We start from the raw sequence: 144,179 nt of genomic DNA on the forward strand, positions 1-144,179 counted from the left end.
CCTGCAATGGATCAGACGATGTATCAGCAATCAAGGCGTTCAGTTCCTTGCAGAATAATTACCAGTTGGTTGTGTAGCATCAACATCGGAGGCGGCGCTGGTTATACGCGGCCAAACCGATATCAACAAATGGTTATCACTCCCCCAGGAGTCTGGTTCTAGGTTCCACGAAACGTCACACATGTCCAACCACCACGAGAGATCGGGGGCATAAGGTGGAGCACAGGCATGATCCCACCAACGTGTAGAAGTGGCCGGGGCATTCAGAAGGATAAATTGCGCGTCTGTAAATGTGTCTATACTACGATGGTACCTCTAGCACTGGAAGAAGGGTAGGCCCATGACTGATGAGGTGCATTGAACTGTCCCCCAATTAGCACTGGGCACCAAGAGTACGTTTGACGCAGGTCAGCCAGTCATCGCAATCGAGGAGCGCTGTGACTATACGGACGCACATAAACTGGAACCACAATCACGTCAGTACGCGGAAGTCTAAAGAGCACTGCCACCATTGTTTCCCTCTGTGAACAACCACGGCAGCAGGGGAACTTGCGTTTGAAGATATGCAGTCACAACAAGCACTGCAGCCTTGCCTGGAGGTCCCAACGCATTGGTGCAGCGTCGATCAGGGATGGTTGGGGAAGCATACGTAGTGAATCCAGGGATGCATGGAAGCAAATTTGTTTCCTGCAGAAGCAGGCACCAAGCGGAGAGCTTCCCCAGCGCAAGGCGGTAGCGAAGCTCACTAACTTTAGTTGCAAGTCCCAGGCAGTTCCACTGCAGGAAACAGTGGTAACGTGTTGCTTTCGAAGGAGCGGTCATTGCGGTGGAATGTTCGCGACCAACACATTTGGTCGCGAACCTTGGAGTTGTCAAGCAGCTCTTGGAGTTGCCGGGCAACAAAGTGGAGGAGCTCTGCTGGAGTCATCTTGGCTGGTGCTGACGCGCTTGCGGAGGATGATTCAGGTACAGAAGCAGCGTGTGGCATGGCTGTACCGCGCATCGTAATTGGTCCAGCGGGTGGAGCGAGATGGGTTCTGCGTTGAACGAGGCGCCGGACTTCTATTTGGAGCTGGGCTATCTGCTGGTCAAGCTTTGCCAGATCGTTTGTCGGCGTACCACTCAATTTAAGCGTGTTCACAGCCTGCTGAACGCGTTTTTGGCCCGCTTGACGGCGTCGCTGTACGTGGGCGCTTCATAGCAAGCATTGTCAGGTTCTAACAATGCCGGTGTGTCCTCTTCGGAGGGTAACAACAGTTCAAACCGATTGTTAGTCGGAATGTCGGCATCCCTTTCTTCTTGTGTCACTGAAAGCTGGCGGCGCTTGCGTTGGCGGTGGCCTTTGAGAGCCTTCTGTTTAATTGGACAATCTTTAAAGGTTATATATTGATCGTCCGTTTGGCAGAGCCCGCATTTGTACATGCGTGTCTCGGCGGACCCTTTGGAAGTGTCAACGTGTTGGGTACAAGAAAATTGCATGTGACCGGTACGAAAACACCAATAGCAGTGTACCACACCAGACTTGTGCACATGAAATTGCAGGATGTATTCATAATACGTAACGCGGCTTAGATAGCGATCAGGCACGTGCGTGACCATGGCCCATATAGGGACCATGACCCATATAACGAGCTCTGACGATCTTGTGAGTGGGGCAGGTCAAAGCAGTCATAAAGGCCCTCCCGCGATTCCCCTGGGTCAACTCCAGAGACTGCATACCGACGCAAGTCCAAGCCGGAACTGAAGTACGCTTGCACTTGCACCGTACAATCAGCTGTGAATGGCTGAGTTCACAGTTTGGTGAGGCGGTCAACATCATCTAGCGAACGCCCACATACGGGTACGCTATTGGTGGGTTGGTGAATGGAGAAACCTTGAAACGCGGGGATTTTTTGGCAGGCTTCGAAGGCTAACTGAAGGAGGCGATTTGAGTATTTGGATTCGTCGACGCACTCACGTGGTTTTACGACGACTTTGTACTTGGACTCGGTGCCAGGCAAGGCAACAGCTGCGGGAGAGGGGCATTTCGGCTTGCTTGTCGGTGTGACTGAAGCAGACAAATCATCTGTTTCCATTTGTGAGTCAGCCACGCGTATCGCAATGCGTTTCGGAGCGGAAGCTGGTTGTGATGGCTGCATCAAAGCTCCGCTGCAGCCGTCGATACTGGTTCATATGAAGAACGCGGCGTTGCCGCCACCAGATGCAACCAGAGAGACGCCGGAACTGTCCTGGTAAGCTTCCACGCACAACGTTGAAGCGGATAGTGTCAAGAGTTGTTAGTCCAGGTCGTCGATGGTGTCGGGAAGAAGAATGCTTGGGGGTGACCCCACGGCCTTGTCCAAGGCGTCCGTCAGGTCTGTCCTTAGCCGGTGGGCCAGACAGCTGGGTATCGTTGCGTTTAGCCAGGGCGCCGACCATGCGAGAACGCCGGTGGGGTGATGGTCGCGCGAGCCGAGGCTATCAGCCGATAATGCCATGTATATGCAGTATGCAGGAGCACTATTGAAGCATATTTTGTGACACATCTGTAATGTGAAAATTGCATATTTTTTCGTAATGTTGCAACTGTGTTTGCCATCAACATACTGGAAGTTTTTGTTGTAACAGGTCTGGTTTTCGCACATCCTGCTCTTCTAAAACACGTTGTTCCTGCTAATTCTAAAAAGAGTGCCAAACTCAGCTTCACTAACAGGCACGTGTTAGTGAATTGTTTTTATTTGTTTCCCTCGCAGCCTATACATGGTCGTCGTAGGCATAGTGCGGAAGACGTCTCAACTAGCCTGTCATCAATGCTGGCTCGTGGAAAAGTCGGCTGCTTGTGCACAGCAGCCACACATGGTTTCCGTTTTCTGCGGAAGTGTAACTACACAGAGCTACCTGGTAGCTATATTCAAGGAGCACTAGGTTCAGGGTGTTTAAAATTAACCCCTTTTTTTCCTTAAAAAAGAAGTCAGCGCTGCGAGTTTTGTATGTAAAAGCTACGTTTGCAGATAGCTATGTATCCAGGGGGCGCAATGTGAGACAAGAAATAACACTACTGTCAGCAGTTTCATTGAGTAAGATTCCTTATTGAACTCATTAGTGACCACATAAGGCGGTCATGTATGTGGTAAATATTTGAGCCAGTCACATTTTTACATAACTCCACTTAAGAATTCTAACATGCCTGTTCTCAGATATCCTGCTGGAAAGGTTAGTTGCGGCTTGCATTATTAGGTGTGCAGAACGTTGACCACTAGCACAGACTTCCTGATTTGACGCATTTAGTCGTTGGTCGAAGGCATGAGCAAACATTATAATGATTACCCTTTTACTATTCGTTGGCAATAACAAGAACTGACTGCTGGTTCCATCCGGAACAAAATTTTGCTAATCCTCACTGCCTTACATGCGTAATTATGACAAGCAAAATGAAACTTTGAAACGGAATACCAAGAAGCATAAATATAATCCAAGAATTTTTCCAAGTGGGACTGTGTAGAAACACGACTGCATTGAACTTTTCAATGCAGGCATACTAGCTTGTTTCAGTCACTAAAATTTCAATATTCTTAGTTGATTGGGCAGCTGACAGCATTATTTTCTTTGTCTCCTCCTGGACACAATCTGCCAAGGTGTTTTTTTGTTATTAAGGATGAATTTCAATTCAACTACACACCATATATATGAATGTGTCAGTGCTACTTACTAAGCTCTTTGGAGCATATTTCGTTTTTTTTTCAAGATCTACTGAGTGAGTTGCCCGCTAGATTCGCATGTCATGTTTTAATGGAGGCCTTACATGCAATAAGCCATTAAAAAACTTTTTCAGTTGTGATAAAGAAGTAGTACACTAATAATTTTATCTTCATTGAAACTGTCACTGAACATTTCATTTTCATATGTTTTGTAACTTTAGTTATTTCATTGCCTTTGCGAGATTCATTTCATAAATGCACTGAAGTGATTTACTACTGACGCACTTTATTATACCTAACTTTGGCAATACCTAACATAATGGGGTATTTCACAGTGATCACAGTTTAACATTGGTAATGATAACTGATAGATAGCATACCAGAATATTATAATGTGAGTCAATGAATAGGCGAGTCAAATGATGAATTTTGTTCACTACATAGTAATATCTGCTTGCTTTATGTCGTGTGAAGTGTAATGAGAATAATACTTGCTGAGTTTAACGTGTTAAAACCCCAATATAATTATCAGGGACACCTAGTGAAAGGTTTTAAAAATTTCGACTACCTTGGGTTCTTTAAAATGCACCCACGTCTAAGCAGACAGATGTCAATCAATTTCTCCTTGATAAAAATTCTGCATTCCTAATTTGCTGATATATTTCAATATTTTATCAAGACGCGTTTTTGAACAGCTATGGGTACTGTGTACTGGTGTTCTTTATCACATTCCTAGTTTTTCGCAATAGTTATTGATTGTTGCTTGTATTTTGAGTTAGTTGTTAAGGTATGAGTATTCCTTCTTTTATACTCTGTAAGATGCATACATTCGTTAATATCCTGTAAAGACCAACAAGTCGCTGTAATATACTTTGCATAACGTACATCAGATGGCTCATTTGGGTGTGTAGAGCTTGTATAAGTCGCCCATAGTGTTTCGATAGCTTTGAAAACTGCCTCGGGATCAAAAATTACTGTTGCAAAGAGTGTGTTTTTGATAATTTATTGTAGTCATTATGATCTAGAAAGACGCTAAAAAATTAAATGTTAAAATTTTAATGATGTGGTGAATTTCATGTGGTTAAGGATGATCTGTTAATCCTACCTTTCTTCTTCCACCAACAGACGTACAATGCCTGTTCAAATATTGCCTGTAAAATGTTCTAAACTACAGTATAAATGATAATCACTTGTATGAAATATCATAATAAATGTCTTTGTTTTTAATACAAAGAAGTCGGTGTTTTGGTACACGTTTTTGACATTTATTCTTTGCAAATATATATCTACTTTCAGGAGGTGTATATAAATGATTTCTCAATAAGTGAAACGACGTCTACCAGAGCAGCTCTGTTATTTGTGTATAATAAGGAAGTTTGAAACGGACTAGGTAAAGCTCAACTCACATGGTTTCGCAATCTGAAGTTTAACTGCAAATGAAGTTGCTGAAACATGTATATGCCTCCTCCCCGCATGAGACGGGCCCACTGCTACGGGTACTAATGTATTCAATATAATGTGTTTGTGTGTCTACACACACCTGTACATACTAAAATAACCCTTGCTGTATCGACTCACTGAGCCTCCAGTAGATGTGCACGAGATGCTTTTGCTATTTAACACCCTCACTGTTTGGATTTATTTGTATAACCATAAAAATCAGTCTAAATTTCTGTAGTCGTTTTACAAGGAAGGCTTTGAGTAATATCATTGCATTTCAGTAAGCTTGCTTACATATATATATAATATGAAAGCAACTAGCTTTTCTGTGACGCGGACTTAACAGAGAACCTGTTTTGGTATTACGCTTTGCAGTTTTTGATAGCGTGTCTCGTTCCTACCTATTCGAGGTTCTGCGAGAGTCGATATAGCAGGTGGCACACACCCTTCCAACACCCTCTTAGAAGAGTGTTAAAGTACACCAACAGCCTAAACTTTGTTTTGCTGGGCACCCTTCATGTATGGTGTTCAGCTTCATAAGTATGTACTCGAAAACACGCATGGGCGGTCCGTTTGGCGACAAGCCAGTTTACACGCTTGAGTGTGTAAAAAGTTTACTGTGAATATTGACGTATGAAGTGAACGGGCCCTCCAAGGTAGTGCGTATGCCGAGCCTGCCACACAGAATTTCCGCAGTAGTAGACCGCTAACCATTAGTGTCATCGCTGCTATTCAAGATAATTGTTTCTAAACATGTTAGGCCACTGTCATTACACCAGCGCCGTGACTTCGGAACGGAATTCGAGCCTTCAACATTCCATTTAGTCACGCTTGTGTCACAGCCATGCGCAGACTACAACTATGCGCAATTTACTTCACTCAGTTGTTGCAGGTTTGATCATCAAGTCAAAACATAAATGTACTAAAGAATGCTTAGTATGATTTTCCAAGCTTCGATGAGTTAGACGTTGCGAAACATTATCAACCAATATTGCAGCGCTCAGAATATACGGTGAAGTACAGCAGAAGTTAGCCTTACCCGAGAGGCGTGAACGGTGGCACATTTTAATGCACATTTGACCACTCTCATCATTTTGCTTCGCTGGTAGAGCTCGAGCATGCCGGCAGCATGCGTTGCTTCATATATTATCCAAAATAACTATGTTGCATAAAACTCACAAGAAAAAAAAGATGTTTTATTTTCGCCAAACTCAGGGATATTCACAATAAATGCAATCAAAATGCCTTACGAGCGTGAAAAAAACCTTACCACACAATGGGACGGGAAGCGCAACTCGATCGCTCATCGTTAGTTTGCAGCGTTAGTTTGCAGCCTTCTACGTCCTCTGAAACGTTTTCGTCGTTAAGATGGTTTCTTTCATTAGCATCGCTGAAAAGAATCTGAATAATTTCCTACGCCAAATGACTTCCACAACTCCGTACCACCATATTTACAATTCGAAAAACACCTGGGCTCGGAGAACATTTCGCTCTAAAACCAGTCAGCCTGTCGGAAAGCAAATCACTTGCACTGCACTGACATCTATCAACAAATGTGCAAAAGTAAGCGGGTCAGCTGGTGCAGTACTGCATGGCTATTAAACCAGTACAAAGGTGAAGGACGGCGTTGATCATTCGCTTTATGATTGGCGTGGAGCATAGGAGTTCCCGAATGACTGTAACGTGCCCGCATTATTTATAACAGCAGTTTCATGAAGAAGGACAAATCACTCTATTTTGAAGTACCGTCAATTTATTATTAGACACCAAAAGAAGAGTGTATCGCGAGCTCATGCGACTTCGCGCGTAGAATGCTATATGCAACGGCTGCTACGTGAAGGTAAAACAGTATGAATTTAAACTGGCATGATCAGACGATAAGATTTAACTAATCCAAATAACTGCAGTATTGCGAAGTTAATATGTGTCCACCCTGGGCTATTATTGAAAATGCTAAAGCAGCGACTTCTGACGAAAATTCATGTATGGCAAAAACAAATCAGATTTCCCGTATAATGAAAGGTCTGATTTGTTAACTGAAGCAAAGAACAAGCCAAGTCGTAATGTTCCTTTCGTTCCATAATTGCCCCATCGTGGTGGTGTAGTGACTAAGGTTCTCGGCTGCTACCCGCAGCTTGCGGGCTCAAATTCCGACTGCGGCGGCGGCTGCATTTTTGATGGAGGCAAAAATACTGTAGACCCGTGTGCTCAGATTTGGGTGCATGTTAAAGAACCCCAGGTGGTCTAAATTTCTTGAGTTGCCGTCAAGGCGTCCCTCATAATAATATGGTGGTTTGGGGTTGTGAAACCCCACATATCAATCATTAGTTCTAACGCGTTAACAATCAAACTAGCCCAGATGAATAAGGGAATGTCTGTCAGAGCTGCTTGTTTGCCGTCTGCTGACCCTCCTCGTGGCGGTTCTCCTGAAATCCACTTGGTGGCTCGACAGTGTATGGACATTCCGAATAGACAGACAAGCCTTCTTCGATATCACACCACGAAACGGAGCTCCTGCTTCGACAGTCTTCCATTCCCGGCCACTGAGTTCAGCCACACAGCTTCGTTGTCATTGGGCTACTACGGCAGGGTGTCTTTTCAGTGCACGATCTTATAGACGCTTCGGTGCTTGTAAACAAACTGGTTTGCACCAAACGGGCTACCCCAGCAGACTTCCGATGCGCCACTTCCGGTATTGCTTCTTCAATGGTCCCGGTGGTGTTTTCGTGGTTTGTTTGAGTTTGCTGTTCTTTTTTTTCTGGCACATTCCTTAGGAAGCATTTAGTGCCACGTCTAGCGGCCACATGAGGGGCTCGATGTAGTGCATGGTAGGTGCAGGTACGGCCACTGCTGCAGGTAACACGGCTCGCGTGTCCGACGGGTGCCGCACAAAATATCCGCCGTGGCGTTCCGATGAGCGCAGCCCCCTCCTCCGTTTTACCTCTGCCTGTGGCCGTGCCGCGCCTTCAGGAGAAGCTTGTCAGCGAACTTAATTGGGCCAGTAGGTTCTCTATATCATTGTGGATGTGCTTTGAAGACACAGACAGAGAATGAACAGCGCACACCTGTGCTTTTCCTTTCCGTGTCTTCAAAGCGCACCCACATCGTCGACATGCAGCAGAACAGTTGCCCGATCCGTAGTGAAGTTCTTCAATTCAGCTTTTCGGCTAGAACTGAAAACCTTCCTACTGTCGGACCCCGAACATGTTTGTGTTTTCGTCTAAGCACACAACCTCAAGATAAAACGCTTATTTTTGCACCTGTGTCACGCCGGGCACTCTTTATAGAGATCATTGACGTTGGAAATTGCTTGTGATCTGAAGTGTTCGTGTGACCGAGAAAATATAAAATGTACTGGTTACGCGATGACATCAACTGAGGCTTGGTCACACGAACTATTAAGGTTTACACATAAGTAAGCTATTCATGAATCAAACTTTCAAGTTGAACCCACCTAAGACATGTCCACACTGAAAGATAAATGAGCTAGAATGCAGCGATATTGATTAGCGGCAGAAAGACAGGCGATCAGTAATTTGCTCGCAGAGATGAGTGCCTACTCACCGGTGTCGCTTTCAAAAAAACAAATACAATGACAGCAAAACATGGACACCGCGACGCACACAGTGTAGCGATTTATGTAGATCATGGGTACTTTATGCCCCATGATGTTTTAAACAGTACGCATTGTTATTATCGTTCAAACTATTCGAAAAACACCTTTGCGATACATTTTAAGTGTTTGCTGTCACGTTTTGTTGCCCATTTTGTGCGTCAGTACACGTATTTGCCACGGATGGGAGACGACAGCGACGGATGTGTTCCCGGTAACCAGGACCTTCGACTAAACTGAAGTCTGAGTATCGGCGCTGTGCCATTTGTGTGCGCTGCTCTTTACATTGCCCTTGATGAAGTGAGAAGAACAAGCCTACGCACTCTTAACGGGAATCCACTTTTCTCTCGTGAGCAAAACAAAATGTTTTGACTAGCATATAAAATTAGTTCAGTCTTGTAGACTGCATCCTGGCTTGACACCGCTGTGTCCGAGTTGTGAGTGCTTCATCGGAATAATTTCATCCGCATAAAACATCGGAACACAAGCAGCCGCGGACAACAACAAAGGCTGAAGCCATAGAGTTTACTAAAATTCTCTGTGGCCGATACCATGCAAGAACAAGCTAAATCGAATGATTCTGGGGTGGTTTTCTGGTGAACGCACAACGTTGCCAGAGACCGGCAGGCTCTAGCGAAACCGTTTATAAAATTGCGGTGAGGGGTTCAGACTTAAAAAGGTCATTTACGACATTCATTGCCTTGAAACTTCATCGCAAGCAAATGCGTTGTCCTGAAATGTCAAAATACCTTTATCGTTCTAATTTCCCTTTCTTTGCGGCCTCTAGCATTGATGTTAAGAAATAGCAAGGTGTGTAGATAACTTTATTTATAATCACAATGATATATACGTTTTAAGATAGCAACCTTCTTGCCAAAAAGTCTCTCAGGGTGACTTTCAAGTGAAGTATTGATCAGCCCATCTCCATAAAGTGACAGCTGTTCACGAATGGTGACATTGTTATTTCACGTTAAAATCATCATTGAACTACCAAAGCGGTGTTTTTGTGGCTAACGGTACTCCGTACCTCAAATAACATTTTGGGTGACGGTAGACTGCCCAGACATCAGCCGTTCATTTGGAGAACAGAGGCGTGCGTTCGATGCAGTGGTAAAAACATATCTGGTGTCCTGCTTTACGATGTGACACCTAATCATTTCCTGAATTCGTTATTGACAACCCCAGCATTTATTTATTTTTATATCGTGAGGAACTTGATTACAATGCTCAAGCTTATTATCACGGTAATGCTCCGCTTTCGGGAAAAACTGCTGAATTATTTTAAACATGTATATATTAAAATAATTCACTACATCAGGGTTGTAATAAGAATCTTAGCTCACAAGTGCGTAATTTTGATGTACACATGTTATTAAAGAACAGCCCATACAACCGACAGCCTCTCACTTTTTTTCTGTTGGTTTAGCTGAATGATATATTCCGCTGGGTATATAACCATAACTGACCCCTGTAGTATGACTATAAAGACGTCTATTACACACGGGGGCCGAATACTGATGGGTAGTTAGCATTTTGTCCGAGTTCTTCCTCGATTTGCTTGCTTTACTTGCTTTGCTTGCATAGCTTTGCTTACTTGCTTCACTTTGCAGACTCGTCCCCGGAATGCTATTTTTGTGCTGCATCGTTATGACATCTTTCACGTTACTTGCAGCGTTCGTCAGCTTGTAGAACGGCTCTACAAAAGGACTATCAAACGGTTGTGGAAACACTGTTCTGGAATTTATTATTCAAGTATTCAAAATGCTCCTCAAATGTGGAATTTCTGATATTGACCATAAGCATTGTACAGCAGGTCGTTTTTAGTCCTTCAACACAAATTGCTAAAATCTAGAGCCCGTAGCGACTACACTACATCCCTCCACTCCCTTCGCATGGTAAGTATAACGCATTCGTATGCTTCAGTTCCGTTCCCATAGGGCGAGCGTAGGCGCAGGACCTATAGTGCTTAAGGCAGTCGCTTTTGACCCTAGAGAACGCATGTTTGATCCTCAACCCTGAAAGACAAATTATTTTGTTTTATATATATTTGGTGTGTGCGAGCTATGGGTATGGAAGGTTCTTTTTTGTTGGTGAGGAGCTTTTTTTAGAACACCACGGATGCAGTCTGTACACCAGCCAGTCAATACAAGATTCGCTAAAGGAGGGAAATACAGTGTTTGCTGTTTTTGTCGTCGCTGCTTTGACATCACCCACTTTGGATCCTCCTAATTTAAACTTGATATTTTTGTGTAGCACAAAAATGGTGCAGTTAACCAACACCAATATTTCGTTTAGTTAGCTTAAGTTGTTACCTTTGTTGTATGAAGTGTACAAGAACATTATACTGCTTCACACTATACACTTTATATGAAAGCAAACATGCTGCAACCATCGCCGCGAATCCTGCGTATGTTCCACGCGGACGCTGCTTTGTTCGCTCCACGCCCAAAGGAGGCCCGTCAACTCGCCCGACACCGTACTCAAACTTGCCGAACTGCCGAGGCACGCTGCTACAACCTTCGACACCGAGAGGTTACCTTCCAACTAGGCACTGAAGCTTGAGTGTGGACCCCCATCCGACAGCGTGGACAATCTAAAAAGTTGCTGTGGTGGTGCTACTTCAGCCGCCCAATGTTCTACGCCAACTAAGCGACGCAAATACGACGTTCTCCTTGAGGGCACCTCAAGACGTCCCCGTCGGCTTTCACTAAATAATGTGAGGCATATTTCAAGACACAACCCGTATTTCTCGCGTCGTCAATAGAACGTTGACTGACTTTTGATGCCTTGACTACTTTATTTCTCTTTTCATCACTTTTTCCTTTTATGTGTCTTCTGTCCTAGCTTCTTTCTTTAATGAGTACTTCTGTGCCACCAGCCCATTCTTTTTGCCTAACGACGCAGTTGTTAGGTTCTATAGTAGCGTCTTTACTTTCACACTTTTTCAACGCTCATAACCAGCATCGAGACGATGATTTTCGAGGAGAGGAAATTATGTCACATGCAAATGGGTATGAGCATGTGGCAGGAACTCGCTAGAAGTGGAGGAAGAAAACAACATTGCTTTCTGGTCTCGTTCTGGGCAGGACGTCAACTCCTGGCTGTCTCTATTATTTTGCTCGTAGTAATATATGTATGTATGTATATATATATATATATATATATATATATATATATATATATATATATATATATATATATTTATAGTCCAGTAGATCATCCGTGAGCGGTCACAACGTGGTTTATTTCGACGTTTCGGCCTGGAGTTTGGCCTTCATCAGAGTCTGGCCTTCATCCTGATGAAGGCCAGTTTCTAGGCCGAAACGTCGAAATAAACCACGTTGTGACCGCTCAGGGAGGATCTACTGGACTATATGCAACGCTATGGCCACTCAACCACCATGCCTGCCTACATATCATATATATATATATATATATATATATATATATATATATATATATATATATATATATATATATATATATATATATATATATATATATATATATATTGCGCGTAGCCATGTATCTGCACCATTCAAATGTTACCAAGTACATCTTTTTTCCTGCCAAACTTCATTAGCATAACGTAAGAAACATAATGCACTGTTTCACACGCTTAGGTGTCTTGTCTGCATTACTTACTGAAGTATTTGTCCTAAATTTTAAATAATTGAAAACTTAGTAACAAAATATGCAAATCGACATGCTGTATACAGTGAGTTGATTGATTGATATGTGGGGTTTCACATCCCAAAACCACCATATGATTATGAGAGACGCTGTAGTAGAGGGCTTCGGAAATTTCGACCGCCCGGGGTTCCTCACCCTCTACCCGAATTTGAGCACACGGGCATAAAACATTTCCTCCTCCATCGAAAATGCAGCTGCCGCAGCCGGCATTTGATCCCGTGACTTGCAAGTCAGCAGGTGAGTACCTTAGCCACTAGACCACCGCAGCGGGACCTGTACACAGTGAGTTGCCGTGCTACAAAGTGTAGTCTCCTCGGACTTCCGAGGACTTTTGCTTGCCCTTCTCCAATGCTTCTTGCTCTGGCACTATAGACAGAGGGCGGAAAGCTAGCAGCCGGAATACCGCACCACCACAGCCACAAAGTGACCGGTTGTGCCAGTCGGCTGATTGGCTAACGCAGTGTTTCCGTTTTATTGATTCCAGCAGTTCGTGGGTGCCCGGCAGAAAGATTTTCTATTCTTTGATTCCAAGTTATTTGAACATTCGTGGGCCGCAGCTCAACGTGCCTGCGCGCAAATCAGATTAAGCATTCTTTTAAGCGCAAGTTTCTGATTTCTTGTCAGCAGTCTTTTCCTTTCTCGCTCTTTCTTTCTATAGCTCCCTCTCTGGCAAGTTCATTGCATATTGATGAGAACAAAAAGAACAGTGTTGCCATCTTGCTCGAGTACTTTTAAACTCTAGATATCGAGCACGCAGACTATTGGTTGGATTGAAAAGTTTACGGAAAGCAAAAAAGGGAGTGCGTTAATTTTCTGGGCACGCTCGAGAATGACAGAGGAACTGCCGCAATGCAAATGCTTCGCCAAAGAAGAAAGGGGATTCTGTTAGTTTAAGGAAGTTGAATGAGCCTGCGAGATTATTAAATATTGTCGCTCGCTGTGGGGCCAGCATCTGAACACATGTTTCCCCTAGTGTATTTTTTCGAACACTTTGTACTACGCACCTTTATACCTTGCTTGTTTTATTCGTTTACTATTTAAGAGCCCTGCGTGATCTTGTGCCCTCATACAGGCTGTTCGTAAAACTTTGTTGGACAGAAGAGGTAACTTTACGCTTTTAGGTTACCACCAGTCCAACAATTACACACCAAGGGATACGTTTGTAGGGGTTTCAGGCATTTCCCAGTTAGGAGAGTAATGGCGCTGGGGTGCTCTGCTCATTCGAGGCGTTATTGACGGTGTACTAGGGCACATTCTTAAAGTGCCTAGTCACACTACCTTCTCTGCGGTTGATTTGTAAGTCACACGAATTAATTTATGTACTCTTTGAGCCAAAATTGCATCTGCCGATTGACATCTCGTGCATTTTGGAAATGGAACTCAGGCAACGTGACTGGCCAAGTCTCTCTATCGAGAATTGTTGCGAATTGTTCGCTTGCGACTCCTCCCACCCGTACGTGTCTCCATCTTTTTTCCTAGGCCACTTAAGCTTTAGCTTTTTCGACAAACGGTATTGGTAGGGACAAACACACTTCGCATAGTCTCAAAATCTTGAGCAGCAGCTTGCCACGGCGTCGCAAAAAAAACTTTCCAAGCTAGCACAAAATGTGCCGGGGCGTGGAGTGAAGCTCATTGTGTTACAGTGTCATTAAATAACTCTGCTGAAGCTTTCACTTCTGATTATCCCTTTGTTATACGTATTTAAAGGCACTGGAAACTTCCTTCCCTTTTTTCGTTTGCTTTCTTGTGTTTATGTACATTCTTTTTTTGTATGTTTCTTTTCTGTATTCATGTGGTATGTTCGTTTGCAGATTGTTCATGTTCAAATACTCTCGCCACATGCTATAATGATTTCACTGCCCTTTTTTTCCTCTTTTCTTCTCCTTCTTTCTTATCTCTCTGTCATTTTGTATTTCTCTACACTAATCTCCAGTGTAGGGTAACCAACCGGAAGTCTTTCCGATTGGTCTCCCCGCGTTCTGAGAACCCTTGGCGTTTCCTTCCTTCCCTCTCAAACCTTGTCTTTGGCGAACTTTGTTCTATATGACTGCTGCCCCTCGCTTGTACATTGAGAGAGGAAGTGTTTTTTTTTTTTCTCGGCAATGGCAACATTGCCACCTCATATATGTGGACATGGTAACTTTGTCTTCACAGTATGGCGCCACCTTAAAAATGATAATGTTTAGCTCTTATGAATGACCTGCATTAAGACTATAAAACTTGATAAAACAATATACCCTCTTTTGCGATGCATTCTCTGAGGCAACTCGTTGTGGGCAATAACGGAGTAAAACCGGCCACTAGTTCTTAGTCGTTCTAGCAAACCGCATAGTGAATCACTCAATCAAGCTTTTCTTACACCAGTTATTTCTTTACTGAGAACTCGCCAAGCAAATAACGCTGCTATATGCCCTTCACATACCATGAAAATATGCTTTTGGTTCGAAGGTGTGCCAACAAAGGAAACAAACGGCGCCTTTCTTTTATTTTGGTTTCTATCTTTCTTCTAGAGTGGACCCCTAGCCGGCTCACAGCCTTCAGATGGTGACGTCTCTTTCGTTAGTTCTGTGATCCAGCATCGTAGTACGCCCTGGATTGCAAAGGCAAGACACCGCCACACACGCCGAAAGAGGCCTACAATAATCACCAGTTTTCTGAATGCAATTCTTAACAACGAAACAAACTGTACAGTCATGGCAAGTATGTAGCATGTCTTTGAGCTGACGCTTCTTGAATGCTAATGGATGCAATAACCTACCGCCTACAATATCTTAACATGCTGCACGCAAAGAGTGTTCCACGCGTTAAAACGGAATAAAACAGTGCAATATTAGAATATAATGACACCCTGAGGAGCTATTTCGGCCAGCATTAGCATGTGTCTTTATTATTCAGGCCATTCTTTAACTATCATCCCGATTCGAAAACTCCAACACCAGAAGATAATGCGTTTCATCTATTGATCAATGAGTGGAAGAATATCTGCTCAGTCACGCACTCGAAGACACGTGAATAAAAAAACAGACGCATATGAAACTCTCAGCTCAAGATATGTGGGACACCCTATATATATATATATATATATATATATATATATATATATATATATATATATATATATTTATATATATACATAAGGGAGAGAAATGTATACCTAAGGGCTCGTATTTCCGTGGTTTAACACAATATTAATGAGATATAACAGACAGTAATGCCAAGGAATGTACAGGGGAAGTTATTAGAACCAATGGAATGTAAATAAGAAGAAAGAAGAAAGAAAAGTGGATGAAAAAATGACCAGCTGTGAGCAGGAATCGAACCCACGACCTTCGAATTACGGGTTCGATGCTCTAACCACTGAGCTATCACAGCGGCAGTCCCTCCATCCACTTTTTGGGGTTTATATGTAAATTTAGAAGTAACAGTGACAGTCAGCGCCATCTATAAGCCAAACAACGAGTGTGAAAACACTCTTATTCGCATGTTTTGGCGTCACGTAGCACGTGAACTTATTATCAGCGGGCAGCTGATTAATTGGCCCTCTTATACAACCTAAACACCTAATTCGAAGGTCGTGGGTTCAATTCCTGCTCACAGCTGGTAAGTTTTTCATCCACTTTTCTTTCTTCTTTCTTCTTATTTACATTCCATTGGTTCTAATAATAACTTCCCGTGTACATTCCTTGGCATTACTGTCTGTTATATCTCATATATATATATATATATATATATATATATATATATATATATATATTGTCACGGGGTGGTGACGTGGTCGAAGACAGGAGACTTTGCGTTGGAATTTAACTGTTTATTTGGGCGAACCTGTGCCCAGTAAACGGAAAATCCGATTACAGTAGCAGTCTTGGACTGATAGCGGCGAACGGAGCGTCGGCCGTCGATCAACTACTGACAAGCGGCGAAGTGCGTCGGCATTTATACTCTTGCCGTTGGATGTTCTAGCGTTATCGCTGGCGGTGGCGTAGGTTCCAGAATAATCTGTACAGTTCGCATAGTGGGCGTGATCTTATCGAAATAATCTACTACAGTCCTGAAGCTCCTCGAAAACTGCAGGCGCGGTTTGCGCTGAGAATTGTGTAGTGTATTGGGACGATAACAAAGCTTGAGGAATGGAACGTGGCACTGTCCCCCTCTGAAAAAGGCATCGTCCCGATGCTTCAACTAAAGATGAAGGTACAACAATTATGCAAGAAAGTACAATGAATAAATTAAGATACAGCAAAAATACAAAGAACACTGTTTCAGTTTGTTAAAGCGCATGAGGCGCGCGACAAGGATGACTTCAGGTCGCGATCGGAGTCGTTGAGAGTTCGTAATGCCGTCGGGAACAACCTCGTAATCAAGTGGGCCGAGACGTCGAAAAACCCTGTACCGTCCGAAGTACCGTCGCAGAAGCTTTTCACTTAGCACACGTCGGCGTATCGGCGTCCACACCCAAACACATTCACCGGGCTGGTATTCCACGAAGCGTCGTCGAAGATTGTAACAGCGGCTGTCGGTCGTCTGTTGATTCTTGATACGGAGACGCGCGAGTTGTCGGGCTTCTTTGGCACGTTGAAGGTACTCACTCACATCGAGGTTTTCTTCGTCGGTGACGTTGGGTAACATGGCATCGAGCGTCGTTGCCAGGCTCCTTCCGTAGACCAATTTGTATGGAGATATCTGCGTCGTCTCCTGCACCGCCGTGTTGTATGCGAAGGTCACGTACGGAAGAATGGCGTCCCACGTCTTGTGTTTGACATCGACGTACATTGCCAGCATGTCGGCGATCGTCTTGTTTAGCCGCTCGGTGAGGCCGTTGGTCTGTGGGTGGTACGCTGTAGTCCGGCGGTGGTTTGTCAGGCTGTATGCCAAGATCGCTCCAGTTAAGTCAGCAGTGAATGCCGTTCCTCTGTCGGTGATAAGGACCTCCGGGGCGCCGTGACGTAGGACGATATTTTCGACGAAGAACTTAGCTACCTCGGATGCACTACCTTTTGGCAGGGCTTTTGTCTCGGCGTAGCGGGTGAGGTAGTCGGTAGCTACCACGATCCATTTGTTTCCGAAGGGGGCGTCCGGAACATCAAAGAAGCAGCACCTCCACCAGATGTCACGGGGTCGTGACGTGGCCGAAAACAGGAAACTTTGCGTTGGAATTTAACTGTTTATTTGGTTAAACCTGTCCCGGTAAACGGAAAATCTGATTACATTAGCAGTCTTGGACTGATAGCGGCGAACGGAGCGTCGGCCGTCGATCAACTACTGACAAGCGGCGAAGTGCGTCGGCATTTATATTCTTGCCATCGAATGTTCAAGCGTTATCGCTGGCAGTGACGAGTGTTCCAGAATAATCTATACAGTTCGTGGAGTGGGTGTGATCTTATCGAAATGATCTACTACAGTCCTGAAGCTTCTCGAAAACTGCAGGCGCGGTTTGAGCTGAGAATTGTGTAGTGTATTGGGGCGATAACAAAGCTTGAGGAATGGAACGTGGCAACATATATATATATTATAATGTAAATGCAAGGTCACAAGTGGTATCGGCGTCGGTACAAAAGCAGGAAGAGCTAGCCGGATGTACGGGCAGCGTCGCAGCAGCAACCAGGCAGTCTTAGCTCGTGCCTCGCGCAAACGTGTCGATGTCGCTGCAGTAGTGGGCATTCCTCTTCACTACAATATATATATATATATATATATATATATATATATATATATATATATATATATATGTGTGTGTGTGTGTGTGTGTGTGTGTGTGTGTGTGTGTTACGCTATGATGAATGGCAGACGTGGCCTGGCTCATACGCCATGTTTATTTTACTCTCACTTCTTCCTCCTCTGCTTCTACCAACCGTCGCTAGCTTCTTACGTCACATGATTACCCCTCCCCCCGAAAAAATGCGCGAGCTACAATCTAGAAAGCATGAACAAATGGAGTCTTATAATAAAACATTAATGCCAGAAAATGCAGTAGTTCCATGCCACACGGCGGTTCCATGCACTTGCATAAAAATGTTCACAGGAAAGGCAGTCCGGTGATATCTAGGAGACCTCAGGTGGGCGAGGTTGGCTGTTGCGTTCTGGAGAGCATAATCTTGTCTTCAGCGTTAAAGATGATGATGGCACAACCTGGTTAGTATTAAGGAACGCACAAGGTTGGAAGTCCTTGTAGCGTTGGAAGGTCGGATGTCTCATGCGTTGGATTCTGAGTCGTGGCTGCGACAGACGCTTTGCTTCTAAAATGCGTGATTCTTGACGGATTGTGACGGCGGGATGCCTGCGGGCTGGCGGTATGCAAGAAGTGCTTCCGCATCTTTCTTGGCGTTTTCCGTGGTGTTGCGGTCTGTGTAACTGCAGACGCAGGGAGCGTCTCTGGCGACTTTCCTCTGTGCGAGAAAATTTGACGTCTTGGAATACTTTTTGGGTTAGAGATCTTATTTTCCGCTGTTCTTCAATTAGTGAGTGTGCTTCCGTTGAATTTCGCGTTCGTCGATGCCTTCGTTGAAGTCTATTTTGTTGTCGCATGAGGTTGCGCGCTTGGCTATGCTTGCTTTGCTGATGCTGCTCAGGAGATTGCTGTAGTGGCAAGCCTTCCGGAATGGGACATTCATTTACCTTGAGGTTTAACGCGTACTGTAGACAGCTGATGCATGGTGAACAGGTTTCTTGCTTATCGGGCATGGTTGGTGGTGCGCCATCATTGCTAGCCTGCTCTTCAGAGGCTTCTGTGACGTGGTTGATTACGGACGCTTCTGAAAGACAACTGTGTACGAGGTTTGATGTATGATTTGCTTCTGAATTGGTTCGAGTTTTGGATTGGTGACCACTGCATGAGGGTACCACATGTGACGTCGCACCACCAGGTTGAAAATGCAAATTTTGGCAAGTCTGCGGTGCCATGGAAATGAACTCTTGCGACAAAAAACATTCAGAGTTGACAGATAGTTCATCACGGACTTCTTCTTCGCGGCTCGCTATGAGTGGTTCTTGCGCCTGGTAGCATGCGACGTTCGATGCGTCTGAGCCTTCTGTGTTTGGAGTTTCAGGTGGCGCCCCGCCACGGTGGTCTAGTGGCTAAGGTACTCGGCTGCTGACCCGCAGGGCGCGGGTTCGAATCCCGGCTGCGGCGGCTGCATTTCCAATGGAGGCGGAAATGTTGTAGGCCCGTGTGCTCAGATTTGGGTGCACGTTAAAGAACCCCAGGTGGTCTAAATTTCCGGAGCCCTCCACTACGGCGTCTCTCATAATCATATAGTGGTTTTGGGACGTTAAACCCCACATATCAATCAATCAGTTTCAGGTGGCTGCGCACCGGACGGCAACATTGCAACAGGGGTAGTTCGGTAAGGTTTGAGTTGTGAATGGCCCCCTTTTTGTGCAACCAACGATGCGAGCTGTTCTGGCGCATGAATCTGGGTGGTAAGTCCAGGGCTTGGCGTAGCATCGTCCGAGCTCCGCAGCTCTAATCCGACCATTGTGAGCGTGCTAGATGTGAGATGGACATTGTAAGTCACGAAAGAGCCAAGTGATGGAAAACCAGGAGGCGGGCCAAGTCTGCGAGATGGGGAGTAACCTGCTCCAATGCGTGAAGACTGATTTTCACTCTTTGAGTCATCTAGGCGTTGTTTGGTATTTTCCCCCATGTGTCAGCTGTTCTACCATGAACAAGGCGACCTTATGACACGAATAGTGACCGTTAGTAGCTTTTGAAGAGCTGCGTCGTAGAAAACCAGGTGGTGGACCATGTATGCGAGACGAAGCATGAAAGGCATCACTAGGGTGAGCGACGTATCGTGTCGTATGATGGTGCCACGACTTTGAAAATGCCGACTTTCGTGAAGAGAAACCTGGTGGAACGCCACGTTTCTTGAGAAATAAGCGTGGACTATGACGGCCGAGTGTGGTGCTATGCAGATGGTCGGTAATGAGGAAGTCCTTGCCATAGCCGTTAAAACGGGCAATCATCTTTTCCCTGATCGTTTGCCATGATTCGTCATTTTCAAATATGTGTGTCAGGTAAAACTTGAATGCCTCACCGGAGATGTAGTCAGTAAGGTTGGTGATCATTTCCCGTTCCGACCATGATGCAGCGGTTGCGTGGTGCTCGAACAGGTCGAACCAGTCCTGTACAGGTCCATCGTCCGCTGCTCCGGTGTACTTGGGGATGGGAAGTTCGTCTGATGCTGCTGTCATAATGCTGGTCTTGGTGTAGTGTTGGGATGTACTTTCGTAGTACACGTTCGGTCAATGCGTCTTGCTGAGACGTTCGGAAATGGTGGCTGGTTGATGAAGTGGCCACCAGGTCTTCATCCTGTCGACTCGTGTTACGCTATGATGAATGGCAGACGTGGCCTGGCTCATACGCCATGTTTATTCTACTCTCACTTCTTCCTCCTCTGCTTCTACCAACCGTCGCTACCTTCTTACGTCATATATATATATATATATATATATATATATATTTTCATCCACTTTTCTTTCTTCTTATTTACATTCCATTGGTTCTAATAACTTCCCCTGTACATTCCTTGGCATTACTGTCTGTTAGATCTCACTAATATTGTGTTAAAACACGGAAAAACGAGCCCTTAGGTATGCACTTCTTTTCCTTATATATATATATATATATATATATATATATATATATATATATATATATATATATATATATATATATATATATATATATATATATATATGTATATATATATGCATATATATATATATATATATATATATATATATATATATATATATATATATATATATATATATATATATATATATATACATATAAGAGGGTGGTGGCAGAAGAAGAGGACGTTCGGTTGGTAGTAAGAGCTCACTGGTGCGTGTTCACTGAAGTATACCGTCGAGTCGACCGTTACGTCGGCTTTGAATAAACCCCTCACGTAGACGTAACGAAGTGGTAGAGGTGTTGCGTGCGGCACGTCGACGTACCACGGAGCCACAGCTGTTCGGAATTCACCAGAGCCGTCGTCTTGCCGGTCTGCCACCGACAACAGTCTTCATGGCCCAGAGCGATGGTCAGGAGTCAAGCACCTCAACTTCGCGCAGGTCTATGTTGGCTACACCTAGGTATCACTACATGGAACCCTGCCCGTTAGCGGGAACGGCAGGAGAAGATGCGGACGCGTGGCTAACGCATTACAAAAGGGTCAGCCGGTACAACCACTAGAACTCTATCGATCAGCTGGATAACGTCGCGCTGTTTCTCACGGACATTGCCCTGATGTGGTATGAAAACCACGAAGGGTCCTTGACAACATAGGCTCTTTTTGCTCAAGAACTGAAGAAGTGTTTTGGTGACTCCGACTCGAAAAAGAAAAGCGCGTAGTGGAATCTTGCTGGAAGAGCTCAGACTCCTGGAGAAACGTGCACTGCTTATATAGAGGACGTTCTCAAGATTTGCAAAATCATAAACCCGCAGATGTCTGAAGAAGACAGGGTCTGACACCTCTTGGAAGGCATAGCAGAAGACATTTACAATTTTCTGATAGGCAGGGATGACGTCACCGCTGTCTCCGACGTCCAACATCACTGCCGCATGTTTGAAAAACTGAAGACTCGTCGCATTGCCCCGCAATTTGGTAGGCTGGAAACTGTGACAACGGTCGCCAGCGTCGACGTGAGCCCGCCCACTGACCTTGCCGCTACTATTCGGGCAATAGTGCGTGAACAGCTGCAGTGACAAGGTGGTGGGATCGACGAAACCATTCCTCATCCACCTACAAATCCACCCACCTACATGGCGGCGCCATTAGCTGCTCTGCCACCATCGGTATGTGTGAAAGACATCAGCGAAACTGCAACCCCATGGCCACGTCGTGACTCATTAGCGGCCGACCAGCGATATGGTCAACGCCTTCGTCACGGTCCCGCCACACAGAAGTGGGCAGCCCCCGCTCAGCAAGCTCGTCACCGACCCTTCACAGATGAGTGGTCTCAGCATTGGTTCGGCGAACGTCCTTTACCAGTCTGCTACAACTGTGGCTTCGAAGGCCACATTGCCAGGTAATGCAACTACCGGCAGCCGCTAAGGTACGACAGATCACCGAGATATAACCGTTCTGGCGTTACCCGAGCTCCGACATTCCCGGCAAGCGCGTCTTACGAGATCCCAGGACCACTACGAAACCAATCGCCGGCCTCTGACCGCTGTGTGACACCACCGCCGCCCCTCGCGCCAACCGATCACAGTTTCCTCGGCAACGTCACTCCACGTCTCCCACGGAAAACTAGCTGGCGCAGCCGTTCGAGGTGAGGTCGCCGGACTGTCTTCGATTTCAACAGATATACCTTCGTTAGCTTCCATGTTCAGAAATAAGGTTCGAGTGCTCATTGATGGTGTACCAACAATGGCGTTGGTGGACACAGGTGCAACCGTGTCGGTGATGAGTTTAGTTTTCACTCGCCTCCTTGGACGAAAAGTTATGTTTCGTTGGGACCGTCTTGATACGTTTCGTAGAGTGAGCGGAGAGGTGTTACAACCTGTTGGTGTCTGCTCTGTGACTGTTAGTTTGGCGTGCCAGGACAATGTTGCAGAGTTTGCTGTTCTCCCTCATACTATATATGACGTCATTCTGTAACTCGATTTCTTGAAGCTATGTGGTGCCACTGTCGATTCCCGCACAGGACAAATTACAATAGATTCCGATATCCCAGTTGCGTTTATGGAAAACTCGCCCTGTCAGGAAAGTGCTCTTTGCGTGTACGTGAACACAACTGTGCCACCATTGCCTGCAAAATGTGTCCCTGTTGTCTGTTCAGCTGCAAGCGAGAAAAATTTGACGCAACTGTGGAGCTTGTGCATCTCAGTTGCACAAATAAGACAGTTTTAATACCCTACTGCACGCTATCGGTTGCGCAAGGGCATACTGGTTTACGGGTGATTAACTGCTCTGATGAACGTGCAGTGCTGCCGGAGGGTCTGAAGCTTGCAGAGATCGTGAACACCAAGTATTATCACTTGCCATCCTTGCAGAAAGCAGCCATTTCCTGGATAAGACCCGTTGCGATAATCTGCACGCCAGGGACACCACCATATGGCTTTGATTGACAAGTCACTCAGCACCAAGGAATGTAATGAACTGGCGAATACTCTGCGCAAACATGCCGGTATTTTTTATTTCGCTCAGCACTATCCACCGTCATTCCCTGCTTCTCGTAATAAAGCACCGAATCGACATGACATCTCACAGACCTCTCCGACATAAACAATATCGTGTATCGCCTTCGGAACGCACGCTGATCAATGAACAGGTTTTGGAGATGCTCAAGAAAAATGTAATTCAAGAATCATGTAGTCAGTGGGCCGCTCCAGTAATTCTAGTGAAGAAGGATGGGACATGGCAACTTTGTGTTGACTACCACCGTCTCAACGCCATCGCTAAAAAAGACGTGTACCCATTCCCACGGATTGATGATGCTATCGACTGTCTATCATCGGCCTCTTACTTTTCGTCTGTGGATTTGAGGTCAGGCTACTGGCAGATTCCAATGCACGAGGAAGACAAGGATAAAACGGCATTTGTTACAACAGATGGATTATTTGAATTCAATGTGATGCCCTTTGAACTCTGCAACGCGCCTGCAACTTTTGAGCACTTTATGAACAACATTCTGCGTGGAGGAAGTGTGTATGTGTTACTTGGACGAAGTTGTAATTTTTCGGCGCACCTTCTGTCAGCACAACAAACGCCTTGGCCTCATGCTGGGCTGCCTAAGCAAAGCATGCTTGGTGCTCAACTCAAAGAAATGTCGTTTTGGAGAGCGCCGAACACTGGTCCTTGGACACATATTAGACAAAGAAGGCATACGATCGGATCCCGCGAAGACGACCGCAGTGGAGGCATTTAAACAACCTCACTCGGAAAAAAAACTGCGCAGCTTTTTGGGGCTTTGTTCCTACTTTCGCCCATTCATTCCTGGCTTTGCCAATATCGCATACCTGCTCACGTGTCTGCTTCAGAAAGGAGCGCAGTTTGACTGGACCCGGGAATGTGAGTCTGCTTTTTCGGAGCTGAAGTTTTTTTTTTTTTTTTGAAGTCTATCCGATTCTTCGACACTTCAATCCTCCGGCTTCCACTGAGCTTCACACAGACGCCAGTGGTATCGGTCTAGGTGCTGTCCTGGTTCAACGCTTGCATAAACAAGAACACGTCGTAGCTTATACAAGTCGCTCACTCAGCAAGTCCGAGCGTAATTACACTGTCACAGAGCAAGAGTGCCTTGCAGTAGTCCTCGCGGTGCAGCGCTTGCGGTCCTACCTGCATGGACGCTCCTTTACCATCGTGACAGACTATCATTCTCTCTGCTGCTTGGTCAATCTGTGTGACTCATCTGGTCGGCTGGCGCGTTGGGCACTTCGTCTAAAAGAATATAACTTCACGGTTTCCTATAAAAGCGGCCGACGTCACGCTGACGCAGATTGTCTTTCGCGACTACCGCTTCCAACCACGGTATGTGACGCGGACAATTTCGACACCTACATCGCATCACTGGACCAACGGTTTCCCGATACCAAGACCTTTGAGCATGAGCAACAAAGGGTCCGCACCAAACAGCAACTTCTTGCTACCAAACCAAAATCATCGCCTACGCGCTTCTGCATCCGAGATGGGCTAGTTTACAAAAACAACTACACTAGCACCGGCTCACGATATCTTCTCGGGGTTCCGAAGAAACTTTGCGTTTATGTCTTGCAGGCTATGCATGATGAGCCAACATTCAGTCATCTAGGCACAGCGAAAGCTCTTTGCCGTCTTCAAGAAAGATTCTACTGGCCCAAGATGCGCCAGATGACAGAACAATCCGTGTCTAGCTGTAATGAGTGTCAACGCCATAAGCGCCCAACAAGTGCTCCTCCAGGGCGATTACATCCGGTGCCGCGCCCTAGAACTCCATTCGAGCAAGTCGGGATTGACCTCCTTGGGCTCTTTCCCCGGTCTTCTGATGGAAATCGCTGGATAGTCGTCTGCACCGACCATTTAACATGGTACTGCGAGACAGCTGCCATACCATCGGCAACTGCAGCCGATGCGTCTTTCTTCATGCTACGTTTTGTAATTCTTCGACATGGACCTCCCAAAATTGTAATTGTGACCGTGGTCGACAATTCACAGCATACGTGGTGAAAGGGATGCTTCGTGTCTGTGCTTCAAGGTTTCGGCACTCTACACCATATCATTCCCAAATGAACCGTCTAACTGAACGAACGAACAGAACTCTCTCGAACATGCTGTCTATGTATGTCGCATCAGATCACAAGGACTGGGACAGTATTCTACCTTTTATTACATATGCATTGAACACCGCACAGCATGAAACTACCGGCTACAGTCCTTTCTTTCTTCTATATTGTCACATTACACCATAACTGCAACCTGTAGATATTAGCACACAAAGACATCAAACTCAATCGATCAACGGCAATACGACTTTATTGTTTTTCTCTCCAAGTGCACCTTCGTCCTCTTTTTAACAGCGGCACATACAAGCCTGCCAGAATCTATGGAAATAATACTTGCAAAACTTGTACTAGTGGCAATATGCTCGACCACCTCGTCATACCCTGAATACGATCTTCCCGTGTTTGGACCACCATGATCCTTGCATATCCGAGATCATCTGTCGGGCAGAAGAAGCTAGACGCCTCGCTTATTTGCGCACTCTTGCTTCGCAAGAACGCTCAAAGGTACAATTTGACCACTGACGCCGACACGTGACGTACAATCGCGGTGACCTAGTGTTGCTGTGGACATCAACTAGAAAACCTGGTTTGAGCGAGAAACTGCTAGCGCACTATGCAAGACCTTATCTTGTTGTACAACACATCAGTGATTTAGTTTACCGCATAGCGCGTCTTCATTCGAACGGCCGACGGTCTGCGAAAACTGAACTTGCCCATGTTGCACGTTTGAAGCGCTTTATTTCTCGAGAGACTGTTTCACTCGCCCAGTGGGCTTCGTCCGCGCTGAGGGAAATGTTACCACATATGTAATTTAGGTATGTGCACCTGTGTAGCGGTGAACAGGGTGGTGGCAGAAGAAGAGGACGTTCGGTTGGTGGCAAGAGCTCGCTGGTGCGCGTTCACTGCTGTATACCGTCGAGTCGAGTCAATCGTTACGTCGGCTCTCAATAAACCCCTCTCGTATCGTAGATGTAACAATATATATATATATATATATATATATATATATATATATATATATATATATATATATAAATATATATATATATATATATATATATATATATTTGACTTACTCTGACGAAGGCCGTGCCGTGCCACGGCCGAAACGTTAGTAAATACGATTTCCTTTTCAAATGTGCTATCTGCAAGTTCATTCTATATATATATATATATATATATATATATATATATATATATATATATATATATATACATATATTTATATATATATATATATATATATAATGCCACCCACACGTAGTGGGTCGACTGCAAGAGCGGCTCTACCATCTGGAGGAAAGGAAGAAGAATTGCGTGTCTCTTCTCGGCTCGAGAGCCAGCCACGACTGACGCATCGTCCTAGAGCTAGCTACCCGGTTGTTCAATATATCTCCCAGTACTTGTGACTCATCGTGACAAACTGGTGGAAGGTGCTGGGTAGTCTCACGGATGCTGCAGACCCCCCCAGGAAGCCGTAATACGAGTCCAGTGCCAGTCAACACTCCCGTGCATCGGACGAGCCGCCGAATCAGGGGATTGCCTCCGGAAGTCAACGATACTGCTACCACCACGTCAACAAACATGACCAGCACTTCGGTACAAACCTTGCCAACCGGCACGGGAAGCACGTCGTCGAACCGATATACGTTGGAAAGCCCACGGGCACCGACGACGTTCCATGGTACGGAGAGCGAAGACGTTGAGGACTGGTTGGCGGACTTCGAGCGCGTAGCCAACTTGAATCAGTGGGACAACGCGGCGAAACTGGGTCGTGTCTACTTCTATCTCGAAGACGGGGCTCGCACGTGGTATCAAAATCGAGAGGAGCAGCTGACGACGTGGCCAGAATTCTCTCGTAGACTTCTGCAGACATATGCCAGTGCTGACCGCCAAGAAAGAGCTGAACGAGCTATTCTTTCCCGCGTCCAGTCGCCAAACGAAACTGTGACCGCGTACGTCGAAGACATGACGCGTCTCTTCCGACGGGCAGATTCAAGAATGACGGAGGACAAGAAGTTGCGTCACTTGATGCGTGGTGTCAAGGACCAGCTTTTCGCCGGCCTCGTGCGAAGCCCTCCGAAGACGGTCGCGGAGTTCTTGTCTGAAGCCGTGACAATGGAAAAAATGCTACAGCAGCGATCAAACCAATACGACAGGCAAGTCAGAGGCATGTCCTCTGCTGACATTTTCGCCGCCGCTGGGACCAGCAATGACTCCTTACGTGAACTCATCCGTAATATCGTACGTGAGGAGTTGCAAAAGGCTGGTGTAACACCTAATCCTACGGTTAGCTCTATTGCAACCGTCATCAAAGATGAGCTGCACCAGGCCCTCCGGGACACCTTGCCTCCTGACACAGCTGCGCCAGCTCCTGCTGAATACCACCGTAAGACAACCTACGCGGAAGCCCTGAAACGCCCTGCTGCATCGCCGCCCTTGTTCGTTCATCCTGTCCCTGCAGTTTCACTCGAGTCAGCGCAGCACATGCCATACTACGAAGGCACGTACACGCCACCGCCTCTGCCCTTTGGCCGTGGTGCTTCTGTTGCCCATCGTTCGGTACAACCGGTCCAGTACATCGACGATCGGCACTCGTATCCTCGGAAGTCTGATGTCTGGCGCACACCCGATCACCGGCCTCTATGCTTTCATTGCGGAGAAGCTGATCACTTGTACCGCCAGTGTCCTTATCGCCGTCTTGGGCTTCGCGGCTTCTCTGCGTACTCGCCGCCCCCCCGTTACGGTCAGAGACCACGCGACATCCAAAACTACCTCTCCCAGCAGCATGAACCACCGTCTGCCGGGCGCCAGTCGCGCTCGCCATCACCGAGGCGATTTTCATCAATGCCCCAGCGGTATTCTACCGCACGATCTCCCAGCCCCCGCCGGGAAAACTAGCCGAAGCGACCTCTGGGGGCGGGGTCGCTGAACGTCGAAGCGCTGAAGACCTCCTATTGACGCAGAACCGTACAGAAACTGGTCCGACATCACCTGCTGCTGCAAAGGATAGCCGGCTTTCACTCGACATAGCAGTAACAATTGATGGTTGTGTAGTTAATGCGTTAGTGGACACCGGCGCAGACTATTCCATACTGAGCGGGAAACTGACAACGCAGCTGAAGAAAGTAATCACGCCGTGGCATAACTCGCAGATTCGGACAGCTGGTGGCCATGTCGTAACTCCACTGGGTGCCTGCACAATTAGAGTACAGATTCAAGGGTACACATTCGTAGCAAGCTGCCTTGTTCTACGTGAATGCTCCCGTGACGTCATTCTGGGAGTTGATTTTCTACAGGAAAATGGAGCTATCATTGATCTGCAAGAGCGCCGCGTCACGTTCTCAGCCCAGCGAGCAATCAACGTGCAGGATGACGGAATGCGTGTCGACGTACTCCGTATTTCTGAACAGAGCGTGACGCTTCCTCCCCGAGCCAGTGTTCTAGTCGACGTAAGATGCTGTGGTTTGAGCGATGGCGATGTGGTGGCCGAGACAAATTTAGAACACCTCCTGCAGCAAGGCATATGTGTAGCGAGAAGTGTAATTCACGTTCGCGACGGCCGATCTGAATTGCTCGTTACCAACTTTAGCAACGAGCATCGACACCTTTTCCGTGGCACTTCGATAGCGTTTGCCCACGAAGTAGCAAACGTAACCAACTGTCCCACGTCAGAAATAGTGGATAACGCAGACACATCAATGAGCAACATTGACATCAATCCTGATCTGTCCACCGATAACCAGACTGCGCTGCGAGCGCTCTTGTTCGAGTACAGGTCTTGCTTCGCAAGTTGCTCAAAGATCCGCCAGACGTCCATCACTCAGCACAGGATCATCACGTACGAGGACGCACGCCCAATACACCAGCACCCCTACCGCGTGTCGGCTAAAGAACGTGAAGCGATACGTACGCAAGTTCGCGAGATGCTTGACGATGGCGTTATCGAACCATCCAACAGCCCGTGGTCATCTCCAGTCGTGCTTGTTAAAAAGAAAGACGGATCGCTACGCTTCTGCGTCGATTACCGAAAGCTCAACAACGTGACCAAAAAGGATGTGTACCCGCTACCGCGTATCGACGATTCGCTGGATAGACTTCGTCGTGCCCATTATTTCACTTCTCTCGACCTCAAAAGTGGGTACTGGCAAATCGAGGTAGATCAGCGAGACCGCGAAAAGACAGCCTTCGTGACTCCAGACGGCCTATACCAATTTCGAGTACTCCCTTTCGGCTTGTGTTCAGCACCGGCAACTTTCCAGCGAATGATGGACACTGTCCTCACAGGGCTCAAGTGGCAGACTTGTCTTGTCTACCTTGATGATGTGGTGGTCTTCTCTGCCACGTTCGAGCAGCACCTACAGCGCCTGCGCAGCGTGCTGGAGGCTATCCGATCGGCGGACCTCACTCTAAAGCCACAGAAGTGCCACTTCGGCTATGAAGAACTGAAATTTCTTGGACATGTAGTTAGCGCTGAAGGAGTCCGGCCCGATCCAGACAAGCTTGCCGCTGTTGCCGAATTACCAGCTCCTGTCGATAAGAAAGCCGTCCAGCGCTTCCTTGGTTTGTGCGCCTACTATCGCCGGTTCATTCATGGCTTTTCACAGATAGCAGAACCTCTGACTCGTCTCACAAGGGACGACACGCCGTTTGTCTGGGAAAACGAGCAACAAGCAGCTTTTGATGAACTGCGACAGCGCATGCAATCAGCACCCGTTCTCGCTCATTTCGACGATGATGCTGACACGGAGGTCCATACTGACGCTAGTAACGTTGGGCTTGGTGCAGTGCTCGTTCAGCGTCAAGACGACATCGAAAGGGTGATAGCCTACGCCAGCCGCTCTCTATCCCGTGCCGAGGCGAATTATTCCACTACGGAGAAAGAGTGCCTCGCAGTCGTGTGGGCAATCACCAAGTTTCGCCCGTACCTTTATGGTCGTCCCTTCAAGGTAGTGACGGACCACCATGCCCTCTGCTGGTTGGCAAGCCTGCGCGACCCTTCAGGACGGCTAGCACGGTGGAGCTTGCGGCTGCAGGAATTTGACGTCACCATCGTCCATAAGTCCGGCCGTAAGCATGAAGACGCTGACACACTGTCACGCGCACCCCTTCATGTCGTCAGTCAGGAAGCAGAGGAAGACGAAGGCTTCCTGGGCGCCATTAGCTCATCAGACTTGAGTAAACTGCAGCGGGATGACGCAGAGATTCGTCCGATCATCGATCATTTAGAGGGCCAGGACACAATCATACCACGTCATTTATCCCGCTCGTTGCCATCATTCTGCCTTCGAGAGGGTGTGCTGTACAAGAAGAACGCTCGTTCGAACAACCGTACCTACCTCCTGGTGGTTCCTCGAGACATGCGAGACGACGTCCTTTTCGCTTGCCATGACGAACCCACATCCGGTCATCTGGGCTACTCACGGACACTTGCCAGAGTGAGTGAGAGGTACTATTGGCCAGGACTTTCGGCAAGCGTCAAGAAGTACGTCAAGAGCTGTCGGGAATGTCAGCGTCGAAAGCAACCATCTGTTAAGCCAGCTGGTTTGCTTCAGCCGATTGAAGCACCCTGCACGCCGTTCGACCAAGTCGGCATGGACATTCTCGGGCCATTCCCCCTATCTGCGGACAGCAACAAATGGGTGATCGTCGCGACCGACTATCTGACACGCTACGCTGAGACGCAGGCGATCCCACGAGCCACGGCTTCTGAGGTAGCACAATTTTTCATGCGCCACATCGTGTTACGACACGGTGCTCCTTCCACTATAATAACGGACAGAGGGACGGCATTCACGGCGCAGCTTATGGACGAGGTTTTCAAACTGAGCAACACCAGACACCGAAAGACAACTGCGTACCACCCGCAAACCAACGGACTTACCGAGCGACTGAATAAGACCATTGCAGACATGATCTCAATGTACATCGACGTACAGCACAAAACATGGGACCGGATCTTACCTTACGTGACCTTCGCGTATAATACCGCCGTGCAAGAGACCACGCGATTCACGCCATTTCGGCTTCTCTACGGCCGCGAAGTGCAGACCATGCTGGACTCTATGCTACCGTGTCAAGACGAAGACGAGTTGACAACTGACGCCGATGAATTCGCAGAGCGTGCTGAGGAAGCCCGGCAGCTCGCGCGACTACACATCGGCCAGCAACAGCAGGCAGACGCACGGCGCTATAACATCCGCCACAGTGAAGTATTTTACAACCCCGGAGACCAAGTTTGGGTGTGGACGCCAGTCCGCCGCCGTGGCCTTAGTGAAAAGTTACTGAGCCGGTACTTTGGCCCCTATAAAGTGTTACGCCGCGTCAGTGACGTGAACTATGAAGTGGTTCCAGACTCAACATCGCAGGCACGGAGTAGGACACGACCGAGGTCGGATGTCGTTCATGTGTTGCGCATGAAACCATTTATTGCGCGTTGTTCATAACTTTTTTCTTGCCGTACAGCGTTCTTTGTGTTATTTATTTATTTTTGTGAACTTGCTTCTTCGTTCACTGATTTTTTCCTATATTGGCACGCTCGTTCATTTCTATTTTTACTTTATCCGAATTTCCAATTTCTTTTTTTCCACGTGCCTATGTCGTAACATCGTGGTGGTGCTATGTACTTTTCTTTTCCCCTTTTGGGACTTTTTTTTTTCTTTTCGAAAGGGGGGATAATGCCACCCACACGTAGTGGGTCGACTGCAAGAGCGGCTCTACCATCTGGAGGAAAGGAAGAAGAATTGCGTGTCTCTTCTCGGCTCGAGAGCCAGCCACGACTGACGCATCGTCCTAGAGCTAGCTACCCGGTTGTTCAATATATCTCCCAGTACTTGTGACTCATCGTGACAATATATATATATATATATATATATATATATATATGAGCCTGACCTTATTTACTGCAGGACAAAAGTCTCTCCCATGATCCGCCAGGCAACTCGGTCCTGTGCTTACTGCTACCACTTTATACCCGCAAATTTCCTAATCTCATCTGGCCACCTAACTTTCTGTCTCCCTCTATCCCGCTTGCCTTCTCTGTAAGTACAGTAAATTATTATCCGTAATTACCAGCGGTAAGATGTATGTTAGACAAGCGGGTTGGCGCCATGAGCGCTTAAAGAAGAATCATTACCACGTATACTCAGCTGTTCAATGTCATCTTGGTATTCATTGTAGAGATTGCGGTTGCAGACCGGAGTTTTAAATGTGCACTGTTGTCGCAAAACACCGTCAGCAGCTAACACGAGAGATTATGACCGCCACCAAAGCTCAGGGGCAGAGCATCGACCGCGTTATTCGAAGGCCCAGGTTCGGATCCTACCGGCGGCAAGTTATCTTTACGTCCACTTTTCTTTCTTCACGTTTAAATGACAATGACTTCTAATAAGATCCCTTATAATTTCTCTTGAATTACTGTCTCTTAGTTCTCATTGAACTCATGCTTTCAACCAAATATTTAAAGTAAATAAAGTGTTTTAGTTCATTATATCATCCCTGCAATTTAGCTTTACCTGCGCAAAGTGCTTTTTTCGTGAAGACTGAGGTACCTGACGCTAACAGAAATTTTAATATACCATCTTTGTCACTTAGGAATACGGTAAAAAGCTTGTTATAAAACGCATGCAGACGAAGTGTCTCACTTTTCTATCATTTTTATTATTGAATGACCACTTAGATGACGTTATTTTAACCTCATAAGGATACTACGAAATTAAAAATTATAGGCTGGAATGTGGTACTATAACGTATGTGAATTCTGCCTACTACCAAAGGAAAATCACGCTTTGCGCTTGTCGATCGTTTGCATCGACTGATGCAGAACAACGCAAGACGAAGAAGATAAAAACACAAACTTCTAGGACTTTCTTCTCGTTGAATATTATGTGAAAGGGAATGATTAAGAAAAATTCAGAACAAAATGTAGGACGACTAAGCAAACGACGTGCAGAAAGCAGAAGCGCCAACGAAATAGAAACAGAAAAGAGAAACATTGCATTAAAGCAGTCGCCACGTGAAGTCTAAAGCACCGTGTAATCCTGATGAGTCCAGCTACTCGCCCAACTTTCCAACTGCTGTCATGGCTCAGTTGCAGTTAAAAACAACCATGAAGCTTGCGGCTCAATTGAAATGCAACCGTCTGACGAATGGGTTCTTTTTTTTAAGTTTCGTATTCAATTCGGCAAAGGTGACGAATCATTTGAGACGACATGTCGTTCATCATAATGTGTCTTGTTTAAAGCACAATCACTAAAAGCCACATAAACTGCTTGAGTTTGTACCTGAGCCTTATAGTTTCCTAAATACACACTAAAGGGAGCTTTGGCACTGGTGTCTATGGGAGCTGCAATGAACGGCGCTTGAGCGAAAAGAAAATAAGTAGTAAACGGATTTGTTGAATCATCATACTTCTGGCTTCGTTTGTGTTCGTGTGGCTTGGAGATTTTTTGTCTTGAAACAAAATTCGCAAATATTCAATGGTTGTGCTTCACCACCATAATCTTTTAGGCCATTTTAAATTGGGTCGCAAAGTTCAAAAGGATTCATTCTTTCCTTCCAAACAAAACTTAAACACAGCTTAAAATGAAGCCTTCTGAATGAAGACTCTTTTTTTAAAAGAAAAGTCTCCCACAGATGTCATTCCAGATATTGAAGGCAACTGCGCTAATAATTTAAACTTATCGAACGTGTAATAATACGTCATTGCTATAAATGGAAGACGAAAGGAATTGGATCTTCTGCACAACAAAAATTTGCATGCGAATACCAGGTGCAATGCAACTTAGTAGGGTGCAGTTATTATAAAATAATGGGGAACACTTATGACGACACAGATTTATTAACAAAATCTTACAGCACTCCCACTCACTACATCTGTATGTCGTCTTCTTTTAAGCCAGAACGACTCTTGGACACTCTTGCACTACTGCTAAAAACTAGATCACACAAAGAGGTTTTGCATTCTGGTGAGTAAGCTGACTAGTGATTGCAATTATGCAGTTTGCGCACAATCATTACAATCGGCAACGTTTTACTAGAGGCTCAGTTCCACTCGTAGTTGGCATGTGTGTTCAGCCTTTAGTTAGAAATGATTTTACCTCTATTCGAGGGCCGTGTTTCGAGGGCCGTGTTTAGGAGCAAAGGCGAAGCAATGAACGAGATAGCAACAAATTGGACGGTCCGCGCAGAATGGCAAGCAGATCAAAACATGTCTCACGTTTCTCACACACAAATAACGCACAAAATGTGCTCACAGGTACTTATGAACGCGAATAGGCGTCCAAGTTGTTACTTCGCTGTGTATGAAAAGCGCGTTTTTTCGAAAATGAAGGCTCTGTAACAATTAGAGTGACCTTTTTGCGCCCGATAACTGCAACAAAACGGTTCCGGTGAAGTCCGGCCAAGACTTACGATTCACCCAACCGCGAGAGAAAGGCGTCCGAGTGAGCGTTCATGAGCTTCACGTCCACCCCCTCCTCTACGCGAGGCAATGTAAGCGTGGGAGATGAGAGCGGGTGCCGCCGCGTCGTGACGGTGTGGCGACGCGCGCTCATTGAGCCATCGTGCTGCTAAAGCTGAACACACGATGGTTCCCCCCCTCCCCACCCCCGAGATGCGCATCACCAGCGGTAAGTGGTAGATATAAATAGCTCGCCGTTTGAACGTCACATGACGTGCTGCTCCGTGGCTCAGTGGTCAACCCCTCGCACCCGCGTTTCAGTGGTCCCAGGTTAGAATGCGTGCACCGGAGTCTTTCTCTGTAACTTTTTCTTTCTGGCGTACTCATATATATATATATATATATATATATATATATATATATATATATATATATATATATATATGTGTGTGTGTGTGTGTGTGTGTGTGTGTGTGTGTGTGCATATACGTACGGTGACAGCGAAGTCGTTGCCGGTGAAAAAGTCAGCCGAGAGTGTCCATACGATTGGTATGGCAATAAAATTATGATTGCAGTTCATAGCTTGCTGTAAGCCAGAACTTCAGAAACAGTTGGCCTTGCCCCAACATGAAGCTGCACTCACAGTTCTCATTGGGCTGTATCATAAATGTCACTGAGTATTTTGGAGCTGTTTGATACAACTCAACAGCATTCCCATCTATGATTATTTCCTCAACATTCATAACACGTCGTGAAATGATATACGCAGCCGTCCGTTAGGAGTTCACTATGTTGCAACGCTTTTCGTTGACCTTTGTCGAATTATAGAGAGTGAATTCATGTGGCATTACCCCTGTGCGGCCAGAGTAAAACGTGACGTTAGTGTCATTCAATCAGCTCAATGCAAAGTTGCTTTTTAAATGGGAAGCCTTTCTTAGTGAACGTTGGTGAGTTTGACCCTATCTATCTATCTATCTATCTATCTATCTATCTATCTATCTATCTATCTATCTATCTATCTATCTATCTATCTATCTATCTATCTATCTATCTATCCACCTACGACTTTTAGCTCTCCTGGCCGTTTGGATAATGGGATCTATATCAAAATTGATGTGCCATAACGTGGCTATATGACGAACGTAATTGTCTAGTCATAACAAGAAAATCATAACATCTATGTCATAAAATTTATGATTTACATGTCAAGGTCTTGCTGCTCTTTTGGAGGTTTCGTTCACATGACCTATCGCGAAACTAGTATAGTATGACATGACTGAAAGGCGAACACATGTTATGGGCCCTTACGTGAAAATTATGGTATGCGTAAGCTTCCTGTAAGAACATGGCTACATGCCACGCTGATGATGCCCTCGCACTCGTTTCGCTAACTTCACATGCATCAAATTAGGTATTACGTGATGCCAAATGATGATGAAGGTATATGACTAGTGCAAGCTTCATATTCATGACATGCGTGTCATGTAAGAACATGACTACATGCCACGCTCAAGATGCGCTCCTGCCTGTTTCGCTAGCTTAACATACACCATATTGGGTATTACGTGAAGTCAATTAATGATGAAGGTACCTGACTGGTGCAAACAAGACAATCATCACATGCATGTCATGAAAGACCATCACTACGTACCACGCTCATGATTCGCTCGCGGTTGTTTCGTTAGCTTCACATACACCAAATTTGGTATTCCGTGACGGGAATGGAAGATGAAGGTATATGACTGAGCAAACATGATAACCATGACATGCACGTCATGAAAGAAAATGGCTACATGCCACGCTCATGGTGCGCTCACGGTCATTCTGCTAGCTTCACATACACCAAATTTAGTATTACGTGGCGTGAATGAATATTGAAGGTGTATGACTGATGCAAACAAGATAATCATTAAATGCGTGTCATGTAAGAACATGGCTACTTGCCACGCTCAAGATACGCTCGCGGTTATTCGCCAGCTTCACATATACCAAATTTAGTATTGCGTGACGTCAATAGAAGAAAAAGGTATATGAGTGCTTCAAACATTATATACATGACTCGCATGTCATGTAAGAACATGACTACATGCCACTCTAACGATGCGCTCATGATCGTTTCGCTAGCTTCACATATATCACATTTGGCATTACGTGTCGTGAACGGACAACGAAGATAAATGACACGTCCAAATGTGATAATCATGACATGCTTGTCATGTAAAACAGGCGTACAGGCTACGCTCATAGTGCGCTCAGGCCATTTTGCTTGCTTCACACAATACAAAGTGTGGCGTTACGTGAGGTGAGTGGATGACGAAGGTATATGACTGGTGCAAGCAAGCAAATTATGGTATGCGTTTCAAGTAAGAACATGGCTACATACCACGCTCATGATGCGCTCGCGACCATTTCACTAGCTTCACGTATACCAAAGTCGGTATTATGTGAGGTAAGTAGATGACGAACGCAAACACCAGGCGCACACATGATAATCAAGGCATGGAAATCATTTATGGCATAGTTTACGTCCACCTCGTGAAGTGTTGCTGAGTAAATGTGACAATTCAACCTTCCTCATTTGTGCTTCGCATATCATAGATTCCCACTGTGCGTGGGATCTACCAATATTTTGGCTACTGTGGGTAAATACACATTTTTAAATTAATCCAAGACATCAAGGAAGGCTTGAGTTGGCTCTCTTTAACAAGCTCTCTTCAAGAAAGCCCTATTCGAAGTAACAAAAATTTTGGCCCTGTCCACACAACCTGCCATGCCAAAATTCAATGATCAAGATCGGTGGTGCTTACTTTCTTAATCCGGTTAATACAGACAATTTGCAATGCCCACGGCCTATAGGTGGCGCACCATGCAATCCAAGATGGCTGCGGAAGGATGATCAACCCGTGAATTCGCATGACAAAAGATAGGACAGCGGAGGTACTCCCCGTGCCGTTTTCACCGGATGAACTCTTGATCATCAAATGAATGTATATCGAACCAAAGTACTTTCACAACCGATAGGAACTTCTGAATGTTCGCTAACTCATTTCTTGCCGCAGTGCAAAAGGTGGTGGTGTCAAGTGATCGACCGTGTATAACGATGCTTTGCGTCATCCTGTGCATGGTACAGAAACCTGCGTGATTTAAAATTCACGTATCAACTGAACGAACCTCCAAGGTCATTAGTACCGAGCCTGTCTGGAGGATTTGTCGCAGTAGTAGGCCATTAGCGAGTGGCCCGCCGTCGCAGCTGCACAGGACCGAATGTTTAACGTAACGATGGTTTCCAAACATATTACGCCGTCGTCATTACTTGCACTGTAAGCATAATGCAGCTTCTTCTTCAATGGCACACAAGCAGTTAACTTCCCAATAAGTAGCGCTTATGTAACAGCCATGATCAGACTCTAACAGTGCGCTATTCTCCTCACTCGGATGTTACAAGTTTTATCAGCGTGATCGAAACAAGGTTATCGACACGCGCACGCTTTTCGCAACGTCAAAATTCCAAAAACTTGTCGAACAACAACGTCGTGCGGACGGCCCAGGTGAAGTGCAGGAGAAGTTAGCATGGACTATAGTCATACTTGCATATTTCATTGCTCTAACCATTTCGTTTCTCTGGTAGAGCTCGAGCGTGATGGTGGCATGCGGCGCTTAGTAATATCCATCGTAATTGGGATACGCTCAATGCAGAAAAAATGTGCTTTTGCTTTGAGCTCACTGAAGGATATTATACAATAAATACCATCAAAGATACTTGGGAGCGTTAAAAAATACATTACCGCACGACGAGACGTGAAGTTGCAACTCTCTGCTTGTGAGCTAGCAGCTGACCGTTCATCGTCGCTATAACTCTCAGCGCGTTGACAACCATCTACGTCCAGTGAAAAATCCTCGACGCCAAGATGGTTTCTTCAAACATCACAAGATGATTTCTTCGAACATCACTGCTGAAAGTAATCTGAGTAATTCTCTCCGCCAGACGACTTCAATAGCCCCAACAACGCGTCATTCATCACGCACAACACTCACATGGCGTCACTCACCACGTTTATTTAAGGGTGTGGACACAAAACACTGGATCATTTCACTCTGATACCCAGCAAGAAAGGAATCACTTGCAGTGTGCTGCCATCTACCAAAAAACGTAAAAAACAAGCGGCGCACAGTTGGCGAAGGTTTTAAAACGCAAGTCGCGAGCCTGCGCTACTTTCCACGTCCAATCATTGTTATGAGATTCATGCACTACAAATGCAATGACAATTACCGTACACACGTAAAACAATGCGAGTTTTAAATAGAATAGTCAGACAATAGCATTTAACTATCCGAAGTGGCTGCAGAAAATCTCGCGAAGTTGATATGTGTAGTCTGCGGGCTACAATTGAAAGTTGGAGTTGCCACGTATTTTCACGCAAACTTAGCGTCTCACAAGAACGAATCAGATTTATCGTGTCATGGATGGTCCGGTATATTCACTAATTCACGGAACATACAAAGTACTTTGTGTTCATTTCTTGCTAACGTGTTAACACTGCAGCTAGCACCACTGAACAAGAGAGCATTGAGCGCGTCTGCCTACTGATTTTCATTGAGAGGACGCTCCTGAATTCCGCTAGGTGGCGAAACGGTTTCGCAGCATGCTATGTGAGACCAATAGCTGAGTATGCTGAGACTCATAAGTGGAGAATCGGCATGCTTAAGAAGTCCGCACTAGAGATCTATCGAACTTTTAAGCAGGAAATTGCCAAGGAAAGGATCTATGATAATACTCGGGTAGTTCTCTACTGTTTGAGGCCAAAACAAGAGTATTGCGAACCAAGACATATCGGGCCAAATACGAAGGGGTAGGCACAATATGCAGTACGTGTGGAGAGGAAGAAGAAACTGCCGAACACTTGATAATGTTCTGTAAAGGGCTTCACCCTATGGTTCAGGATGTTGGCGCAGAGTTTTTCAAAGCACGGGGGTTTAGGGACAGGAAGGGCAAGATAGACTTTAAGCGGGTAGAATTAACTAGAAGGAGGTTATCTGATTGGTGGCTAAAGTCAATGCACGAGTGAAAATTAAACCCTTCACTGCAAAGCACGAATCCTCAACCTCACTATTTAAAGTAAAATAAAAATAAATCTTGTTTTTGGTTCATTAGGTATTACGGCTTGGCGGCGCTAGCCACCGCCGGATCTAAAGGGTACAGCCATATCCATTCATCCATCCATCGTGCCATGCACGAAGCGCCGCGAATGTGCCACGCAAACAAGCGAGAAACGCATTTGCCAACAATAGAAATGAGGTGGCACTCTCCGCGTCAATAATTTCATCAGCTACTGACCACGGTTTCGTTCATATCAATGTGGCACTCAGCGGCTTCGTTTTAACATGACACAATGCGCTCGGAATGGCACGAAACTCAAACATGGTGGAAGCTATTGAAGGTAAAGAGCTTCCAGCCGCGTGGCTACATCAGCGTGAATGAACTACGAATCGCAGACAAAATAACCTGTCAAAAAAAGTATCGTCACGTACGTTTAGTGGTGGTAGTGGTACGTAATTAAGGCTAGAGTGTAGGAAAAGTTTCGGCCTAAGTATACACGAAAATGTGGCACAAATATCGCATTGAGCATGACGTCACTAGATTAAGTTTGGTTTTTGCGCTGCTCTTATAAAAAAAATTGACAGCACCCACGTGCCTTGAAAATCGATGTTATGCGAAGCACGCGGATGGAAGGAGACTGGGTTGTAATTTTTTCTGAGAAAAACGTTTCGAACTGGCACTAATTATTTGTAAAATGGCACGCACAGACATACTTTGAACATCCGCATATGTTTTATATAACTAGTTGTTTAATGACGTAATGCGTAATGACGCCAACAACAACGCGAATATTAGCAACACCAGAAGCGGTAAGCAGATATGAAGCGCTGGTGCTCGCGAGGATGGTAGCCCTGGACGCTGCTATACGTAAATCAACTGCAGTGGATGGCATCTATCTGCAATTAACGTTAACCAACATGACAGATGTCTCATAGCACTTCATACATAATGTTTTTAAAACTGTATAGCCAGTACTCCATCCACGATTCACGTTTCTCAAACATACAGGTCTATTTGAAAAGTAGTTCCATGACTTGGCGTGGCTCTGTGGTAGAATACCTTATTGCCACGCATAATAGTGAGGTTCGATTCCTGCAGACACCCTGGCATTTATTCTTTGCATTCATATGGTCAACGTGGATGATGTCAGTTTCTTTATTAACGCTCACGCGTTAAAACTACCCATCTGTGTTCTCACCGTTCTTGGTAGATGTGAGCTGTGAATCACCTGTGACAAATACTTGCATACCAGTGGCACATACGCACCCGCTGGTATGTGCCAGAGTCGGGCGAAGCTCAAGCCACGTCTGCGTATCCACACCCACACTAGATCACCGGGGGCATAGGTTACATGCCTGTGTTGACTGTCGCAGCGAGTTTTGAAGGACTCTTGCGCTGCCAGTGTACGTAAGCAGGAAAGTCGACGTGTCTCTTCCGCACGACACAAAGTTTCCGCGATTGTTAAATCGTCATGGACGACAAAAGGAAAGATAGTGTACAGCGTATGTCGAGGTGAGCGAGCGTAGAGCAGATAGAAAGGGCTGTAGCCTGTCGTTTCGTGTTTCGACGTGTTGAAGGTATACGTGACGAATGGTAATACTTCAACCCAGTTTTTGTGGTCGGAGGTGACGTACATTGACAACATGTTGATCAACGTTCGGTTTGTGCGCTCAGTGAGGCCGTTAGTTTGTCGATGATACGCAGATGAGTGTCGGAACTTGGAGGCACACAAACGAAGTAATGATTCGACAATATCAGCGGTAAATTGTCGTCCACGGTCACTTATTATCACGCGAGGAGGTTCGTGTCGGAGGATGACTGAATGCAACAGGAACTCCGAAACCTCGACTGCCGGGGCGGAGCATAAGGCAGCCGTCTCACAATACCGCGTCAGGTAGTCGGCGCATACAATTATCCACCGGTTACCTTTTGAGGAGCGTGGAAATGGTCCCATCAGATCAATGCCGACCTTTTCAAAAGGGGAACCGGGAGGCTTTACAGATTGCAGGTGACCAACTGGACCCGAGGAGGGCCGCTTGTGGCTCTGGCACTGCGTACAGCTGGCCACGTAGTTCTGAATCGTTTTGCTCATTTTCGGCCAATAGAACTGCTCTTTCGTGCGACTAAGTGTTCGTGCGGTGCCTAGATGGCCAGAGGTGAGGTCATCATGCGTGAGACGCAGAACAGACGTTTGGAGGGACGCAGGAACAACCAGCAGAAAGCGGGCGCCCGCCGTGGACAAGTTTCTCGGGTAAAGAAGACCATTTTGGACGCAGAATCGGCCTTCGCTTAATGAATTTCTCGCTCCAGGGAAGAGAGCTTTTAAGCTTTGGTCATTACGCTGCTCAGCGGCGAAGGTCACGGCATCGGGAAAGCCAGACGACAGAGAAGCGATAAGGTGGTCAAAGTTATCGGCTTCACAATCTGTCGATGGTAGCGGCATTCTGGAGAGGCAATCCGCATCAGCGTGTAGACGGCCAGTCTTGTATGAGATGGTGAAGACATGTTCTTGCAAACGAATGGCCCATCGTGTGAGGCGGCCGGATGGGTCACGAAGGTTGACCAGCCAACACAGGGAATGGTGATCTGTGACGATAGTGAACGGGCGACCATAGATGTATGAGCGAAACCGTTGCACGGCAAAGACTACCGCTAGGCATTCCTGTTCGGTCACTGTGTAGTTGCGTTCAGGCTTGCTTAAAGAACGACTTGCGTGCGCCACAAGGTGTTCCTTCTTGCCAGAACGCTGAACGAGAACGGCACCGATACCGATGCCACTTGCGTCTGTGTGAATTTCCGTGGGCGACGAAGGATTGAAGTGCCGAAGTATTGGCTGCGAAGTTAACAAACACTTCATCTTCTGAAAAGCGGCGTCACACTCGGAGGTCCACTGAAACAGGCTGTTCTTGCGTAGAAGGCTCGTCAGGGGGTGAACGACATCCGCAAACTTGGGTACGAACTGGCGGAAACGAGCAGAGCCCAATGAAGCTACGCAGTTGTTTCACAGATTTAGGACGCTTGAACGATTCAACGGCCACTGTCTTTTGTGGGTCAGGTCTAATACCATCTTTGTCGACGAGATGCCCTAACACCAATGTCTGTCGCTCGCCAAAGTGGCACTTTTTTGAATTCAATACAAGGCCAGCTTTTTCAATGCAGCTGAGCACTAGGTCTAGGCGAGTGTTGTGCTCCTCAAACGTACGTCCAAAAATTACGACATCATCAAGGTAACACATGCATATCTGCCATTTTAAACTACGCAATATATAGTCCATAAATCTTTCGAATGTCGCAGGAGCATTACATAATCCGAATGGCATAACGTTGAACTGGTAAAGTCCGTCGGTTGTAACAAATGCCGACTTTTCTTTGTCAGCTGCGTGCATCGGAATTTGCCAGTAACCTGATCTCAGGTCGACAGATGAAAAGTAGGACGCGGAATGCAGGCAGTCTAGAGCGTCATCGACGCGCGGCAGTGGATAGACGTCTTTCTTGGTAACAGAATTCAGTCGGCGGTAGTCAACGCAAAATCTCCACGTACCATCTTTTTTCCTCACTAGAATGACGGGAGCAGCCCACGGACTTGCAGATTCCTGTATTATTCTCTTTTCCAGCATTTCTTGGACTTGCTCGTTGATGATCTTGCGCTCCGATGGTACCACTCGGTAAGGTTTCTGCCTAATGGGATGCGCCGACTCGGTGTGGATCTGATGACGTATCCGGGACGCTGGGATTAAGAGCCTTTGGCTATGTTTAGAAAAATCGAACACTTTCGAGTGCTTAGATAGAACGTCGAGCAGAGTATGACGTTTGCTTTGATCAAGTGACTTGCTGACCATTTGTAGCAATGGGGCATCTTCTGAACCTTCTAAGCCTAGACGTTCATTTTGGCTTGTAGCATCAACAAGCGCAACCAGCGTCGTACATGATTCGGGTCTAAATACTGCAAGTTTCATGCCACCTGGCAGAATTGCAGGCTTCATGGAACTGTTCATTGTCCACACACCTGCCCGTGCATCAACGACTGACACTATACAATGGGGAATGAGAATGTTCTTTTACAGGCATGCCAAGGGAATCGGTTCGAGCGTGGCGTCAAACGTGCCAGAGTTGTTGCTGGAACATGTCACGGGAACACACACGGCAGAAAATGCAGGAACGACTGTGTCCACGGGGACGAAAAAGCTGCATTCCTCCGGACAGGAATTTTCCAAGAGCGCCGTTGGGAAAGTACCGTGTATAGAAAGATGCCCACTTCTGCAGTCTACAGTTGCTCCACACACAAACAAGAAGTCAATACCCAAGATAACGTCATGTGTAGACTGCGGAATAACCGCAAACTCTGTGCAAAACACCTTGCCACACAGCGAGACGTCCACAGTACAATATCCCACCGGACACAACACGTCACCACTTACACCACGAAATGTCACCCCACGGTTCAGGCAAAAATATCACTTTTGATCCTAGCAGGTTCTTAAAATTCTCACTCATCACCGAGACTGTCGCGCCTGTATCCACAAGTGCCATAGTAGCCACTCCATCGACAACTACACGAACTTTGTTCTTCAACATAAACGCTGACGGGGGTATATCTGTAGATAGCACCTGTGATCTTGCGGCTTCACCCCCACTGGCCGCACCAACTAGTTTTCCGGCGGCGGTGTACGTGCGCGTCGCCGTGGCGACGGCGATCGTGGAGCACGGGGAGCTGGTGGTGGTGTCAAACTTAGATCAGAGGCCGGCGAGGGGTAGCGTGACCCGGTAGGGGCGCGTGGTTTCCGTGACGTGGAGAGCGGATGGTCGAAAGGTTGGTGAGACATGTGCCAAGACTGTCGCTGATATGGGCGATAGTCACAAAAACGTGCAATGTGACCCGAGACGCCACAGTTGTAGCATACCCGAAGTGGTCGAGGGGCACGTGGCTGCTCAGAGTAACGACTCCTCTCGGAAGGCATGGGATAGTGGTGCCGCCCTTCGGGGGCACTGTAGACAGGCGATGTTGGGTAAACAGGTGGGCGAAAACTTCGTTCGTAGTTGGGAGGTGGTTGACGGGGAAATCCAGCCTGCCGTGTGCCTTGATATGCATAAGCGTCTGCTGCGTTGATCAATGGTTGCCATGGTGGAAGAGAAACAGGAGTCCGCACACGTTCTGGTTCGCTTACGTACACATCCTGAAAATCGCTGGGGCGATGATAGGTCTGCTGACATCGAAGCAGCTCTTCTCTGACAATCTGCCGTATGGTCAAAGCAAGGTCGTTAGGCGGCACTGTTTTAACACTAGCCACAGTGGGGACGTTGGACAAGCGGCCGAATTTTGGAGAAATTCGTCGCATCTTGAGGGATTCAAAGGTACGACAGTGCTCCATCACGTCGGACACGGAGTTCAAGCAGTCTTTCCCAATTAAGAAATTGTACACGTCTTCGGCTACACCCTTGAGAACGTGTCCAACCTTGTCTTCTTCAGACATTCTCCCATTCACGATTTTGCACAGCTTCAATATTTCGTTAGTGTATGTCGTACATGTTTCTGCTGGAAGCTGTGCCCTCTGAGACAATGTCTGCTCTGCGTGTTTCTTCTTTGCGTCCGAATCACCGAAGCACTTCTGCACTTCTTCAACAAAACGTTCCCAAGTCGTGAACATGTCCTCGTGGTTCTCGTACCACATGAGGGCGGTGTCAGTTAACGAGAATACGACATGATTGAGCTGTTCGTTCGAGTCCTAGCCATTGCTTCTGCTCACCCGCTTGTAGTTCTTGAGCCACACGTCGACGTCTTCTCCTGAGGTCCCGCCGAAGTTTGGTGGCACTCTGTAGTACGGCACGGAACCCATCGGAGTTGGCCTCGAAGCGTTGGATGGCTGCTCTTGGGCCATTACGATCGGCGAAGGTGGAAGTCCGGCGAGGCGGTGGCTGCGACGAAGTCCTGGTAGTGATACCCCGTATCACATAATATATATATATATATATATATATATATATATATATATATATATATATATATGCGCGTTTGTGTGAGTGAGTGTGTATAATAGTACTTCACTATTGTACCTCATTACTTATTTAATGCAATGCCATCCTATAACGTGCATGAACAGTTCTAAAGAGAACAGTCTCTTCTATATTTATTAGCATACTTCTCTTAAATAATGCCATTATAGCCTGTTTTCATTCTAGAATATAGCTGATGCACCAAAATGTAAGTCTAATGCTGTGGTTTTTGTTGTTTCCATAACATTTCTGGCTACTTTTTTTACAAAATGGGTAAACCAGATACAGATCTGTAATTAGTAATATAACTATATCCGCGATATTTATTATTATTATAAAAATCGAAAAGTATTTTTCAAGTAATTCGCTCTGCACATTGAAACATTTGGCTACTTATTAAAACACTATTATGATAATTATTTTGCAGGTTGAAATATTCATTCAGCTTTAAAGCTTTAATAACTTAGTGAAATCGCTCCTTTCAGGGGCCCTGCTACACCTTTCGAAGAAATCGCCTAATGGTTTCATTAAAAGATCTCATTGCCTCATGAATCCACTGCTGCAAAAATTTTGAATATTTCGTCAAGCACAGGCTTACCTACGCGGATTTTCCACGTGCTTCGAGCGCTTTCTCTCTTCGTTTCAGTGATTGCGCCGAAAGCTACGCAAGGCCTGGTATGACATGGCGACTAGAAAATGGGCACATTTGGTAGCGCACATTGTGCTCTTCCGGACATATTTTTTTCAACGCACGGCTTAATTACTATGATTGTGATCGCGAGCGAGCAGGTGCATGGTGGCATTCCGTGGTGGTCACGGCAACTATGCCGCTCATGATGCTCAAATCAGTCAATATGCATAGACTTCGTGCTTATACCGTGCTTATATCTTCGCAATATATGGAATCGTTTGTAAAAAGAAGAGGAGGAGGAGGAGAGGGTGTGGAGATTTCTAGATGACTGAGAATTGCAAATTTCAGGCCGCGTGCTGCGCCATTGTGTTTGGCTCCCGTGTTCCCAAGAGCTTCGGCTGCCGATGGGCAGCGTTTCGCGATCATGCTGAAAAAGCACTGAAGGGCTTCTTTAAGACTGCAGCATGCTGCCGAAGTTCTACGATATGACTTGCCACTGACCCTGCATGATTTCCTATAGGGTTCTGTAAACGACAAAATATCCGCGGTTGTTTAAAAGAAAAGCTCGAAACGAAAGATCTTTAATGCAGGTTGTAGTAACCTTATGAGAGCCACACTTCCAGCAAATAAAGCTGAAGGACCATACTAAAAAAGCAATAGCACAACTTGTGGTAAGTTTAAATCTGTTCGAAGTTGCAGTGTCGCAAAAGTCAGGATTGCTTTTCACTCACAGCGATAGGAAGTGCCTGCAATTTGGTAAACGCACCGCACACTGCAGAGACGCCCCTGACACCACTACCAGGTTGCGGTATTTGTGCGCTGGGGGGCGGGGGGGGGGGGTTGATCAGACGTCGACATCTCACCGCATCTTGAAATTCTGCACTGGCTCATGCAACGAGATACACACTGCAGCCAAATGCGACTACCGGCACGCAACAAATAATTCAGCTAAAGCTCAAATTTTCCGCTTCCTTGACTGCGGGTAGCGCAGTAGTGCTTGAGGGTTTAGTTGTCGGGACTGAGTCTAATATTAAGCGTGAAAAGTGACCATCCGCACGGCAATGTCTACTCTCGGTGCCGAGAAGGCGTAAATGTCGGTAAACTCGCCGCCGAAGTGGTAGGCTATCACTGAAAACAGCTACAGCAGACTGCCTAGCTTTGCATTTATGCCTTCGCTGCTTCTGTTGCTGCAAATGTGCACTTGTAGTACCACGCCTGTAAACATTCGTGTGAAAATATTTTTATGTATATTTCTGCTAGAATGTAAGTGAAATGTAGAGCTTTGTGGTCTTGAATGCACTGTAAACACGACACTTATTTCCTTATACACAAAAGAGTTCGGGAGGGGTAGGGGGGTAGCTGTACATGCGCTGGCATGCACATCACGTTAACAAGAATAGAAATGATAACTGACACTGACATCCTTGCTTAGTCGCCTCACATCCGCACAACACACAGCTACACTCATCACTGCTTTAAGTGTTTAACGTTGACTAAGGAATGTATAAGCCTCGCCACTACCATATTCTACATAAAACAAAATAATTCAAGACTGCATTTTTCGTTCGACCAAGCATGAACCGCATAATCAACTGATCACTATTCCAACTTATTCTGAAAAAAATTACTTTGCGCAACAGTGCAAGAAATTGGATTAGGCGTCTCTTAGAAATTTATGCGCTTATTCAAGCATATCATGCCAGCAGTTGACAGTGAAACACCTTTACTTTTTGCCTGATTACATATTTGAACATCAATGTAAGCAACAAATGATAAAATACGTCATGTTTATACATTTATCTGCCACACAGCTCGAACAAAGCAAGCGCTTGAGAGTAAAAGTGGTGATATAATCCAAATGCAATTTTTTGTTAACAACGCTGGACTTTCGCGACAGGGAAATCGGTGTCAGGTCAAATGATTCATGGCGCCAAGCACCTATAGTCCAGGCTCGCCTGTCCCGGTGACTTTTTTGGTCGGCTGCGACTATCGTGCACCACCCAAAACAGCCTACCAGATTGTTTTTAACATGAAAGGATCGCCGATATTGTGTGCGTCTTAATTCTTCACTGATTTCATCTATTTTTTACGGTGCTACTCTTATATCCCAATACATTGTCCACGGCCAGCATGATGCGTTGATTAAAGTGCCGTTGCACAAACAGTCGGATGCAGTGTTTCTCCTGCAAAATGAAGAAAATTGGGAGAACCTTCGGCTTTGCCTGCAGGAGTTGAAGGCGATAGCGATATTTGTACAAGTACACACACACACACACACACACACACACACACACACACATGCGCATGCGCGCGCGCGCGACATATTTGTATTAAACGTAACAATTTCCGGCCTCTTCAACAGCACTTCTATTGCATTAGTGTTTTGTTTGCGCCCAAAGGAGGTAGGAGCGAGTATTTGGCATTGCATGGTGCATTGTTGGGGCAAACATAGACAGTGCCGTGCGTGTCCGTTCTCTCTGCTTTCATCCGCGTTGCGCTCACTCACAGCACACACGCACGCATAGTACACTGACACTTTTAGTAACTACAGTCAAAGTCGTTGCGCATGCACAGAATCTATCACATGCGCTTCAACAGCCGGGTGGCGGGAGGGAGCGCGCGTATGGGCCCGACACATTTAAAGACGATAGTCTTTCTTGAAGACCTTCCACGCGAAAATTCTGGTCTTTCTGTCTGTCCACTTGTCTATTTGTCCACCTCTAACGGTACTGGGCAATTTAAACGGCATTAGCGGATATCCCAAACGGCCGACCCCATCCGCAGCGCCCACCAATGTTGCTCAAGCTTCAGTGTTCATTCTTGTGCAATTGTTAATTAAAAAGCAATTATCGCACATATCTGAGGCACCATAACAACACGCATATATTCTCTACGTGTGTCTTTTATTACAAAAGCCATACATGAGTTTTTCTAAGGACCGTAGCGTTTATTACGCTGCACAAACCATGCAACGCTTGCACGAAGAAGGAATTGTTTCCAACGCTTCGTAAAGGCGACAAGGTGGTGGCACCTACCCATCGCCTTGCGTTTTACACCTTATCACTTTTGAGACAGGTGCGCGAGCCCATCTCAAAGTCATTGCCCCGCCGCGGTGGTCTAGTGGCTAAGGTACTCGGCTGCTGACCCGCGGGTCGCGGGTTCAAATCCCGGCTGCGGCGGCTGCATTTCCGATGGAGGCGGAAATGTTGTAGGCCGGTGTGCTCAGATTTGGGTGCACGTTAAAGAACCCCAGGTGGTCAAAATTTCCGGAGCCCTCCACTACGGCGTCTCTCATAATCAAATGGTGGTTTTGGGACGTTAAACCCCACAAATCAACCAATCAATCAACCCACCTCAAAGCCACGTGTTTTGTTTTCCAAGATGACTGCCAGATAGTGCTCTTGTCTCGCGTGTGACCTGACTTGGTGCGCTCGTTCGCCTCCGCTGCACGCTCAAGGCACGGTAACGCAGCACCTCCAGAATACCATTCGCCAATTTTCTTGCTCAGAACATCAAATAAACGTTTTGTTCAATCTCTCCAGACGCAAGACTATCGTCTTTCAACGACATTTACAGATTAACATGAAGATAAAGGGCGAATTTTTTCGAAGTAGTAATGATGCCTCTTCTTGCATGTAAAAGATTGCTTGCCCAGATGCGTGTGCTCTTTATCACGGATGACTAGCGATGTGCCGCAACTTTTTTTAAACATTCCTCCGGTGTGATTGTGCTATATCTCTTGAAAACGGCGAGAAAACCACGTCGTCCCATCCTAACGTCTCCAAGAGGCTTTGCCACTGCACCACGCGCCCCTCTCTCGCGGAGGTGGTCGCAAAAAGAGAAAGATGAAAAGGAAGTATGGGAAGTTACCGAGATATTAGCATCTGGTTTTCCTATCAGCACTCGTGTTGCGACAAGCGTACAACGCAACAGCGTAATCGAGCCGTGTTTGTATCACCTTCGCAGCCGTTAGCCTGCGTTCGCATCTTAGTGGACACTTTTTTGAATCTTTATCTCTCTCTCTCTCTCTTAGTGGACACCTAGTTCGTGCCATGAGGAAAGCGAAAGCAGCGACACCCTTCGGCTCATGTCCTTATTTACATATATTTCGAATTTTCACTCATACATAACCCACTGCGTTTTCGCTTCCGATAAAGGACGCCACCAACACTGACCACAAAAGTTCTCGCAAAACGAGCTTTGTATCAATCTCGCGTTAATAGCTGTAGGAGTTACATACTAAAATCAATTGAGATACCATACGGTCGGGCCAAGGTATACGTAATAGTTAAGTAAAAACTGGATGCTTGTTTGTTACCTTCTTTATTTTTGAATTTATGGCCACCTCACAGTAAGCCAGGCTTGAGGTATTGTTTTCCAGTGTGCCTTCGAATTATTCTATGGTCCTCAAATGGAGCTAAAGAAACGCTTAGGGTCACCTTATTGCAACGCGATGTCCACCAAGGAAGAAATTCTTCCAATCATACTTATAGCTTCTTTTTCTGCGTTCGCATATTCACAATGATTTTGACGAAGAAAGCTCCATCTACGCGTGCAGAAATCTAATCAACGGTCGTAGTAAAACGCTGGACTTTTTAGCGTTCCTAAATGCTGTAGGCTCATGTGCTGAGATTTGGGTGCACGTCAAAGAACCTCAGGATGTCGAATTTCCCGGAGCCTTTCACTACGGCGTCTCTCATATTCATACGGTGGTTTTGGGACGTTAGACATCACATACCAATCAATCATCAATCACATTTTTAGCGCTTCAGTTATGCCATGAATAAAGAGACAGCAATTTTTTCCTTTCACTTTAGTGTCACTATCAAGGCATTATTGGTGAATGTGTCAATGGTGACGCAGACATTGCAAGTATGTCAGCAATCGCGATAAAATGCACTGAAGCTGCGATCTTAAAGGAAAACCAGAACAAATGAAGCGCTGGATAAATACAAGGTGGTCACCGATAACTAGTGTGTAGCCTTTCTTGGATATATAGATAGATAGATAGATAGATAAATAGATAGATAGATAGATAGATAGATAGATAGATAGATAGATAGATAGATAGATAGATAGATAGATAGATAGATAGATAGATAGATAGATAGATAGATAGATTTTTAAATCATTATCAAGCATTATCGCGCATCCAGCTCCTGCGGACGCGCCTGTGCTTCTTATATTAGTGAAGTAAAAACAACCAGGACAAGAAATATGGCAATACTATTATATTTGATAATATATTACTCGTAATATAATTATTATTATTATTATTATTAGTATTATTATTATTATTATTATTATTATTATTATTATTATTATTATTATTATTATTATTATTATTATTATTATTATTATTATTATTATTATTATTATTATTATTATTATTATTATTATTATTATTATAAAAATCAAACCTTTGCCGCAAAGGTGAAGCAATGAACGCGATACCAACACATAGAAGGTCACACGCAGAATGGAAAGCAGATCGAAACTTGCCCGACGTTTCTCACGCACAATAGACGCACGAAACGTACTCACAGATACAGAAGAACGTGAAAAGGCGTCTCAGTTGTTACTTCGCTGTGTCTGAAAAGCGCGTCATTTTCGCAAATAGAGACTGTGCAACGATTGCAGGGACCTTTGTGCACCCGGTGAATACAACTGAATCGTTCCAGTGAAAGTACAAGGCCAGCTAAGACGTACGATTTTCCCCACTGAGAGCTAAGGACGCGCGACCAAGAATTCACCCTCCCTCTTCTCCACGGTTCAAAGTACACGTGGGAGACGAGAACGCGCGCTGCCGCATCGTGACGATGTGGCGACACGCGTTCGTTGCGCCATCTTGGTGGTAATGGTGAAAACACGATAGCGCCCCCCCCCTCGATGCCCGTCACCAGGCATAACAGGTAGATATAAATAGCTTGCCGTTGGAACGTTGAAGGTCATGCTCATCCATGGCTCAGTGGTTAACGCCTCGCACCCACAATCCAGAGGTCCCACAGTCGCTTCCACGTGCCGGAGCCTTTTAAATTTTTTGTTGTGTTTTCATATCTATACATACGTATACATATACGGTGAGTGATAGTTACGCCGTCCTGGATGATGACGTCCACACCAGTGGCAAAATCAAGCCGGGAGTGTCCACATTATTGCTTTCGCAATAATGTTAATAATAATAATATAATAATATAATAATAATATTATAATAATAATAATATAATAATAATAATAATAATAATCTAAGTGTACATTTCTATATTTCAGAATACAGGTTTCCCTCAGTGATTTCGCCCCGCCGTGGTGGTCTGTAGTGCTTATGACGCTCGGCTGATAACGCACCGAAGGTCGCGAGAACAAATCCCGGCTGCAGAAGCTGTCTTTTCTTTGGAAGATAAAATGTGTAAGGCCCGTGCACATAGATTTAGGTGCTGGTTAAAGAACCCCACGTGGTTGAAATTTTCGAAGCCCTGCACTAAAGCGTTTCTCATAATAATATCGTGGTTTTAGGACGTTAAACCTGAGGTGTCATTATTCCAGAGATTTATAGCTAAGGTTGTTTTGCGCCACTTACAGAATGATGTGCATCTAATTTCCCTTTACAAAAAAGCTGTCATAAGAGTGAATCTCGGGTCACGACCATTGCCGCAGTTTTCCGCCGCTGCCGTCACGCCGGTGTCCGTAACCACCATCGCACAAAATAAGAAGAAAAAAGATTTTAGTGCCAAAGTAACAGTGGGGCTCGAACCCACGTCCACTGCATGCCAGCCTTGTATTCTACCACTGAGCCATTCCAGTGCTTGGTACTTTCCCCCAAACTTGCCTTAGGCAGGCTTTGTCAGGAAAGAAATTCCGTCAATATGAGTAATAAAGCATTTTTGAACAGCAAAAGACCAACCAGGCGTCACGCAATGCGAATAGCGTAACGAGTGGGTTGCCCTATTGTTCAACTCATTACAAAAGCTCGTTCTTAATCTCCTATTAACTATGGCGCTTACCCACTTCAGGCATGATTCTTCATCGCCGTCAGCCAGTGCATGAGCAATTGGCACAAAATATTTGCAAGTGTTTAGCGCATATCACGCTTCTCAGAAGAACGACGAAGGATAGCAGAGCGAATGCCGGCCTACTACACGGAAATCAATATTATTATTGCTATAGTGGGCATCAAGGAAGTGTGCTTGCAGCAGTTTCTCAGTGTCTAGAAAAGACTCTGAAAGGCTGCTCTTCTAGCTTTTGCTTGACTCTGCTGCACGTTCCGCGCTGGCCTGGACTTTCTCTCTCTCTCTCTCTCTCTCTCTCTCTCTCTATGTTTTTCTTAAATCATGTATGCATTCCTCGACTGCGCTCGTCTTGTTGCACCCGAATTTCTAGTACATAGCTGGTTATCTGCTCTAGGTATTGCTTGACCATCTTAACTACCTGTCTTTCTTTCATAACGCCCTGTAGAGTTTTTTTTATTGATTAGTAAATTTTCTTCTAATATCCTGTCAACTTTCAGCCAATGGTGGTAATAAATGTAATTTCGCGTATATTTTGAAACTGTTCTGTTATTTACAACTATATGCTACACACACTATAATTTTTGTGATTTTACTTGTTCTGCCTCTCAGGCCTATGTGTGAGCTATCGCTGGAGGATTGAGCATATGTGCGAGAGTAAACGTTACATAATAAATGTTTTTCCACTGACGAAATGTTGCTCTGTTATGAAGTCCATGTGGGTATTATATATATATATATATATATATATATATATATATATATATATATATATATATATATATATATATATATATATATATTATATATATATATATATATATATATATATATATATATATATATATATATATATATATATATATATATATAACGAGCCCTTAGGTATACACATACACTTCTTTCCCTTATGTATATGTGTATATATAGCTTCTGCTCTGGATCTTCGATGATTAATGGCAGTGTCATCGCTGATATGCGATGGTCAAGTCGAATTATATTGTTAGCTGTGAACAAATAACTAGGAAAAATGAGAGACCTGTGCTGTTGTAGAACGATCAGCATGAACAGTAACTTTTCCTTGCACAATAATTTTGATGAGTAGTCTTACAGCTTTGCACTACATATAGTTCAAAAATACTGTTGTGCACAGTTATTTGATTCGCTTTATTCTGTTGTCCTTCTGTTTACTACTCCGCGTGTAGTTTTCTGCGAACACCTTTTTTTGACGCTGCATGCCTAAGCTGTTTCAGTCACGTGTCACCTCGGTAAACTTCCGATGATTCAGAGAGTTCGTTTATTATCACTACGAGTTCTGGATTTCAAAATTTTTAGCGCCACCGATAAATCTCTACAACTTCATGCGGTCCCACACAGCTTTGATATCTGTGTACACTCGTCGGTTGACCTTTGCGCTTTTGTAGAGGTATTCTGTGGAGGTCTGTTTCACTAACTCGTGGGCTCCGCCATGATAAACTCAGCTTCTTGGTCTTAAACGATGTAATGCCCATGGCAGGCGTTGAGCGAACGCGCTTGGTGCAGTCTTATCAGGAGTGAGCTATAGGTGGCCTGTATGTCCACTCAGTCCTCCTCTAAAAAGTATCAAAAAGGAGGGAACATGACGCTTCCAAAATAAAAAAAGAGGCGCGAGACATCGTTTAGTTGATTTCAATAGCTTTTACAAAACAAAATGGCACTCATAACCAAGACTGAATACCACTTTGCTTTAAATACTTAAAATTTACATGGCGCTGATTTCGTCAATCCTATACTTCTCCAGTGGACTTGACTCAAGTCAGTATGCACCACAGGTACACCATCGCTTTTTGTCAAATCAATCCCTGCTTTTTATCACATATTCTTCAACAGCCACGGTCACATATCTCAATACCACGCCTCTACCGTTATTTATTTTCCTCTTGAAAACATGACAAGGCAACTTGATAAGACATAACTAAAGAACAGCAAAAAAGCGACAAGAAACAGAGAAAGCACATGCACACACAAGCGCAGACTAGCAACTGAAAATTTATTGAAACATACATATATGTAAACAGCAAAAATTATGACATCAAAGAATAGCGGTTGGCAGTGAGATAATCTATCTCTAGTTGGTGCAATGTGACCGAAGGCCTCACAACACACTTGCAGAAAGAAGTAGTACAATGGACGGGTGTAATCCAGACTGGTGCAATTGCGCCCCTCCTCTGATTTCATGTGTTTTGGAGGTGGCCGGTCAAGTGTTCGCAGATGGGCCAAGTGGTCCAAACAAAAGCGTTAATTTTCCTTCTCTGCGTATGCCACTTCCCTTTTTCCTCCCCTTCTGTGGCTGGGGGAGAGTAGTGAGCACAGCGTACATATACACGCTGCTGATGAAGGCAGTTGATACCCTGAAAAAGACATGTCCTTTTGTCGAAACATTCGTTCCAGCAACATTGCCTGTTCAATGTCTTTTTCATCACTTCAAGCCTTAAGACTTTCTCAAACTTCTGTGTCAGTCTTGGTAATAGCTTAGATTTCTCAATAAATAGAAGTGCAGATCCACTATTTCATTAATCTAGCTGAGTGACGCAAAACAACAGTTATTCCACTGCTATTTTGAAATTTAGAAAGCCCTTAAGTGCCAAAGCGCGGATCTATACTGGGCGAGTGCCAGAGGAACCTTGACCATCGTTGTGTGGGGCTTCACTGTCCACGTATGCAAGAGCCTCTTCAGAGGAGGGAAAGAAGGCAGCGCCTAGTACGTGGTTTCCTATCTGGCGATTTAATTAGGGACGGTCCACTTGCCCGCAAAAATCGTCTCTCTTGAACAGACTCTGGCCTGTCCCCTGCAGAGCGCTTGAGTGGACTGACCCGAAGGCTTTTTCCCTCGATGGAGCACGCTAGTTATTTAACGGCTTTCTACTAAACGTACACTTCATTCTTTAGGTCAATATTTGGGTCGGGAAGTTACGCAAGATGATAGAGCTTAGGCCAAGCAATAAGTGTGGTAATTAAAGACGGAGAGGGCGCTCCTTCGTTGGTTTTCCTTCTTTTAAACTTGCGAAACGACTTGTGCGATCTTCAGTGCGGGCGTTAATTGCGACTAATCTTATTTTTTCTCTCCCACCGTACCTCGCACAATTCCCTGGAGCTCCGTAGGTATATAGACATCACGCCGCTTTCCGACCTATGTAAACCAAGAGGGAACTCGTAGCCTAATAAATGAAGAGTCAAGAAGCGCAGCACGTCTTAGTTTGCTGATGCACTTCATCTCCAAGTTGAGGAGGCAGGATGGGAACCTTTCATTATTTTGGGGCAACTTCTCGCCCTGCCAATTCATCGCATTACCGTATAGTTTTTTTTCTTTTCAAGTCATGCTTCGAGACAGCAAACTGCGTGACAACTTGTACAAGTGTCAATCCTATACCTAATCACTTCCATACATGCACTTTTCCTTGCACTTCAATATTACTATTCACGAGCACATTGCTAAGTAAAGTGGCTTATGTATAAAGTTTAAAACGGTTCAGGTCTCAAACGTCCCCGCCTTTCACTTATTATTTCTCTCTCTTTCAAATATTTTATTACCTGTAAGTTGATTGCTTCAACATTTTCGCAGACGACCACAGAAACTTGCTCTGACGGCAAATGTTCAGCAATTGAAGCTGCTTTTTTTGCTCTCTCCTTTCGAGTTTCTAGTGATCAAGAGCAAAAAATCTTATTGAACGCAACTGCTCAAAGCTCCGTGCTTTTGCTTTACTCTTATACTACTGGACAGCGATGCATAGAAGGCGCAGTATGGCGCAAAGTAAAGAAAGACGGCTAAGCTTTTAACTGTGGATTCGTGGATGAATGAATGCTTAACCGGGCGTAGACGTGTGCCCCATAAAGCTCAGAAAAAATACTTGACGTCTTTTCTACTTGATATAACTCTTCCTTTCACTAGGAAAAAAAACTTGAACTCACAACCAAACGTTTTGAGCCTTGCGGGAGACAAGCCTTGGTTTTCGCCATTTTTATTTTTGTCGTTTCTTCCTACATTTTTTTCCCCAATACTCCGACAATGCTTTACTTATTTCACTAGCGTACCATTTACTTTCCCAGTTCTGCCCCTAAACCACAAGGCTTTACTTGGACAAACATACCTCTAATGGATATCTTTGCGTTAACTAAACGATGCTGCACAATTTTCTCAGCTTTCGCGCATTAAGTACACTTCTTCTTCTTCGTTTTTGTCGTCGTTGTCTTCTTTAGTAAACATGGCTGTATACCTGCTGTTTTAATGGCAGCCCGACCTTGCAGCAAACAGTAGAGCGTTTCTCTTTGAGTTATCATTAATTGCTTCCTTTCCTATTTCGCGTGCACCTTTTAGCCAATGCAGACCTGCTTTTCTCTTTTCTTGTAGTGCGCTATCTGTCGCTATGGCTGAAATAGATGGCCATATCTGTCGCTATGGCCATCTATTCTTGGGAGCGAAAACTAAACTGTAGTCACCTGGCCCAGCATTTCAAATGCTTGCTGCTGGTTTTGAAGATGATAGTCTTTCTTGGGGACCTTCGGCGCATACATTTTAGTGTGTTTATCTGTCGGTAGACTTTTCTGCTTGTCCGCCGAAACGATACCCGTAACGGCCAGAATGTAACCCCATCCGCAGCACCCATCAATATTGCTCAAGTTTCAGCGTTCATTCTTGTCGTGCTCAAGAAAGACCTCATTGATTACCTGAGCACCAGAAGCAAACCTTCAATTGCAGACTGTGAAGCTCGGGTATACAACTACGAGAGGAATTTTCCCGTGCACCGCACGGCCAAAGTAGGGATTTACAACCTTCGCAGCGACACTTTCTGACTACCGAGCAGAGGTACTCAGCAGTGTTCGGTCATTTCGCAGTTGCTTTTCAACCTTGCAATGAATAAGTTACCCAGCCTCCTCGACGCTATACAAGACTTGCGACAAGTCTCTTATGCAGACAACATTACGTTATGGATGACAGCCTGAAATACTGGAACGCAAGAAATGCGCCTACAAGAAGCAATAGATACCATCGAGAAGTACTTGAAAAGTTGTGGACTCCACTGTGCTTCCTAGAAGTCGGAACACCTCACTCTGCAGTGCAGAACGAGAGGGTGGCCAGTCACCTACATTGAACCTGGTCCAAGCGTCACCCTCAAGAGAAAGCCAGTCAAAATGGTGGAAATATCACGAGTACTGGGGCTCCACAACCACAAAGATAGGTCAGGGGCGGCTGCACTACCTCGAATGCAGCGCACGCTATCTCAGCTAACGCATCTCGTCCGGCGAATAACGAACCGTAGAAGGGGCCTTAAAGAGCAAGACACGCTGCGTGTAATGTAAGCTCTCCTCGGTTGCCGGCTAACCTACGACGCTCCCTACCTCGCGCTGAAAAATGCAGAGGTAGACAGGCTGGGCATCATAATTCGTAAGGCCACAAATATCGCTTTAGGGCTCCCATTCGCGGCTTCCACTGCGAAACTACTGAATATGAGCATGCACAATACCTGGCAAAAACTAACCGAAGCATACAAGGCTAGTCAGTGAAAACGGCGAAAGCTCTCGCCCACTGGAAGATTGGTTCTACAACGGCTCAACTATAGCGAAACATTTATAGGCGACACTGACGCGGACTGGAAAGAACAGATTCCGCCAAACATCGGCGAATCTTTAAGCATTGCACGAACCCCGCACAATATCCACCCAACACATCACAAGGAAAAAGGCAGGCACAAGTGAATGCTGTGTGGCGAAATCACGGCCAAGATCCGGACGCCAGATACACAGACACCGTCAAGTATTCTGATAGAGACGCCTACGCTTTGATCTTCGATGATTCTCGGGGCGCACAGCTTGCATCTGCCATAGTATGCGACCAAAGCCCAGAAACTGCAGAGGAGGCGGCAGTTGCACTAGCTACCACAACGTGCTTGGATGCAGCTGTGGTATTTACAGATTCCCAAGCAGCCATACGACACTACAGCAAAGGTCGTGCGTCTAACCAAGCAATCCAGGTATTCAAGCACTGAAACACTCCGATGCCGTTCACTTAAGTGTCATAGGTGGGCACAAAAATCTTGAGGGAAACAGGGCGGCTCACGCCGCGGCACACGAATACGCCTACCGGGCTGCCCCATCCCGCTTTTTGCACGCCAGGACTGCGTCCGCGGAGGCTGAGTCCATACCTATCACCTACTCTGCAATAGTGCAACACCATATACGGGCACGCAGAGAGTATTCACCACCCCATTCGAAGCTCCACAAAGAGAACAGCAATATTCTAAGAAGGCCGCAGAGCAACACATACACACACGTATACTAATGGACCAACTGTACCCAACATGACACGAATATTTTTTGCCTGACTTGCGCCGTACGTGACTCATTGGCCCACATGATCTTCGAGTGCCCATGCAATACGCATACATACCTATCACCGCCACTGAATACCTGTGACCCTATTCAAGAACAGGAACAGCTTCTCGAAACGTGGGAGGCCAAGCTCGCCTCGAAGGACCTGGACCCGCAACAACGTCTCGTCGCAAGGTCCAAGAAGGCAGCTTAGGCCGGAGGGTTCCTGGAATGAAGAGACCTCCTATCTAGGGTAAAAGCGGGACCTGCACCGCTATACTATTTCGAAAAGCAAAGTTTATTCCTTCTTTCCTTGCTTCAGACAGCCCTATTCCTCTGCGTTGAATTGGCCGCATATGACTGGAATCAATAAAATAGGGTAGGCACTGCGTGATGTACGTACACCATCAATTAGTGGTGCCGGGAAACATTACCTTTTGCAGAATCTATGGCTGCTGCAAGAAAATAGCAGTATATCGTCGGCAGAGGGCTTTTTTCGTGCAATAGCGTCGCGCAGCCTAAAAAAACACGTGTCCTAATAATTGCGTATCTATTTATTTTCTACTACAACAAAACACCACTTAATACTGCCGTATAGACGTTGCGCTTCCTATATACGTAATATTTACTTTTTGATCTGCAATCTTCAAAAGTATCAAGGCAGTCACTAGTTCAAATTGGCTGGGCGTTCAGCAAGAGCTCACACTTTGGCGGGGTGGCCAAAGACGTCCCTCTACAGTTTTGCTAGAGTTACTGTATATTCTACCTTTAGGTAGCAAAGTTGCACCTCTGACAGAACTCGCCGCTCGTGCCACCATTCACCGAGCATGCTCACGTGCGCAAAAAGCGTTCGTTCAAGGGAAAGCCAACTTCACAGCCGCACTGGTGCTGGCGACTGCAAAGCGTTCGTTCAAGGGAAAGCCAACTTCACAGCCGCACTGGTGCTGGCGACTGCAGCGCCCCCCACTGCTACCACTGCACTGTCAAGCTGTCCGTCCGGTGAAGCGCAAGGCGGTTCGGCTCACACAGTGCGGATTGTTTGTCGGTGTTGCGGTGGTGTTTCCTTCTGTCCATTTTAGGTTTTATTCTTCTTGTAAGCGACAGTCATTGCACCAGCGCCAGCCTATATGCAGTAATTTTTTTTTCGCGGGGGTAGGCGGCCGACTTGCTGAAGACCATGCAAAACAGTCATTTGTGTGAGCCATTTTCGGTAAAGTAAACGTACCGAGAGTTTTGAGAAAGAGCCTTCCCCCCCCCTCTTCCCTTTAGCTTTGGGCCAGCGTCAATGACGCGTTATGAACAAGCATACACTGAGAAAGTACACGGAGCCGCTGAGCCGCGTAGTCTCCTACATTCTATAGGGGTAGCTTTCCTGCTTAGCATAGACGCGCCAGTGGGCAAAGTTGCGGACCTATGCGCAACTCCGCTACCTACGGTAGCATATACAGTAAGGACGAGGAGGACTAAACTTTATTATTCAGAAAAGGGAGGGGAAATGGGGGAAACCAAGTTTGACGGGGGCTAGGTTGGGGCCTAAGGAGCCGCCACCCTAGCAGACCAGTCCGTCAGCTTGACCTGTATATGCAAATTCGTGCTCCTTGAGGACCTCTCCCAGACCTTAGGTGAGGGAGATGACTGTAGGAGCTCCTCTGGTGGAGGGTTGTTGGGGCAACCCCATAATACGTGGTCTTGTCCTGCCTGTGCTAGGCCACAGTTAATACACTTGTGTACCTTTTCATCTTTCACTATTGCGGCCAGCCTCATCGGGCTGAGTATACAATGAGTCTGAGCCCTTAACAGTGTAGTCACATGGGCCTTGGTTAATGCTTCACCTGGAGGTGGATAAAGCCTTTTTTGTTCTCGGTGCCGGCTGAGCCGGTCTCCGTAGCTGAGCGGCAGGTCATTCAGATTTGGTTCCTGGGACCACACCACTGCCCGGTTTATGTTCCCTCGGGCTGTCTGGTGAGCAGCCTCATTTTTGGGGTTCCCACAGTGGCCCAGAACTCAAATGAGCTTGATTTCTTGTTGAGGTCGTGCTAATTTTTGCTGTGCCATTTTATTTGTATACCCTGCAGCATATGCCTTGATAGCCGACATCGAATCCGATATAATAAATTTTGTGCCCTCAATAATAGTTCCAATAGCAATCGCTGTTTCTTCTGCCTCAATTGTGGAGCCGGCCTGAATGGTTTCTGTCCACAATGAGCGTCCATAGCAATCAACTGCCGCAAAAACATAATTCATCCCGCCGGCGTGACTGGCGTACACAAACGCTGCTGGTTTGTTATGCAGTCTTTTTTTAGCGCGTCCGCCTGCGCTTGCTGACGTTCTTTGTTTACACTACCCACGGGTTTTGGCAGTGGCAGAATTTTTATCTTAGCTCTGATTTCGTGTGGCATTTTAAGCCTCAGTTTGGGTCCAGTGAGTGGTTTTAAGTTTAGGAGCTTCAAGACTGCATGTCATTGTCGAGTGCAGGATAGTTTCCACCATTGTGATGCTCGTTGTGCTTCAATTATTTCGTTCACGGTGTTATGTACACCCAGTTCCAAGAATTTCTCGTTGCTGACCCAAGTGGGTAATCCCAAGACCGCTCTGTAGACTGACCTAATTATTATGTTGATTTTATCCATGGCATCATTCCTGAGGTACCAGGAGGAGCTTTTTGCGCGATTCTACAAATGAAGAAAGACTGCGTTACTTTTCAGGCTTTTTTTGTAGCCTATGCTTCCGTCCGCTTATTCTTCTCAAGAGCCCGATGACTTGTCGCGAAGTGGTTTCCAGCCTTTTAAGAGTCTCTCGGACGAGCCATTTTTCTTCTAAAAAGAGGCCGAGTATCCATATTGTGGTTACTTTACTACTGTTTCTTTGTTTACCGTGATGTTAAACGTGTATCTGATAGCTAGCGGTAGTTTAGTCGCTATAAAGAGCTCTGATATGGCTTCAGAACATTTAAGTCTGTTCAGTGCCGTGAAAGTTTGCACTGTGTCGGTTGCTTTTTGCAAAGCTTTCTTAACATTATCTGGGCTTCCTGCCCTTGACGAAATCATCACGTTGTCTGCATATATTGCGTAGCGAATACACGAAATCTTTTCCAACTTTTCTGGCAGTTTCCTCATCGTGAAGTTAAGCAAGAAGGGTGACAACACTGCGCCCTGTGATGTACCTCGTGCTCTGAGTTTTATGACTGGACTTTGAATTCCACCAAATCGTAGGACGGCAGTTCTACCTTTGAGAAAGGCTGAATTGAAGTTATACGTACGTTCACGCTCACACATTCATCTCAGCGAAATTATATAAGACTGACTTGTTGGTTACCTGATCAAAAGTTTTTTGAACATCTGGTACTAGTATTGTCCCGGTAGCACCGGAAATGCCTGGGTCCACGATGTCTTTTTTATCATCCACATAATGTCTTAAGTGGACATACCTTGCCCAAAGCCGAATAGGGTTGGCTTAAATAGTTGATGTTCTTCTGTGTGTTCATGAAATCTGGCTAACACAACGTGTTCGAGTGCCTTTCCCAAACATAAAGTCAGAGATATTGGCCTTAATTTTTCAGCTGTAATTTCTTTCCGGTTTAGGAATAAAAAGACTTTGGCTTCTTTCCGAATACTGGGGATGTTTAAATTGTGCCATGTGTCGTTGTAAAGTTTATTTAAACTTCGGATAGACTTATCATCCAAATTTCTCTGTAACTTGTTTGTGACAGCATCTTTTCTCGCGGCCGAGGTTGTCATGAGATTTGCGAGTGCTGCCCTGACTTCAGCTTCAGTGATGTCTGCATCAAGTTTTTCGTTGTTGGTTTCCTCGTACGGGAGTTAGGCGGCTTCGCACTCTTCCAAATTTAAGTACTTTACCATTAGTGAGTTTATGATGTCGTCGTCCGTGCCTTCGAATTTCTGCGCCAGCATTTTCGTGCGTCTTTGTGCAGCCCCTTTACTATTGTCTGGCTTCAATAGGTGCTTTAAGAGTGACAATGGGTTTTTGGAGCCGAGCTGTTCATTATTCCTGCCCCAAATTTGCATCTATTGCATTGAACTTAGTTCGCCCGAGTTTGTCTGTATTTGTTTTTCTACTTCTAACAAATGTAGTTGGAGGTTTCGGTTAAGTTTATAAGCCATTCTGCTTGCATTGTTTGTTGTTTCTTCCAGAAGTTGACCAGCCTTGAATCTGGCTTGAGACCATCTTCTTCTACCGCGACCCCTGTAGTGGCTTCTTCGGAATCTTTAAGCAGTTCTTGTAACCACTCATCAATATTTTCCATTTTGTCCACTGCTTATCGGTTCCGTTTGTACCTAAAAAGATGCCATTTAGTACGCTGAACCAGAAGTTTTTCCCTGTCATAACCTGTTGCTGGAATTGTAATATCAAGTAGATAGTGGTCACTGCCCAGATTCAGCCTTGTGTTTCCCAGGTTGCTTTTTCGGCATACTTGACAAAGCACAAGTCTGAGGTGGTATTTCTTGTGACGCTGTTACCTACTCTTGTCGGCTGTGAGGAGTCAGTGAGCAGCGTCAGTCCGTTGTTTTGGGCACAGTTATGAATAGTAGCACCTTTTTTTGTCCTTCGCTGGTAGCCCCACATTGTGAGATGGGCATTAAAGTCTCCGAGGACTATTAGTTGTTCATTCGCAGCTTCCTTTCTTGCTTTTCTGATTATTGCTGCAAAAGATATTGTTTGACTTCGCGGTGGACTCTATATGTTGAGTATGTACAGGCATTTACTTTTTATGCGTTTAGGTATGAGTTTTGCGATTGTATAAGGAATGTTTTCCAAATTTTAAGTCGATTTGCGCCGATGCAACATTATGTTGTATGGTTATCACTGTTCTTGGTTTTTTCCTGTGGAAATCTTGCTTTACGTGGCATATTCAGCTATTTTTGTTTCTGTTTGTGTTTCCCGTAGGGCTATTACATTAATACCGGGATCGAAGTTGGCAAAGAGAACTGCAGTGCTGCCCGCTTTTAGTGAATGACCTGCAATTGCACTGAATATTTCTAACTTGTCCCGCCATCCCTTTTAGAGTAGGGTTCAGCCCTGACGTTGAATTTGTACGTTAACTTGCCGCTTTGCGCGTTACTTGGTTTAGTTTGACTTAGCCCCATAGCGGGTAAGTGAAAGTTCGCTTGGGAGTTAACTCTGCTGCTTACGTTAGAAAGCATTCTTGTCATTTCACTGCTAAGCATTTCGTGAAACGTTTTCAGGGTTTCTTGGACTAAGGTATGAATAGCTCTCATCTTTTCGTCTATTTATTTTGGCATCGTTGCGAAGGTGTTTTCTACGGCGTCGACTCTTCGAGCTATGTCAATAGGGTCCTCATGCTTCTCTTTATCTTCCTCGATAAGCTGTCTTTTAGAATTTCGTGCTCTCTCCGTTTATATTAGATGTGCGCTGTCTGTAAACTCGCTTGAGTCTATTTCTCTGGCAGCCTTTGCAAGGGTAGCTGATTTCGCCTTCTCCAAGACTTGAATTTTTCCATTCGCGGCTTCTAGCTGTTTTCTGAGCTCTCTAACTTCAGCAGCCAACTCCCTTACCGTGTTGCTGTCTTGTCCCTCCGTATTCGTCTCGTCTGTGGGGCCCACGGGTGGCCGCCTGGCGTCTCTCTGATCCGGTTTGATTTCTGGCCCTGGACAGCGACCAGTTGGTTGGCCGTTCTCTGCTGTTGCACTGGCTTCGGCTCAACGAGCGGGCTCGCTTGATGATGCCAGCTTGATCAGGTTGGTTGTTTCGCACAGCATCCCGATAGCCCGTGCTCAGTGTGCTGCTTTGGGTCACTGTGTCACCTGGCCGAGGTTTCCCTTGCCTCTCATTGCTGCCTTTGAGTATAGACGACATGCCGCCAGTTGCATTGGTGCTCCTTTTTTTTGAGGAACCAATGAGTAATACTTAAATTTGCAGTTTCGTCCTCCGGTGGGGTGTTCCCCTTTGTAGACAATGCATCGGGCTCTGAAGTATGGCTTTGTACCCCATGCTGGCGTCTCATGCGTTTTTTCACCACAGCTCTTGCATCTCTTCTTCCTTTCTTGAGGACAAATGTCCGCCCGATGTCCGGTGTGTCGGCAGTTAAAACATGCCTCTATTTGTTCTTTGAAGGAGTGGACTACATACGTAGCCCCCCAATACCTGACATACTCCGGGCGCTCCGTTCCTGCGAAAACGGCAACCATGTGTTTTCTTCCCAGTGTTCTGGCGGCGACCAGTTTGATGTTTGCATTTCTTGCCTGCAGTTCGGTGAAGATAGCCTCGTCGGTCTCGTCGGAGCATGCGTAGTAGATTACTCATTTCGTTGAATTTTGTGGGGCTGGAGCGTAAGCTACCCTATCGCAAAAACCAGTGGCACTGGCCCAGCGCCATACCTGCGTACTGAACCAGTGTGGCGCTGACACTGGGACAGTGCCACGCTGCACAAGGCACGCTGACACTGCACACTGGGACACCAATTATCGGCCGAAATCTGGCTTTTAAATTGTTTTTAAAGTTTTGGTCATGCGCACATCGCGATTGAGGCTGAAACACGCGCGCAGTGAAAAAAGACAAAAAGAAAAAAAAGAAAGAAAAGTGAGTGAGCCGGCGTCGAACCTACTAACTCACCCACCACACATTCTGAGATTGACAAGCTGCCCCCTACTCCACACCTGAAAGATGAGTGTATTTTTCTTCATCTTAAAAGAAATTCAGGTATCCAATATTTTTATTTTGTCGTTTACATACGCAGTGCTTCGTGTCTTCGTGCTCGCGCTATACAGGTGATTGTTAGCTTAGTTTTTGCGGGTTGCCTTTGATCACATTCATCTGGCACGTTTTGCCGCAAAGCTTGTTAGCGTAGCTGCAGATGTGTCACGACAATTGTAGTGACTCGCTATGCAGCTAGTAATACCTATGTAGAAAACAGCGTTCATCTGAACTGCTCACTGAACACTGTAGATTTTGTCCCTCGATAGCTTGGAAAGATTTGCTGTCCTCCTCATTTACGTTATGCGTACGATAACCGCAGCACTTCACTCTAACTGAAACGACCATTAGGCTTAGGGCCGTACTTCGTGTGCCACGGTTGCTGTGACGATCGTACATATTCAGTTAGAAGGAGTCTAATAATTGTTAAAGTGTTGCTTAGGTCAAAAGTGACCCATAACTGGTCATATTTTCACCTTTTACTACACAAATGAGAAGCTAAAAACACCGAGATTGGGCATTGCAGCGGAAAACCGCTGCCGGGGACGTGTGGCTTCCTACGGTACGAGCCGCAACGACTCACTGCTACAGTAGGTTGGTCTTGATTGTCAGCCTGATACTACTGCCATACTGTGTTTCCATTTATTTATTTATTTATTTATTTATTTATTTATTTATTTCAGGTACCTTACAGAACCCAGGGGTAGGGGCATTGAGTAAAGGGGGCAATACACTAGATACATGTACACATACATATGGAGTTGGCAAAATTACATGAGCAAAGATAAAATTGCAATATAATAAACAGAAAGTATTATAGATAAGTATATAGATGTAAATATGACGCACACATGCAAGCAGTAAGCGAAAGTGTGCGTTCATTGAGCACAAGAAGGGAGCGGTTACATGTCACCGCTCCAACAATCTTAAAACAAGTTCGAGTTTTACAAAATAAAAACAAATAGCATGCACGATGAAGATAAGAAAACAATATGTTTCATAGCGCCAATACAGCGGGGTGAAATATATCAGTTCTATTGTTGCCGTTTATAAAATACATTGACGAAATTTGATCAAACTTCAAGGAAAGCGCACCCGCTCCAGGGGGGGGGGCATTCATGGGTGGGCTGGAGCCTTTTTTCCCGAAATTCTCACATTACCCCCCCCCTTAGCCTTCCTCCCAGGTGAAAGCATACTTAAAACACGACGCATAAGTTCTCTGCTTTTTTGCCCCCCTGCAAGAACACAATTGTCGTTGGTCCCCTCAGTAATATCCTTGTAGTGCTCTAACCCGCGCGCTCGACATATGTGAATGCTTCAGCGTACCCGCATCCATTGCCTAACTAAAACAAAGCTGCATATGTGTAGCACATAGATAAGAGAACCATCATATTCGGTAAATTTTATGCTCAACATCTCTCGGTTCCATATGAAGTCTTACAGAAAGTGCTCAGCGTACCGGGTTAAGTGATCAACCGCGGTGACGATCCATCTTTAGCCATCTGATGTAGTTGGAAGGGGCCCGAAGAGGTCAATTCCGATAACAGAGACTGACGGCTCTGCTGGGCAAAAGAAGTGGTTGTAGGGTCGCGTCTGGAGCAATAGTGGGCCGCTTGCGGTGTTGGCAAAGTGCGCACTAGGCAATATACTTAGCTACCATCGTGGAAAGACCTGGCCAGAATAATTGCCTGCGGATGCGCTCATAGGTTTTATAATAACCCAAGTGGCCTGACGTCGGGTCGTCGTGTGAAGTGCGCAGAACTTCAATGCGTAGTGCGCGTGGTACGACGGGAACCCATCGATGGCCTTCTCTTCAGGGTGGAAAATGTATCAATAGAGGACATCGTCCTCCAACTTAAATAGCCGGAGTTGTTTCCACAATTTCGTACTATATATATATATATATATATATATATATATATATATATATATATATATATATATATATATACTGTGTAGTGATATATGAGAGATTGTGTCTATTGGTGTTCGGCAGCGATAGCATGGTATGACGTGGATACACACATGTTTACGTATAATGGTATATCTCTATCATGACTACTAACGCACATGATCATAATTTACCTTCTTTAATAGCTGAAATTGTTGACATATTCCAGAACACAGTGTATGGTAACGCGTTCGATGCTCTAACCACCCAGCTATCACAGTGGCCACAGCGTATGGTGATTCCCATGCAAAGACATCAACAAGCACATAATAAAAACTGTAAACTCATCATGAAATTCTAAAACTTCGGCGATGCTTCTTGTAGCAAAATGCAGTGACAGCTCACAGGGACAGGGCACACACCTTGAGTAGCAGATGCCCTACCATCATTTTACAGCGAAAGCTGTTACGAGATCACGATAAGGGTAGCGTGCGACGCACTCGTGCGCCACTGCTGCCGGTGCCCGTAAGCACTATCGCGTGAAGACAAAATTATAGTATATAAAAACACCTAGAACACTATTAAATTTGAACCCAGCAACTCTGTGTACCAGTCCAGTGTTCTATCGCTGAGCCAAGCCTGTGCTTGAAACTCCGCTCGAAATTAACCCTAGGCAGGCTTCATGTCGGCAAAAGAATCACGCTAATATAAGTAGTACAGCATTTCAGTACAACCGAGGAACAACCAGGTGCCATACAATGCGAATTGCGTAACGAGTAGGTCATTAAATGCTCCAACCAATTACTAAAGCTTCAAGCATGATTCTTCATGGCCGTCATCCTCAGCGTCAAGTGTGTAGCGGGTACTACACTTCTACAAAGAATGACAAATGATGGCATAGAGAATTTACTTATTTATTTATTTATGAATACTGCAACCCTAACATAGGGTTTTGGCAGGGTGGATATACATTTGATAAGTTTACAAATCGGCCAACAAATAAATATAAAACAGGTAAGGCATTTACACACTTTCATAACGAAAAAAAAAGAACAGTGGTTTGTAATAAACCGGCATAAGAACCTATAGAGAAATGAGCGCTGAATTCAAGATGATCACAAGTGGAGAATGGTTACAGTGATTGAAATAAACAACAGGAGCAGATGTCATAGAAATTAGACACTCGCTGCTAGAACTGCGCCGCAAAAAGGTTCAAGAATGACTGGGAAAGAACTTCGTTACTAAGGTTATTCCATTCGGTAATTGTCCTAGGAAAGAACGAGTACTTGAATGTGTTATTACGGGTGGAAAATCGGGTTATTGTAAAGGCATGCCTCTGCCTTCTGGTATATCCTGTGGACAAATGAAGTATATGTGATAAGTCTAACTTAAAATAACCTTTAACAAACTGAAAGAAAAATTTCAATCTTAATACTTTATTTCGTTGTGTAGGTGTTGGGAGGTTCGCTTTTGCTAATAAACATGTTATTGAAGTACGACCAAAACTGTTATAAATAAACCTAACAGCTTTCTTTTGAATTTTTTCCATTTCGCTTATATTTTTTCTGGTGTAAGGGTACCAAATTATGGATGCATAATCTAAAGTAGGTTGAACAATTGCATTAAATGCAACAAGGCGAACGGCGGGAGTGGAGTGCTTAAGAGCTCGTCTAAGATAAAATTATTTGTATTTACTCGAGCTCATTACAGTGTTAATATGTCTAGTCCAGTTAAGGTCATTCGAAATCCAAAGACCAAGGTACTTGTAGTGTTGTACCTCCTGCAAAAAAAAACATTATTGGCTGAATATGCAAAATGAAGAGTGTTACGTTTGTGAGAAATTTTCATGAAAACGGTCTTTTTGAAATTAACTGACATCTGCCATTTCTCGCTCCAACGAATGACCTTTTGAAATGCATCGTTTAAATGAATTTGATCAGCATGGTTTTCTATTTCCGTGTACAGGATGCAATCATCCGCATATAACTTTATTTTTACGGGTATGTCATGTGATATATCATTTATAAACAATAAAAAGAGGAGGGGTCCGAGCACAGAGCCTTGGGGAACACTCTAGTCAACCGGTACTGTACGAGAACAATGGTCATAGAAAAAGACGTACTGTTTTTGATTCGAAAGATAACCGGAAATCCAATTTAGAAGCTGAGTATTCTTAAAAATTAAATCCAATTTGAAGAGTAATTTATTGTGAGAGACCGCATCGAAAGCTTTAGCAAAATCCATAAAAATTGCATCTACCTGTTTTCAAGAATTTATAGATAGTGCGAAATCACGAACTCTAGTTACCAGCTAAGTACAAGTAGAAAATCCTTTCCTGAATCCGTGTTGTGAACCTGACAAAATATTGTGCTTATCTAGGAATTCTGAAATATGCTTATGTATTATATGCTCAAGTAGTTTACAGGAAGTTAAAATTAATGAGATCGGCCGATAGTTAATAACAGAATGAGGATTTCCACTCTTATGTAGGGGCTTGACTTTAGCAGTTACCCAGTCATCCGGAACTTGATCATCTTTCAGAGATTTAGAAAAAAGAATTGTTAGGTACTTTGAAACCCATTGTGCATAGCGTTTTAAGAACTCATTCGGTACTCCATCAGGACCTGAAGATTTTTTAACATCAAGCTTTAAAAAAAATTAAAAACTCCCTCTTCACTTATGACAATATCCGATAGGGGTGGGCCTGCCATATCACATGTTTCCAGGACTCCATTATCCTTCGTAAAAACTGACTTAAAATGATCATTGAAAGCATTAGAAATAACAGAGGAATCACTAATTTCCACACCGTCAATTTCAAAAACATCAGTAGTCATAGGATTGGGCGAAATTAAACTCCAGAACCTTTCGGGAGACGAAGACATGAGACTCGGGAGTTGTTGGCCATAATAGCGTTCCTTGTCAGACAATACATTTGCTTTTAGTTGAGAAGCCAGTTCAGAAATTCTTTGTTGGAGGATCCCTACGTCTGTAGAGTACCGTCTCTGATTTTTATACGTTTGAGCAATCTTCGCAACTGCAACGTTTCCCGAGAAATCCAGTGGTTCTTTCCTTTCGATTTTTTTACAATGCGCGGAACAAATCTTTCAATACACACATTTATAAGGTCCTTGAAACTCTTCCACAAATAATGAATATCAGCAGTGCAACTCGAAAAAGAATCAAATTCAAATGGTAGTAAGTCCAATATTGAAGTATCATCTGCACGAGAAAAGTTAGAGAACGAGACCCTCTTGCAATTTTTCTTCAAAACAACATCAGAAAGCGTAAGTATCACAGCCTGATGATCATGAAAATGAGATCTAGAATTGAACAAGAGTTTGCCTGTATTCGAGTGAATTCATCAACGACTTGCATCAAGTCAAAAGAAAACGCTATATCGATCATTCTTTCACCAATTTTATAGTTAGGTTGTTGCAAAAAGAAAGATGGCCAGTTAACATGTGGCAAATTAAAATCTCCAGCTAGAATTATCCGATACTCAGGCTTCACATGCGCGACAAGGTAATTGTGTAATTCATCCAGAACCTCCATGGAGGAATTGGGTGGACGATAAATAGCCCCAATAACATACCTGGTCTTTCCGTAATACGCTTTGCAAAATATGCCCTCGACATTATGTATGTCACGCACTTTTGTAATTTGCAATGACTGTCTAAACAGGATCGCCACCCCACCGCCTCTACTCCCACGGTCATTCCGGTACACACGGTAGCCCCGAGGAACAAATTCACTATCAAATATGTTATCGTGCAACCATGTTTTGGTTAGGATAGCAATATGGGGACTATAGACCAGCAGGGTTCCTTGTAATTCTGTGGTTTTGCTAATAACACTTCTACAGTTTAAATTTAGTATTTTCAGCGACTGAACACTGCACATGTCCCGTCATTTTCCATACTTCCTTAGCTTAACACGTGCATTTTTCGCTTCATCCCAACTAAACAAGTTCCCATCCACACTCAGTCGATTGTAGAAAAGCTTTACTTTAGCACCGTTCACTCTCTCTTTTTCCGAACTTTTCCACAGATTTCTGCGTGCCTCACGATCCCTGTATGAAAAATCCTCAGAAAAGGACAGTACCGAGCCCTTTAACTTGTGCGTAACTTTCAAAACAGACATCTTCTCACGATAATCAATAAACTTTAGAATAACTGGTCTGTCTTTATTTTTAATTTTGCGGCCAAGCCTGTGGCATCTTTCAACAGTAATTGCCCTTATACCTAGTTTATTCTCGAGAATTTCATTGACGCTATCCTGGAGTGTCTGAGGTGTTTCCCTAGGGGGTTCTTTTAGGCCATAAATGATTAAGTTATTTCCACGGCTCAGATTTTCCAAATCATCAACTTTGTCTTCAAAGGATGTTAGTTTTTGTTGCATTTGAGTCATAGAATCTTCAATTTCTTTCACTTCTTTAGGCAATGAAGTAAATTTATTCATGTGACGCTCAATGGCATCAACTCGTTCTGCTAGCGTGCCAAATTTTTCTGCTAAATCTTTCTGATTGGCCTGTACTTTGTCAATAGCTGCTTTCTTTGTTTTTTGGCCAGCGAGTACCTCAGATAGCATTTCCTTTTCCGTAAGAGGACGAGGATTAGCCTCAACGTCACCGCAAACCAACAGATCAAGAGGTGTAGGTGCAACACAAGCAAAAAGAATCTTTAGACACAGTGGGCAAGGCAGCAGCAGCAGGAAACTGTTATCATTACGATAACATGGAGCAGGAAAGTACCTACTAACCTGTATCGCAAGGCAAAGCAGATTACCGAGCATGCTGCCTTCTCTGCTGCTGACAAGCCCACTGCCGTGGAATGAGCCTGCCCGTAGATTTAAAGGCTCCGAAGTGATCACGGGAACCGACGTCACTGAGCGATGATTCCACGTGGACGCTATGATGAAAGGGGGCGTTGTTTCCTCGATCTAGCAGCGGTCGTCCACGGGTGATAAAAACCGGCCCTCGTTAGGCCATCCAGACGGGGTGACGTCATCGTCCCGAGCCAGCCCTGGGAAGACGGTGCACACCGTGGGACATTCACCAAGAAGAAGCGCCAAGGCCTGTATCGCAAGGAAAAGCGGATTACTGAGCATGCTGCCTTCTCTGCTGCTGATAAGCCCACTCTGCTTGTCAGCCTGCCTACTACGCAAAAATTATGATTATTTATGGCGTTGTGGGTACCTTGCAATATGGTTGCAGTCAATACCCGTAGAGTGTTTAAAAACGCTTTATAGGGTCATTCTTATAGCTTTCGCTGTGACTGTGCTGCACGTTACTAGGTGGCCTTGTGGTTTCTTTCCCAACTGTCCGCCGCATACCTGTGCACAAATGACAGTCGTGGCGAATGTCCAATCTCGAAATGAGTTTTTACTTTGCCGACATGAGCGTCTCAAAAGAATTGGCCGATGGGCCTCCAAGAAGGATGATAATAGTATTTGTGGTTTTACATCCCAAAACTACGACATGATTACTGGTACACTGTAGTGGAGGGCTCCGGAAATCTGTACCATGTGATGTTCTTTAACTTGGGGGCATGGGACCTGCGGGCCTTCTAAAATAAAATCTGCATCGCTTGAAGCCGCATGGCAGCAATATTCATTGGAGAATATATCGTTTCTTAACCTAAAGCCGTGAATCCAACAAGTATTGTGAGTCAAAATGAAACGTTAGGGTTAAAACGTGATGAATCAGCTCGGCTCCAATGCACACTAAATGCATGCTGAAGCCCCCAAGAGTGTTAAAGTCAGTTAAACAGCTTTTCTCACAACCGTTTATTGATGTACGGGAAAATTATAAACTTTAAAACCCCTTCCCAAGGGTCACAGACCAAGCGATTCCTTGCAGAACTCTTCGCATTCACATGAAGAAAAACCATTCTCCTTTGATACTAGTGTCCTACTGTTACTGCTTAGAAGAGCTCAATTTTAAGTTTTTTCTACAGTGCAAATTCCAAGTTGACACTCTTGAAAATCACTGTGTCGCTACCACTAGCATAATGCCACGTAGTATCATATCTGTGGGGTACCTTCTCAAATCTAAAAAAAACATTTTTGGTAGCTGGTGATGCTTCTGCAGCCAGAGAGTAAGAACGCCAATGACGGAAAGGACATTCCACAACATCATTTCTCTGTTTTGATCGCCAACGAAGAAATTTCCAGCTCGAAGTACGACATGCAAACTATTGCCCACATTGCTGATATTGTCGCTACTCTGCTTTCAAGGCAGACTTGTATGTATTTTACAGCATCAAAATGATCCTGCGAAACAAGAGTATACAAGTTCAATTAAACAGCACAATTGCCAATGTGTCGGGCTCCGGATTTGTCTTTACACACGACGCTTGTTGAGAAATTCACCACAGAAGAAAACGCACTGCCGTTCCTTGTGTCAAACAACCAACGTGGCATTGTCAACTACCCTGCCACCTCATTCCTAGAAAACGACCTAGACACTGGCGAAAATGGCCACATGCCGGACACACGGTGCGGCATGTATAGGAAATTCACTCAGACTGTGAAATGACGTCATGCGAACCGAATCACATAAAAAGGTTGCAAGTACAAACATGAAGATATCAAACAAGAAATAAAATCGGTCAGTTACAGCACTGCACCTCCATAAAACCATAAATGCAAATGCATTTCTATGTATACTTCGGTATGATGCCGTAAAGTATAAACGCAGCCGAACATATTCGATGACAATTCTTTGCTCAGCAGGCAACTATTTAGTCTGGTACACAACCTGCGGAAATAATGAAAAAAGGCAACCACGGGTTTTCAGTTTACGAAACAAATCTAACTGATCTTACATGAGTGAATGCCGACCGAAAGGAGAGGCCGAGCCGCAGGCGGGCAACTAGCGGGACTTCACGCACTGTGTGCAGCGGCCTTAAAGTAGGTGGCATAAATCAAAATTAAAATGATTGATTGATTTGTGGGATTTCACGACCCGAAACCACCATATGATTATGAGAGACGCCGTAGTGAAGGACTCCGGAAATTTCGACCACCTGGGGTTTTTTAACGTGCGCCCAAATCTGAGCACACAAAATCAAAATTAAAAGTTGATCACATTTTGCTCATTAGCCGTAACAGTTGGGTCAGCTGCGGCAAAGTATTTCCCTCACAACGTTGAGATTATTTGCGAAAACAGCAGGAGGCTTACTGTGAAGAGCTCTCTGTAAGAACCTGCATTGTCTCAAAAAACACGCTTATATAAGCATTTATTAAACAATACAAAAGTGTATTATATGGACACAGTATCGATTTATTCAGGTATGTATTCAATTAACCAATTAAAAGTAGTGATGTAGTATAATTAAATGCGACGCGAAATGAAAATGGCTGGACGTATACGCTACAAATTTTCTGCTTTCTTTTTAGCTATTGCCTACATTGGGCTATGCCACTTTTTGCGACCTGGCACCCTTCCCGTATGTAACTCGTAGGTGCCAGAAATCGATTCTCCTCTGCAATGATGGGCCATGAACCGTAAGCGTGGCACTTTGCGCCTGTGCGTTAGGCGCTTGTGCGAGAGGCAACTCAGCCATCTTGTTCGGCTGCTGATTCTCGGTGGACGCTATCCTATAAGCCTAGATCTCACCCCGTCACATTTGGTGGACGCGCTGGGTAACCGCCTCGCAACGGAACTTCACAGCGGCCGTCGTTTGAAGGGTAATTCCGCAACGATGACGGAAAGTACGGCGACTGCATCTGCTACTGGTGTTCTGTGGCCGGAGATGATGCGGTAACTACATCTCCTTCTGCGACCACAACCTTCGTGCTCGAACCCCCGCGGGATCCTGGCACGTTTAGCGGTTCCGGCGATCCAGATGAAGTTGACGTTGAAGATTGGCTGGCAGAGTACGAACGTGTGAGTACTCGATACCGATGGGGCCCGACTCATATGCTGGCAAACCTGTTATTCTATCTTAGGGGAACCGCCAAATTGTGGTATGGGAACCATGAAGCAGAAATTGGGAGTTGGGCCGTGTGCAGGGTTTAAAATGTTGGACCTGTTCGGTAAGCGTATTCGAAGAAAAATGACCGCAAACAAAATGCTCGCGTCTAGGGCGCTTACCTCATCGGAGTCGTACGTCTCGTATATAGAAGATGTGTTAGCATTGTGTCGCAAAGCCAATTCGGAGATGCCGGAGGCTGACAAAGTCGGGCATATTCTTAAGGGGATTGTGGATGACGCATTCAACCTTCTCATCTGTAAAAATTATTCTACAGGGGGCGTCATTGTAAAATAATGTCGGCGCTTTGAGCAAGCGAAGAGCCAGCGGATTGACAGCGTGTTTGCCCGTCTTCTGAATACGGCTGCAACGTCGTCTTGCGAAGACCATGCAAGAACACAGCCGCCACCTCTAGATTCATCGGATCAGGTGACCCGAATTGTACGGCGCGAACTTGAAGCCATTGCCTCTGCTCCGGCTCACACCGCTGCAAGTGACACGACCCCACTCACTGCTAACAAGGTTCAAGCCATCATCCGCCAAGAACTCACCAGCATAGGTATTCCCTCGATGTGCACTTTGCCCCGCCCACAGCGAGCTCCATGGCGTCCACCCTTGTCCTATAACGAGTAGTAGTTTATGGCCCGATCTCGCGACCCTGCTGCGTCAACAATCAACTAATTTGTTTCATTGCCACCGTATCGGTCATGTCGTCCGTTACTGCAATTACCACTGTTCCACGCCACCTTGGACTTCATCTGAACCTCACTACCAACAGGACCGCACCCGCTTTGCATCTACCGCGCAGCTTTCTCCACGAAACAACTACAGGAGGTTCAACAGCCGATCTGCATCGCCGCATGGTCGTCAGTCGCGTTCGCCTCCAGGACGTCGCCAATCACCTCGCTCACCGCAGACTCGCAGGCCGACGTCCCCATTCAACCCCACTCCTGCCTACCCTGAAAGCTAAACGGTGCAGCGCCCGGAGGTGATGGCACATTTTCGACTCCCTCCACAAATCCTGTATTGACGCTTCCAAAGAGACAAAGTTTGTTGGACGTTGACGTTGACGGTGTGGCTCTCTCTGCCCTTACAGATACTGGAGCGCACATTTCTGTAATGAGTGCGAACCTTCGCCAACGCTTACATAAAGTGCTCACGCCTGCCGCTTCCCGCACACTTCGTGTCGCTGATGGGAGGACCCCTGCTGTTCAAGGCATGGGCACGGCCCGTGTGTCCATTTTCGGTCATCCTACATTAGTTCAGTTTGCCGTCATTGAAATGTGTCCTCATGACTTAATACTTAATTTCGACTTCCTGGCACGTCATTCCACGCTCATTGATTGCGCCACTGGTGCTCTTCAGCTTAAGCTGCCGCAGCTTGCCGATTTTCCAGCTGACCATTCTCCACGTTTATGCTCTCGTCACCACGTTCGCTTGCCGCCACGAGCTGCTACATATGTCACTTTGTCGTGCTCACGTGATGTGCCCGATGGTGACTACCTCGTCACTCCTATAGTCGATGTACTGACGGCCCGAGACGTCGCCCTTGCTCACACTGTTGTCGCCGTCGCTAATAATAGAGTTGTTATACCCTACTCAACATCAGTCTGTTGACTCTAGTTATTCCGCAAGACTTATCTTTGGCCAGCCTATCTCCGCATGACAGTTGCAACGTTACTGGTTTGGACACTGATACTACATCCCCCTGTCTTGGCCGAAATTACACTCTGCCTGCCGATGTCATAAACAAGATGATTGCTCCAGACCTCACTCCAGCGCAAGCTGCCAGCCTCCGTCGTCTGCTAACATCATATAGAGACATTTTCAGCATCGGCCACCACCCTCTCAGCCAAACAACAGCAGTGACTCACCGGATCAACACTGGTGATGCCAGTCCTATACGGCGGCGTCCATATCACGTATCTCACAAGGAACGCCAAGTAATTTAGAATGAAGTGAACAAAATGATTACTAAAGACGTCATAGAACCATCATCCAGCCCCTGGGCCTCCCCAGTCGTGCTCGGTGAGAAGGATGGCAGCTGGCACTTTTGCGTGGACTATCGCCATTTAAACAAAGTGACTCATTAAGATGTCTACCCTTTCCCTCGGATTGATGACGCCCTCGATTGCCTCCATGTTTCCCAATACTTTTCGTCTGTCGGCCTTCGGTCCGGCTATCGGCAAATTTCCGTCGACCCCATAGATCGTGAAAAAACCACTTTCGTTATGCCCGACGGCCTCTACCAGTTCAAAGTCATGTCGTTTGGACTATGTAATGCGCCGGCAACTTTCGAGCGCATGATGGATTTCCTTTTTCGACGATATAAGTGGTCCATCTGCTTATGTTTAAGTAACATAAGTAACAATGTCATTGTCTTTTCACCTACCTTTGACAGCCATATAAGACGTCTGTCAGCCGTTCTGGGTGTTTTTCGAAGAGCCGCTCTCCAGCTCAATTCTGCAAAATGCCATTTCGGACGTCGCCAAAACACCATACTCGGCCTCCTTGTCAGTGCCGCTGGTGTTCAACCAGATCCCGACAAGGTGCGAGCAGCACACAAATTTCCTGAACCACGTTCAACCAAGGACGTCCGAAGTTTTGTAAGGCCATGTTTCTATTTTCATCGATTTGCCCGAAACTGCGCCGACATCGTTCGACCGCTTACTGATCTCTTAAAGAAAGACGTTCCCTTCGCATGGGGCGTAGAGCAAGCGGACGCCTTTTCGGCTCTTATCCATCTGCTGACTATGCCACCAATACTGGCCCATTTCGACCCTGCATCACCTACAGAGCTTCGGATCGATACCAGTGGCCATGGAATTGGGGCGGCCCTTGTCCAACGACATCACGGGAAGGACCACGTGATTGCTTATGCCAGTCGTCTTTTTTCGCCCGCCGAACAGAAGTTCTTCATCACTGAGCGTGAATGCCTAGCTTCAGTGTGGGCCATGGCGAAATTCAGGCCTTACCTGTATGGCCAAATTTTTTCCGTTGTTACGGACCATCACGCTCTTTGCTGGCTCTCATCGCTAAAGGACCCATCTGGACGCCTCGGTCGCTGGGCGCTGCGTCTGCAAGAATACTCATTCGTGGTCCACTCTAAGTCGAGACGCCTGCACGCAGACACAGACTGTTTGTCACGTCATCCGGTTGAAACGCCGGACTTGACAGACCTTTAGTCAGACACCTGCGTTGTCTCCATCCACGCTTTGGGTAATATCTCCACCGAACAACGACGTGACCAGTCATTACTCCCCATCATCGAGCGTCTGACCTCTGCTCCAACAGACCCTTCCGTTCACCTGTTCGAACTGCACGACAACGTTCTGTACCATCGCAGCTTCAACGCCGATGGCCCGGAATTACTACTCGTGCTTCCCCATCACCCGCGTTCCAGCGTTCTCGGATAACTACATGACGTACCTGCAGCTGGTCACCTAGGCATCTCTCGTACCTACGATCGTGTGTGACGTCGTTTTTTCTGGCCCGGACTGTACCGTTCTGTGGTTCGCTACATCACTGCTTGCAACCGCTGCCAACGCCGCAAGCGCCCCTCTGTGCTACTGTCTGGCCTCCTACAGTCCATTGACATACCAACGGAACCATTCATTCGTGTTCGCCTTGACGTGTTGGGCCCGATTCCTACGTCCACCTCCGGAAATATTGGGTTGCAGTCGCCACAGACTACGCCACACGCTTTGCCATTACAAAAGCACTGCCGACAAGCTGTTCCACTGACATCGCTGACTTTCTCTTGTATGAAGTCATTCTTTATCATGGCGCTCCGCGGCAGCTGCTTACTGATCGAGGAAGAAACTTCCTTTCACGTGTTGTGGATGACATTCTCTGCGCCTGCTCCACTGAGCACAAGCTTATCACCGCTTATCATCCACAGACCATTGGATTGACCGAGCGTCTGAACCGAATGCTGACGCAGATGCTGTTAATGTACGTTTCACCAGATCAACGTGACTGGAACAAAGCCCTTCCCTTTGTGACGTTTGCGTACAACTCTTCACGGCACGACACAGCTAGTTATTCACCGTTTTATTTGCTATTTGGCCGACATTCAGCATTACCATTTGACACACTCCTTCCTTCGGCTGCCCCCTTGTCTACTGAGCACTCCAGCGATGTCGTTTCTCGAGGACATGCAGCCCGTCAGCTCGCCCGTGATCGGCTGCACTTGTCGGAAGCGCACCAAAAAGACCGCTATGACAGTCGTCACCAAAGCGTGCACTTCTCGCCGGGGTCTCTGGTACTTCTCTGGACACGAAACCACCAAGTCGGCTCATCAGAGAAGCTAATACCGCACTACCTTGGCCCCTAAAATATGTTACGACAACTCAGAAACGTCAGCTACGAGATCACACCCCTAAACAATGCCTCTTCGACTCCCTCACTCCAGACGGACGTTGTACACGTTTTCAGACTAAAACCGTATTACTCTGCTTGTCCGTCGTCGCCGTACCAAGCGCCGTGACGGCGCTTCCGCCGCAGGGGAGTGATGTTACGGTGCATCATCGACAGGAGCAAGCGTGGCACTTTGCGAAGATGAAGAAGACGCCTGTGCGTTAGGTGCTTGCACGAAAGGCAAATCAGCCATCTCGTTCAGCTGCTGATTTTCGCTGGACGCTATCCTGTGAGCCTAGATCTCGCCCCGTCACAATAATAATGAGATCTAACAGACAATAATGCCAAGGAAAGCATTAATGCCAATTATATCATTATTGAAAGGGTGGTAGGCATTGTAATTAAACTGAATAAAAGATACAAGATGAAGGTAGTACAGGCCTACGCGCCTACATCCAGCCATGATGACTCTTCAGTTGAAAGCTTCTATGAAGACGTGGAATCGGCAATGAGTAAAGTAAAAACACAGTATACTATAGTGATGGGCGATTTTAATGCAAAGGTAGGGAAGAAGCAGGCTGGAGACCAGGCAGTAGGAGATTATGGCATCGGCACTAGAAACGCCAGAGGAGAGCTACTAGTAGAATTCGCAGAACGCAATGATTTGCGGATTTTGAATACCTTCTACCGAAAACGAGAAAACCGCAAGTGGACATGGAGGAGCCCTAATGGCAAAAGTAAGAACGAAATAGACTTTATAATGACTGCACACCCAGGAATCGTGAAGGATGTGGAAGTGGTTGGCAAGGTACGATGCAGTGACCATAAAATGGTATGGTCTCGAATTCGCCTAGACTTGAAGAAGGAACGACAGAAACTGATACGCAAGAAGCCAATCAATGAGCTAGCACTGAGAGGGAAAGTACAGGAATTCAGAGTGTCGCTTCAGAACAGGTACTCGGCTCTTAGTGAGGAAACCAACCTTAGCCTAGATACAATGAATGATAATCTGACGAGTATCATTACGGAGTGTGCAGTGGAAGTTGGAGGCAGGGTAGTTAGACAGGACACTGGCAAGCTTTCCCAGGAAACGAAGAACATAATTAAGAAGCGTCAAGTCATGAAAGTCTCAAGTACAACAGACAAAATAGAACTGGCAGAGCTTTCGAAGTTGATTAATAGGCGTAATGTATGCGATGTAAGAAGGTATAACATGGAGAGAATTGAACACGCTCTGAAAAACGGAGGAAGCGTCAAAGCAGTGAAGAGGAAACTTGGTATAGGCAAAAGTCGGATGTATGCACTAAGGGACAAAGAAGGCAAAATAACTACCAATATGGATAGGATAGTTAAAATAGCGGAGGAGTTTTACAGAGATCTGTACAGTAGCCGAGACAACCACGACCTTAATACTATAAGAACTAGCCGTAACCCAGATGACACCCCACCAGTAATGATAGAAGAAGTCAAAAAAGCTTTGGAGAGCATGCAAAGAGGCAAAGCTGCTGGTGAGAATCAGGTAACATCAGACCTGCTGAAAGATGGAGGACAGATTGTGTTAGAAAAACTAGCCACCCTGTTTACGAGGTGTCTGCTGACGGCAAGGGTACCAGAGTCTTGGAAGAACGCTAACATCATCTCAATACATAAGAAAGGAGATGACAAGGACTTGAAGAATTACAGGCCGATCAGCTTGCTCTCTGTATTATACGGCTATTTACAAAGGTAATTGCTCAGAGTAAAGAAAACATTAGAATTCTGTCAACCAAAAGAACAAGCAGAATTTAGAACAGGCTACTCAACAATTGACCACATTCATACTATCAATCAGGTAATAGAGAAATGCTCAGAGTATAACCAACCACTAGGCATAGCCTTCATAGATTACCAGAAGGCGTTTGATTCAGTAGAAATATCAGCCGTCATGCAGACACTGCGGAATCAGGGCGTAGATGAAGTATATATAAACATTCTGGAAGAAATCTACAGGGGATCAACTGCTACCATAGTGCTTCATAAAGAAAGCAACAGAATACCAATCAAGAAGGGTGTAAGGCAGGGGGACACAATCTCCCCAATGCTATTTACCGCGTGCTTACAGGAGGTTTTGAGAAGCCTAGAATGGGAACAGTTAGGGATAAGAGTTCATGGAGAATACCTTAGTAACTTGCGCTTCGCCGATGACATTGCATTGCTGAGTAACTCAGGGGACGAATTGCAACTCATGATTATGGAGTTAAACAAGCAGAGCAGAAAGGTGGGTCTTAAAATTAATCTGCAGAAAACGAAAGTAATGTACAACAACCTCGGAAAGGAGCAGCGCTTCGAGATAGGTAATAGTGCACGTGAAGTTGTAAAATACTATGTCTACTTAGGGCAGGTAATAACCGCAGGGCCTAACCACGAGAATAAAGTAACTAGAAGAATAAGAATGGGATGGAGCCCATTCGGCAAGCACTCTAGAATTATGACAGGTAGATTGCCACTATCCCTCAAGAGGAAGGTATATAACAGCTGTATCTTGCCGGTACTTAGCTACGGAGCAGAAACCTGGAGACTTACAAAGAGGGTTCAGCTTAAATTGAGGATGACGCAGCGAGCAATGGAAAGAAAAAATGGTAGGTGTAACCTTAAGAGACAAGAAGAGAGCAGAATGGATTAGGGGGCAAACGGGGGTTAAGGATATCATAGTTGAAATAAAGAAGAGGAAATGGACATGGGCCGGGCATGTAGCGCGTAGACAGGATAACCGCTGGTCATTAAGGGTAACTAACTGGATTCCCAGAGAAGGGAAGCGGGTTAGGGGGAGACAGAAGGTTAGTTGGTCAGATGAGATTAAGAAGTTTGCGGGTATAAATTGGCAGCAGCAAGCACAGGACCGGGTTAACTAGCGGAACATGGGAGAGGCCTTTGTCCTGCAGTGGACGTAGTCAGGCTGATGATGATGATGATGATGATGATGAAGAATGCCAAGGAATGTATAGGGGAAGTTATTAGGAGCAATGTATTATAAATAGGAAGAACAAAACGTGGGTGAAAAAATAACTTGCCGTGAGCAGGAATCGAACCTACGACCTTCGAATTACGCGTTCGATGCTCTAACTGAATGCTTTTTCTCTCTCTTTCTCTCTCTCTCTCTCTCTATATATATATATATATACATATATATATATATATATAAATATATATATTTATATATATATATATGTATATGTATATGTATATATATATATATATATATATATGGTCAAGTATATCCTCTGTGAGCGGTCACAACGTGGTTTATTTCGACGTTTCGGCCTTGAGTCTGACATTCATCAGGATTGAGGGTGCAGTTTGTTCGTGCTCAGCTTTATACAATCTCAAATCAGAAAGAAAGAAGGAAAAAAGACAGACAAAAGAAAAAAGAAGAAAAAGGAAAGAAAACAAGAAAAAAAGAAAGAAAGAAAGAAAGAAAGAAGGAAAGAAAGAAAGAAGAAAAGAGAAAAGGAATATAAGGTGGACTCCCCCCGGGCGCCCCCTTTCCACTCTTCCTTCCACATCCTCCTCCATCTCTCTCCCTTTCTCCCCTTCCCCTTTCTGGTGTCAGAGGTCCGTGTATGCTTCCTTTCACTAACGCATTCTTCCCGACCAGAGAGTGCCTCCTGGCTCTGGCGGTTCGGTGTGGGGCAAAAGGAGCTTTTTTAAGAAGTTTAAGCCTTTAACTACTCAGTGCCCCGTCGACATTTCGTCGTAGAAATAGGGGTGCCGCGTATTGCGACAGAGGCTGGTAAGCTGGCGCGATGCGAATTCCTTGCCCGTTTCTGGATTACGCGTGCAGTAGGGGCCTCCCGACGGTGCGCAGGGTTGCTGTTGGGCATGTCATGCTTGGCACAATTGATTGGGTAGTAAAGTAAAAACAGAAAACAGACGACAGCTGTACTTAGGAAGAGTAGTTACACTTGGAATTGTTTTAAGTTGTCCAGTGCCCTTCACAGCTGCAGTTCTGTGAACTCAGTTACTATTTTCATTATTGCCGTTATTGTTTTCTAATACTTTAATTGCTGCATGTGTACCAGGATTCTTATTTATTCCTCTATCGAGGTTGTTAAATTGGTGGATAAGGTATGACTCTCGTTGTTCACGTTCTCGGTTTGATTTAAATCCCGTCTCTAAGAGCGTTACTGATAGTTTGTCGAATGCATGGTCGGGAAGATTAAGATGTTTTGATAGGGGTAGATTTGGGGCTGATTTCGCATGGGCCCTGTGATTATTGAAGCAAATCCTAAATGGTGTTTCTGTTTGTCCGATGTACTGCATACTACACACGTTTCTTTCGAGTAGGTATACCACATTAGAGGAATCGCATGTTAGGTTTCCTCGTATGTTAATCAAAAACTTGGATTGTGTGCTGGTTGCTTCGTGTGTTTCTCGCATCGCCTTACATACAAGACATCGTGATTTTAAACGAGGTCGGCATGAATTATTGGGGGGGTGAGGTATTGATTTGAGAGTGGACAAGTGTGTCTTTGAGGTTGCGTGGTCGTCGGTAAACGACGTCTGGAGCAGATGGGAATGCGCGTTTCAGACGTTCACTTTGTTTCAGAATGCTGTAATGTCATTTAAGGATTTTGTTTACATTGGGGAAGTTTGTGCTGTAAGTCAAGCAGAGGTTTTTTCGTTGTTGGTCTTCTTGCGGTGGCCGCTTCATAAGTATGAAGTATGCCATAAGTAAGTATGCCTTGAGTCTAAATGAGTCTAAAAGTTATGAAGGAATTTTATCTAAATATGCCGTAATGAAGCATAACCTCATTTAGGACCACTCTGGAGAAAATACTTAGGTTTAGAGCTTGTACAAGTCATTCACATAATAGGTCGGTACGCACTCTTAAGCTCTATTACTCATAAAGCGCCGGTGTTTTATTAAAAATCGCTTAGAAAGCCTGTTTTCAAACATGACTTGTAGTAGCTTCTGCTACCAGAGGTACAAAAATTCACAAGGTTCGTTGTGCTTTCAGATAAGGCAACTTCGAAGGTGAAAGCAGTTTTCTCGACCAGTAAATGTATTGATTGCCCACACGCCCCTCTGAAAGCTGTCTGAACCAAGCGTGGTTTTGTACAGTCTCCAGGGTTGCCGGCATTCAAGTCTTCTTGCACCTCAGGCACTGAACCCCTGAACACCAGAACACCTAAGAGGACATTAGGTTACTTCACCGTATTGATTGCGTAATTCTATTGAAGTCATTCAACTTTACGCCAAAAGCGGATGGTCATTTTATTACATCGAAGCCGGCCATCTTCAGAGAAGCATATTAGTAGGAGTATTAGAACAGAAATGCTTTACATTGTTTTTAAATGTATAATATACTGAAAACACTGCCAGTTTCTTTGAATAGTTGCAATTCAATTGATGGTACTCAAGACCAGTTTTTATGCACACAGATTTTCGCGCTGTATTTAAAACTCACAGGGTCAAATATACAATCGCCTAAAATTTATTGAACCCAAAAACCACCTTTTTTGTCTCATTCGACGTATTGATCCCCCACTGCTCTCTTTTGAAAGCTTTGAACACATAACGTTCAGTCGAACACACAAAGCTTTTTCGGGAGCACAGCCATTGAGAGCTTTCTGCACAACACCTGGTTTCGCACAGCCTCAGTGACCGCTCCAGTTTTGGCCAAGCGACCATGTTATGCAACGGCATCATCATGTGACGTCATGATGTTGTGAAAAAGTTTTGGTGATTTGTAGCTTCGTGATAACAATATAGGGTGACGTAATCACGTCATGGTGATTTTTTCTTTACTCGTGAGGGCAACCCCGACGATAAATTTTCGCTTTTCATGTAAGGTTTTTGTCTTAAATGTTTCTGCCCATATGGGAATTGCTTCCAATCGCTCATAATGATTTTTAGGAATGAGTTTTTCAAGTGAGCAACCTCTTGAAATGTATAAATGCATTGGCGCTGTCATTTACTTAGCTGGAGGTTTTTGCCTTTTGTTCCTAAAGTTTATCTGGAGAGAAAATACAGTTCATGCCATGTCTTGTCAATCCGGCTACGATAGGCTATGAAGAGTGAAAGCGAAGCCGATAGCCCGCCTCAAAAATAGAGAAAGCAAAATATTGTGCGTCTTTTACAGAATCATATGTTATGGCACGTGTTCAAAATTGACCTTTGTGTGTTTTTTTTAATTCAACACTGGGAAAGAAATGAAAACCACCTTTGCAGATAACTTATGTGTCCAGGGCACAAAAAGTGAGGCACTAGTTTTTGCTGTCAGTGGCCCAATTAACTAAGATTTAAGAATTAACTTTGCAGTGAGTTCAGCAAGCATGCATATTTAGAGAAATTTGGCGCAGTCTCAATTTACAAAGTTGCACATGGGAAAATTCTAGCATGTCTGTGCTCCCAGATATTCCGCGGTAAAGTTTATATGAGCAGTGCATGAGTACGCATGCAATACGGTGAAGATAGGCGCAATGGTCTTCCCCAATGTGACGAACAGTCATACCTTGCTATCGCCAGGCGGCAGTAAAAGTCTAACCATTATCTATTCCAATGCTTTCGACCCGTTGTCAGGTTAAAAAAGGCACGCAATTGCCACGGCATATCATGGAGGAGCTTCGTGCCAGTTCTGACTGCCTTGGATGCGCAATTACTTAAAGCGCAATTAAACTTTGCTGCTGGTTATCTGAAAGCGCATTCATGCGAGGTTTCTAAGTGTAACTGTGTACAAACATGACTGATTAAAGATTTTCATAGAAGTACTTCTGTTTCCTGCGGTCATTGCACAGTAATTTTTAAATCTTAGTTGGGCCACTGACAGCCTCAATTACTGTCTGAGTTTGTGTGCCCCTGGATTGGACACTAAGTTATCTGCAAACGTGGTTTTCATGCTTCTCTCAGTGCTGAATTAAAAACAAACAAAGCTCTACCTTGAACATCCGATACTGCCTAGTGAACAATGTCTCGTGTTCAGCAACTCTTGAAAATGAAAATCTAAAACTGTTGCACTAAGCGTGATTTGTTCTACACAACTGTCCCTCGTCACGCGAAGGCAGCACTATTTTTTTGCATACGACGTCGATTAAACATTTACTGACCCATTAGGAGAAGGAGGAAGGAGAGGAAGGCGAGGAGAAGCTGACGGGGAGCGACGGGTCGGGTTGACCTTCCTGCCTTTCATTTATCCCCCTCTTTTTCTACCTACCCATAGCAACCTACATATATTTATCTAATTCAAAATGATATATTAAAAAAGAAGAATGAAGGCCCAGGAGGTGCGTACAATATTTAAAGGACACGTGGCAAGACATTCGACTTGTCTCATACTGTTAAGACGTATAAGCACCAAACATCGTTTTTAGGACTCGTTCAGATAGATTATAAGTGCCAACTTCTTTTATTGAAGAATACAATGCTTGTTTCAACCAATATAAGACATGGTCTTTCCATTCACGGGCTTATTCGATTGATGTTCTGAATAGCTGTCTGCCTTGTTTAGTTCATTATCTTTTGTTTATTAATAGTTCATTTCGCAGGGAAATTAACCTGCGAAATGTTATTTGAAACTCGAGCAGTGTATATTCAATGTACAAAAACGTCCATATGGTACGGCAACCCTAGATACGGCCTTTTATGCGCAGGCTTGAGTCCAATGAACAGTTTTCGAGGCACTGGTCCTGCAAGGCTCTCTAATTTACCAACTCATTTTAATGGTGTCTATGATATGCGTTTGTAGGACATGCTGCCTGGCAGTGTTTTATCCAAGATGAGTTCACCAACGAAAGAGCATTTACATGTTCTTTCAAATAGATCTATTAATGAACTACAGAGAAATGCTTTCATCCGAACGCGGAAAGGTCCTCAGTGGCCTCTGTTTGCTGTATAAAAAAAAAAACAGAGATGGGAGCGTGGGTTGATCCATCCAAATGCGAAAACAAGAGCTGTGAAAATTTTTGTGGGTGCATCGTGCAGACGCAGTTCTGCCTAAACTATTGACAGCTGTTTTTCTTGTTATTTATCTTTTCTTTTCAATTTTCATGTACTCATCCAGTTGCTCGGTCATTTCTGAACTTGTACATTCTTTCAGAGCACTCTGTTCAAAAATTGGGTATTTATAGAGTGCGAGTTTCCACGCTTTCCTAAAAAGTGCCACTGATTCTTACTACGCGTAGTACTCCATTGAAACACGCATGTGAACATTGCAGCGATACGTTTATGCGCCGTTTACATCTCTATTCAGTACAAGCTTGCTAAAGCCAAGTAATCATCCTTGACACTTACGTTCGTTTATATTTTCTTGGTGTCATTGCTCTCCATTCAATAACGCATTCCTGAAAACCTCGGACATCCACAATAAGATATATATATATATATATATATATATATATATATATATATATATATATATATATATATATATATATATATATATATATATCAGGAAGGTCGACACGTCTCTGCAAGATAGATTGCCCAGTATAGTTGAAGAAGTATTTCTATTCGTCAGTGGTTACTTATTTGTTCTGCCAAAATCTGATGGACCTGAATGCATCACTGAAGTTATAACGGCATTTCAAGAAGAAGTCAGTGGACGATGTTTCACCGAAGAACTGCCCTCAGACAACTAGATTCATGGTGTCAATTAGAGCTCTACTTTAAGGGATATCACACGTGCTGGTTTTATAACGTAGAGCTTACTCAACCCATTTTGAGTTTTAAATCTGGCTATTCCAAGTTATAAAAGCAATGTATTGCTGCGACAACGCTAGCATCTGTACTAAAAAAGTCCTGCGCTTCCCATGTTCAAGAGAGCTTTTCCATTCAGGTACAAAGGTTACAGAACAAACGATCGATTTCTTGTTATTGTTGATTGATCGGTGCGCGAAAAGTTGTTGCGGCAATGGAAGAAGGGAAAGTGCGATACAATAGATGGACGTCAGCTGCCAAAGTATGCGGTCATTACGTATAAATCCAAGCCGATCCACATGCTCAAGAATGTTGGCAATATATTTCGCGTCAACCCTATTGTGCCAAAAATACGTTGAGCAGGAAGTGCCACACTGTTAATCAGGACTCTCGAAAAAACAGACGCAGTGAAATACAGCACAAGTGGAATTTGCAGAAGTATGTGCCACGTGAGTGTGGGGTAGTGTACGAAATTCTGCGCTTGTCTATTTAGAGTATACGGGGTGTTTCTAGAAACGTGTCTACTAATATTGAAAAATTACAAAAAGGAGGTACTTGCGTGCGACCTGTGGCGTTTTTTTTTTTTACTGTGGCAGAAGACGTCTTCAGATGCATAGGAACAGTAATTACGCTAGTATTTAGAGAAATAAACACCAAATTAGCCAGCTGTCATTCGCCCGTGGTGATTACCTGTGGCCGCCTGTCGAATACTTCCAAGTTACTATAGGCTATTAGCAGGAAGGATGTGAATTCGCACATTTGACTCAACCGCTTGATTCCCGTGGTTAAAAAGCTAATTCTGTGATTTCTCTAATTATAGCCCTACATAGTGTTCGTACGCATTTGGAGATGCCTCCTGCCACAATAAAGGGAACGCCACATGTAGCAAGCATATATCTCCTTTCTCTAGCTTTTCAATAATAGCGGACACATTTTTTGAAACACGCTGTATGTCGTAGAGATGGGACTTTGTATTAACACTAGTCTAAAAAACACGATGCTACTTTGAAGAAAGTCGCTAATTCAAATGTAGCTGTTCACTGTAGATCATGTAGGTGTTCCCCTGCTTTCACAAGCACCAAGATAGGTTTTGGTCACGAGATTAACAGAGAAGAAGTGTAACATACTTTTACAGCTGAAGCGCAAAAAGGGCAGTGAGCTGTAAAATAATTTAAAATACGAACTATCCCACTCCCACACCTTGCTCAGCTTGTATACATATAATGGTTTTAAAAAAGAAAACTGCTTATTCCACGCTTTACAGAATCTGTATGACAAATTATAATTCACACGGCACGTAATATGATTTTTAACACTTGATCCTACTTAGAAAAGACGCGTCAGCAATGCCTGTCACGTGTACCTACATGTTTCTCATATATATATATATATAAATGCGTATTACACAATACAGTAAACCATTGAATAGCTAGGAAGTGCTTGTTGGGGGCGTCGTTTGTTTTTCTATCAGTCTCCTCGCTTTGTTATGCGCTCTTACAATGAAATGTGGTCCGCCACTGTGGTGAAGTGACTACGGTACTCGGCTTTTCACCCGAAGGTCCCAGGTTAGATCCTGCCGTGGCGGTAGCATTTCCGTGGGGGCTAATAGGTAGACGTCGGTATACTGTGCGATGTCAGTGCACGTTCAAGAATAGTAGATGGTGAGAATTTGCGAACCCATCCGCTATGGCGTCTCTCGTATTCATATTGTTGTTTAGGGAGGAAAAACCCGATGTATTATTATCAATACAGTAAAATGTGAACAGATACAAACTCACACAAATTGCCGTCTTACTGCCTCTGTAAAACACCATTGAGCGTCGAAAAAAGGTGGTACGTCAGAATAAGATGGATTTGTGTCTTGCTTTTACCACTTATTTACATAATCACAGCCGGCTGCTCAAAAATAGTTCCCTACGTTCACAGCATAATTACAGTCTTACGTGTAAACAATTCTGCCGACCCTGATTACAGGGTCGGCAGAGCTTTGTTGGCTGGTGGCAGACGTGGTTCCACACGTGATGAAGCTGAACTAAGTATTGTTGAGATTTGACGAAAGCAAACCTACTAAGAATATGAAGTCGGAAACTGCAAACGACATTCGCTGAGGTGAAAATGACAGAAACCATTTGCAACAGCTATTTGTTTATGCCATCTTCTTCCTTTACACATGGTGAGTGTCTGAGTACTAGATAGAGCAATAACAAGGCACTACTGCAGAATCGCGCGAACAATTATTTTTACAAGAAAAGCGTATATGTCAAGGCAAAAAGGATTTCCATAGACAAGTTGTCCCTAGTGAAGGTATGTGTCGAAGGAAATATATAGGTCCCATTACCTAAAGCCCCTGCTCTAAAAATGATGAAATATCCACTGGCAGAAATGTATGTGCCACACATTGAGCAAAAACGACTTCTGATCACTGGCCCCCTTAAGTGTCACAAAACTAACGATGCAGAAAAAACGCAAGCCGTAATAAGTAAATATATATTCAGCTCAAAACAAACGAACACAGGAAATGGTAAAGAAAGCGGGAAAGCATGCTTCTCGAATCGCCCGTCGATACGGTGCCCAAAACACGAAGCGCACGCGGCCACCAAGACGTGCAAGTCGCGGCAAAAGGATGCATGTCTCTCAAATGAAAATTTTAAACAAACCTTACGCAGGAAGGTTTGTTTAAAAGAGAATTTCTGTACCTTTAACAAAAATTGTGTGCCTTTCCACACCTTTCATAAAATTTAGTGTCATCTTCGTACAGCGCGACACGTAGCTCATTCATTCGATTTCACGGAGTGCAATTTCTCTGTCATGCCACCCAAATCCGACAAAAAGGGGACGCCCCTGTCAGCATCCATCCATTCATCCACCCACCCTTGCATCCATTCATCCATCCATCCATCGACCGACCCACCCGCACACATTAGCGGGAAGAACGCCGCGCCGGAGTCCCGCCGGCGCCAGCTCGTGGCTTCATCTTGCCGAAAGGTGGAGAGAGGTGGCACGGGTGAGATGATGCCCACGTGAGGAGTAGGCTCGAACATTGTGAGCGGTAAGAGGGTGAAGCAATCCAACGTTGCAATTGTTGACGAGGGTGAAGCGAGAGATGAGACGCGGCAAGCGGCGAGAAAGAGAGTAACGTCAACGCGCACGCACTCCAAGGGAAGGCGTGACCTCCACCGCAACACCTCCGGCCAGGGGAGCACAGTGCGGACAGAAGGACAGCGTTACACAGGCTAGTCAAAGAGCTGCCTCACATTCAAAAAGGGTTATGATTTTATATTAGTAGCCTAACTACAACGGAAACAGCATGCACTGGTTGCCATCGAATTTCTAGCTTGAAGGCTTCATTCAACGCTAAACTTCACTGTATTAGAACTTCCCCGCACTTTATTGAATGTAACATCACTCTGAAGACGTAATAAGCTTTCACGGGTACATTTATTAAGTTTCACAGCTCCTGCGTGTGTTATAAAATTGCAGCACTTGAACATATTTGAACTTAGCTCACGACTACGTGGACACAAGCAGCGACAGATCACAGCGAAGACCCGCAACTGTATTTTCATTGAAAAACATGAAAGAAAGAGAAAAATCTTTAACCTTCACACCGCACCAGAGCAAGAAAACGGCAGGTCAGCTGACATTTTGAAGAATTAAAAAACATTAGCCCTATATTTGCATTTTACACCTTAAAGGTCATCGAAAGATGATAGTCTTGCGTCTGGAGAGACTGAACAAAACGTTTATTTGATGTTCTGCGCACGAAAATTGGTGAATGGTATTTTTTTATTTAAAGGTATATACAGATAGGTTGGTGCCAATGCGTGGCACCAGCAACTCCTCTTCTCTTGCACAAAAGTCGACATCGCACATTTTGTAGCAAACACAAGGCTATACATATGTACATAACACACTTGCACAAAGAGTTCACGTTTTTCAACGCTGGGTGTCCACACCACACATAAATTTGCCCACACTACATAGAAATGTCTCCGCACCACACTGAGTTTGTAAAAACACAAGTAATCACGCCAATTTCAGTTTTAACACAAAATGTGAAAGTTCAATAAAATGTCTAAGATGATGTTGTCACCTGAATACTTAACTGTTTTCAGAAGGTTTTTCCTAAAGATATCGTAGTGAAATACGAAAATACTGCTTTGAAACATACCGCGGTTAACAGTGCACTACATTTCTTTAGTACTTCCGAGCTACTGCTGATTCCTTCAGAAAATGAACGACTGCACGTGCTGCAGTGGCTTGTAGCTTTCCTTTCGGCCATGTAACCAAGATTGTCGCAATTGATGGAGGTCGCTTATCCAAAGAGTTGAGTTTTTTAAAAAGGTTCCTTCGAGCTACGTCATGATTTTTACAATGCAGAAGAATGTGCTCCACGTCTTCTTACGCTTCTCCACATGAGCAGGTAGGACTGCCAGCTTTCCTTATTCAATACAGGAAGGCCTTTGTGTAGGCTGTACCAAGTCGAAGCCTATGATGACTGTTTCTACCGATCAGCTAACCTTTAACGGAATATTAAATTCTATACAAGCATCAATGTTATACAACAGAGAGTTTTGCCCATCATTTTCGAACCAGGTTTCCTTAGACAGTTGACAGCTTAGCTTATTCATTAGACACTGTGCATCACTCATCGATAGAGGTGGCAGAGATATATTACTTTCTTGATGTGCTGCATGTGCAATGTGATCAGCTATGTCATTTTCTGTGATTCCACAGTGGCTTGGCACCCACTAGAACATTATGGTTTGGTTTGAATCTTTTGCTATTCCGTACGTCCTCTGTATTTCATATTCGAGCTCACTAGCTTTGTTGCCCAAGCTGATTCTTTTTAAAAAACTAATAAGGACTGTGAGTCACTGATAACTACCCATAGAAGTGGACCTGGCTGTAAACATATGAAGCGTAAAGCACAGAGTATGGCATAGAGTTCAGCCGTTGTGGATGTTGTGGAATGGCTGAGTTTAAAAGCTTTTCTCGCTTGGTATGCAGGTACAAAGAATGCCGACGTAGAGCTTTGATTCAGACATGATCCGTCGATGTACACGTGAATATATTCTTCATAATTGGTATAAAGATATGTTATGTTAATTGCTTTATTGCAATTATGGGCATATAATTTTTACAATTTAATCCCGGAATCGAAGTTGTAATATCTGGGATAGAGAATGGCCATGGTGGGTGGGATGCACATGGAGGCCAGCATTCGTGCGTAGCCAGTAAACTCTTGAAAACACCTATAGCTTTATGTCTTCTTGCATCTGATCTCTCCTGAATAGCTCGGTATAGGGATTGATTAGCGTGTTGAGTGACCAACCGAAAATAATGCCGGCACGTTTCCTTAAATCTCATAGCATGGAAAGTCGGTTGACGAGACTCCGCAGTTACTAAGGCATTGGCAGACGCTCGTGGTACACCAAGACATATACGAAGGCTTCTGGCCAACAATCTTTGAATCCTGTCCTCTAAGTTGCGTGATATACCATGTAAAAGCGGGGCAGAGTAAGCTATTCTTTGTCGAATGATTGCTGATTGTACACGCAATAAAAAAGAGCATGAACTACCCCATCTCACTCCGGTCAGTCGACGTAATATATTAATTAGGGAGTTGACTCTGTTCTCTAATGATTTTATTCGTGGTGCCCAAGACAGACGTCTCTCTAAAATAACCCCTGAAAATTTGTGCTGTCGCACAAGTTCTAAGCGCTGAGAGTATATCTGAAGTTTGAATTTCTTGAGGTATTTCCATGTGAATGGAAGCACAGATGTTTTCTTAGGAGAAAGAATCATGCCTCTGCTTTTAAAGAAGTCACTGATTATTGTCAGCCTATATTGAAGTTTTAGCTGAACTGCTTGAATGCTCGTGTCTGATGCCCAAATGCACAGATTGTCTGCATATATAGAATATTTCAAACTTGTAGGTTAGACATGGGATATTTCAGCCATAACGCAAATAAATAAAAATGGGCTTAGTACGCTACCCTGTAGAACTCCTTGCCTAACTACATGCTCTTTACTTTTACCGTCAGCTACGTCAATGAAGATTTTCCTGTCTCTTAAGAATTGTGCAATCCATCTCAGTGTTCTGCTTACTATTCCCAACAGAAATAAACCGTGTAGTACATGAGCGTGTCTGGTTGCATCAAATTCTCGCTTTATATCTAGAAATACTGCAACGACGATTCTTCCACAGCTCCGCTCATGATCTACATAAGTTAAAATATGTAGAATGCCATCTATGGTGCAGCGGGGTTTACGAAAGCCTGCCATATTTTCTGGAAGCACGTTCGTACATTCCACCCACCACTGAAGTCTTGTGTCTACCACCTTTTCCATAAGTTTAGAAAGACAGCTAGTCAGGCTGACAGGACGGAAAGAATCTACGGATAAAGGCATTTTTCCGGGTTTGAGATTTGGGACCACTCTTGCAACTTTCCAGGAGGGTGGAAGGCACTCTGTTTTGCATGCATCATTAAATATCTTCAACAAAGTATATGTGGCCACAGGACCCAGGTTTTTTAATGCTGCATATGTTATCCCATCAGGTCCAGCTGCTGTCCTCTGTCGGCACGCTGCAAGAGCGTTACTTAATTCTTGCAATGAAGCGGATGATCTAGGTCATAATGATGTCTATTGAGAGAAAAAGTAATCAATGCTTTAATATCCCCAACAGACTTAATGTATTCAGGCGTGTGGCCGACTGCACTTGGTCGTGTAATATGCTGACAAAATTCTTCCGCAACGGTCGTTTCCAGTACATTCTTCACTTAAGCTAAGGCTCTAAATGGTTGTTGATGTGTTACTATCCCACCTAAAGAGCGTAGAACATTCCATCATTTTGACTCAGGTGAAAGTAGCGTTAGCGAAGTGCAGAATTCCCGCCAGCGCTTTGTGCCTAATCTATCCAGTCGTCGTCTCATGTGGTCATGCGTTTTTTGACAGTCACGGTAATCTTCAAGCAGACCCGTACGTCTGTATTTTCTTTCAGCTCTGCGGCGAATGGCCCTAAGTCTTTCGTAGCCAGCGTCTACTTCAGCGTAACCTTCAGGAATTTCAACAAGCTTGTAACACTGATTTAATTTTTTTCTATGAGTGATACTAAGCTGTCAGTGTCAGTAACAATATCAGCTTGGTGTGATAAATGATAACAAATGCTTGCCAGTTATTTATCTTTGCTGAGGGCCTATACTTAGAAAAGCGTTGTTTTGTATGCTGTATTAGGATAGGTAAATGATCACTACCCCTTGTTTCAATGTCTGTTCGCCATGAAGCCCAAGATGCAATATCATGTGAGCAGAAAGTGAGGTCTAGGCAACTCGAGTAATTGAAACCCTGTAGGAACGTCACTGAAGCATCATTTAACAAGCACAATGAACTATCCTGAATTGATTTTTGTATGTCTTTTCCGCGACGATCACAGTATGCACTTTCCCACATGACATTGTGAGCATTGAAATCTCCGCAATATATCACAGCTTTCGCGTACGTCTGGAAAAGTGCTGTCAGTGCCGAAAGTGAGATATTTGTAGAAGGCTGGAGATAAACGCCGACTACTGTTATATTTACTCAACCAATTGTATTCCCACATGCTACATATTCTGGATAAGCCGAAGATGTAGCATTCAACTGTACTGATGGCAGGTCTTTTCTCACACATATCATCGCTCTTCTCGGTCCTGTATATCTAGAGGACATATACAAAACGTAGTTCGATAACCGAAAAGTAGTGTCTACCCCGACCTCTGTAACACATAACACTGGAAAGGAGCTTTGAGCCACAAATTTTCTGAAGTCTGCACACTCAGGGCGAATACGATTCGCATTCCATTGGAAGATCGCGACATTTTGATAACAATTATTTATGTCTTGCCTGCGCAGTGACTGTTGTGGCTAATTGTAACACTACCTTTTTCATCGACAAGATCACTTTCACCTCAGGAAGGTTGTTAGCCTGTGGGATCGCGGCTAGTATGGCTTTTAAAGCCGAGAATAACATTGTTATGAAAAGATGAACTCCCGACACAGAGGAGTTTTCTGGCTGCGTTGCACTTACTGGACGCGATGTGCTCGTGCTTTCTCTGATGTTAACAACGTGGTTACTTTTCTTTTGAGGTCCCTCCTGAGACTCTTGTCGAGCTTGCTGCTGGCTTGTTGATGTCCCCGCACTTTTCTCTTGCTTACGTTGTCCTCTTGCAGCTTGCGCGTACGTCATTACAGGGTCCTGGCCTTTAGGTGCTGGTGGTCGTGGAGGTCGTGCAGGGTTCATAGGTGTTCAATTTGGGCTCAGGTGCGTCATGCTGTTGCGTGCATCCGTAGATGATGTCATGTTGATATTGAAGAGAACCCACCTTGTTCTGCGGCCATCCAAAGAACGAAGCAGCATGGGGCCCCTTGCAATCGGCACACTTAGGTTGTGGTATTGATTTGCAGTCTTTGTGATGGTGGTCTTCGGCGCACATTTAGCAGCGCCTTGTTTCTCGGCAGTTTTTCGCCAAATGTGCGAACCTCTGACAATTATAGCAGCGTCTTGCTGGGCCCAAATATTCCTCAACTGGATGGCTTGTACATCCAAGGAATGCATTCTCTGGAAGAGGTCTGTCAGATTTCAATTGTAAAATCACACTTCTCAGTGGGTGCGATGCTACAGTGCCATCTTCCTGTCGTATGCAACGAGTCTGGCGTCTAGCCGATATCACTCCTGCCTCTTTTAAGTCTTCTGTGTGTCGTTCTTCTGTGTACTCTGGAGGCACATGTTTGATTTTGCCTACATATCGCGTGTAAGACTCCGGAATGAATGGCTTCACCAGCAAGCTAGCCACTTGCGCACAATACAACAAGCTTTTAGCTGAAGCAAGAGAGCTCACGCTGACTGAGAAAGTTCCATCTTTGTTCACTCGGAAATAACGCACTTTCTTTTTAGCAAGTGCAACAATTTCCGAGGTTATAACATTTCGGTTTACTTTCCAGAAGATTCTCGTTTCCTCTATTGGTCGGAATACCACAGGAATTCCCTCAAATCTACTCTTTTTGTATGTGACTTGAGTGAAAGAATTTGCTTTCTCATCAGATTCAATACCTTCATCAATAAAGGAGTAGGTCGATGTACCCTCCGGCGTGTTGTCCGTCTGCTCTTCCACTCTCACCTTTTTCGCAGAGCTTACTTCGTTCGACATGTCCTCAGCTTTCCTCATCGCCTCCAAAACGAGTGTTGGTGCTCTGATGTAAGAAACCCTGGTAGAACCAGGTTGACTCACATGCTCGTCGGTTCCGAAACCACGCTGTGGTTCAGGTGGCTCTTGCCACGCTTGCGCATCCTGGCTAGTTCCGTCCACCATGGTGATAATGAAATGTCGGCGCTCAGCACCGTCACACCACTTCCTGCTGTCAGGAGTCACAGCTGATGCCCTCAACACTGTGAATAGCTTTATACGGCTGCAAAAACCTAATTTGCAGGAGCACAGAAAGCTAAGAACGTTCTCCTATCTTTTCGTCGTCGTCCTCGGTGAATGGTATTCCGGACGCGCTGTGTTATAGTGCCTCGAGAGTGCAGCGGAGGCGAACGAGCGAATCAAGTCATCTCACACGTCAGACATGAGCGCCATCTGGCAGTAATCCCGGAAAGCAGGGTGCGCGCTGTGCGCACCCGTCTCTGAGGTGATAAGGTGTAGAACGCAAGGCGATGGGTAAGAGCCGCCACTGCGTCGTCTTAGGAAAGCGTTGGAAACACTTGCCGTTTCGTGCAAGCGTTGCATGACCAGCGCAGTGTTATAAAGGCTACAATTCCTAAAATTATTATGTATGCCTTTTCTAGTAAAAAAGTACACATACACAATATTGTAACGTACAAGAACCACTCGCTCAAACACAGTCCAACACAACAGTGTCTTCATCATTCTCTTTTTACGGTCTACCCCTCACGCGCCGGCCACCCCATCGCTATGATCCACTACATTCGCCGCCCCCTCTCCCCTGGAGTCTAAGTCAGAAGACGAAGAGGCGAGAATACAGAAATCACGTGGCGCATAAAGTTTCAAATGGCTTGCATGGGTGGAAAAAACAAGGTTTCTGCTCTTGGTGCCCAGTTTGGGAATAACGTCCAGGCTTTCACCGCGCGAAATGAGCCGTCATACTGGGGAAAAAGCCTATGGCAACGCTGGTGCATCGAACCAGCGCTAGGTCTCCTGGTTTGAAAGGGGTGTGGTTCTCGTTGGAAGGCGAGTGGAATTTCGCCTCACGATGCGCTATGGCCAGGTACGCTTTAAAGCGAGCCTTCCAAAGAAGCTCCGAAGTACTGGTGTCATCCAGACGGTTTTGCTTTCTTGTGTTCAAACCAAAGAAGCTCTCTTGAGGAAGCCTAGGCGTTTTTCCATAGACAAGATTGAACGGTGACTCCCATGTGATTTCCTGCTGTGACTTATTGAGGGCAAAGAGAGCTGCGACGACGTATTCGTCCCAGTTGTTATCACTGGGACTCACGTATGACGACAGTATGTTCTTTATGGTACGGTTTGTGCGTTCCACCAGACCGTTTGTTTGTAGGTGCTGAGGAGTGTCCGCGGCATGCCGAATTCCATGGTCGTTCAGTAGCTTTCTGAATGCACGGGACGTGAATGCCGTGCCACGGTCAGTTATGAGCAAACGTGGCGTGCCGTGTCGAAAAATCACGCACTCATTGATGAACGTGAGGAAGTGAGAGTCGAAGAGTTAGGGATGGCCCTGACTTCGGTCCACTTGGAGAGATAGTTCGTGGCAACGATGAGGAACTTGTTGCCGCGTGACTTACGTGAAAACGGTCCCAGATGATCAAGTCCCAGAATCTCAAAAGGTGTTTCTGGAGGAGGGATGGGTTGCATGGGGGCCAGTTGCGGATTTGTGGTGGCCTTCCGTGCTTGACAGACTGTGCACGACAAAACGTAGCACGAAAAGTCACCGTGCATGCGCCGCCACCAAAACCTCTCTTTGATGCGTGCCAGCGTCTTGGGCAGCCAGAGGTGACCGGTAGTCGGAGTGTCGTGGCACATGAATAGCAGCGATTTTTTACATGACTACCGGCCGAACAGGCAAGCACGATCCATCCGAATAATTTCGGTTATAAAGAATTCCCTCTCGGATTACATACGACGCAGAAAGACTTTTACGATGACGCTTGGGAGTGCATACATCCCCGGATAGTCGTCGGGTTATATCCACAATTTCTGCATCTTGTAGCTGTGTAGTTCGTAAATCTAGCACTGCAGAGACTGGGAAGACGTCACTGAAAGCTGTGGAGTGGTGAAAAAGGTAGTCAGCGTCTTCATGGCGAGCGCAGCAGCGATGGACAATAGAAAAGTATTAATCTTGCCGTTTGAGACCCCACCTGGCGAACTTAGCATTGAGGTCTTTTTTTGTTTGAAACCAGGGAAGGGCAACGTTGTCGGTAATGACCATGAAGCTTTTACTACTATAAACATACAGACAAAATTTTTCGACTGCCCAAACTACCGCCAAGCACTCAAGTTCAGAGGCGTAGTATCGGCTCTCTGGCTCACACCGGCGGCTAGCATAAGCGACCGGTCTCTCCTGCCCATCCTCGTTAACTTTCAGGAGAACAGCTTTGAGGCCAAGCACTGGCGTCGGTGTGTAGAATCATCGGGGCATTTTTGTCATAGTGCGCGAGCGTCGGTGATGCTTGAAAGGCAGTCTTGAGGTCGTGGAAGGCAGCTTCTTCTTCAGGTCCCCATTTCCAGCAAACTTCTTTCTTCGGTAGCTCATTGAGAAGTACCGCGCGAGAAGCGAAGTCAGGGACAAAGCGTCTGAAATATGAAGCGAAGCCCAAGAAACTTTAAGCTGATTAGCCATGGTGGGAGGCGAAATACAGACAATGGTTTGGAGCTTCATGGGATCAGGGCTGATGCCTTTGGCGCTGACTACGTGCCCCAAGTAACTAACTTTTGAAAATCCAAAAATGCACTTGGGAGGTTTAACATAAAGTCGAGCGTCTTAGACAGCACGCAAGACTATTTCCAAACGCCTGAGGTGCTCGGGAAACGTGGGAGCATAGACAATTATGCCGTCTAAATAGACCAAAGCCATTGACCACTTGAAATGCCCAAGAGCCAGGTCCCTTAATTGCTGAAATGTAGCAGAAGCATTGTAGAGACCGAATGGTAGGGGGTTAAACTGGTATAGGCCATCCGTAGTTAAAAGGTGCTCTTCTCAGTGTCACTCGGGTCTAGTTCCAACTGCCAATAGCCAGAAAGAAGAACCAGCGTAGTGAAAAAACGGGCACCAGGCAGGCGGTCAAAGGCATCATCAAGACGAGGAAGCGGTTACACGTCAGGCTTGGTGACACTGTTTAGCCGTCGATAGTCAACACAAAAACGGATTGTGTAATCTTTCTTTCTCACAAAAACTACGGGGAAAGAGCATGGACTTGACGAGCGCGATATGATACCACGTTTAAGCATGTCATTCACTTGCCTAGCGATTTCTGCGCGTTCAGAGGCTTGACTCGACATGGGTGATACTGAACAGGAACTTCAGAGCCAGTATCAATTCTGTGCTACACCAAAGGAGTATGGTCGAGCTCATTGAGTGACATCGCCATGCAGTCACGGTATTTCTGTAGAAGTGCTTGAATCTCAACTTTCTGTGACGGAGACAAGTTGGGGCCGAAGTTGAATTCATTCCAGTCTAAGGTTGATGCAGTTGGTGGCGAAGGTGCTAAGGGCTGTACTACTGCTACGACAGACGGTGCTTCAAGGTAGGTACAGGTACCGAGGACGGTGCCTGACGGCACGCACATGATAGTGTTGGGCAGGTTGAAGACACGCACTGTAAAGGTTTTGCTGGAACAGCGATGGAGGGCCCGCGGCATTGCGGATTCACTTCCAGGCCAGGAACAAACGGTACTTTCTACAAGAATATCATTGTCAACAAAGGACTTGTCGGGGCTGTAAACAGAACCCACGCAGCAGACGACAAGGGGATGGTAACTGAGGATGCCATAATCACAGGATTTAAAAGCAGCGATGATTTTCTAATTTCGGGTTGTTCACTTCTGTTCATACCCACGGCTGTATTCATGCCCGTTCTTAGAATGCCGACTTTCAAAGAAAATTTAAAAATCAGACTTTTCATCATGCTATAGTTGTCAGCGAGCACAGAACGCGCTTTGTCAACAGTTCTGTAAATGGCATGACTCAACGGCAAATATGACTGCCTAGAGCAAGCTTTATTGGAAGTTTCAAGACTTGCTCGAATCGGTGTAGAAGCAATAGATGTCAGTTCAATGGTGCAATCAGAGCCGTTAAACTCTGCAAACTAATGCAAAACTCTGCGCACCAATCACAGCCTAAGATCACTGACACAAACAGGTCTGGGACAACAAGGAACCACTGTCTCACTGTCTTATTAAGCGCACACACAATCAGGCAGACTTCTCCAAGAGTAGGTAGAGTGACTCCGCTAGTTAGCACGAGATGGGGTTGATCGACCTGCTCAGGGTTCAACGAAAATCTTCCAGACAAGAAACTCATCGCTAAAGAAATGAATGCAGCCCCTGCGTCCACTAGTGCTTCAACGTGCTGCGGCGGATCTCCAAGCTTCCCCGGCAGAGTTGGCATCTCGGTGAAGGGGCTTCAGCCATTATGCGGGATCCTGCCCTCGATGGCCCACATTGTAGTTTTCCGAGGAAGACTGCATAGGAGCAGCTGAATTTGTCAATGACTCGACCACCCAAATGCAGTTCTGAGCAAAATGCCCAACTTCGTGGCAGTGGTAGCACCGGAGCACCGCTGTAGGATCGTGGAGCCAAGTAGGAGCCAAATGCCGGGACCGGGATGGTGCGAGAATTTTCAACCAAAAACTAAAGTACGCAACAAATTAAAACTACTCATGATAGAATGTCTCTTCTGGCGCCAATGTGATGCACTGTCTACGAGCGAATGTGTTCTATATACGTAAAAATATTTTGAAGGCGCTCAGTAGTACTCGGCTGCTTACCCGCACGCAGTTCACGGGATCAAATACCGCCTGCGGCGGCTGCATTTTCAATCAAGGCAAAAATGGTGAAGGCCCGAGTGCTCAGATTTGGGCGCACGTTCAAAGGACACAAGGAGGTCAAAATTTCCCGAGCCCTCCACTACGGCGTATTATAATCGTACGGTGGTTTCGAGACGTTAAATGGCGCATATCAATGAAATCAATCAATTGCATTTATAAAAAAATGGGTAATGTGCCGTTTTGTGTGAGTTTGAGTGGGTAATTGTAGTTAGCATTGAAACAAATACTTCATAATTCTGAACATTATCGTGTTTCATTGTGGCGTGAAAGAGTAGAATTATTTGGCTCCAATGGTGTGCACAATAAGTTTTCGGTTGCATTCAGTTTCCAGAAAAGCTTGGACCTTGCTTTTGCGGCACAGCACGTCCAACATGGCGGTGTTTTCATCAAAGTTCTATTGTTGTTGCGTATTTTGTACCTTTTTTGTGTAGTGCATTTTAGCATCCCGCCTAAGTATTTCCTCTAGCAGTGAGGGATTAAAAACAAATAAAATATTCTGTGCACAGAGGCGGACCGTTTAAAATGGCTTTCGCTGACTTAAAGGGCCTGCAAATACAATAAGCCTTAGGATTTCGACGCGCGCGTTGTTGCGGCCGCCGCCATGCACAGTTTTCCCTAGTTCTTGTTTGCTGTTTTCATGCTTTGCTTACATTTACGATAAAGTTCAGCGTTAAAACAGAATAGAGTGAGAATACATGACTGGGGGAGCTTTGTGCGGCAGCTCTAGCATCAGCCATGGCTGGTGTAAACGCAGACTGCGTCTGCGCTCGTTGGTTTTGTTAGAGCGCTCGTACTCGCTTGTGTTTAAGCGAGTATTTAGAAATGGGTTACATTTGTAAGTCTCGTGGGCAATAACCACGCACAACGTGTCCCTGACTGCCACAGGATGGGCTTGGTCGTCGGAATATGCCGGGCGCTTATCCTGAATGCAAACTTTGAAGCGATTTGAGTGATAGAACGTGTCTGTCACTACTAACTATTTTTTGTTATATTTTCACAATACCTGGGACGCTCTCTGCGTCCCGCCTTTTGGCGATGGCAGCGGCGACTTCTACAGGCCCACGTGGTCAAATGTCGGCGTCCTCAAGCTCTTCCGTGGCTCAAGGCTCATGGTCCAACGCCAGCGACGGCTCAAGAGATGCTCCTGCTCTCGTGCCCATGTACGAAGAGCCGACTGCTGGCCCGTCTGGCTTCAGCTCAACATTCGCAGGCTCCGCAAGGAAACGAGGCTCTTGGTGCAGCTCCAGTGAAGACGCAGACATCTACTCAGTAGACGGCGACGACTCATCAGATGGCAGGTGTCTGTGAGGAGTCGGAAGGCCAAAAGAAGGCGCATCAAGACGTCATCACCAGCAAGCACGTACCCGTGAAGACAAGGAGTGAATGCTGGCCGCATACCATTCTCTTCATGCCCGTGGATCCTTCCGTCAGCCTTCGCAAATTGAACAGGCAAGCTATCTCCACTGTTCTTGAGGGAATAGCACAGATTGAAATCAAAGAGGTCCGGCTAAACACACGTAAGAACGTTTTAGCTGTTGACAAAACACAGACAGACACGCTGGAGAAGCTTCGAATGAGGACAGAGTTTGGAGATGTCAAAGTACGAGCGGTCGTATCGATGACTGGGACCTGCACTGCAGGTGCCATTTAGGACATTGACTTGGCAATACCAAACATGTATCTACCCATTCTGATCAAACCGGCGTACGGAGTGGTCATTAAGCATATAAGCCGCCTTGGGAACAGCCGCTGCGTTAAGGTAGTCTTTAAGGGTGACTCAATCCCTACGCACGTCAAGGTGGGACATTTCCAGCTTGTGGTACGGCATTTTGTCCCAAAGCCGCTTCAGTGCCACAAATGTTTCAAGATCGGCCATGTCAAGGGCGTCTGTGCGAGCTCTACCGTAGGCCCCCAGTGCGCGGAGTTGCACATGGTAGACACCTGTTTTGCAACAACTTATAGAAGCGGCAATTGTCGAGGTGCGCATGAAGTTACGTCTATGGAATGGGTATTCTGAAAGAAATGGTCAGGGATAACTCCACCCACAGAAAAGCTTCAAAGAAAATCCGGCGTCGACGTCACCACCGACGGAAGCGCTCCAGTCATAGTGATATTCATGCACCACTTAAGTCTACACCACCATCAACACCTAGTAGAAAGCCAGAGAGTACAAGAATACCTCCAACGGTGAAGCCTCTCTCCCCTGAAGACTGGCCGGTGCTTGCGAACGCACGGCCTTCCGAGCAACCTTCCCACACTCTGCTCCCAGTGAAAGCCAATGCTGCTGTTGGCGAGGCTCCAACAGCAGATAGTCAAATTATTCCTATGCTGCGATCTATTGTGAGTGTCATCAGAAGTCTTCTGACAAGCATCGATACGCCAACTGCTAGGAGCAGCCTACAGGTGCTCGACGCGTTGAGCCCGGTCCTTGCAAGCCTCCAGTAAAGCCATGGCCGACAATCACAAGTAGTTCCGCCAGGAGGTCAGAGAATCGTCGATTTTTCAGTGGAACGCAAGAGGTCTGAGATCTCGCATATCTCATTTTCCCCAGTTCGTTCATCTGTACCGATTTCCTATCATGATTATACGTGAACAGAAATTATCGCACCCAATCAGACTCTCCGGCTACGAGTCATTTTTCTCCTCAAGTGACATCGAAAGTAGCAAGGTTGTCGTATTTATTCGCCGGGAGCTTACTTACGTCGTCCAGCCAGTGCAACCTCACGACGGCAATCATTATGTGTGCTTGTCTGTTAAAAAAGGAAAGGCGACATTCGCACTTCTGGGAGTGTATATAATCCCATCAAGTCAATTCGACGCCAACAAACTAGACGGCATATTACGGGCACTCCAGGTCTGTGGGTTGTCACCGCGGGGACTTCAATGCACATCATCCCATCTGGGGAAGCCCAAGACCTAATTCAACGGGACGACGTCTAGCATCATTAGTTTCCAGCCATAATCCTTCTGAATGACGCCACCCCCACCTTTTTGTGAGGCACTACATATAGCAGCTGCCTTGGTTTGTCCTTTGCTTCACGCCAATTTGCTACACGGGTAAAGTGGTTTTTAGACATTGAAACACACGAAAGAGACCACATCCCCACACACCTGAAGATTAAAGGTATTTCGAACACGTTCTCCTCTACCACAACACGAAGAATAGATTGGACTGTGTTCAAAACTCAACTTGAGAATGCTTCTGAAGAAGGCCTGTCCAATGGACTTCAGCAAGCTATTAAGAAAACTGCACATGCGGCTATGCGCACAATAATATGCTCTTTGACGTACTCTGACTTTGATCTAGAGCTGAGGCGACTTCGTGCGATCCGCCGTCGTGCCGAAAGACGATACCGACGCACCAATTCTACAGACTATCTACGAACAGCCCGGCGCATTCAAAAGACGATACAACGGCGCCTCGACCAATTAGACACCCAACGATGGAGAAAATTTTGTGCGTCGCTAGATCCTCATAAAACACTGTCTTAGATATGGAGAATCGTGCGAGGCCTACGTTCTGTTCCAGAGCAGCGCTTTCCTTTCAAAGCCCTTGCACTTTTTCATCGCTGGCGCGAAATTGAGTTTGAAGAAGATTTCTGTGCTATGACCGTAGGCCAGACAACGTACACAAGCCTACATACAGTGAATAATGTTCCTCAATCACGGGACCTTCGCATGGATCTACCGTTTACATCACAGGAGCTTGATGCGGCACTCGTCTTATGTAATAAGTCGTCATCGACGGGCCCGGATGATATGTTATACAGGATTCTGTGCAACCTTGGTAAACGGGCACGAGAAGCACTCCTTAACATCTTCAACGATTCCTGGCACTTAAGCTGGCGTTGTTCCGCAAGATTGGAAGATTAGCCGCTTGGTACCGAGTCTCAAGCCTGGCAAATCTGCCCTGGACATTACCTCTTACCGACCGATCGCACTTTCAAGTTGCGTAGGAAAGGTAATGAAGAGAATGGTCTTGGCCAGGCTTGAATGGTACCTGGAATCATATGAGATATATCCGAACGCCATGGCTGGTTTTCGCCATCACCGATGTTCGATCGACAATGTTATAGGTCTCGTCACATATGTCCAGCATCAAAAGGCATGTAAACGGCTATCTGCTGTCATGTTCTTTGACGTAAAAGGAGCATACGACAACGTTCTTCATGACACCATCCTTGAAGCCATTGAGTCAGTGGGCCTAGGCGGACAACTGTATAGTTGGACACGCAGTTATGTACTCGGGCGGACCTTATTTGTGAACACTGCAGATGGTCCAGCCTCCCAACACCCAACGCATCGTGGAGTTCCACAAGGTGGCGTCTTGAGTCCAACCCTCTTCAACCTCGTTCTCATTGGTCTCGTAGAAAGACTACCAAGTGTGGTCAAGTTCTCCATGTACGCTGACTACATCTGCGTCTGAGCATATGGCGTGACAAGACCTCGGGTACGCGCAAGACTTCAGAAAGCTGTGACGTTGGTCAGTGTACCTCAAGTAACAGGGTTTAAATATCTCCACAGCGAAATGCGCATTGATTGCTTTTCATCGAAAGCCGATGAGACCATGCTCTATATCTATCGACGGCCAAGTAATACCATATGTCAGGACGCACAGATTTCTAGGCGTATTCATTGATAGAGACCTCTGCAGGGGCCCACATGTGGCCCTCTTGAAGAAAAGGCTGACAGAAATTGCTAACTTATTCAAGTATCTTGGAGGAAAAACCTGTGGGACTTCAGTACATGCAATGATGCAATTTTACAAGACGCTTTTTTTTGGCTATTTGCGCTACAGTTTGCCTGTGTTGACCAATACCTGTAGAACCAGCATTCGGGCTCTCGAAAGCATCCAGGCTATGGCTCTGCGAGTTTGTCTAGGGCTACCGCGAAGTTCGTCAACAGCTGAGACAATTGCGATTGCAAATGACTTCCCGCTCAAGACACATATTGTGATGGAAGTGCTTAGAGCAAACGTGAAGCATTTTACTCGCGCCCCTGCCCATCATCTAGCCTCACTGCCAGAAGACCGATTTCGTGCCTCATTTTGCAAGATAGTCTTGACATATCGTACACGCATACCCATGGGATATACGACTCCGTCCTGAATTGCAACTCCCCCATGGTGTATGACTCATCCACATGTTGAACTCAGGGTTCCAGGCACACGGTCAAAAGGTCGGCTCTCATCTGCAGTGCTAAAGCAGCTCTGTCTCCTCTTGTTGGGTGAGAAGTACAGTGAGTATAAACATTTATATACGGACGCTTTTACTAAAGTAGATGGGTCTGCAGAATCGGTGATCTTTCCTGCAACAGCGACAACGACGAATATTTGGTTATCTCACCAGACGTCATCGACAGCTGCAGAAATGGCTGCTCTACGTAGCGCAGTTAAAGTCATTAAACACTAAGAAGCCAAGAAATGGAGCATGTTCACGAACTCCAAAGCAGCACTACAGCGTTTGATGTTCGCCTTACGCCAGAGACCTCATGAACTAGCGTTGGAAATTAGAGAGTTACTTCACCACATCCTCGACGAAAAACACGAAGTCACGTTTCAGTGGCTTCCGAGTCACTGCGGCATATTGGGCAACGAACATGCAGGTACAGCTGCTCGATCAGCACACGAAGATGGTGAAAAAGAATCTATTTTCAAGGACTGATGCTGCAATGACAGTCTGAAAAATTGCTAATGCAGAATTAAAATCCCTGTGGAACGCCGAGTGCTTACGGCCCACACGACTGCATAGACTGACACGTCTCGTCGACTCCGGCCTCCGTCTGGACTCTCTCGACTCGAGACAACGGTGCTTTGCCGACTATGGCTCGGTGTCGCCTTCCGCAAAGCTTTCGCCTTCCGAATCGGCATAGAAGACAGTGCTAATTGCGGTCATTGCGGCAGCAATGAAACTATAGAGCACGTTTTCTGTCACTGCCCTCGTTACAGCGTGCAAAGACGGCAACTAGCTGCTGCGTCAGCTCGCCTTGACGACAGACCATTGTCTGAACAATCAGTGCTTGAAAGGCGACATGATTTGTGTGCTCAAAGAAAATAAGTGAAGACCTTACTGAACTATTTGCGTGGCAGTGGCCTGTTGTATAGACTATAGCACCCCAGCCCCCCCTCCCCTTTTTTTTGGCGCGTCTATTTCCCTCTTCGCTTTCTTTCCCATCTTTGTTCCTCATTCCCCTCTTTTTAGTGCAAGGTAGCAAACCGGATGCTTCATTTTCTGGTTAACCTCCCTGCCTTTCCCTCATTTTATTCTCTCCCTGTCTCTCTTGAAGCGATTTATCAAAAGTCCCTTTCACAGGTGCCAGCCAGTTCCTATTGCAGGCCCGTAGCCAGGACCTTTTTTCGTTGGGTGGGGGAAGGGATCATTTTTCAAAGGTCTTGAAAAACCCACATTTTCATTATTATTGATCATACACCTTGCTTCATCCGAATGTGCTGGTGTACTTTTTTGGTTTGCATTTGTTGTTTTGTGGTGAATCTTCTTTCTGTCCGTGCTATATAGGTTTTGCCAACTTTCTACGATTCTGTGGTTCATCTTGATATCACGTGCTTCATCAGGTTCCTCGTTTATGGCTGCTCACGCTGAACCAGGGCGATAACATACCAAGCCACAAGCAAGATCCCTCCAGCCGTCAATACTTTTCGATTTATTTAAAGTCACAAAAAATAAATGTGGAAACCTGATATCTGCAGCCTATGTTGTGCGGCCTGACACTATGTACAACACACAGATTTTGGTTGGCTATACTCATAGAAGCATGTAAATGAAAATAAGATCTTTAACATTCACAGACAATCTTATCGCGCTTCTTGTGTTACTGTATTGCTGAAAATTGTTTTGACGAGCGTGCCTGACCTAATGCTAAATTTGACTTATACTTTTTGCAGTTGCTGAGCACAAGAGAAGTATTACTGCAGTTGCTCAAAAAGAATACTTCACTTTATTTAGCAGTAGTCGCGCAAAAGTAGAGCATGGGTCAATTGAGTAGCATAAAATAGCCGTAGATTCGCTTGACTCACGTAAGAGCGTCGCCGGCAAGAGTCGCCCGAGTCTCTATGGAATGCTAGCATGATCCTTCGCAAATGAGTGTTTTCACTTTTCCCAAGAGAGTCAGGGAACTCCCCTAGAGCATGCCGACTATGACCCATCAAAAGACTCATCGTGTCTTTGAAGAGAGTCGTATACGGGCTAGGTCAGAATCATCTGAAAGGAGTCAGGTATACTCTCTTTTTTTAGAGTGTGGATTATATATTGAGAGATAGCAAGAGTGGATAGAAATAGTCAACGCAATAAAAAAAAGACATTGTAACAAAACTGATGATGATGCAACAATTTTTTCAAATTTTTGAGCATACAGTCTGCGCAGAAACCCGTCAAGTTCACTTATAGATCCATCAGTCTACGAAAAAAACTTAAAACAAAGAAGATCTGCTTTAATGGGCATAATATTTAAAGGATCGAATAGTTGGGTTCGGCTTGCAAAAGCTGCAACAAAAAAAAATGTCCTGGAACACTCGAGGAGGTGTGAGCTAACTTACGCAGGAGGACGACACGATCGCAAGAGCGCCGATGTTCAAGAGACTGCAGCGAAAATCAGGCGCATGGGAGTTAGGCGAGAACCACGTTAATGCGACGAAAAATAAACATTATTTCTTTTTTAACAGATTTTAACATACCTCTGTCATGTTTGTCCTAACACAAACTAAAAACCAAGCATATTACCGGAACCCCACAAATCAATATTACCCCACAAATCAATAAACCCCACAAATCAATGTTACCGGAAACAAGTTACCAAAAAACTATGTTTCTGTTCTGTATATGATTATCATGATTTTTATCCTTGATTGTATTTACAATCTCGTACTCTTGTCCTAGTGTTTTTTTTCTTCTTAGAGCTTTCTGTTAATTTTGAACATGCTAATCTACTGTATACCTTGATGGTGAAGGTGTTTTATATCTTTGTTGTTTGTCAGTGCAAGATATGTAAGAATTTGATATTAAACATGTCTCTCCTGCGATAATGTCTTTAAAGCAACGCAGATATCTTGTAAATAAATATTCGAGTATGGGCCTGATCAGGATCTTCTGAGCTGTCAATGTGCATTGCTTTATCGAGTTTCTTAACGTGCGTCGGAGATAAGTTTCCGAAACGCCTTGTGGCAGATCCTTGTCGAAGAGACTCTCGATGTGCGTGTGCCATTTTAAATCCGTTGTCAGAGTTACACCAAGATTTCTAAACACCGAGACACGACCATTACATGAGGTAGACTAACACCATCATTAGAAAGTGTCAAACGAAGAGGGTGTTTTTTTTTATTTGAAAAGTTCGTGGCTACAGTCTTTTTTCAAATTGATATAGACATGTGCCACGTTTCACTCCAGTTACAAAACAATGAAATTACACTATTCAGAACTTCCTGATCATCAAAACTTGAGATGAATATATAGGAACGCAGTCATTTCTAAAATTCTAAGTTGATTTTACGTGTCACTTAAGATTTATGCTGCGTCATTCACGTAAATAATAAACAAGAATAGCCCAAACACGGAGCCTTGAGCCACCGTTTAGTGATTCGTACGTCAGATGACTTCTTGCGCTTAAAAGTAACAAATTGTGCGCAGAGCCACAAATAATATACTGTCCAGTCAACTTGCTTGTTGTCACAAAAAATTTGTGCGAAGCCTAAATAAAAGTTTAGCATGGCAAGCCAAGTCAAACGCCATGGAGTAATAAATAAACATGACGCCAATCTGTCCTCGGTCATAAAGAGAAGAAGCAATGTCGTGCGTTAATTCATGCAATGGTGTGCGAGGAATAAAGCAGCACCTAAATTGGGAAAGTATATTGTGTGCACTTAGGTATTCTACAATACATTATTAAATGATATGCTCCAAAAATTAGGCCTCCTGAAAACTAAGGATATGGGCCTACATTTGGTATAATTTGCTTGTTTCAAGATCTAATTCAATGCAGCACAACGTTTGTTTATTTCTGAAGCTGAAGCGTTGTTGTAGAGATTAATCATTCTCTTATTAATAAATAACATAACTAACACAAAACTCTGAATACACATTAGAAACATATTAGAAAATTCGTTTAACCCGCAGCTTTTTGAACCATCAATATAAAATATTAGGTCATATACTCCACAGGACCTTACTTTAAGAATAGAAAGAGCGTGGCATGTTTTTGCATGCATAAAATGAAAATGGAGAGATAAGCGCGAGTTACAATTAGTTATATTTTTTTAAAATGACGCAATCGTTGGCAGAAAAGTAACATTAGAAGAACTTGAGGACTTGAGGTCAATAATGAAAATTAGCAACAGAAGTAGAACGCCAACAGAATTAGCAACAAAATTAGCAACAAAATCAGCAACAGAAGTAGAAATTAGCAACAAAGTCAGATTCTTATAACTGTAACGTAATGAACTGGGTCACATAAAAATATACTCATTGCATTTGAGGAATTTTGAGTCAAGGTTTAGTAGGCTTAGCTTTAACAGTAGCCCTTTGCGAGAGACAACACGCCACGACGGTCTGATGGTTACGGTTCAAGAATGCTGACCCGAAAATCACAGCATCAAATCATGGCTGTGGCGACCGCGTTTTCAATGTAAGCAAATATGTTTGTGGCCCGTGTACTGTGATTTAAATGCGCGTTAAAAAAAACCCAGCAGATATAAATTTCCGCAGCACTCTGCTACGTCGTCTATCATAACTAAACCATAGTTTTGAGACTCTAAACCGCAACAATAAATAATATTGGTGAGAGACTGTCGAAAGCTTTATTAAAATTCAAAAATTGCACTCAGCACATAATGAATGATCTGACATGTGATAGCGAATGATATCTGTGAGTAAGTTATACCAACTGTCTCTCACACGAAAATTATTTTCGAAAACGATGTTCTGCTGGTGTAAAAAACGCATTTATTTCAAGAAAGTTAATAAGTGCGTTGAAGTTCACTTTTTCTAATGATTGAAAGGAAGATCCATGGTTAGTGAAATAGGGTGACATTGATTCGAAGAGTGCTTATCAGCCGACTTAAACATTGGAAACAGATTGCCAACTTGGGGCTAAGTAGGAATGCTAGGTGTATCAAAAAATTTTTTAACATTATTTCATTCATGTTCATGAAATGTGAGTACCGGTGCTTCTCAAACAATTACTACCAATATTGCCATGGGCAGCAGAAAAGTGAATGGGCAAATTGTTAAGCGATAGCGCAAAGTTCAGTGGAAATTGTGGCATGGCACGATTCTTAAAGATCTGCACAAGGATAGAATGGCGTTGCCAACCAGAGAAAAGTTGCAATTAAATTCGTCATTAAGAACAGCTCATAATTTAGTAGGAACTACATTGTCAAATCATCTACAGTAGCTATGTTGTTATGCAATAGAGGGTAAATAAACGCCAAAGTGGACCTCTTTAAATGAAAGCATTTGTGGGAGTGTCCGAGAAAGCAAATATGACTTAGTGAATTTTCATGAGGTAATGTACGCTGCGTGCACTTTTGTAAATCAACCAACAGTTTTCAAAACGCGCAAGTCTCGCTTATGTATGAAGTCCTTTTTTTACGGTTAGATCGGTGTCTGAGGTAGGCATTGCACCATAGTGCTCCTATATTAAAGATAATCATACATTTAGTAATGTCTTGCTTATTAAAATCTTCTCTTTGTGGCAACAAATAGGATTGTACTTACACTCAACTCAGAGAAAATTGAAATCACTGAAGAAAGTAGTGAAACAAATTTCAGAAACCAGCATTATTGGCGAGGGACGCTGCTTTCATTAGAGCGAATGGACACATGTCGTGTCGGGTCCGGTTTTAGAGAATTCTTTGCAGCGGAAATCACCTCCAAGTCGCCAGACCAGTATAGTTAGCTTGTCATCGGGAATCGACCGGTACCAAGTTACAGGTGGGGGCTTGATTTTTGACACCTTTACTGCCGTATTATAGTGAACCACGCTGGTGTGAGAGCTAAGCCTAACGCCTGCCAAGCCACCGGCAGTGCAGTTGCCAATAAAGCTGCTGCCTAGTTCGGCCTAGCTCTGCAGATACCATGAAACGCCGGTCTATGCGTTTGACGCGTCCGACTTTCTGAAAACAAATGGAGATCTCTGTGAACAGAGAACCCATTTACCGTGAAGAATTCGAAGAAAGCACATGATGTAGCACCGTGGGATAAAAGAAGTCGGCCCGCGGGCAATCAGTGAAGCATGGTGCGTATTCACAACAAGAGCAGCTCCTGCGTTCAGTTACAAGATAAAGCAGCATGCCTCCTGCCTCCACTGCCCTGATGCGACTACAAGATCATCATCCGACCTAGAGGAGGCCTTCGAGTCGTCGACCATAGAGCTGCACGACTGGCCGCAAGCGTTTATCATTCCGCTGAACTTCCGGGGGAAGCCCAAAATGAGGACACAAAATACCCCAATTTCGAGCAACACATCATTGTGTTGAGCACACCCAACGAGGCGCATGCTGATAAATACCAGAAACATTCTTGAAATGTGGTCGGCAACTAGACGCACGAGTGCAACGCATACGGAGCAGCACCAGACTGTATGCCCAAAAAAAGGGATACATGATATCCCTTTGGAAGATACCACCCGAGATATTACGACTAGTGTTATTACGTCAAAGAACCCCACAGCCATCGCTGCGAAACGCCTTGGCTACGAAAATGTGGCCCCGTATCTACGTGGTAATCTGCAAATGTCATCGAAAGACGATAGTCTTGCTTGTGAAGAGAGTGAGCAAAACATTTATTTGTTATTCTGGGCAAGAAAATCGGTTAATGGTATTTTGGAGGCACTGCATTACAGTGCCTCGAGCATGCAGTGGAGGCGAATGAGCGAATCAAGTTACGTCACACGTGAGACATGACCGCTATCTGGCAGTTTTCTTAGAAAACGAAGCGCGTGGTTCAGAGACGGGTCTGCACCTGTTTAAGAGGTGATAAGGTGTAGAACGCTAGGCAACGGGTAGGGTCCACCACCCTGTCGTCTTAGCAGAGCGTTGGAAACACTTCCCTCTTAATGCAAGTGTTGCATGGCCTGCGCAACGTGATAAACGCTACGGTCCTTAAATAACTTATGTATGCCTTTTTTAATAAAAGACGCACATACAGAATATATACATGTTGTTATGGTGCCTCAGATATGCGCTATAATTGCTTTTTAATTCACAATTGCACAAGTATGAACGCTGAATCTTGAACAACATTAGTGGGTGCTGCGGATGGGGTCGGCCGTTTGGGGTATCGGCTGGTGCCGTTCAGAGTACCCGATACAGTTAGGAAGAACAAACAGACAAATGTACAGGCAGACAGGCCAACATTTTTGCGTCAAAAGGCCCCAAAAAGACTATCATCTATAAAAGACGGCGATTATATTGTTCGCTGGTCATCGCTCCCAACGTACGTTCGATATGGTGGAGCACTGTAGCGGTGCTCTCTTCGCGGCAAGCAGATAGACAAGTGTTATCAATGCGGTCGCCTGGGGCACCGCGCAGACATATGCCCAAACCCGAAAGACCGCGTGTGTAATGGCTGTGGTATACAGCCAACTTCCCGCAAGATCACCAATGCAAGCCCACTTGTCAACTCTGCGGCGGCAACCACCTGACGGCTGAGAAGGCATAGAGGGCACGCTACGAGACGCCTTGCTTGGTGAAACGCCGGTGAAGGGAGCGACAACAACAACAATATGGAGACTACCCGACGAAGCCAACGCCCGTCGACAACAGCCTCGGGCAGCGGGACCTTGCTCGTACCCGTAAGCCTGCAAAGAAAGCCTGGTCGACATCTCGGTCGAGGTCTTGTTCCCGGCCCCGCTCGCGGTCCCAGTCAACATCTCGAAGCTGTACGCCTAGACTTGGTGCCAACTTCAAGGTGGGTTGGGCAGACGTAGTCAAGGGGGCACGCTTGTGGTTTGAGGAGGCTGCTTCTCAGGGAAAACTAAATAATTTAGAGGCCGAAGTAGCATAGCTAAAACAGATGTTAGCTCAATGCAACCAGAAAATAGCAGCTTTAGGAGAGAAAAATAGGGCCCTCAAGGAGGAGTTACGCCGTTATAAACGAACGGAACATGTTCCCCCAGTAGTGTCACCACCCTTAGCTGTCCCACCCACTGAACAAATGGAGAAAGGTACTACACAGCCACCTAACAAACGCAGAGTCTAAATTCAGGCCACTGAAGACTAACCCCCACACGTGACGGCCGAGAGAAAAGTCCTGAAAAAAAATTCGCAATCAGTCAAAGAACTAAATGAGTGGTTTAGCAACTCATTCCGGCTTATCTCGATCCTTACTAACCGTGTATAGAATGTAGCCGAATTACCCAGCTACAAAGCAAACACATGCAACAGCGACTTATCACAGTAGAGGTTAAGTCACTCCCCTACCCCGTAGCGGACTGGACCGCATGGCGACTGTAAAGCAACCTTCCTCGTCGGCCTTCAGTGTGACAGTGTGATACAGCCGGCGAAATTTCTACCTCCCGCCTCTCAACATAGCTAGAAATCACGTCTACACAATTTCGCAAAGGAATTGTGGAAGCTACACGAATAAGCAAGCAAATCTTCACCAGCACCTTAAGGGTAAAGTTAAGCCTGATACCATTTTATTGCAGGAGACACATGGTCTTGCTGAAAATGCAGGCTATCACTGGATCAGACATGCTAACAGGGAGACGACTGTGCTTACCACGTTAATTAGACGACACCTTACGTTAATGCAACACGACATATAAATTACCAATATACACTATATATTTATTATGCTAGTATCGCAACGTATGATACATGAAAGCCTTTATTACTAAATATATACAGCAACCCAAAACAAAGGAAGCACAGAATTTTTCACACTCTTCAAAGGCACCCTCGACATCACTGGCCGAAATTCTATCCTAATAGCGGAGGAGTTCAACGCACCACACACTGCCTGGGCATACACTTAAGTGTTTTCTAAAAGTACAGTCCTGTGGTTTGACTCACAGCAGAAGAGATTAACTCTCATCACCAACCCCAGCACACCCACACACACGGGCACTATAGCTGCGGTAAAGAAACAATGCCTGATCTAACGTTCACGAGATACATATCAGCAGTCACGTGGAAAAATACCCTAGACAACCTGGACAGCGATCACTACATAAATGATGTACACGGTCAAGATGAACCCCGAAACTCACAGAAAAACAGCTAAAGCTGGCAGACTGGAACCAGTTCTGCAAATCACGTTAGAACCAAGTCCAAACCATCAGCGACATAGGGGCCTCGATGTGCACCCTAAAACAAGATGTTATTGATGCCACCCACATTGTACCTCCCGATGCACACCTTGAAGACAACGATAGCCGGCTCCTCCACATGTGGGAAGCGAAGCAATCGCTCCAAAAAAGGTGGAAGACTCAAAAATACAACAGGAACCTCAGCAAACGCATAGCACTCCTAAAAACAGAGATAGAGATGTGTGCAATGCAGCTAAGCCGACAACACTTGGACGAAACCAGCGATGCGATGAACAGCCAGTTAAGTCGCAGTAAAACATGACTTTTTCAACAATTCCTGCTCGATCTAGAAGACTAAAACAGCCCACCGACAAACCATCAACAAACTAATTCATAAGTATGAGGGGATGGGGGAGGAGTTTTTTAGGGTGGTAGAGGTCAAATAAATCTATCAGACTCCTCCTCAGCAGCATCCAGATTATACGGGCCAGGTAAAAACCACTCGAGACAAATAATTAATTGAAGCGGATATTCACGCCGCCCTACAATACCTCAACACCACGTTTGCACCAGGTTGCGACACTATCACACAATAATACGTCATTTGAACGATGATTCGATCACGCATATAAAAGGTTGCATTATTAACTGCTGGAACACCGGAATCTTGCTTTCAAAGAGGAAAAAAGCCCAGGTGATCATGATTCCAAAACCAGGCAAACCACTGAATGCTAACAATCTTCGACCAATCTTCTAAACAGCTTGCGTAGGAAAATCGATACAGCATGTTTTCTTGGCTAGACTAACAAATCATCTTGAAGACAATGATTTTTCCTGCACACCACAATAGGCTTCCGCAGGCATCTTTCAGCACAGGATGTCATGTTGCAGCTCATGCATAGCGTCATAGACACTACAGGACACTCCACTAAGGGCATACTTGGTCTAGATCTCAAAAAGGCTGTTCAATTTCACACATAGCACCATTTTAAATCAGATAAACATTCTAAACTTGGGGCTTTGCACGCACAACAATATAAGAACATTTGTAATGGTCAGAACAGCCACTATCACTGTGGGAGCACTCAGATGGTCCAGAATATTCATGGTAAGCATAGGCACCCTGCAGGGCTTCGTGATCTCTCTTTTGTTTTTTAACCTCGCCCTCATTGGCCTTCCACAAAAAATACAAACCATCCAAGGACTTTATCACACCATTTATGCCACCTTCCGGGTGTGCGACGGCAGTTATGGTTTTATTGAACAAAAATTACAGGAGCGAATTGACACAGTAGAACAGTATTTACAAGGAACCGGGCTATCCTGCTCAGCAGAGAAGTTTGAGCTACTGCTATATCGCCCTACACTCAGAGGTCGTCCACCAAACAACATCCCCAAGCGCAGACACACACTGATATAAAACTCACTACAAGCGATGGTCACGCCATACCAATAATGAATAAAATCTGAGTGCTAGGCTTGATACTAGAAAGTAAGGGTACCAACGGCCGGAGAGACAGTTTGCTACATTGACACTTGAGTGCCAAACGCGATGCACCTCATTAGGCGCTTCGCCAATGAACACAAAGGCATGAAAAAAGCAAGCATCATCCGTCTGATCCAATTATTTGTACTAAGTCACATCTTCTATACTGCAGCGTACCACCGATGGTTTACTGCAGAAAAGTCAAAACTGAACAGCGTAATTAGGAGAATATAAAAACAACGCTAGGTTTGCTTCCAAAAACCAGCACTGAACTCCTCTTTTAGCTGAGTTTACACAATACTCTTGTTGAACTTATTGACGTGCAACAAACCTCCCAATTCGAGCGATTAGCTGAGACTAAGCCAGGTCGCCACATTTTGCATAATCTTGGAATTTCTTACCATATTCAACACGGTGACAAACACGACATAACACGCACTATTTGTACTAAGCTCACAGTACAACTGTTATCAGGAAACATGCACCCTGAACACAACAAGCGCAGACGTGTCAGTAGAGCGAGAGCCATGTCAAAGATTTTTGGTCAGAACGATGAAGCGGTCTTTGTCGACGCAGTACCACTTCATAATGCTGCGTCGCTACTTCATGGTGGCCGTCACCACTTCATGGTGACTGTTTAAGACAACATATAAAAATGCAAAAGCAGCAAGCCCATCATCACACGGAACGTAGTAACGGAGGAGGAAGTCGCTACCGCGATGGCTAAAGCCCACATGGACTCCTCATATCTAATCAGCGACTCGCAGACGGCCGTTCGAAACTACATCAGCGGTAGAATCTCACCCGAGGCAATGTGGATCCTTAAAACAGAAAAAATTCACGAGGCGGACGCGCACACTATTTGGTTTTCTGCCCACACACCACTATAGGAAAACCAAAGGACAGTTCGAATTAAGTGGCGCACAACGTGGCTCGACGTCTTGCGTTCGGAGTCGCGTTGAACGAAGCGGCCACCTAAAATGGACTTTTCTGATCCGGTGTGTGAATGAGACGATCAGCTCCATAAATGTTGTGACATAACTCAGCACTATATATCCACTGCAAAGGCGGGTGTAACATCCGCCTCACCCCAGACTAAACCGGGCCCAGTCCGTTCAATGGCGGCACCTACAAACACGCGCATACACGAACCCCGTCATCATGCACCACATATATCCCGACGTCTGTAGTTCTAATCTCTGCCAGTACTGTACCACCGAAGCCTCTTTTGTCCATATCCTATCGAAATGTCCAGCCTTACTCAGAAATTCTTCGGGCGTATTGGCGGACGTGCTGCTCAGTTCGGGCCTAAAGAAGCAACTGTGGGCAATACAGCAGGCAAAGGAAGCTGCCGGGAGAGACGGTCTCTCCTTGAGCTTCTAGATGGGTGCCCAGCCCAGCAATCTGCCAGAAACATCGAAGTTTACCTCTCTCTCTCTCTTTCTCTCTCTCTCCTATTGGCACCAAAATTTGCTTTTCTGAAATTACAAGTAATATTTTTCTTCTCTTTAGTTCGTACTGAGGTGTAGCATATTATGGTGAAAAGCAAGTACACGATGATTGTTCATACAAGGTGGACAAGTGATCTTGAGTGGTACTAATAATACTGGGGGCCAAAACGATGTGACTATGAGGCACGTCGTAGTGGAGTGCTCCGAACGTGTTCACCACCTTGTGTTCTTTACCATCCACTGACATCACAGAGTACATGGTCTCTAGCACTTGTCACCGCCGTGGCCGGTGTCGACCTTGCTACTTCCGAGACAGCAGCCGAGCACCGCAACCACTACGGCACCATGGTGGACGATTTTAGAAGGTAGTTTGGGCGATTTAGCCAATGTTAGGCCAAGGATGCATATCAAGCAGTACTTTCATGTGGCGTAACCAGTTGAGGAAGGCCAAAACCAAACAAATATATGAAATCTTGACTTGCGCCGAAAAGGGTAAAAATCTAGGGGGATTAGTCTTTATATGCAGATTATATAGGGAGATGAAATCACCTATATAGTAAAAAGAAAGAAGTGGCAGGTGAGTGCGTTTGTGCATAGATTGGCTTGAATTGATAGAGTTTTTGCAAGGATATGTGTGTGACATTCTCAAAAACTCATTGAGAATCTTGTACACTGAGGCACAATTCTTGTTTAAAACAATTGACAAAGCTTGAATGGGATCCCCAAAAGACTAGTCTCAACACGAGTAAAGTATCCTCGAAAAATAACAATGAAGCTTACTTTTTTCGGATTCCAGTCTTTCTATAGGTTACACTCAAAAGAACACTCATGTATAAACATTTGGAACTGGCACACAGATGGCGTTCATTGTCATTACCGTACTATACGCACTCATTCTAATGCACGAGCACCAATTCGTCGCTCTTAGGGAGGCCTACGCGGAACGACAAAAAGCATACGCATCTGGCAATACCAGGGAAAGTATTTCCTCATTATGCTTGCTTGAAACTGCGGATAATGAGTAAGTGTACACAATCAAGTGATTGATTGATTGATGTATGATTGATTATTATGTGAGGTTTAACGTCCCAAAACAACCACATAATTATGAGAGACGCTGTAATGGTGGGCTCCGGAAATTTTGACCACCTGCAGTTCTTTACCGTGCAGCCAAATCTGAGCACACGAGCCTACAGCATTTAGGAGCACTAAAAAGTCCAGCGTTTTAGTTCGGTCATGGTCTAGGTTTGTGCGCACGTAGATGGAGCTTTGTTCATCAAAATCATTGTATACAACCGCAGAAGAGGAGGCTGTAAGTTAGATTGGAAAGAGTTCTTCCTCAGTGGACATCGCGTCGCTATAGGGCAATCCGAAGCTTCTATTTTGCTCCGTTTGAGAACCATTGAATTATTAAAAGGCACACTGGAAAGCAGTGCCTCAAGCCTGGCTTACTATGAGGTGGCCATAAATAGAAAAATACAGATGGCAAAAAACAAGTAGGCAGTTTTTACTTAACTATTACGTATACGTCACCCCGACCACACGACACCTCAATTGATTTTAGTACATAACTCCGACAGCTATTAAGGCGAGACTCATAAAGAGCTCCTTTTGCGAGAAATTCCAGGGTCATTGTCGGCGGCGTCTTTGATTGGAAGCGAAAACGCAGTGGGTTGCGCATGAGCGACAATTCGAAGTAGATGTAAATGAGAACAAGAGCCGAAGGGTGTCAGCACTTTCGCTTTTCTTATGGCACGAATTAGGTTTCGACTAAGATGCGAATGCATGCTAACGGCTGCGAAGGTGACACAAACACGGCTTGATTACGCTGTTGCGTTGTACGCTTGTTGCAACCCCCGTGCTGATAAGAAAACCAGATGCTAATATCTCGGTAACTTCCCATTCTTCCTCTTCATCTTTTGCTTGTTACGACCACCTCCGCGAGAGAGGAGCGCGTGGTGCAGTGGCAAAATCTTTTGGAGGCGTCGTGATGGAGCGACGCGGTTTTCCCGCCATTTCCGAGAAATATTGAACGATAACGCTGGAGGAATATTTCCTGAGGAAAAAAAAACATAGTGGGGTGCATCGTTAGTTACTCATGACAAAGGGCACACGCATGTGGGCAAGAATTCTTTTACATGAAAAAAGAGGCTTCATCGATACTTCGAAAAAAATATTGGCGCAAATGCACGCTCCCTCCCGCCACGCGGCTGATGAAGCAAGTGTGTGAGTAAAAGTGTCAGTGCACTGTGTCTGCGTGTGTGCTGTGAGTGAACGCAACGCGTATGAAAGCAGAGGGAACAGAGACGCACGGCACTGTCTATGTTTGCCCCAACAATGCACCATGCAGTGCCGAATACTCACTCGTACGTACTTTGGGCACAAAAAAACACTAATGCAATAGAAGTGCTATTGAAGAGGCCGGAAATTGTCACATTTAGTACAGGCATATCGTGTGTGTGTGTGCGTGTGTGCGTGCGTGTGTGTGTTTGTGTGTGTGTGTGTGTGTGTGTGTGTGTGTGTGTGTGTGTGTGTGTGTGTGTGTGTGTGTGTGTGTTTCGTTTTCAGCGCGTTGTTACTGTTCTTAAACAGACTCCTTAGACACTTGTTATGGTCACGAAACTACGGCCTCAGTTTCATCATGTGAGCGCCTACCGAAAGAGGTGCAGCTGTGCTTGAAGCGCATGAAAACGCTGATATGACTGTGGTTGCGAGGCGGGCAGTTTAGTGGTTCTAGCTTTCTAAACTTTGGTGAAAACCGCTTTACTTTCTATGTAGCTAATTCTGAACCACAACATGCGTAGAGTGCCTTAGTGCGTCGTCAGTCTTGAAATGAGCACTTGGGCGAAAAAAAGTAGCTGCTCAAAACGTGCACCTTGCGGTGGTTTAAGCTAAAAAAAACAAAAAAGTCTGAATTTGAAGCGTCATAATTATTTTATCACTATGAGGCATGGTTGAATAGAAACTGTCAATGTGTTTTTGATCCCGAAAGGCGTGTAAATAAATTAAAGTACATAGTAATTTCCATTTTTCATCACCCCCGAGGAAAGTTCATTTGCCGTGGTCTGGTGAGAGCCGTTAATCTCGATTTGAAACCTTAAATAGTAAAATCTTCACCAAATTTGGCAGCCCTGTTCAGCGAACAATCGGCTCTCTGTGCAATAAAAAACTTGATTTATTACGGTTGAATGTAGGTGCAACAGCCCAGATGTTTGCTTATTATTGCAAGTGTCACCGCTGAGGCATTGCTGTGAGTGTAAAACATTTATTTTAGGCAAATGTTAAAAATAATGAAAAGTGAAACCGATGAAACTTATAAAAGCCTTTTTACTGATAAATCAATACTGAAAGGGCTGCTCCTCTACAATGATTTCGTCTAACGACCGAGAAACTTAAACAGAGGTTATCCGCCAGTTATATACTTTTCGCAAATGGAATGCCTCTTCCGAATATTATTTGGACCATTCCCATTAGAATCGCAGGCAGCACGATGTCCGGGGCATCAATGTGCCTCACGTGCACACGCATGCACATCGCTTAAATTTGAACTCACCACTGTTACGCAGCGGTAGGACCTAGATCTATATCCCGCACTGCTCCTTATTTCTCGATATGTCAAACGGTCCTCTTGGTTGTTTTCTTGTAAATGGAACCACACAGCTGGCAGTCTGAACAAGTTCGCCACTGTCGTCCCACAGGCACACTTCATCTGTCCCAAAAAATAGTGCAGTTGGGGAGTAGAAAGACCCACAACCACCAGCTTGTGTCGCACTGTACAAGCGCTTTGGTACGTGAACGATGCCCTCTTTGGAACAGTTTCACGGTGTTTCGGAAGCTTTAGGCTGCGTATGAAGCTGCCCGTAGCCTGACGGGGAAGTTATGTGATTATTAAAAGTAATAAAGGACAGTGCTACAACTAAGCATGAATACTATGTGAAGCTAAAAATAAAAACCACGAGTTCAAAAAAACACGGACTGATAGATAATTAATTACTATGCATATAGGTCGGCAAACTAACTTATGAGCCGACTTACTCGGGATCACATTGGGCCGTGATACTGAGTGATTGTGGGGGAGTAATATTTTCGTGAGCTTGAGTCTGAATGCGAGTGACGTTGAGCCAAATTTCTATGAATCCTAAGCCCGAGTGAGTTCGGTTGTGGAGAATACTGGTAAGCCTCAGTTCTTTTCAGTCCTAAGCGACAAACATTTTTCTCGAGTAAGTCCAAATGATCTCGACCTTTTATTGCCTGCCTATGGCCCTATCTGCTGATCGTCAGGATTACTATGAGTATCATATCAAATTAAGTTTATGCTCGTCTATATACACATATCTCAACACACTAGTGTTGACGCACCACCGCAATATTTATTGATCGAAGCGTGAGTTAGGGGGGGTGTGATAATAAAAACATTTCGTAGGAGTCGTGAAACCTCGTGTCTGTAGTTACAAGACAAAGTAGTGGGGAAGAAAAAGTTGGAGGCTAACTATTCAGTACAACCGGTTTGCTAAGATTAAAAGGCGTATCTCAGAGCACCGGTTATTTGAAATATTGGAGTGAAAGAGCATTAGGGCATTAATAAAAGAAAAGCTACTTTTTACGCTAACGGACTCAAGAGTCAACTCACATAGGATCATGCAGACTAAGGTGAAGGTTTGAGTCTGAATCTTAGTGCGTACGGCTGAGAAATACGCTGCTGTGTATGACGAAGTATGCTGCTGTGTGTGACAGTTGATAAAATGCTTAGCACAGTGGTTCTCCCACATGCATTCTTTGGGTACTTTTTGTGGACTAGTGGAAGTGTTGAGGGACCCTTTTCAGAAATATATAAAAAATGAGGGCAAGGAGTCTTCAAAATTTAACACAACATACTGCGTGTAAGAGGTTCCTCTCATTTCCACATGATAAAGAACGGTCCAAGAAAAGTGCCATGTCATATACGCCTCAACAAGTTGTTAACCAGTTGTTTGGTACGCTACCCCATTCAACTTGTTTCTAGCTATTTGCCCTTCAAATATGGAAACCTATAAATATACTAGCGTGCATATGTCCCACAAAACTGTAACAAAAGTTTTCAACCACCACATGAAGAAGGACAAAGATAGGTCAACGCAACCGCAATGCACGTTTGTTATGCAGTGATTTATACCCAATACCACAAGGTACTGCTAAGCCGGGACAAAGTGTGCCTCCAAAAAGAGAGGGGTCGTTGCTTGTCTTTTTATTGGGATAGCACTTATATGGACACTTTCAGCTGGATTTTGCCGCCGGCGTCACCGTCACTCACCGTATATGTGTATGTATCTATACATACATATAAATGAAAATGCAAGAAGGAACAAAAAACCCAGAAAACGACTCCGGCGCGCGGAATCGAACTTGGGTGCTCTCAATAAAATGGAGGTTGGACTGTCTCCCCGAAGGGAATCCTGACGGGATGCGAAGCAGCAGCGGTGTGCACAGGTGGCATCGCGGGTTGAGCGGCGCTGACGCGGCTGCTGCGCTCAAAGATTTGTTTTTAGGGATGGCTGGTGTAAGCCTTGTAGGTGACACGTACAGACATGTTTAAACGCGTACGTCAGGCGCGCGTACGGTATATTGTGCGTGAACAGACGAGTCGGCGGTGTAGCGAGTGGTGGTTACGGGCGAACGGACGAAGTGGCAGCTGCGGGCGACTCGACGAGCGCAGGCAGGCGAGGAGAAAGTCACCTCAGCGCTAACTACGAGGAGAGCGTGATGTCAATGTGAAGCCCCGGCGTGACCAACTTGGCACCGGGCCAACACTTGTGGTGCGCGGTGCCTTGTGCGGAGAGACAGCGTGACACAGGCTAGTCAAAGAGCTGCTTCGCATCTAATAAAGGCTTTCCAGACTCGAGTAATAGCTTTGCGGACCCTACCGGGTCCGCAAAGCTATTGCCTATTTCATAAGAAGGTCCACAAAGCAATTAATTATATGAAAAACACTGGCTTAGTGAGTCTGGGATAGTGAGTCCAGCTGAAGTAAACTTTGCTGGGTTTGAGGTTGGTGAGCCTTTAAGCAAAGCGTATTTCTTAAGTGGGTCTGACGACCTCCTTTTAAATTTATTATTTTTTGTCAACCTATGCACACCACACTAAAAATACCTCTTTGTAGGAAAGAAATACCGCCAGGCCTCCGTGGTAGGTGCAGCACAGTCACAGCGAAAGCTAGAAGAGCGGCCTTTCAGAGCCTTTTCAGAACACTCATCGGGTAACTACTGCAAGCACACTTGCTTGGTACCTGCTAGGGCATTAATAATAAACTTTTGGGAAGTAGTCCGGTATTCGTTATGCTATTTTTCATCATTAGACATTTATAGTTTACCGTTAGCGAGACAGCGGAGGTTAAGGGAACGGCGTTACCATGCAGCAAACGTTAGTGGTGGAGAGTACCTTGTAGTTTTACGGGATAGCGTTTACGTCGTTTACGTGCCCCATCTCAGACGGTAGCGCTACCTATCGGATGGTTAATAAAAACAGACACTGAAAAGGAAAACAATGGTTAATAAAAACAGACACTGAAAAGGAAAACAAAACGAGAATGTTTGCCTATGCCACCGTGCGAAGCATTGTTACAAGTTTATTTTGCTAATAATAAAAGCACATGAATATGAACCAGGCACCAAACGCGAAAAAAATTATGTTGCCGATTTGTTTACATCGGTCTTGTAGTTAGGCCTAGATGCATTCGAAATGGAAAGCCATCTCAAAAACTACGCCAACTTATCTGTAATACTCGGTCATCCAAGCTAACTGAAGGCAAGCGAAGCCACTTTAAACAGTCGTTTGCTGCGAACAAGGTGAATTGTTCAACAAGTATACGCCAAAATCACTTCGAAGCGGGCGTCCGAGAGCACCGCCATGTTTACGTACACTACGTACACTTACGCTATCACAGTAACCTTAAATCTGAAAAATACCGCGCATACGGTAAGCGGTACGGGTAACGTACGTATCTGCACATGCACACTTCTATTCCGGTATCACGGTACGCCTGGTATCCCGGTAAGCCCGGTATACTATAACTGTCTATTCTTTTGAGAAGCGTGGTATTCGCTAAACACTTGCAAGGAATTTTGTGCCAATTGTCTAAGCAGTGGCTGACGACGATGAGGAATTATGGCTGAAATGGATATGCGCCACACTGAATAGGGAAACAAGAACAAGTTTTTGTAATGGGTTGGAGCATTCGACGGCGCACTCGTTACGCTAATCGCATTGTGCGACGACTGGTTGTTCTTTCGCTGTTGTATAACGCTTCAAAAGTCCTATTCACGCGATTGCTTTCTCGACATCAAGCCTTCCCGAGGCAATTTCGACAACAAGTCACAAGCACCGGAGTAGCCCAGTGGCACACTATTGGGCTGGCACCCAACAGACCCGCATTCGAGCCCCGCTGTGCCATTGGTGCTAGGTCATGCCTGCCTAAGGCAAGTTTGACATTACAAGCACCGGCGTAACCTAGTGGTAGAGTATTGGGCTGGTACCCAGTGGACCCAGGTTCAAGCCTCACTGCATCATTGGTACAAGGCTTATTTTCCAATTTCGCGCGATGTGGTTACGGACACCGGTGGCGGTGGCGGTGGGGGCAGCGGACAACATGCATCTGCGCATGACCCGAGTTGTGATCTCATAACAGCTTTCGCTGTAAAAACGATATATGGGACATTAATGCACATTTTTCCACCTTGGTGAATACGCTACGTTTCCGTTACTTGGCGCACCTGCCTAATATGATGCTTAAGGAAAGGCCGTGGTCTAAAAAGAAGCGTATGGAACTGCCGGTACTTCCAAGTTTCCTTAAATGTAAACTGAAATTTTCACTACCATGTCACACTGCCGTGACTTGCGCCACCACCCCACTAAGATGCGATTAAATAAACAACTAGTAAATATGTATACAAAGATGTTCAATGCACCCATGAAACGAACCTCACACGTTCATCACCAGAATAAATTGTGAAGCAGCCACTTCAGCGTAGAACACAGCAGTCAACGACAGCTTTGGAGCTCTCTCTAGCTGCTGTAATAAGTACGTTAGGGGAAAGTGGTTCATCTTACGCGAGTGGAGCCACGGAGTTGAATTGAACTGGTGATCATGGAGCCGGATGACAATGTGAATGAAGCACACGCGCCTTCGTCCCATATAATTGCTGCAGTTATTAAAACGCGGCCACAATTATACGCTCCCGCGTTTGCCTCTTTGATTGTCTCTGCCATGTGTGAGTTTGTCCTGAAGATACACGAAACACACCAACAAAAGAAAAAAAATAAAGTAGACCGCAGGTGATTGCATATACATTCGCAAGTTTTTCCACACTCTTAAGATTGTACACAGGTATGGCGTGAAAGTTGGGTTGTCTGCCCAATGTAAGCTAGCTGGGATTCGCCCTTTTTTGAGCAAGAATATCATGCTCAATGACGCATGCTCATCGTTACACATACTCAGCAACGCACGTGGTTTATAAGATACCTTTCAGCTGCGGTAAATAGCACATAGGCAAGACAACCTGATGAGTCTATATCAAAGTTCATGCGCGTTTATAGTAAAAAACCAGGGGGATATGTTGCATATCACTGCAATTAATGTAAATGCACATTACAGGTGGCATCCTGCCACCTTTATCAAACGTGCAAAAACAAAAACAGAAATATAAACAATAGAGACCGCTCACATGAGGAAATTGGGCTTCAACTGCGTAAATGCCCCAAGTATGTACATAACTGACAAATAAATGCCGTTTTTGTTCGGTCACCTGTGATTGGGTGTTAGAGTGATTGGTAGCACGAGCGCAAGCTTAAAAACTGACATCGTGCTTTTCAATTATTACCAGTGAGACGTCAGCGCAAGTCTGTGTCCTTCGTTTGTTTTTAGCGCTGTAAATACTTCATATAATTCAGCGCTAACTAAAACTGCTCACATAGCCTCACTCAGACTGAGTTCAGCCAGATTAATATAATCACGGATAGGTGAGAATATATGTGAACCTCAGGTAATCACTTCTTGAGTGAAGATACAGATACATTTTGTATTGTAAATAATTTGGTACCATATTTAGCAAAGCTTACATAAATCTTCGCTAATTTGGGCCATCCTAGCTATTAAAGACGTCTAATGCACCTGGTTATTTAAGTTTAGAAATTTTACATTTAAACCCCATGATTATTAAGTAATTCTTGGCATTGGTTTCTGAAATTACGCGTACGGTTACTATAAACAAACACTGCGATGTTCGCTCCTCAACAAACTCTACAAAGTTTCCAGATACATATGACTAATTTTTCTTGATGGATAACGTGGAGTTGCATTTTTTTGCAGTGTCATCGTACTTTTCATTCTCTTTGCCTTGGCCTCCATCTTGTAAAGTGGCGTAGTACTGCGACTTCAACGGCACATTGTCATCCGAACTAGTGACAGCGAGTGAGCAGACAGAAAAAATAAAAGAGATTACTGAGAGTTAGAGCACAAGAAGTAACAATCAAGCTAAAAAACATGCTCTCATAACCGCTTTAAGCAATCACCATAGGTAACGCAATCACTCGTGCAATCACGGTCCGATTCATGTTACTTTCGTATTTATAATCACAGAATATAGAAAACCAACATCGGTACGCATTCTTTCGCCGACACGTTTTCACTTCACAGTGTTATTATATCGCATTTTCTCTTGGTTGACCGGTACAACAATTGGGCAGCGGTACACAGTTCGAAAGAGAGAAAAGAAAGTTAATTCACCTTTTCCTTTCACGTGCTATGTGCGAATAAAACTTGCGCGCGTGGTTGGTGTATATCACGCGTCTCAATACACACGCACCTAATCATAGTAGAGCCCTTTTAAATGAAGGCTTGTCAGTCTCTTCTCTATTCGAAGAGCTTCAACTGTCTTCCCAGATATTGGCGATAGGAACGTCCTCAGTGAAATGCAAGTTCACAATGACAGTACTGTTGTGCTCTTTTCGCGGAAACCAGCTATGTTCCTTGAAGCCCAATAGATTATCGCACAAAGAGAGCCTAAAGAAGCCTCCACGGATAGCACCCAGTGTGAAAAATCTACATTTTATTTTGTGTTTTGCTTCCCACTAATATCTACATTTTTTATTGTTTTCTCTGGGTTCATGCTGAATAAATTAGGAGAGTTATTTCGCGTAACTATGAGACTCGGAAAGGACGTAAAGGAGGTACACTTCTAAAGAACTTTCATCATTTGAACCCTCATTTTTCACATTGTAATTTATAATTCAGCTTTATCATAACAGAAAAACCTTGTTGAGGCTAATTAACTAAGATGACATGAACATGCAGGATGGTCATAAAAACTGGTAAGGAATAGGAAGGAAGTAGGAAGGGCAGAGAGGTTAGGGGGTGATCGCGAAAGCAAGCAGACGTGGGCGGCTGAGGACAGACAGACAGACAGACAGACAGACAGACAGACAGACAGACAGACAGACAGACAGACAGACAGACAGACAGACAGACAGACAGACAGACAGACAAAAAGAGAGAGAGACAGACGAATAGATACATAGATAGATAGATAGATAGATAGATAGATAGATAGATAGATAGATAGATAGATAGATAGATAGATAGATAGATAGATAGATAGATAGATAGATAGATAGATAGATAGATAGATAGATAGATAGATAGATAGATAGATAGATACGCTAAAGGTGCCTGCATTACGCAATAAAAAAGGTTCGCATAAAAAAGTTCATGAAAATGCGTGGTGCATCATGCTGTTAAAACTCCTGCGGGCCTCTACTGAGACGTCTATACAGAGATCGATTAGGTGGCAATATGTCAGTTTTTTTGTGTGTTCATTAAAAATGCGCTATTAGATACAACCTCGATACGCTTGCTGGCGCCGCTTTTGAGGAGAAACATGCGGTATTTAGATCTACTGCAACTGCAGACTTCCACATAGCGCTTATACACAAAAAATCACAGTAGCCTGGGAACAAAAACTAATACTTTCAAAGTAGCTATACCAAAATCCAATGGCTACCTTACAGAACAGTGGTATAGTGAAGCTGGAACCTAAAGCGTTCAGTGCTTTGCAGTTTGCCTGCAAGAAACAATGGGTGAAATCGCAGAGTTTTTTTCGCTCATCTTCAGTAATAAAAACTATGGAAAGTGAGCAATTATGAAGCCACATACAGTAGTGGATTATTGTACTCATACCATGCAGAGCTTAGGATTCTCTCAAGCTTGTTATGCAGTTTGTGTAAGTCACCTTTAAAACGAATAAGTAGTGTCACAGCTCTAGCAAGTCTATGCAGCCTTTAAATCAGAATCGTAAGCTAAAAAATGCATACCTTTTATAGCAAATGTCAAACAGTTACATTTTAATAGGAGAAAAACACGTGTTTTACACAAAATCTAATGCATTTTATAGCAAATGCCGAACAGTTGTATTTCATTAGGAGAAAAACACTAGTTTCACACAAAACATAAAGCTATATATATATATATATATATATATATATATATATATATATATATATATATATATATATATATATATATATATATATATGTATATATATGTATATATATATATATATATATATATATATATATATATATATATATATATATATATATATATATATATATATATATATATATATATATATATATATATATATATATAAAGATTGTGAGCAATCCATGCGTCCCATGCGTCATTTCTACATACTCATTATCACCAGTCAAGTTTACGTTGTGGGGCCCATACTTGAAAATAAAGAAGAGTCTTGAGGGTACTCGACGCCATCTTACAAGTGGTGGAGAGTGCTGCCCGGTTCCTGCGTCCTCTCGCGATCTCGGACGACCCCAGCCTCTTCTAGAACACATCCCTGGAGCTCCGTTCATGCCGACGCTTAAACGACCTGGGTTCGGTAATGTCGCAAGCCGACCAGCCCAGCGCGCCATCTTCACCACCACTGCCACCGCCAAGAAACCCTTCTCATCTGGTCGCCAGCCCTCAAGAGGATCCTCCGCCTTTTTTATTTTTTATTTTATTTATTTACAAAATACTGCCAGCCTTTCTTGAGGGTTATTACAGGAGTGGAAAAAATGCAAACTTTTTACAAGCAAGGCAATGCAGTGGCAATACAAGAAGAGTACATAAGAAACGAACACAAGAGTAATGACATCATGACGTGCAAGCGTCGCGATCATGGTACTAACTAGTGCATACATCATACAGGAATAGCAATACATTGCCTACAACCAAATGATAAAGAAAATTATATAAATTGTTAGATTGTGGATGCTTTCACCCGTATGCAATTAGGTTAGCACATAGAACTTGGGGGCACCGACATGAGATTTCCAACTCTTTCTAAAACTTTTTGGAGTGTTGGCTGTGCTACAGTAGCTGAATCAAGCGCATTCCACTCTCTTATTACTCGAGAGAACAATGAAAACCTGAAGGTATTGTTACGGCACAAATATTCTTCGAAGATCAGGTCGTGTTTTTGGCGCACTTTCCCTTTTGCTATTATGATAGCGAAGGCGGACGCATTAGCTTTAAAGTGGCCGTTCAACAATTGGTGAAAGAACTTCAACCGATGTATTTTTGCTCTATCGCAGAGCGTAGGTAGCTCTGCTCGGAGCAGAAGCTCGGAAAGTGAATCCGTTCGCTTATAGCGGTTAAAGATAAATCTTACCGCCTTGTGCTGCACGCTCTCGAGCAAAGCTATGCCAGTGTTTGTTGAAGAAAATCCCACTATATTCGCATATTCTATCATAGGTCTTATAAAGGTAATGTAGGATAAGTGCTTCGTATCTCTGGTAGCGTAGCGTAGGGTTCGTTTTAGAAAAAACAACTTGTTCATTGCCTTTTTCGTCACTTGTTGTACATGCGCAGTCCATTTGCGGTCAGATACTATTAGAAGCCCTAAATATTTATACAGGGTTGCTGTGCGAAGGGTGACACCATTAAGCGAGTATGGAAATAATAGTTTGCTTTTCTTTCTGCTTACGTTCATCACGACCGTTTTTTCAGAATTAATAACCGTCTGCCAATCTTGGCACCACTGGGCTACGTTGTTAGGGATCTGTTAAGAGCAACTTGATCGTCAATGTGTTTGATTTCACTGTAAATCATGCAGTCATCTGCAAACAGTCTAATTTTAACGTTTACTGATTCAACAATGTCATCAATAAATAACAGGAACTAGAGCGGAGCGAGAACAGATCCCTGTGGAACGCTCGAAAGGACTTCAACAGTGTCAGAATTCTGTCCTATATAGTGCACAAACTGGTGGCGGTCTGAAAGGTGATCACTAATCCATTCAACTATTGGACCATTGCCTAGTTTTTTATGAGTTTAGTGATGAGTTTAGAGTGGGATACACGGTCTAAGGCCTTAAAGAAATCTAAAAAAATACATCGATTTGCGATTATCCATTTATTGCCAGCCCGAAGTCATGTATAGCCTCTGCGAGCTGAGTGACAGTAGATAGCCCACTTCTGAACCCATGCTGAGAAAGAGAGATGAGGTTGTTTTCTTCTACATGCTTTGTTATTAACTTTAAGATAACATGCTCGAGATTTCGCAACTAGTGCAAGTTAAAGAAATTGGCCGGTAGTTTGATGGAATGGAAGTATCACCAGATTTGTGCACTGGCACAACTTTTGCTGTTTTCCACTCCGCCGGAAGACGGCAATCGTTAATTGACTTTGTAAATATCAGATGAAGGTTCTTGCTAATGGGTTAATCATAGCGTTTAGGAAGGTGTTTGGTACTTCATCTGGGCCACTACTTGTCTTTTCATCAAGGTCTAATAGCAGTGAAAGAATGCCAGAGCTGTCATATTTCACGACGGAAGTGATCTGCCTTGGTCAACGTGACGGGAACCCAGTGCGAAAAGTTCGAATTGAAATTATTCGCCTTTATGTTGCACTCTTCAGCTGGAAACACTGATAATTTCGACCGTTTTACGCTTATGTAACGCCAGAATTTATCAGGTGTGCTTCTGATAAACTTTTGTAGGGTGTGTCCATAAAAATGTCGTCTTGCGCTTCGTATCTTTTCTTTTAAGGTCGACGTTAGCGTTGATATTTGTGAGCTAGCGCTTTCAAGCGTTTCTTTTTTGCCTTCCTTACTCGCTTGATTTTGCGCTTAAGGTGAATTATGTCGCGGGTAACCCATGGGTTGTGCTTTCTTGTAACCAGTTTTCGTTTGGGAATAGAGTTAGAAATACAATGCATGATATGATGCTTAAGCTGTGTCCACACTTCATCTGTGCTCGCGTTTTTATTTGCATATAGCTCAGAAAACTCGGGATACTCGTGGGATAGGTAGTTCATTATTGCCGCGTCATTATCTTTACTGAAGGAGGGCACATGTTTTACTGGGCTATATTGCCGTATTGGAGTTGCTAAAGGCAAAGTGCACAAAACTATTTTACGATTCGATATGCCATCAATTGTTTCAACACTTGCACTATCGGTGGAAAGTGATCACTTGCAAATACAAGGTCTAACACTGAGTGCGACTGTCCTTGCATTCGTGTATTTTCTACAACAAGCTGAGTTAGATTGAAAGCAAATAAGAATTTGATGACTATATTATTCGACAGGGGGCCTGGACTTAATGAAGACCAATTTACATCAGGTAGGTTGAAGTCACCCGCCGTGATAATCCTGCCACCGAGCGTATGCAAATTCATATAATCCAGAAGGGGGTTTAGGTACGTCGCATCAGCATTCGGGGCCCTGTAAACGGCGCCAACATACACGTAGCCGTCGTTCAGGAGAAGCTTACACCAAACCGCTTCGACACTGTTCACCTCTGGCATGACTCTGTAAGCGATTCCCTGCAGTGGCCCCGCCGCGGTGGTCTAGTGGCTAAGGTACTCGGCTGCTGACCCGCAGGTTGCGGGTTCAAATCCCGACTGCGGCAGCTGCATTTCCGATGGAGGCGGAAATGTTGTAGGCCCGTGTGCTCAGATTTGGGTGCACGTTAAAGAACCCCAGGTGGTCAAAATTTCCGGAGCCCTCCACTACGGCGTCTCTCATAATCATATGGTGGTTTTGGGACGTTAAACCCCACATATCAATCAATTCCCTGCAGTAAAACAATTGCTACTCCGCCGCCTCTAGTGTCCTTATCTTTGCGGACAATTGTGTAGCTCGGTGGCACAACTTCACGGTGATGTATATTTGATTGTAGCCACGTTTCGCTCACAGTAACAATATCAGGTTTTTTGGCCAATATGACAGCTTTAAATTGTTCTGCCTTGTTCGCAAGACTTCGCGCGTTAACATTTAGAAGGGTTATGGGCGTTGTCGTCGAGAAGACTGCGCCGTTGGTAGTAGCTCTTAGTTTTTTTTATTTACTTCTACAATATTTGCAGGGCTTCCGGGTGAGACGTTGAAGATTGGCTCGAGGAGTATGACCGCATGAGTGTTATCAACAACTGGGATGAGCCTGCGAAACTTACTTACGTTGCATTCTACTTGAGCGGCGTCGCAAAAAACGTGGTTTTTCAACCATGCCACAGATTTTCCGACATGGCCCGCCTTTACACGCCAGCTTTACTGGCGTGTAAAGGTGGGCGATGTCGGAAAATCTGTGGCGTGGTTGAAAAACCACGTTTTTTGCTTACTTCCCCCGAGTATAGGTAATAAATTGATCATTTATCGTTTCTAACAATTTATGCACATGATTCCAGGGAACTCTTTAATCTGCCATGGGCGGTAAAGGTAATTCTTGTAAAGAAAACGTGATTTAACAAGGCAAGAATAACACCCATCCCGAAATGATGGAGTGCTCCTGCAGTACGCACCATCCATCACAATTTTTTTTTCTATTTCTCGCCCTATCTGCGTTTCATTACGCTTCCCCATCCATGAGGAGTTTTATAAGCCTGCATTTTTTCAAATGTTCATTAAAGAAACTGTATATATTACTTCTTACCACAATTTTTCTAAAGATGATCATCGCATCGTAAGGCGTCTATACATGTTTTGCGAGGCAGTGGCCTATTTATTACGTTACAATACGATACCGCGCCGCAGCTTCGTTTTTTTTTTTTGCGATGCAGTTCTTATTTTTGCTTTCCTTTTTATTTCCCTTCCTGCTCTCTCTAGTGTAGGGCAGCAAAGCAGACGTTTTAATTCTGGTTGACTGCTTTTTCGTCGTTTTTATATATCTATCCGGGCACTAAAGTCCAAGTCTCGGTACAGTAGTTGCATCACAAGCTTGCGAAAGAAGCAACTTCTACAAAATAGTTGAGACCGTCCGACTCTTGCCCTCTTCAGAGGTGTGTGTCGTAGTGGTACCGAGGTAACGGCGCTGAGCTGCTGACCACAAAGATGCAGATTGGATGAAACCATGGCGATCGTGTTTCAACAAAGGCGAAATACCTAGACCTGTGTACTTTGCGTTGTCATATTGTGCGTTAAGGAACGAAAAAATATAACAGCGCAAAAAAATGACGGACCACTACACAGAAAAAAACTAGCGCTCTTCGTGGGCCAGATAAGCAGGTTCCTCAATTCTAGATAATCAGGGCACAAGTACAATGTAGAAAAGTATCAGCAAAGTAACCTTGTACATCATGCGTTCTGTTCTATGTCATATTCAGTGTCGTCCCTAAAATCTGGGAAGGCCAGAGGCCTGAAATTATAAAAGCGAACTTGATTATTAGCCCTAATTGGTGATCAGGGCGTTATGACTCATTTCATAGCTCTCTTTCACGAAGAAAAGGAGTTTCCATGAATGTTGTGATTATCTGTTTCTTGTGATGTGTCAATGGTATAAACTCTTGGTCACTTCACGAATAAACCAGTCGCAAGTCAGCGTTCATTTGTATCTGTGCGTTGTATCGTCATCTTTAGGCTGTTATATTTTTTGATTATGGGTAACAAACAAGCCTAATTTTACGCCACCGCGTTAAAGAAAATGAGACGGTCAAACTTACGAAAGCCATTCACTACGCTACTAAGGGGTACCTTGTAATCATATTGTGTTTTTGGCACACAAAACCACTAATATTACTATTGTTTTCGCAGTGAAACTATAGAATATTTTCCGCAGCTGGTTTTTTGTAGTCAAGCTCAAATGGTGTCATTGGCACCAAATTTTTTCAGTGTCTGTAATGTGGCCAAAAGCAGCACTTCAACCACGCCGCATCGTCTGTTCAGCAAGCCCATGCATTGCGTCCAGGCACCCGCGTTTGGCGAGTAATATAGAAATGTTGGCAACCCTGCAACAAAATGCAACTAAAAAATGCGTCCACTGAATTGGATTTCTTTCGCCTAGAATTCAATACATCGTCAATGTTCGCTGTGTGACCTTTATAACATCAAAAAAATATACACTTGTATTCGCTTTATATTTGCGCCCTAGAGATCCAATAGCAAAGCAATCGTCATTTATGGCACGCCAGTATCATCTACCAATAAACATGTAAATTCGTGTGAAATATGTAACCTACTTACATAGTTGTATGTTGTTGATGTGTAAATGTATATGTCACTGATGTAAACTGTTGTGTAGTCGATAGGGGGTGAGACGTCGTTAGGCTTTTAGCCTTGCTACGAAGGCGCGACGCCAACGCGGTCCCGAAGGCGCCACTGGTTCGAACTCCGCCGCCAAGGTCACCAGCCTTTTGGTAGCGTGTGTTACTCAGCTCGCGACTGCTTCTGCGAAGAGCTGATAGACGAGTGGGCGAGATGACGGTGAATTAAGGCAAGGTTTATTTACAGAATAGAAATAGAGGCGTTACAAATTCGGTACTGGGGCCGACAGATTAGGAGCTTGAAGAGCCGAGATGTTTTCTCTCGCAGCTGCCAACCACTGTTACGAAGCGCACTAGCAACGAGGTTACGAAGGGCACCACGAAAGTCGCCGCTGCCAAGGACGCCGGCCACGCCGACAGCGAAAAGGGCTCGAAGCAATCGAGAGGCTTTTCTGACACATAGGTCTGCTGCTGGCGACGTGCCGCAGGGCTTCTTTATAGGCACCGGGTGGATCTTTTGAGTCACCAACATCCAACGAGAAGCGCCGCTGGCCGTGACGTCAGAATCCTCCAATGGGGCCCGCCGCTGGGCCGCGTCTTGCTCATCAAATCCGGAGCCACTGCGCGTGGTTGCACCCAAGGACGAGTGAACTTGCCCACATTGCGTAAGAGTTGGCAGACTGGAAGGCGCCGATTGCTTCAACGGGCTCGTGGGCTGAGGGAGCTCGCTGTGCGTTGCGTGACAGACCGGCGCCGCCGCTTGATGACATCGTTGAATTGATCGCGTCAAGCGGGCCCAATCACTGGCCTTAACCCAGATCGCCTTTGCAGAGGCATTGACGTTCGGTGTGGACTCCCAGGCGTAACAGCACCCCCGCCGCCAGAGAATGCGCCGACAAGACGAGCTGCTTCTACGTGACTTGGATGTCGGGCACGCTCATTCGCCAGGTCCCTCCAGGTTTGCCTCCAGGGACATGGGGAGAATGTAGCTCTAGGCTCAGTTCTGTGAACACATTCATTACTTGAGGACGGATCCCAGCTCCACTCGCTTGTTGCCACAACTTGTCTGCCAGCTTCACTAGTCTCTTCTGACGATTTTTGGTGTCAGCACTTGTTGATGGTTCAGCAACTTGTCAAGAACGGTTCGACAACAGACAACACACGACACAAGCAAGTGCCCTCAGAAACCCGACAGAACACCAGATTGATTGACATGTGGGGTTTAATGTCTCAAAACCACCATTTGATTATGAGAGACGCCGTAATGGAGGGCTCCGGAAATTTCGATCACCTGGGGTTCTTTAACGTGCACCCAACTCTGAGCACACGGGCCTACAACATTTCCGCCTCCATCGGAAATGCAGCCGCCACAGCCGGGATTCGAACCCGCAACCTGCGGGTCAGCAGCCAACCACCTTAGCCACTAGACCACCGCGGCTGGGTGACAGAACACCAGACAAAGTATAGTACAACATATACCTAGCTACGTGTCTATCAGAATTTCGTGCCCTCTACATCAAGAGGCACATGTGGGATAGAAGACTTCAAATGAAAACTCAAATTTTTACACGTACAGCAACATAATGAAATAGAATACAACATAAAGTTGTCCCCATGAGATCCCTCAGGACGAGAGCGCTCAGCTAACGCCGTAATGAGGACAAAATTTTGCCCTGAATCGCCAGCGAGAAACCGAAAGGGAGAAGGTACTAAGTAAAACGAACGGCTCAATTCGTCTGCATTAGTGTTTAGCTATTCTTTTTTGTAGCGAACGTCAAAGTTTTGCTGTTAAAGTATCATGCTCCACCTCAGTAACCGGCCACTTTTAGGCGACATGATATTTAACCAGGTTAGAGGACAGTGTTCCGTTTTGACCACAAACCTCGAACCGGAGACGTAACAGGCTAGCTTTTGAACGGCCCACACGAACGAAGCGCATTCCTTATCAGAGGTACTGTATGTGTCTTCCCTGCAGCTGAGTTTTCGACCTAAATACCAAACTGGCCTTTCGTTACCAGCACTGTCTTCCTGGCACAATGCCACAATCACTCGCGTCGCATTGAACCACAAATCTGTTAGAGAAATCGGGTGCCATGACAACGGGCTTTTCGCTTAGGGCTTGTTTCAACTTGCAAAACGCATCCGCCTTTTCTGAGTACCATATTATTTTAACCGGCTCGGAATCTTCAAGTGCGTCAGTTAGAGGACTGGCAATGCTAAAGTAGTTTTACACGTAATGCTGAATGTATCTAGCTAGGCCCAATAATGCCCTTATCTCAGATTTTGTGGTTGGTCGTGGATAGTTCATGGTGGCGTGTACCTTAATTTATGAAGGTCTAGGTCAGCCACGCCCCACAACGAGTTCCAGGTATGACACCTCGCCGCACCCTTAGTGATATTTAGTAGGTTTCACGGTAAGACCAGCTTCTTTCAACCTGTTCAGCACGACGCGTAAGTGCTCAACATGTTCTTCCCAGTTGTTTGAGAAGATGGCGACATCGTCAACATATGGCAGAGCGAACTCAGAGAGGCCTTTAAAAACGCGGTCCATTAGGCTTGAAAAATAAAAGGGTCCATTTTTCAATCCAAATGTCTGCTTAAGTGGACGATACGTTCCGAATAGAGAAACTAATGCAGCATAGCGGCTAGCATGCTCTGTGAAGGGGACTTGCCAATACCCTCGCACGAGGTCTAACGTGGAAATATAGCTAGACTGTGACACAGTTTCTATTCTCTCCTCTAGGTTTGGTATCAGGTAAGTTTGGTCTTGAAGTATGGCGTCAAGACGCCGATAATCGATGCATGGCCTCGGATCTTTTCCCGGCATTTGCACCAATAATAAAGGAGGTGTATAGTCACTCTCACCTGGTGCTATGATTCCCAACTCCAGCATTTTGTCGATATCCTCTTTCATGATCTACTTTTGCACAGGGGTACATCGATACGGCTTGCTACGGATTGACACCTCACAAGTTAGCTCGATATCGTGTTCAATCACCGTCGTGGTTCTAGGACGGTTCAAAACCACATCTTTAAACTCGGAAACAGTCCTTTCAAGTCCTCCTTATTGACTTCACTTAACCTAGGTTCTAGGTTCCACTGCTCCAAGATTACCTCCGATCCCCTTTCGATTACATCACTTGCAGTCAAAATTTCTGCTCCCTCTTTCTCTGAAGCATCCAAAAGTAGATTTACGACCACATGGCGTTGAACGTATGGTTTCATCAAGTTAGTGTGGTAAATTTTGTTCGGCCGCCTTCCTAAATTCACTTCATAATTTGTATCAGAAAGCTTCAATATTACTTTGGCGGGCACTTTCCAATTAACCTCAAGCTTGATCTTTCTGGACGCTCGCAGCAGCATTACCTGACTACCTACTTCAAAGGTGCGCTTCTTCGCCAATTTGTCGTAGTACTCCTTCGACAACACTTGTGCAGCCTTCATGTGGCTTTCCACAAAATCTTTCGTTTTTCCAAGCATCTGAAGGAGGTCGAGAACATACGCAACTACATTAGGGTCCTCTCAAATACCTCCCAGGACTCACGTAGCATTCGCAATAGTGTTCTCAAACTTCTACCATACACAAGCTCTGCAGGGCTAAAACCAGTGCTCTCATAAGGAGCTGATCTCAAAGCGAACGTAGCGGGAGAAATACACTATTTCCAGTCGCATTTGTCCTCGTAGCAAAGAGCTCTCATTATCCGTTTTAGAACGGAATGCATACGCTCTACCGGATTAGATTGCGGGTGATGGATCGAGCTGTGCACTGCTTTTATTCCACATTTATCCAAAAAGGTAGATGTAAGGCAGCTGGTGAGGACAATACCTTTGTCGCAGTGAATTTCAGAAGGAAATTCGACGCGTGCAAATATAGATAACAGTGCATCCACGACATGAGGGGAGTTGAGCTCCTTAAGTGGTATCGCTTCCGAAAATTTTGTGGCTACACAGAGGGCCGTCAGGATTTACCGATAACCTTGCCTTGACTCTGGCAAAGGCCCGACGATATCAATTGCTAGGCGCTGAAAAGGTTTTGTGATAATTGGCACAAGCTTCATGGGTGCCTTCCACTTGTCCGTCAATTCCCCTGCTCTCTCACAAGTGTCGCATGAGCGTACAAAGTCTTCGATATCCTTCCAGAATTTCGGCCAATTAAAATCAAGGGAAACTAGCCTTCGTCTTTTTCATGTCGAGATGCCCTGCCCAGCCGTTTTCATGCGCCAGTTCCAATAGTTGGCGACGATACTTTTTAGGCACCAAGAAATGCTCATACTTGCGACCTTGCGCATTTGTGTAGCTCCAATACAAGAGCCCTGCTTTCTCGAAAAAGAAAACATACTTTTTCATTTTCCCCAAGTTTACGCTTTCCATTAGCACTTTAACTGAGAGGTCCTCACGCTGCTCTCGAATGAGCGTTTCTCGATCAACCCTCGACTGCTCATTCCAACTTTCCGCTACAGGCGAGAGCGTTGCCCCGCTCTCGCTCTGACTCAATGGCGCCATGTCTCTCCTCCGCAGACAGAGACCGTGCCAGTCGCTTCGGCAATGGGCCGCTCAAGTGACTGCTCAAGTGACTCACACGGAGAATTTTCTCTCTGAGGTTCCATGGACTCACCGCCAAGGTCACGCAGATCAGCAGCCTTTGCGGGTGGTGTTAGACCACACTGAACAAGATCAAGTACCTGTGAAAGCTTCCGCGCTTGCGATCGCGCGAGGGCCATGTACGCAGAGTTGGAGAAGAACGATTTACCCTGCTCTTTGAGAAGCTGCTCTGCGTTATTAGAGAAAATATAAGGAACACGATCGGGAAGCGCGGCAGACACAGCCGCTTCGGTGCGAAGCTAACTGAACGGGCCTTCAATGACAACTGTAGCGATTGGTAAGCAACCACTCTGCTCTTCGGCGACTTGTCTGATCCACACGCATTCTCCTGTAAAGTCATCCAGAGACATCAACGAAAGATGGAAAACGTCCATTGTTGCTGCTGAGTCTCGAAGTGCTCGACACGTTTTCCCATTCACACTAATTTCATGGAGATACCGCTCTAACAACCGCATGTTCTTTTCCGATTCTCGGATTGTTGCGAAAGCAAACTTTTGCTTACAATTTATCGCAATGTGCCCTTCCTATTTGCAGTTGCAGTAGATTAGCGGCTTCCGAAATTCAAACGCCCATATGATATCAGTGCGTTGTTTAGGAACCTCACTCACTTTCTCTGCTTCCATTTGCCCTTCCCCTACAGTGTCCTTCGTAAGGGACACGTCCTTCCTGAAATTACGCTGCGGAGCGGGTTTCCGTTGATCAGATTTCTTTGAAAAGCCCTCTTTCCTTTCAACCTTTTCAACGCACACTGCCCTGCTATGCAACTTTCGGCGAGTATAATACTCCTCAGCTAACTCTGCCGCCTTGTTTAGCTGTACTACACCAAGTTTGTCCTGCAGCCAAAGCTTGACATCCTCCTCGATGCAGTGGTAGAATCGCTCCATTACAATGCATTCTACCACTTTATCACGATCGTCATAAGCACCTTCGCCCTTGATCCATTCAATGAAATCGGCTTTAAGACGAAACGCGAAGTCAACGTGTGACTCATTCCCCTATTTAGCATTCCGGAACATTTGTCTGAAAGCCACGGATGACAACCTATAACGTCTAAAGAGCGCTTCCTTACCCTCGTCATAGCTCTCAAATGCTTCCCTCGACAAGCACGTTATCACGTCGGACACTTCCCTGGGAAGAAGAG

General features: G+C 45.0%; 1 non-coding gene across 1 annotated transcript; it reads right to left on the bottom strand.

Annotated features, from left to right (window-relative positions):
- Positions 1–15,722: 15,722 nt before the first annotated feature.
- Positions 15,723–15,795, bottom strand: TRNAT-CGU (transfer RNA threonine (anticodon CGU)). Its single transcript has one exon. It is a non-coding gene; the product is annotated as a tRNA-Thr (tRNA).
- Positions 15,796–144,179: the final 128,384 nt, after the last annotated feature.

The sequence above is a fragment of the Rhipicephalus microplus genome, chromosome X (assembly GCF_043290135.1).
Source record: "Rhipicephalus microplus isolate Deutch F79 chromosome X, USDA_Rmic, whole genome shotgun sequence".
NCBI classification, from domain to species: domain Eukaryota; kingdom Metazoa; phylum Arthropoda; class Arachnida; order Ixodida; family Ixodidae; genus Rhipicephalus; species Rhipicephalus microplus.